The sequence below is a fragment of the Phoenix dactylifera genome, chromosome 2 (assembly GCF_051530095.1).
Source record: "Phoenix dactylifera cultivar Ajwa chromosome 2, Ajwa_hap1_PhDact_Kaust_v1.1, whole genome shotgun sequence".
Lineage (NCBI taxonomy): Eukaryota > Viridiplantae > Streptophyta > Magnoliopsida > Arecales > Arecaceae > Phoenix > Phoenix dactylifera.
In genome coordinates, this window is record NC_143191.1 from 45323929 (window position 1) to 45468107 (window position 144179).

At 40.5% G+C, this 144179-nt stretch overlaps 7 protein-coding genes, 1 long non-coding RNA gene and 1 pseudogene across 13 annotated transcripts; 5 read left to right on the forward strand and 4 right to left on the reverse strand.

Annotated features, from left to right (window-relative positions):
- Positions 1-5657: 5657 nt before the first annotated feature.
- Positions 5658-13348, reverse strand: LOC103707415 (uncharacterized). Of its 3 annotated transcripts, none has more exons than XM_088716634.2 (2): positions 13167-13348; positions 5658-6091 (listed from the first exon to the last, which is right to left on the reverse strand). In XM_088716634.2, the coding sequence occupies exon 2, from the start codon at positions 6077-6079 to the stop codon at positions 5783-5785; it is 297 nt and encodes a 98-aa protein (XP_088572760.2). In that variant the 5' UTR covers positions 6080-6091; positions 13167-13348; the 3' UTR covers positions 5658-5782. The 3 variants fall into 3 exon arrangements, with proteins under 3 accessions (XP_088572760.2, XP_088572757.2, XP_089785204.1); XM_088716631.2 differs by having other exon boundaries at positions 5658-6118; positions 13167-13345; XM_089929078.1 differs by lacking the exon at positions 13167-13348 and adding an exon at positions 12623-13064 and having other exon boundaries at positions 5658-6118.
- Positions 13349-18710: 5362 nt separating this feature from the next.
- LOC103707414 (zinc finger (CCCH-type) family protein / D111/G-patch domain-containing protein) lies at positions 18711-23282 on the forward strand. The gene is made up of 4 exons (XM_008791892.5): positions 18711-18945; positions 19979-20296; positions 21722-21782; positions 22047-23282. Exons 1-4 carry the CDS (start codon positions 18811-18813, stop codon positions 23051-23053), a joined length of 1521 nt encoding a protein of 506 aa, XP_008790114.4. The 5' UTR covers positions 18711-18810; the 3' UTR covers positions 23054-23282.
- Positions 23283-32058: 8776 nt separating this feature from the next.
- Positions 32059-38327, forward strand: LOC103707413 (uncharacterized). Its single transcript, XM_008791890.6, has 6 exons — positions 32059-32463; positions 32550-32789; positions 34046-34157; positions 34288-34462; positions 37437-37677; positions 37777-38327. Exons 1-6 carry the CDS (start codon positions 32280-32282, stop codon positions 38070-38072), a joined length of 1248 nt encoding a protein of 415 aa, XP_008790112.4. The 5' UTR covers positions 32059-32279; the 3' UTR covers positions 38073-38327.
- Positions 34469-36002, forward strand: LOC149768357 (uncharacterized). Its single transcript, XR_016399486.1, has 2 exons — positions 34469-35003; positions 35130-36002. It is a non-coding gene; the product is annotated as an uncharacterized LOC149768357 (long non-coding RNA).
- A 149-nt stretch (positions 38328-38476) lies between the features above and the next one.
- LOC103707458 (histone-lysine N-methyltransferase ASHR3-like) lies at positions 38477-75355 on the forward strand. Of its 2 annotated transcripts, XM_017842891.5 has the most exons (12): positions 38477-40142; positions 41513-41659; positions 64746-64910; positions 66245-66271; positions 66749-66866; positions 67037-67136; positions 67941-68034; positions 70286-70364; positions 71309-71480; positions 71640-71720; positions 74826-74993; positions 75136-75355. In XM_017842891.5, the coding sequence occupies exons 1-11, from the start codon at positions 39570-39572 to the stop codon at positions 74989-74991; spliced, it is 1722 nt and encodes a 573-aa protein (XP_017698380.3). In that variant the 5' UTR covers positions 38477-39569; the 3' UTR covers positions 74992-74993; positions 75136-75355. The 2 variants fall into 2 exon arrangements, with proteins under 2 accessions (XP_017698380.3, XP_088572761.1); XM_088716635.2 differs by lacking the exon at positions 41513-41659 and having other exon boundaries at positions 74826-75355.
- Positions 75356-76869: 1514 nt separating this feature from the next.
- TIC55-II (translocon at the inner envelope membrane of chloroplasts 55-II) lies at positions 76870-79287 on the reverse strand. The gene is made up of 3 exons (XM_039122792.3): positions 78617-79287; positions 78304-78406; positions 76870-78183 (listed from the first exon to the last, which is right to left on the reverse strand). The coding sequence occupies exons 1-3, from the start codon at positions 79036-79038 to the stop codon at positions 77065-77067; spliced, it is 1644 nt and encodes a 547-aa protein (XP_038978720.3). The 5' UTR covers positions 79039-79287; the 3' UTR covers positions 76870-77064.
- A 3804-nt stretch (positions 79288-83091) lies between these two features.
- LOC103707409 (Peroxidase superfamily protein) lies at positions 83092-86252 on the forward strand. 2 transcript variants are annotated; one of them, XM_008791880.6, is made up of 4 exons: positions 83092-84192; positions 84391-84570; positions 85327-85492; positions 85605-86252. In XM_008791880.6, exons 1-4 carry the CDS (start codon positions 83956-83958, stop codon positions 86027-86029), a joined length of 1008 nt encoding a protein of 335 aa, XP_008790102.2. In that variant the 5' UTR covers positions 83092-83955; the 3' UTR covers positions 86030-86252. The 2 variants fall into 2 exon arrangements, with proteins under 2 accessions (XP_008790102.2, XP_038981762.2); XM_039125834.3 differs by having other exon boundaries at positions 83869-84192; positions 85626-86252.
- A 1325-nt stretch (positions 86253-87577) lies between these two features.
- On the reverse strand, positions 87578-89982 carry LOC120109065 (ubiquitin receptor RAD23b-like; annotated as a pseudogene). Its single transcript, XR_005511669.3, has 3 exons — positions 88753-89982; positions 88570-88660; positions 87578-88468 (listed from the first exon to the last, which is right to left on the reverse strand). The product of XR_005511669.3 is annotated as a ubiquitin receptor RAD23b-like (transcript).
- Positions 89983-138753: 48771 nt separating this feature from the next.
- LOC120105625 (S-adenosylmethionine decarboxylase proenzyme-like) lies at positions 138754-141982 on the reverse strand. The gene is made up of 4 exons (XM_039118240.3): positions 141761-141982; positions 140502-140653; positions 140392-140410; positions 138754-140183 (listed from the first exon to the last, which is right to left on the reverse strand). The coding sequence occupies exons 2-4, from the start codon at positions 140634-140636 to the stop codon at positions 139030-139032; spliced, it is 1308 nt and encodes a 435-aa protein (XP_038974168.2). The 5' UTR covers positions 140637-140653; positions 141761-141982; the 3' UTR covers positions 138754-139029.
- Between the last annotated feature and the right edge of the window lie 2197 nt (positions 141983-144179).

The following is a 144179-nucleotide window of genomic DNA, read 5'->3' on the forward strand; positions in this document are numbered from 1 at the left end:
CCTCAGGGTCAATTCCCAGCATGTCCGCAGGCGACCAGGCGAAAACGTCAGCATTGTCCCGCAGGAAGCTGACGAGGTGATCCCTCTCGCAGGCGCCAAGGCCGGAGCCAACCTGCACAGTTAGTTCGGGAAAATTTTCTTGCAGTGGACTTGAACAAGAAGCTCACCGGGCTCTACTTGCTTCTTCCAAAGGGTGTCCCTCGCATCGAGGGTTTCTATGGGTAGTGAGGGGCCTGTTGGCTGAATCGGTGCCTTGGTTGGTTGCCTTACTCTGTGGGCCGCCATGTAGCATTGCTTGGCAACCAACTGGTCTCCGCGGACCTCGCCTACTCCTTGGCCGGTGGGGAACCGCATGAGCAAATGGCGGGTTGAAACCACGGCTCGAAGGGCGTTTAGCCCTGGCCGCCCAAGGATGGCGTTGTAGACCGAGGGCAGACGGACCACAAGGAAGTCCGTCCTCACAGTGCTCTCCCGGGGAGCGAGGCCAACTGTGACAAGGAAGCTGGCCTCACCTTCAACTGGGACCGAGTCTCCGGTGAACCCAACCAGTGGGGCATTAATTTTCCGGAGATGTCCTTCTGGCAACCCCATTTTTTGGTAGGCATGATAATACAAAACGTTGGCTGAACTTCCATTGTCAACTAGGACACGTTTTACATCAAACCTATTTACAATCATAGAGATGACCACAGCGTCATCGTGAGGGGTCCCGACCCCTTCCAAGTCCTCGTCCGAGAACGAGATGACTTCATCAGTACGCGGGCGCTTTAGGGGTGCTCCCTGGGCGGCTGCTCCTGCCGAGGCCCTTCCAATCATATTGATGGTGCCGGCGATAGGCCTGTTGTCGTCCGAATTTTCGGGCGGTACGGCGTTCTCCGTCGGCCTCCTTTCCTCACGTCAGTTCCTCACGAACCGGTTGAGTACTCCCCGACGGATGAGCGCTTCTATCTCATCCCGGAGCTGGAAGCAATCCTCCGTGTCATGCCCACGGTCTCGATGAAAGCGACAGTACTTCCTGGGATTACGGGGAACCCCCATGTCTCGCATAGGAGGCGGGGGTCGGAAGAAGTCCCGACCCTCGATTTCCATCAGGATCTCGGCCCGGGGAGCATTGACAGGTGTGTAGTTCTCGTACCTCCCTGGGTACGTCCGAGGTCGTGGTGGAGACCTCGGTCGAGGAGGGGTCCTCCTCTGAGGTCGTCCCTGCTGCCGGGGCGGGCTCCTCAGTCGGGGGAGATTCTTCTCTCGACGGGGGGATCGGCTCCTTTGTCGGCCGCATTCCTCGCGGCGTTTCTTCTGCTTCTTTGAGGCGGGCTCAATTGCTCCCCGCCTGGAGGCGACTGCCTCCTCGACCTTGGCATACTTCCGGGCTCGGGCCAGCATTTCGGTGAAGTCGGCCGGAAAGCTCTTCTCGATGGAGAAGAGGAATCGGTAGGAGCGAACCCCAGTCTTCAGAGCCGACATGGCTATTGACTGGTCTAGCTCGCGAACTTCCCACGTGGCGGCAGTAAAGCGGTCCAGGTACTCCTTGAGGGATTCTCCCTCCTTCTATTTGATGTCCAAGAGGGAGTCTGACGTCCGTCGCTGGCGCCGGCTGGCAGCGAAATTGGTGGCAAACTGCCTGCCGAGTTGCTCAAAGGAGGATACCGTGTTCGGCTTTAGTCCAGAAAACCAAAGCCGAGCAGTCCCTCGAAGAGTCGCTGGGAAGGCCTTGCAGAGTACGGCCTCTGAGGACCCTTGTAGAGCCATAAGGGCTCGGTAGCTCTCCAAATGGTCGAGGGGGTCGGTCATTCCGCTGTAGGGCTCTACTTGAGGCATTTTGAACCTCGCGGGGACCGGCTCATCCTCGATCTGGCAGGAAAAGGGGGACTTGGTAGTGAACTCAAAGTCTCCCTCCTACCTCGCCTTCTTACTGTGGAGCGCTGCAATTTGGCGCTCCAAATGCTCAACTTTTCTGTCGAGCTTCTCCACCCGTGGGATTGTCGCCGTGGTCTGCGCCGGCTCACGGTGGTCTGGGGCTGACTCAGCCTCAGAAGGTTGGGGTCTTCTGTTGAAATCTTCCCCCGGTAGCTCTCTCTGGGGAGAAGTCTGCTCTTCATTGTTGGCTCTGGAGGAGCCATGCAAATTCTGGCCTGGAAGAACCGGGCCGTTGGGAGGAAATTCCGGCAGGACCTGGGCCTGCGGGGGGAGCGTTGGTAAGGCCTCCTCGCGCCGCAGGCCTTGAACGGCGGCGGCCAGGGCCTGGACTTGCTGCACCAGGGCATTAAACTGTTCCGGTTGGACCTGAGAAATCGGGTCAGCCGGAGTAGGCAAATTCTGGACGGAATGTCCAGGACTCTGTGGGGGACGCCGGGAGATGTTGGAGGCTCCCTTACTTCTCAACTTCATGATCGCTACTCGGGTCCTTCCTCTAGCGCCAACTGTTGCTGGAAATTGGACCCGGGGGCGATCTTCGGTCGAAGAGAGGGAGCAGCAGGTTCTCACAGGGGAGCGGCGATCCGTCGGCGGGCGGCGTCCTCCGTCCGGGTGCCTGCAGACAGACCGGTGGCCGGGTTTCCGGCGCCGGCCCTCCGACGCTCAAGTCAGAAGGGGGGCAAAATGTATGAGAAGAAAAAGAACAGTGTTTGTAGAGTGCGGAATCTCCCAACCCCCCTCTGAGAAGCAAAGGCTCCCTTTTATAGGGGAGTCGGTTTACCTGTGATGTGATGGGGCGAGGCCATAGTACGGCTCGGCATGTTGTTCGGATCGGCGCACGATCGGGTGAATTATTGTGCTGATGTCGGAGGTGAGGTCGTCGTACGACCCGAGCTGGCACGCGATCGGGCGAATTATTGCATTGGTGTCGGAGGTAAGGCCGAGATCAGAGACTTATCATAGTCGATTGGACTCTGCTGGGCTGACTTGCCGTGGAGAGCTGAGGGTCCGTAGATGACAGGAGCCATGCGCATTAATTGTGGAGTAAGCGGGAAATCCGCATTAATTGTGGAGTAAGCCGGAGATCCGCATTAATTGTGGAGTAAGCCGGAGATCCGCATTAATTGTGGAGTAAGCCGGAGATCCGCATTAATTGTGGAGTGAACTGGAGGTTTGCAGGGGTCATGCGCAATAAATGCTGGGACAGTGGCAGGATATGGCCCTTGGCCGGACCTCGGAGGGGTACGGTCGTAGTAGGTGGCTGACAAGGATAGACCTCGGGTGTCAAGATTTTTCCAGGTCGGAGGTTCTGAGGTCGGATGTTTTGAGGTCGGACGCCGACTTCGGCTGTCCAAGGTCGGCGGTTGTGCGACTTCTTAGGGGTACTTGTGTCACTGGGGGAAAAACCTTATTCCCCCAACAGCCAGGACTCCTCCAACATTTGCTAGAACAATGTCACTACATCGGTGGCATAACAACGGGCATCACAAGTGGTTATGATAGCCGAGTCATGGGGAGGGTCTGGTGGGGCATGTGGTCAAATATTTGGAGAGAGGAGGGGAGGGAGGTAGCTGCACGAGCACAACAATAGGGGGGTCGCTGAGCAAAGGTAACCAAGATTGACAGTGATACAAAGGGCGAAGGTAATGATGTGAATGTCGATTGCAGGGTCGTAGGATAGCATGTGGCAGAAGAGTGGAGTGGTGTAGTGATGGTGACGGCTAAGAGCGGCATGGACGCAATTAAGGAAGTTATAAAAGAAAGCTAGGGGTTCTGAAGAGAGGCGGCAAAAGAAGAGAGGAGGAGATAGGCATCACGAGCAGCAGTGGTGGTTGTGGTAGCGGCAGAGGCAGCGGCGATGGTGGAGAAGATGATAGAGGTGGTGAAAGAAATCTGAGAATCGGCCTAAAGCTTGAAGCTCGAGTAAGTACTAGTTTCAGGCCTAGAAAGTAAGCTTGAAGGCGGAACTAAGCAAGGCTCAGACCTTACTTATTTTAGTTATACCTTAGCCTAAACCCGGCATGAACCTAGCATGGCCCATCCGTGGAATAGGTCTGCCACAAATCATCTTTCAATCACCGCTACTTCTACCAATCCTATTATGGTAGTAGAAGATTGGTCCACTTCACAAGGTTTGATGGTTAGGACACTCTTTCACCAACCACCTTCTGCCACGTCAGCTAGTGATCTCAGAGGTGATCGTTGTGAAAATATCAATGTTGATTGCACCTCTCGCTTGTTTGAAATATTTGCGGATCAAAATTAGGTTGAGTGGGTGTTTATACCTCATCTAGATGACTTAGCTGGAGGATCATGAATAAGCATCACGTGGACAAGATTAGACGAGATAACGGCGGATGAAAATCACATGACCCTTGCTGGGCTGAATAGTGTTCAAGTGTAATAAAAATCCTACCTACAGAGGTACAGGTTGAAGAGGCAGAATTTGAACATAATGCCGATGAGCAAACCAATAATTCAATCATAATGCAAGGCGTATGAAGTTGGATGGTTGGTAAAAAGAGTAGACCGAGACGACTGAATCGGTTTCAAAGATATCGCCAACTACAGAAGACCATACTATAGGCCGAAGTAAAGAAAGAAATTCAATGCAAGCCATGGTGAATAAGCCAAGATCGATAACTTATTATTATCAATATGACAATTAATACAGAGCAACTATACTGACAACTCTTGAGTAGTGGATGGATAACTAACGTCAATTATCAAAATCGCCAAGAGTAGAAGCCAGACATGGATAGTAACAATCAAAATAGATAATTATCATATTTAGTATAAATAAGTAGAATTATATTTTGTAAAGGATCTAATCCAACTTATCAATGAATTTTAACTTAGCTTATCTTTATCCTACATTTAGTAGTGTTAACTTAGATTTCTACTATGGTAGTCTATGCTACACCCTTATCTCTATTTAAATCCATCTTTTTTAGATAGCCTTTCCATCTTCCAAATTGCTCAGAAAATAACATATTATTAGGTTCTTGCCCTACAATGGGGACACAAACCAACTGTTCGGATAGTTTTCTTCCATGAATTTTGAGTTACGTCTCGTGATTGCATAATGTTTTCTCCTTGCTGTTAGGGTTTATCTTGGTATTGTCTTTTAATGTTTCATGCTAGAATTTGTCACGTACCGTCATGTGAGAATTACATTGACTTTATACAGCACCCATGAAGACTTGGGAAAGCAGATTTTAACTTTCTTGCTTTCAAATTGAGCTCTACAAAAGTTCTGAATAACCACCACATGAATTACAGGAATAGCAAACCTCTATACAAGAAAATTCAGTACCGAAATCAGAGAGTCGAACCTAGATATATCTTTATACATCACATTTCTTGTATAAATAGCATTCCTTGCTAAATAACCATTTGCTTACCAAAATATTTATTATAGTGGATGGTAGTTTCCATCAAATAGTTCTTTATGTTTTCAGACTTTTCTGACAATAAACATACGGTTTGCTGAAATATAGGTTTTCTTTGAAACACCTCTTGTGGCAATATGCCAAATAGCCATGATTTAAATAGCAGTTACTAACAAACTACCCTTTATCAGGCAGATATCATCTATTTGACTTGCGTTTTTGGTATCATACCATCCACTAAAGCCACTGACTAAGCTAAATGTTGGGATTGTGCTTAAATTTGATCATCTTTAATGGACTTCCAGTCAAGAGTAAAAGAACTTTCACAGTTACCACTTGGAATCAAAATCATTGCTAAAAACACAGGCATTCAATTATACTTTTTTCACAACAATTCCAGAAAAGTTCCACACAGATCTACATGCAACAGTCAATAACGAGGCATACATAACTTGTGGATAGCTAAAACCTGCAAGCTAGAAAAATTTTAATTTTCCGTTGTGTACCGCAGAAGATTTTCCCTGACACGATACCTTATCAGCTCCCGACAATGTAGAACACGATCCTGTGCCCCCCAAGGTAACAGCAAAGTAGAGATAGATCGTACACAGTAAAACCAGCAGGACCAGCATTGTCAGGAGAAATCGGTGGCGCTCAAAGAGAATAGACCATTCTAAGTCATCGCGACCCTTTAGCTGTTTCTTGACAGAGAATGAAGGAGATGATGTATTTTGGGATCTCCTATGTGGAGATAAAGAACAATCAAGAACCATTATGTTCCTAGTCTGCTCTTTTAACAAGGGAAAAAAATCCTGCATCAGTATTAAGCAGCCATGTCACCAAGTACTACATTGAGCCAAACTTAAAAAGAGGTTGCATAATGCCTGACAGAAAAGAATGCTGCTTACTTTTATTGATGCAACAGCAACAGATGAGAATTTTGTCATGGAAAATATAAATTGTTGGCAAAATGACCAAAAATTGTGGATTGACATATATGAAAGACATTTTTTTTCTTTTTAGTCTTTGAGAAACCCCATTTGGCCAAGAACAAAAAAGAGAAAGAATGCTGTGATCAACATTCTCATGCTCAGTAGCAATGAAAAATTACTAGGACAAAATAAATTTAGTTGTGGTAGTCAACGAGCTGAGCTTTTTCTTTATAAGTCAACATGATGAGGAACAGAATTTGAACTCATTGGAGATAACAACTCATCTACTAGAATCCCTACCACATTTCATCTTAGCATTTCTATCCAAAAATTTGTTAATCTGTCTTCCACAATGCGTGGTGATCTCAACATATAATAGCATCATTCAAATATGTGACAATGGCAACATAGAACAAGTTTATTACATGATTTGAATCTACATAACTAGTCCAGCAATCTGATGCTCAAGAAAGTTGACAAGTTCGGGTAATGGAAAAAAGAATTGTCTGCATTTCATGATGGTTTCTGACTTAAAATAATATAATCAACAAGCTCCATCTCATCAGATTAAGGTGATTAAATGGCTCCTAAGGCTGCATCTTTGGTTAGTGTTAGCCAAAGTAAAGTGTATGGGACTACAATGGAGAAACATGAATCATTGTCCACTACCACCATCCAAGTTTCTTATATCTTCCCCATGTTCCAACCATTCAACACATTGATGCCAGACTAAATTGCTGGAAGAAACAGAACCATAGCAGAAAAATCTCCAAATAGTACTAGAAGGGCGTGTTTGAGCTGAATTAACTGAGGATAAGGGTGTTGAAAGATAGATGAAGAGGATAGAGAAACAAGGAAGAAAAGCATATGCTTGTATATTTCTCTATATCAGAACAGTGTCATAGCCCTCTCTTTTATAGATGAGGGTGGCTGTGTACAAGTAAGGTACAGCTAAGATACAGCTACTATACAGCTACAAGACAAGACAAGTCACACTCCTATATAGCTATAGGACAAGACAAATCATACAGCTAACATCCTCCCTCAAACTCAAGATGGTAACGAAGATGCTAACTTGAGTTTGTGAACCAAATCCCGATGACGCCCTGGTGGATGAGCCTTCGTAAAAATATCAGCGAGCTGATCTGCAGAAGCAACATGTATCAACTGAAGAGTGCCTTGCTTGATATGATGCCGAATGAAGTGGCAATCTATCTCAATATGCTTTGTTCGCTCATGAAACACATCATTATGAGCAATTTGCATCGCACTTATATTATCACAATTGAGAGAGGAACCACTAGTCAGAGGAATACCCATATCATGGAGGAGCCATCGAAGCCAGATGAATTCAGAAGTAGTATCTGCCAATGCACGATACTCAGCCTCTGTACTGGAGCGAGATACAACCGTTTGTTTCTTACTTTTCCAAGAAATGAGAGAAGAACCAAGCAAGAAACAATAGCCGGTGGTAGAACGACGATCTGTAGGGTCTCCAGCCCAATCAGCATCAGAATAGGCTTGAAGATCCAAGGTAGAGTGGGCTGAGAATAAAAGACCGTGGAACAATGTACCCTTAACATACCGGAGAATACGTAAGACTGCTGCATAGTGTGTAGAACGCGGTGCATGCATAAACTGACTGACCAATGTGACTGCATAAGAGATATCTGGGCGTGTAACAGTCAGATAGATAAGACTACCAACCAACTGTCGATACAAAGTCGCATCTGTTAATGGTTCGCCATCAGTGGGAAGAAGCTTAACATTCATTTCCAGAGGACTTTCCACAGTCTTGCTATCTGTCAACCCAGCACGAGAGATCAGCTCAGAAGCATACTTAGCCTGGGAAAGGTAGTAGCCATCTGAGCTGGATGTCACCTCGAGACCAAGAAAGTAGCTAAGGGATCCTAAATCCTTCATCTCAAACTGTCGTCCAAGAAATTTTTGAAGTGCATGAATCCCTGAGATGTCATCTCCGGTAATAACCATATCATCCACATATAACAAGAGAAGAACAGTACCGGCCGCAGATCGGCGAAGAAACAGTGCAGAATCATATGCACTAGGAGTGAAACCTTGCTGAGTAAGGACTGAACTAAACTTGGAGAACCAAGCGCGAGGAGACTGCTTGAGACCATAAAGTGCCTTTCGGAGGCGACAAACCTTTCCAGGAGGATGAGCAAGACCTGGAGGAGGCTGTAGATAAACTTCCTCAGCTAAATCACCATTGAGGAAGGCGTTTTTAACATCCATCTGATGCATCCTCCACCGCTTGACAGCTGCAACTGCAAGTAAAGAACGAAAAGTGGTAAGACGTGCTACCGGGGCAAAAGTCTCTTCATAGTCAATACCATACTCTTGAGTGAATCCTCGAGCCACCAAACGAGCCTTGTAGCGTTCTACTGAACCATCAGCATGCGTCTTGATCTTGTATACCCACTTGCATCCCACTGTAGTCTTTCCAGGAGGTAGGTCAGTCAGATCCCATGTATGAGTGGCATGGAGTGCTTGAAGTTCATCGGACATAGCCTTCTGCCAAAGAGGATTAGAGCTGGCCTCGCGATAGTTACGAGGCTCATAGAGGGTAGCAAGAGTAAAAAAGCAATGATAGTCATTTAGATGAGATGGAGTGGATCGTACCCGACCAGAGCGACGGAGGGTAGTACTAGGGAGGGGTTCGGACTCGGATGATCCAGTTGTGCTGATGGGATCAGTGGACGATCCAGCTTCGGTGGAGTCGGGCATGAAACGGTCTCTTGATGAGCTCTCATCACCTGCAACAGAAGAGGAATCTGGAAAGAAATCAATAGGAGGATTGTTGAAGACTGGAGAATATTGAGGAGAACCTGTGAAAAGAGGAGATATGCTGGTAAACATTTTGTGTTCCCAAAAGTGGACATGTCGAGATATACGAAGTCGTTTGGCTATGGGGTCATAACAACGATAACCTTTATGTTCGATGCCATAACCAAGGAAACAGCAAAGACGTGATCGTGGTCCAAGTTTAGTATGTTCATGTGAAGGAAGTAGAACGAAGCAAGCACAACCAAATACTTTTAGGAAAGAGTAATCAGGAATTTTTTTATAAAGAACTTCATATGGTGATTTGTTTGAGATGATAGGAGAGGGTACCCGATTGATGGTATAGGCTGCTGTAAGAGCAGCCTCTCCCCAAAAAGATTCAGGTAATGCCGCAGAAAGAAGAAAGGACCTGACAATATCTAAGATATGCCGATGTTTTCGTTCGGCACGACCATTTTGCTGAGAAGTATAAGGGCAAGAACGATGAGATAATGTTCCATCTTGTTTAAGTGCTTCCATAAATGAGGTAGAGGTATATTCCATGGCATTGTCGCTACGAAGAATTTTTATGGGCCGACCAAACTGAGTTTTAACCATCTGCTGAAAATCACGAAAAGTATCAAGCAATTCAGAACGATCACGTAAAAGATAGAGCCATGTATACCGTGAGTAGTCATCAATAAATATCACAAAATATTTTGATCCTCCCTTAGTGGTAACAGGAGCAGGTCCCCAAACATCAGAGTGTATCAAGTCAAAAGCTGCAGTAGAAAAAGAAATACTTTTATTAAAAGGTAAGGCATTTTGTTTTCCTAATTGACAAGAGACGCAATCAAAAGATTCAAAATTAACTTTTCCTAAATGACCATTTGAAGCCAAAAACTGAACACGAGACGGAGAAGCATGTCCTAACCGAGAATGCCAGAGACTAGAGGATACAGCAGCGATTGATGGGATAAGACTAGAGTTAGGAACATGTAGTGATATGAGCTCAAACAAACGGCCAACTTTACGCCCGGTCCCAACGAGCTGACCCGTCTTCTGATCCTGCACATCACAACCTCTATCAGTAAAAGTTACTTTAAGGCCATGTTCCACAAGTTGACCAACAGACAGTAAGTTGAAAGATAATTTCGGAACAAGATATGTATTAGGTAAAGACAGAATAGGAGTAGAGACAGAACCTACGTGGCTTACATCCATATGAGAGCCGTTAGCAGTGTAAATAACAGGAACAGAGTTTAGGTTTGTGCTCAAGGAAATTAGGGATGAATCAGAGGTCATGTGATTGCAGCAGGCGGAGTCAATAAACCAGGAGGAGGGTTTACCTGAGATGGTAGAGAGGGCAGTGCGAGATAGAACCTGATGAACTATTGCCTCAATATCAGCTGTAGTAAGGGATGAAGTGGGTATAGAAGAAGAGGATGCAGAACCAGACGAATCAGTAGAAGCAACGGCCGCAAAACGGTGTGATGAGATCGTCTGGGCTTTCTGAGCTGTCTTCGTCTCCTCAGCTTGTTTCTTCCTGCACTCTGAGATCTTATGGCCTATTTTGCCACAATAGAAACACTGTTTCTGAAATTTACTAGTTTTTCCTTTGTCTGACTTTGAAGAGATAGCTGCAGCAACTGGAACAGAAGCAGAGGAGAAAAGGGGGGTAGGTAAAATACCAGCTGATGTGGCCATAACCATATCAGTAGAGATGCCTCGACGAGTAGTCTGACGAGTTTCCTCTGAAATGAGTTCAGTGAGGGCGACCTCCACAGTCGGTCGAGGAGATCGATGAAGTAGGGAAGCCCTGGTAGTCTCAAATTCGTCGCGAATGCCCATCATAAGCTGAATAAATTGCCGACGATCTCTATATTCTTGAAATTTCTTAGCAGAGTCCTCATCTGTAAAATTAGGATCAGCCTGGGAAAGTTGATCCCAGAGACTGCTGATCTGTGAATGGAAATCAAGAATGGATTGACCAGATGCTTGACGCAACTGGTGAATCCTAGACTCCAGCTGGAACTGAAGAGCCAAGTCACTTGAACAATTGTAACGATTTGCCAGAAATTCCCATGCAAGCTTGGCATTTCGAAATTTTGGGAGAAGAGTTTGAATAGAAGGCGCAGATGTATTAATAAACCAAGATAATATCTTACAGTGTGTACTCTCCCACTCCTCTCGTCGTTCTTCAAAATCAGCATCAGACTCTGTAAGACCCTGTGTAGGAGCCTTCCTGTCTCCGGTGACAAATCTCCATAATCTGCGCCCAATAAGAAAAACAGACATCTGTTGGGACCAAATGCTATAATTGGTCCCATTCAGAATGACCTCAATAGGGCGTGTAACATCAGTTGACAAGGCCATGAATGAAATCTACTCTTTTTTTTTTTTTTCTTTTTTTCTTTTTTTTTTTTTTTTTTTTTTTTTGTCACGTCTCTGTAGCTTTAGCTAGCTGCCCAGATGACAGGTGACCAAACCCTTACGCCGCTTTCAACTTTCAACCTTGTCACACTTCTGCCCAGAATGAAACCCTTCTGACACCAGACTTCAAAGAGAGCACTTCAGAGAGAGCTCCTCTGCTTTTGTGCCACAGAGATGAAGGAAACCAAGGCGGAGAGGAGGTTGAAGAGAAACCCAAAGCGGAGAATAGGGTATTTTACCTGACAGCGGAGAAGGGAAAGAAAGCCGGAAGGGCGGAGGCGGCCGGAAGGGCGGAGGCCCAAAGAAGAAGCCGGTATCACGGTCGGTCAAGGCCGGCCTCCAGTTCCCGGTCGGCCGGATCGGTCGTTACCTCAAGAAAGGCCGCTACTCCCAGCGCGTCGGCACCGGCGCGCCCGTCTACCTCGCCGCCGTCCTCGAGTACCTCGCCACCGTCCTCGAGTACCTCGCCGCCGAGGTTCTGGAGTTGGCCGGGAACGCGGCGCGGGACAACAAAAGAACCCAAAGCCGGAGAAGAGGGGACAGGCGGAGAAGAAATCCACGGCAGGTTGGATGTGGGTCACAGCGGCGGAGAAACAGAGGACAATCCTCTTCTCCGGTCAGAGGACAATCCTCTTCTCCGGTCTCCTACACCACCGCCGGAGACCGAGACAAGCTTCTTGGAAGAGATCGAGAGAGAGCCGCTGCCGAAAGGACCTCTCGTTGCCGCCGGCCGCTAGCTCGAAGAGAAGTGAGATGGGAGAAGGAGACTCTCGGGACAATGGAAGAACCTCAGCTAACCTCCGGCCATTAGCTCGAAAAGAAGAATGATGGGAGAAGAAGACTGGAGAAGAGGGGAGAGGGAAAGAGGCTCTCGTAGAGCTAGAGAAGGTGAGGCTCTGATACCATGTTGAAAGATAGATGAAGAGGATAGAGAAACAAGGAAGAAAAGCATATGCTTGTATATTTCTCTATATCAGAACAGTGTCATAGCCCTCTCTTTTATAGATGAGGGTGGCTGTGTACAAGTAAGGTACAGCTAAGATACAGCTACTATACAGCTACAAGACAAGACAAGTCACACTCCTATATAGCTATAGGACAAGACAAATCATACAGCTAACAAAGGGTTCCTATGCGATGGGCAAAAAAATCTCAGACCATACGCACCTTTTCATGAACGCATATTTAATAAATGATTATGCCATGATAGATCTCCAACAGAACGTAGAAAATCTCGAGTGTACAAACTAAAACAACGTAGGAGACCATGATTAATGAAGACTATGTACCATATAAATCTATTATTTACTTCATGTGCATGCGTGCTCTTTTTAGTAGAAAACATTTTTTTTCCAAAAGAAAAAAAGAAGAATAAGTATGCAGCACCACTTTTTTTTTTCAATTTTGATGATTTATTTCGTCAAATTTCTTCCCTCCAGGAATCAAGAAGTCAGGCTCACAAAATAAACATGCAACGCCATTTAAAAAATCAGATCCCTGAAACGTCATAAACTTAAACAAGATCAACAGATCCAACAGAAAACGGGGGAAAATCTAAATAATTCAATCCAAATGATCTGTTTCAAATCAGGAACAAACCCTGAGAGCAGGTTCTGGTCTCAGATCCAGACCGAGATGAGGACAGATAGGAGAACGCAGAAATTATTAAGAATACTAGTACAAGCATAAGAATGGGGGAAGATCTACGTACCTACTTGAGGGTTCTTGGCCTTAAGTCCTTGAGGATCTCAAGCAGAAGGTAGGAAGCTCGAGGAGGGATCGAACTCTGCTTCTGGGAAGAGAAATCACGCGTTTTACCGCGGTCCCTCGCGCGCCGTCCGGATCCGAGTCCCGACAGCGAGGATTGCGCTGTCCAGCACAAGCAGGAGTCGCGGGGGACCGTGGACGTGACTCAACGCGGACCTAATTCAGATCTATAACCCGGTGGGCTGTACCAGGCCCAGAGATTTGGTAATTGGGCCATAGGTTAGGTTCAGTTAAGCCCACAGGGCCTGCACTCCACCAATAACAGACCACGCGGATGACCTTATTTTGATGCTATATATCAATCGGTGATGACCTAACTGCGATCGGTTCTGTATGGATGATATACTAATTGTCGTGCAAAGATTTTTGGTCAACTCAAATTTGAAAATCAACTAATGGCATATTTTTTGGATTTTTTCTTGCATAGATACCTTCTAAATATCGGATTTTGAATAAATGTCCTTTCAAAATTGATATTTGCATATATACCCTCGTAAAACCCTGTTATTGTACATATACCCCTAATATAATGGTTATTCTAACAGTGTTAAGAAAATCAAATTTATATTAATTAAAAATAAAATAAAATTTTAAAATTACACTATTATCCTTGTCTTCTTTCTTCTATCGAGATCGTGATCTATTTGCATATCTACCTATTAAGAGTATTTTAATTATTTTAATTTGAAACCGTTAATTTTTTAACGTCATTAAATAGTTTGGGTACATATGCAAAAATAAAAATAAAAAAAAGATAGAATAGCAAAACAAGTGTTTTAGGAGGGTATACATGTAAATATTAATTTTGGAAGGATATTCATGCAAAATCCAATATTTAGGAGGGTATTCATACAAAAAAACATTTTTTTTTTGCCATCAGAAATATAGCCATGGTAGGTTTATCAACATCAGGAGCCTAAGGATGGTAGGATTGAGCTATTAATTCGTAACTTCAGACTACAATATTAAAGATTCTCAAATGTTCACAAGTAACATATTTAGCATTTCATTGAAATCTAAGACCGTTGACCATATAATACCAAAACAATTCTTAATATATTCCATAAAAATATATTTAGTAGTTCTATAAATTATTAATCCTACAGAGATATATTAATTATTAGTATAGAATGAATATTTTTATTTATGCTTATAATATATTATCTTTAATACTAATAATTATTTCAATTGAAAAAATAAGGCAAATAGAATAAATATATTAAATAATTTTATTATATAAATATATATCCCAATAATATATGTCTATTATTGAGCACTAATATGACAGTAATATGATGGATAATATATTATAATATAATATATATCATAAATACAATATATATAATATAAAAATAATATAATATCGTATATATAATATTGTTATAATGTATTAACAGTATATTGATATACCAATTTTTTTTGTTGGATCGATGGGTGTTTTTGCCCTCAAATTTTAGCCCAAATCACTGCCTCGGGAGTGATCTTGAATTGCCGACCTTAAGGACAAGTATTCTATCACTAGATTTGGTAGTAATTTAAGATCGTTGCTGTATAGGATCACGATGGTGCAGCCAAATACAATGATCTCGTTACTTCTATCCACATCACCTTGAATTTGGGATAATCGCTCTATACCAAATGCCCCTGTATGTTGGTGGAGGCAAATGCGACTAACCTATCCCCTTGTTTCTTAAATCCGAGTCAACCCCCACCCTCCAATCTCCTATCACGACCAATCAGATTAAGTCGGGCCTAGTGGGCTTAGGCCTACCCAATCTAACTTGGTCAGGCCATGTGGATCAGGCGTAGTCTTCAAGAAACCAATCTATATTCACATGTTGGTGGATATAGACAAAACAATAGTAATTATGAGGCTCTCAGTTGTTAGAGTTGACCGCATGGATTATCACTGCATCATGCTCGATAATGAAATGGATTTTGCAGAAGGAATGGATGAATGCATTGGTCACGTATAGGCTGTAATTTCACCAACAGAAAATATGCGTATAGTGACAGAAATCCGTCACTATACCATGTTTTCAGTTACTAATACGAAATTTATGACCGAAGTTTCTGTCACTGAATTGGTCACAAAAACACGCGTCACTAAATTCTCAGTGATTGCGGTGATTTCCGTCACTAAACTCCATGACAAAACCGCCGTCACTAAGTCGTTACAAATTTAAGAATTAAATATTTAAGAAATTATGTATTTTTTGTCACTAACCAGTCACTGAGTTAGTGAGTTTACCGGTCACCAAGAAGGTTGAAAGTCACTGAGTTAGTGACGAAAGTAAGCAGTCTCTGAGTTTGGACTTAAGGGTTCAACCTAAACCCACTTGCCCAACTCACTCATTGGATAAAATATTGTTGAGATTATATAAACTCAGGTGCTTAGGTTCGATATCTTAAGGATTGGATTAGAATTGACTTTCAACCCAACTTGAACTCGATCCAACCTAACCCATTGACTCAAATCTACCTAATACATGGGTAAGTAATCTACTTTTATATTTCTTATAGACTGTTTAACTATATCTTTCACTATCTTAAATTATAGGTAAGTATGCAATTGCAATTTATAAATGCTCGAGATCTCGATTAAACATACATTAATCCAACACAAAAATGTCCTAAACTTTTCTCCTATTTTGAAATTTTCATTCATCCGAAGTTATTCAGTTAACATGGTACATCCCAACTCAACTAGACAACTTCAACCCATTTTGGCCGGCCGAAACATGAGTCTAGATTGAGATGGGGTTAGGCTAGGTTTGGTTAGAGAAATCTCGTCCTTGGATTGGGTTAAGTTGAGATGAGGTTGAGATGAGGTTGAAGAATTTAAAAGTTGGGTTGGTTCAGGGTTGCTTTCAACTAAACCAAAGCTACCCAAATGGTAGGTAGCCCTCATCATATCCCATCCCCACATATATGAGATGCGAAGGTGATGAGTTGAGACTCATGCAAAAGTTGCATGTACTCTCTTCTCATGTTTTTATCCCCATGGCATCGACCCTAGCCTAGTCTCAGGCTTCAACAAATTAGATGGAGGCTAGGTCATGCTGGACTTGACATGACCCAATTGGGCTACATGATGGTGCATGCAACTTTTGCATGAGTTGAGACTCATGCAAAAGTTTTCAACTCATGCAAAAGTTGCATGTACTCTCATCTCGTCTCATCCCCATGGCATCGGCCCTTGCCTGACCTCAAGCTTTAACAAATTGGATGGAGGCTAAGGCTCCATTTGGAAGAGCTTTTGGAGGGGCAAAAAGCACTTTCTACCCCTCCAAAAGTACTTTTGGATGAAAAAGGATGTTTGATAGAAGCTATTTTAGCTTTTACAGAAAGCCAAAAACAACTTTTCGGAAGAAACTCTATTTGGAGTTTTTCGAAAATGTTGTTTTCAGCTTTGTCGGAAAGTTATTTTTTTGATCAAAATACCCCTATTTAAAAGATTCATTTTTCTCCCAAAACCCTCCATTCTACCACCTCTTTCTCTCTCATCCTTCCCTCTCTCTCCCCCTCTCTATCTCCTTCTTCTTCTCAATGCCGCTGCCCCTGTTTCTTTTTTTTCTTTGTTTTGGGAGGCAGCCCATGGCTGCCCACGGTGGCAGCCACCACGTCGGCCACCACCCATGGCCAGCGACCCCTCCGCAGGTCGCGCCAGCCCGTGGAGCGGCCGGGCTCGATCGTGGGGTGGCGGGGCCTCCGCCAGATGCGAGACCGCGGCGTCCCAACTGTGGGACCAGGGAGCTGTGGGGCGAGCCGCTTCAGCTCCCTTCCACCGAGTCCGGCCGCGGCGTCCCAGCCGCCGCGAAGCCCCTATGGCAGTGGAGCTGTGGGGCGGCGATGTCGGCCTACAGTGGTGGCAGGCGAGCCGCCTCGGCTCCCTCTGCTGGGCCCCCTCCTGCGGCCTGGCCCCCTTCCAGCACCACCGGCTGTGCAGGAGGAGAAGAAAGAAGAAGGGGGGGAGAGGAAGGAAGGAGAAGAAGAGAAGAAAAAAGAAAAGGAAAAAAAGAAGAAAAGGAAGAAAAAAAAGAAAAAAAGAAAAAAAAGAACAAATAAATAAATGTATAAATAAATATGTAAATAAATGAATGAATAAAATAAATAAGATAATAAAAAATATATTTCAATGAATAAAATAATAAATAAATGCATGAATAAATATATATATATATATATACGAATGAACGTATAAATAGATAAATAAATAAAAAGAAAAATAATGAGTGAGTGGCAAATAATCTGATCTTTATGATAGAGAATTTGTCATCATTGTAAATAGTTAAGTAAATAGATAATCTGTTAAAGAGATAAATGGTCATTAGAAGAGTGAAAAATTAATTTACATAAAATTATAATATTTTATACATTTATTGTTATATTATACTATAAATATAATATTATATTACATTATATCATAATACATTAATACGTTATGTTAAATAATTTAATATTATATTATATTATCAAAAATAATTTATACTAATAATTATAATATTTTATACCTTTATTATTGTATTATACTATAAATATAATATTATAGTATATTATATCATAATACATTAATATGTTATATTAAATAATTTAATATTATGTTATATTATGAAAAATTAATTTACTCTATTAATTATATTACTATCATGCTATGCCATACAATGTCATATTATTATATTATAATAATATTATTTTACATTATAGTAATATTATACTATATCGTATATTGTGTATTAATATATGTTATATTTTATTATGCTCTGTTGTATAATACTATACAATGTCCTTTATGGTAATTTTATCATACAAAAGTACTTTCTCATTTTGTTTACCAAACACATGTTAAAACACCACAACACTTTAGAAATGTAGTTACCAAATAAAAAACAGCTTTTTATAAAAGCTCTATTTCAAACAGCTCTACTTCCAACAACTCATAACCAACAGCTCTTCCAAACAGGATTTAAGTTATGCTGGACTTGACATGACCCAATTGGGCTACATGATGGTGCATGCAACTTTTGCATGAGTAACTCTTGCAAAAGTTTTCACCTCAGGCAAAAGGTGCATGTACTCTCATCTCATGTCTCATCCCCGTGGCATCGACCCTAGCCTGACCTCAGGCTTCAACAAATTGGATGGAGGCTAAGTCTACATGATGGTGCATGCAACTTTTGTATGAGTTGAGACTCATGCAAAAGTTGCATGTACTCTCATCTCATGTTTCCTCCCCATGGCATCGACCCTTGCTGACCTCAGGCTTCAACAAATTGGATGGAGGCTAAGTCATGCTGGACTTGACATGACCCAATTGGGCTACATTATGGTGCAGTCAAATTCACCTGCCGTGCCGCAAGAAAATATCTTGCGAACATGTCCGGTCCGATACAACTCAACCATCAACAAGATGGTGAAGCCCAGGGCCCGGACTCCCCACACGAGCCCGACCATAGGCTGGATCGATCGCTACTTATAGGGGCACGGCGTGGTCGCCCCCCTGCGAAAAGCTGAGGAGCGCTATCGAGCTATCCTGCCTATCCCGTACCGCTCCAGGTCTCGAGCTCCCGCTTACTGTGGATCCATCCATGGCGGGAGAAGACGGCAGTGAGGAGGCTGCAATAGAGCGGCAGCTGGAGCAGCAGCTGGAGGAGCAGAAGGAGTCGCTGGCCGTGGTGAAAGAAGCCCTTGCCTCCGACCCCTCCAATCACGAGCTTCACACGGTACGCCCTCCCCGATTCGATTCTAGGGTTCCGCCAACTAGGGTTTCTCTCTCGGATTTCGTTACAGGCGAGAGAGAAATGAGACCACTTGATAGGAATTTAGATTCCAATCGGCCGGTATATGGATTTTTTCTGCTTCTCAGCACATAGCACCGAAAGTTAGATGATTTGAAAATATTGAAATTAATCGAGAATTCATGATGATTTTTTTCTTATATATTAATGAGAGGCGCATGGCATTGTTAAATACCGTCAAGATTGAAAATTTTATTTGCTTTTATGTAATTGCATTATAGGGCTCGCGAGCATAAGACAGGCATGGTAAGGATGTTCGGGTCTATTTCTGTTCAATTTGGAGCAATAGAGAGAAAATATAGAATATTTGGTGGAGATTAGGAGTAACGCCCAAAAAAGATAATGTTTTTATGCGACATATGGTCACCAAAACTCCTTTGATTATTTCGAATGGAGTAGCTGATTAAGCTTGTTATTTATGCACCAACGTTCAAGGCAATTAACTAACGGAATCTGTGTGACAATGGTCTCCAAAACTCTGAAGAAAAAGCCTGAACTGATCATATGTGTCTAATGCACGTGTGTTTGTCTGGTGGGGGGAGGGGGGGTGCGGGGAGGTGCATGCCATCGTGGGTTTCAGTTATATGCACATAGATTCTTCCGACGGTTGTTTCGTGTTTAATATTTTTGTTCAACGTTTTCTTAGTTATATAGTAATTTGCTGAAGCATGCAATGGTTAGCTTCTAATAGCAATGGATCAGTTGTCTCAAAAAATAACAATGGGCCAGTTATTCATCTTGGATGAACTTAAGCACTCAATACATGAACATGGATCTGCAGTATGTGATTTACATGGTTGGGACTTGCTTTTGTTTTTTAAATCAAAGTCAGTTTATCTGCCATGGCATTTCTAAATAACTCATTCCATATTTGCTTAAAGGATATTGGAGTGTCTTCCATCTACTTACTGTTAATTCCTTCCATGTTTATGAGGTCAATTTTTATGTATGTTTGAAGGTCCATGAAGAGCTTCTCCTGGCGATCAGGGATGCAGAGGAAGGTCTTCTTCACCTAAAACGTACACGGTTACTGAAGGAAGCTGATGCAATCTTTTCAAGCCAAGGACCAGAATCTATTGTTCAGGATGTCAAAGTGGAACCTTTGGATCCGAGACAGATTGAACCGGAGCCATTAGAATCAGAAACATACTCCATTGGATCAAAGTGTAGATTCCGTCATACAGATGGGCGCTGGTATAATGGTCACATAGTAGGATTTGAAGGTGCTAATTCTGCAAGGATCTCGTTCCTTACCCCTACAACTGAGAGCATGCAGGTGCGTAGAATTTCTGATCCTGTTGCTCTCTGTTAAATTACATGGGCAACTTTTCTTTGTCAAAATGTTCTTTGTGCATGAAGAAGACCAGCGTACTGCTGCCATTTTATTACTCATGTTAGTTCAATAAAATTGTTTAAACATTATTTTGTTCCCTGTTATCATTGGGAAGCATCTAAAACTTATAATATGCTTTCTTGAGTTTAATCTCTCTCTCTCTCTCTCTGCTTCTTCTTCTCCTTCTCCTTCTTCTTTGTCGTGTTCTTTTATTTATTTATTTATTTTTGGAGTAGGGTTGGAGTTTTTGTTTGTTTGGCATACCTTTTCAGGTCAGGTTTGCAAATTCTCTGTACAGCAAGACTTACAAGATAAGCGAATTAAGTGCAATTCTTTGTTTTGTTCACAAATAAACTACAGAACATTAGATTTAAGGTGTATTAACAAAATTTATGGAGAATAATATTGCAGGTAGAAAGAACATCTTCAGTAGCTTCATTCATTGTGAATTCAACTCTGCTCGGTATGTCAGTATTTTCAGGAGTCACTGGTATCTCATTTCAGGGGAAGAGAAAAACATACTTAAAATAGAGTATGGTATATGGTAAACTAGCACTTTACCATTTATTTCACTCTACACCAACTAACAGTTGGTGTCATTTTCGGTTGAAGATAAGCCATGGGTTATACTGTACCACATCTGAAGTCAAGTTGCCTCGCCCAGGAGTGGGTTATTCTTATTTTTTATCGTGAGTTCGATTGTTATTCCCCTGGCAAACCTTTACCAAGCAGTTTTCTATGTAGGATGCTAACTACCAAGGATGATCCTCACACCCCTAATAAAATGTCACTCTTTTTTAAACAATCACTCCTCAGTGCTTGTTGATGGGGTTTTTTGATATGAGCAAACAATTTATAGACCTTAACCTTGCTCATGTCTCCCATTTGAAGCAGGCTAGTGATTGTTATGGACAATGCTTGCAATTGCATTCTAAAGAACCTACCTTAGCAATCGCATTCTAAAACAATTACCTTACCAACTGGACATGGAGGACCTGCCAAGACTCGTTAAAGTACCCTTCTATGGGGTCTGGATCACCTTGATTTCAGTGAAAGAAGGATCAACAGATCACAGATGTCTTCCCTTATTCTTTTGCCTGTTTAAACAATTGTTTTGTACTGTAAATAACTGAAACTCGCTGCTGTCATCACTTTTAGTGCTCCTGTCTGCACTGCATCCTGCAACAGAGTTTCTGATAGTCTCACTGTGGTGTTGTTTAAGCAACAGAATTCTGATAGTTTTAAGTGTTGCTGGTTTTGGTTGCTGTGCGTCCATCTACTGCGATGTTTGTCTCCTGTGCATATCTCACTTAGAAACCTGGAAGACTTCTTAACAAAACTTACTAATACAAGTCCACCAAAGTGCAGATGTGCAAGTTCTTTCTACAGCAAAGATGTCGATTTGGTAGTAACTGCCGCTTATCACATGGTATGTTATTGCTCTTTAGGTTCATCTACCTGAGTTGCAACCTGTTCACGACCTTCACTTTTGTACCCTTTGTATTTTTATGTTATGTTTGTGCTCAATATGAAGCTTTCAAGTTTGCTTCCAATCTCTAACATGGGAAAATGGATGGCCACTTGTAGATTTAAGTTCATGTCTCTTATTGGCTGAGGTGGAAATGTGTGCAGCGATCCTGTTGTCTTAAATCAAAGCTGAATATGCACTTCTAATGCAAAATCACTTTCACAGGAATGGTTCTTCCTACTTCATCATTAAAGCAGTATGTTCCCACCATATGGCAACAATCTTTGGCAGGCTCCAGCATCTGGGCAATTTCTGGAGGTCATCCTGGCATCTGGAGGAAAGCAGAGCTCGAGTCATGGGATGATGAGCTTGCACTGGCTCAGGTTGTCTTCCAAGATGACGGGAGCTCGGCTAAACTCAGGACTGATGCGCTCTCTATATCTGAATATGCTGAAATGAGTGATGATGAAGATGAGGATTCGAGCTTGGGAACATCTGAATCCAGTGAAGAAGAGGAAGATGGAGGGAATGAAACAGGCCATCAAGGTCTGGGATTCTTGGATGCTGCAACAACAGCAAGGGGTATTCAGACAGATACAGCATTGTTTGCAAAGTGGGAACATCACACACGGGGCATCGCTTCCAAGATGATGGCCAGCATGGGTTATCGTGAAGGGATGGGATTAGGTGTCTCAGGTCAAGGCATGCTCGATCCAATTACAGTAAAAGTTCTCCCACCTCAGCAATCTCTCGATCATGCAGTTGCCTCTAATGAGACTGAAGAAAATAGAGCAGGCCAAGACAAGAAATGCAGCAGGGGTGGCAAAAGAAAGCGTGACAAGAAGTATGCAGAAGCACACCGGGCTGCTAAAGCTGAAGAGCAGGGATCAGATATTTTCAGCTTTATCAATACCCAGCTTGCCGGGCAAGATGTTGCAAATGGTTCCAGGAGCAGACTTAAAAAGGGGACAGCTGAGGCTCTGATAATCACCAAGAAAGAGGACAGACGATCCTTGGTCGCATATGATGATGAAGTAAAAGAGCTAAGAAACCAGGTTGAGAAGCTGGAAGAGATGGTGAACCGCAATCGCAAGGATAAGGCTGTATATGAAGCAGCTTCGAGGAAGTTGAATGAAACCCGCAAGGCTTTGGCAGATGCTGAGGCTGCTCATGCTTCGGCCTCAAGCGCGGTCGTCAACAAGGAGAAAGAGAAAAGGTGGCTTAAATTCTGATGTTTCGCAACCTGCCCTACGGTGAAGCGCGTGCCTGTCAAACCTTAGGGGTTTATTGAATCAAGCTGGCATTCTTGGTCTCTTGGAGAATGGTTGTTGACTCAAAGCAGTCTCTGCCTATAATCTTGCCTCAGTGGAGCTATTTTCAGGCATTTTTGGGTGGTCGTGTATGTGGAAACTGCTATAAAGTTATGGCCTGATCTTATCGATGATGTTTATTTGTCAGATATATATTCGTTTTCTCTCTGCTGTCATTTTTGATGCTTTAAAACTCATAGGCATTTATGTCCTTAGCTAGACGACTACCAGTCCACTGATAGGTAACGTTTCTACTCGTATAACCTTTTTTTTCGCTGACAACAGGCACTACTATGCGAACCAAGATCCGGTGGTATGCTTTCATCCAAGTCACAGGCTCATGGCAGCCAATTTCTTAGACTTTGTGTAGAAACATCAATTGATGCTCTACATTATACTTGGGAATATATATTTACATATGATTGCCCTAGATTAAACCGTAGATCTGTAACCATTTATATGGGTAGGATTTTGCTAACCAGCAGTGAGAAGACGTCAAACGGTCAAAAAATTTAAACTTTGGAATATAAATATAATTTTCCCGAATATAAATGCAGAGACCCTTTCATGTCCTTTGGGTTTCAAGGTGCGTACAGAAGAGAAGGCTCTCGCCATGTTCATTACGCATTGGGGAGCGCCGGGGCAATGGGGAAAATTACGGACGATCCATCCCTTCCGGATTATGTTTGCAACCCGACTTCGGCTCTGCGTATCTTCTCAACCTTTTAACCACCGTTATTGAGGGTATCCACGGTTCTTTTTCCAAATTACTCCAACGTCATGGTTTTTATTGCTTCATAACGATATGTTTTTTCTTGGTTTCTCGAGCTATGGTCTTGAGGTTTCTGACTCGAACATCTTGATTTCTTGATGCAATTGATTAAGATTTTAAGGGGCAGGTAGTGTTAAAAGGTTTTCATGTGAGAGCTTTTTAATCCAAACAGAAGGAGGCCTTTGTTATTCTTCTTTATAATGATACGCTAGTCTCTCTTTTCCCTAAAATTCACAATATCATTTCGATGCTCAAATTTTAGGATTCTTCTGTAACTATTGCTCTTTTTTTTTCAGGATAAAGTCATGAAAGACTTGCTGATCCCAGCCAGTTTACGGGTTTTCACCTGCAATGAATTCGCAGAATGCACAAATGGGTTCAGCGAGGGGAATATTGCCCGGAATGTCATTGTGGAGGTCTGGGATGAAGACTATAACACCAACATCAAAATGTGGAAGATGCAATCTATGATACCCTCCTCTTCTATATTTCCTGATTAACATGGAAGTTGCATTCACTTCATGGCCATTCTTGTTTCTCCTTTTGTGTTTTACTTCAGGTACCTGGCCCAACTCGAGTTGCTTGTGGATAGAACCATAAGCAAATCACTGAAAGGGATAAAACTCTATGATTGCCTCAGTAATGGTGTCAAGTTGGCCTCGGTCTATGATTGCGTTGCCTTTCCCTATTAAATTTGTCGTGTGTTTATATGCATGTCTGTACATGTTATTTTGGTTATCTGTTTCTTTGAAATTGAGCAGGAGATCTTAGTTGGGATGCAAGGATGGAAGTGGCTATTGCAGTGGCTGAGTTGCTTAAATCTTTATATGCTTTAGCTCCTCCTCTATCATTCTTACTCTGGAGCCATGTAGCATATTGCTTGACATGGTTTTAATACATGTAGTCATCACATAGAGAACTATGGATTTTTCTTTATTTTAACTTTTTTTTTTAAAAAAAAATGGACACTGATTTGATTGATTTTGGCTTAGTGCTGCTTTTTGTCTGTGTTTCACATTATTAGCAACTGATGTTTTGTCTAAACTGCTGCTTTAAATAGGATTAAAATCTTGTTGTATTTGGTTTTGGCATGGCTTCTCATGGATCTCTGGACCATCGTTTCAAACTTGCTGAGAAACGAGGACTCTCTTGTCCAGGTTATGCAGATCCAGAGTTCTTCAAAGCAGGTATTTGAACATGGTTATGAATTATGTTAAGTTTTTCTTTTTAATGATGCAGATAAATATATAGACAATTAGAGGTGCATATAAATTATCTTCTTAGTACTTTATGAGTACACCTTTCTCGTCCGGACTTGAGACTAATAAAGGTGTTGTTATATCTAATATTTCAAGTATACAAGAAAATTGTGGAAGGAATTATTGCATTAATAATTGTATGGGAAAAAGCAATATACGAAAAATAATAATGATTTAACTCTCCTATTCCTTGCAACAGTTGAGATAAAAAGGGAATAGAAGAATTTAAAGGAGATATCAATTTGCTTTTATGAGCTTGTAAAGGAGATTGTGGCTTATAGCATGCAAGTATAAAAGGCATAAAAATAGATAAATAAATAAAGAAATTACAATGAGTTATATAATTGTAGGAAAGCATCATTATGCTATTGCCTTTCCATGAACTATGTCTTGTTTTGGATATTCGCTATATAATGGAGGAGGGTGTTCAGTATCATATACTGACAATGCAGAAGGTTAGTATTTCTCATAAAAAGCAAATAGCTGAAGAAGCATAATTGGAAACATCTTATGTTATTAAAAGTGAATAAAATATTATATGTATGTTATATGATGATTATATAAAGTAATAGATCACAAAAGCTTAAGGTGATATGAAAATGGTAAACAATATCTATCATGCTTAACACCTCCCTCATATTCAACATGGACAATGAACATGGAGGGATAAAAATGACTCCAATAAGTCAAGAAATAACCAATAATTAAATAAATAATTAGCATGGAGAGGATTCAAACTTACGAACTCTAGCAAATTTGAGCTTCGATACCATATTGAGTAACCAATCGAGAAACTTAAGTTTGTAGGAAAGGGATTAATAAAGTATATTAGGCTTAACTAATCATAATGTTATGACTGCATTTTTGTATATATCCGAGTTGAAGCTATACTTCAATTCATCAATTTATCAAATGTCTAACAAACCAACTATTACTTTTCTAAACATGACCCATCTCTTTGTTTTTTGAAAAACCCAAATACTCTCATTTTTTTAATTGAAAAGGTATAGTTAATGATGCCTTCAATGGAATTGTAATCAAGAGAAAGATATAAATGATTCTCGATAAATCTAAATCTTTGTTTGCTCGAGACTAGATAATCATTTATCCACTTACGTTTTATCTTTACCTCCAGAAAGAAAATTCACAATCATTACACTTCCGCGGATAATTTTAATAAAAAATCATAACCATTCATATATCTTATCACATACACCGCAATATGGGATAATAGTATAAAGTAAAGTCAGCAGGTTTCTGAGCTTGTGACAAGATCGATAAACGCCATCGATTTTATGTGAGGATTGTAAGTAAGGGACTTACATGTAGTTTAATTTCAACGAAAATCAATAAATCTTTTCAACATTTTTACATAAGATGAAGTCAGCGGGATGTACTGACTTAGGGATTGTTTGGAGCCTAAATATATATTATAATTCAATTACATGTATTTGAGTTGTATGTGGCTGGGTCTTAGCTACACTATAAAGGCTTGGTGGGGCAGGGAAGGCAATGTGGGCAAGGAAGATGGGGGAGAGCATTGGTGGGGTGATGGAAGGTGATGTTGGCAAAGGAGAATTTGGAGGAGGGGGGCGGCTTGGAAGGTTGATCAGAGAATTGGGGAGTTGTAGAGGGAGAGGAGATTAGGGAATTGGGGGGTCGCATACGAACCAAACTCAATCCAAGGTGGCTAGGGTATTGAGAGAGCCCGATTTAGGAAGTGCAGGTCATCTTATGACCATCTCAGTTAGGTTAAGCCACAACACCTCCTGCAACTTGATTTATATATTGTGGTCAAAATGTAGACCTTCAAACAAACAGGTTGGTCTGTCCAGCAACTAGATGTACATTGAAGATCACCAAAATCCAAATAGCCCCTAGCATAAAGCAACTTAGGTACTCGTAAGTAATTTGGTGTTCCATGAGGGATCTTTAGCAATTTTTTTGTTGAAGCTAACTCTAGAAGGTGGACATGGCCGAAGGCTCGGGCGTGCGGATGGACGCAAGGATGGACTTGGGCCCTACTATGGGCCAGGTGAGTTTGGCTCAGCCTGCGGCCAGCAGATCGTGGCTGCCCATGGGCCCGCTGGCGAACCAGGCTCTTGCTGGGCCTACCTTGGGCCTCTAGAATGTGACCGAGCGAGCCTCAAACCCATCCAAGCGGCTCAGGAGCCCGCCGAAAGCCAGACGGGCTGCTAACTCGGGCTTCACCGGGCCGGTACCTTCGGGAGCCGCGGGTTCGGCTGCTGGGCGTGGTTCGTTCGATCGGGCGACGGGCTGGGTGCGGTCACGGAAGAGGAGAGAGAGCTCCCCTCCTTCCCTTGTGGCGGCGCGAGCTCCTCGAGCGGCCAGTGGGGGACACAATGATGGGAGGGAGCCCAAGGCTCGTCGGGTGCTTGCGGGTGGCACGGTTCGGAGGCAGCTAGTGCACACTGCATTTGCAGCTTCTGGCCTCGTGGAGCTCCATAAGGCGGCAGCGATAGCTGATGGGGCTGGTGAAGTGGGCGGACTGAAGGATGTTGGAGGTCAGGTGGCACGGGCAGTGGAGCATGGCGAAGAGTTTTCGGTGTCTCCCAACCATAGTGCGGCACATTCACCCGGCACTGTAGCGTGCCATTTGGCACAGAGAGACAGGGAAGTGCAAGGTGCCGAGGCGGGGCATATGAAATTGTTATTTCAGCTCATGTCGACTGTGAAAGGGCCGGAATTGGGGGCCTCTTAGGAGACCCATGGACCGGAGGATCAAGGTGAGCATGGCCCTGCGGGTGACGCCGTGCAATCTTCTTGATGGTGATTTATGAAGATTTTAAGCTGGAATTGCAGGGGGCGGCGAAACCCTCCTTCAAGGCCTCCTTCAGAAGATTGGTTCAAGTTAATAATCCGGACATCTGCTTTTTATATGAGACGCGGTTATCCGAGCGTAGTCTTCACCGGTTGCAGCGTTATTTTGGTGCCACTTGGGAGTCATTCGTAGTTGAGTCTAGGGGGTTGTCGGGGGTATCCTAGTTTTGTAGAAGCGGGGGGTGGCGGTGGTGGATGTGTTTCGCAATTGCCCCCAACAGGTAGTCATGGTGATCTCTGAACCAAATGCTGCCCCATGGGTGTTTTGTGGTGTGTATGCTTGTACTAACCATAGGTCAAGGAGAGTGTTGTGGGAAGAGGCCTCTACTATTGTATCCCAGGGGGCTCCTACCCTATTGGCTAGGGACTTTAATTGCATTGTGGGGCCGATTGAGAAGAGAGGGGCTGGTGTGTATACTGATAAGGTAGAAAGAAGGGAGTTCAGGGAGTTTCTGGCCAGGAACAGCTTGGTGGACCTTGGCTTTTCTGGGACGCAATTTATAAGGTGCAACAACAGGGATGGCTGCGCCAGGGTTTGGGAGAGGATCGACGAGGCTGTTGCCTCACCGTGCTGGATCTAATGCTTCCCGTCCTTCCAGGTGCGTCACTTGGTTCGGATTGCTTCTGACCACTGCCCGCTTCTGATCTCCACAGTCGACCAGTCACATCATTGCCCACCATTCCGGTTCGAGAGATTGTGGTTGGAGTATCCTCATTCCTGGGAGATTGTGCGTCAAGCTTGGGCTATGCCGGTGTGGGGCGACACCATGCACCAGGGTCTTCCGCCGGTTAGAGCTCATCAGGCGCATACTACGGAGGTGGAACTGGGAGATTGTGGGGGACATCTTCAAGAGATTGGAGGTGGTGGAGGCGTCCATAGCAGAGTTACAGAGGCGGGAGGACAGTTTGGGTGGTCTATTTGAGGAAGATATGTGCTGTCTTCGGCAGAGACTTGCAGAGCATAATTCACTTTTGAGGTAGCAGGAGGTGTTTTGGAGACAGAAGTCTAGGATCCAGTGGTTACAGGAGGGGGATAGAAGCACCCGATTCTTCCACAGGTCTACCATCATCAAGAGGCAGAGGAGCATGATTCGGTCCTTACGAGACAGGACAGGGGCCTGGGTAGAGGAGGAGAGCTCGATCAGACACCTTTTGCTTGATTTTTTTCCGATTGAGATGGGCCGAGGGGGAGGGGCCTGATAGTGAGTTTACCTACCCGAGCTCGGACATAGTGGTCGTGCCATCGGAGAACGCATTATTGATCGAGGAGGTGACAGAGGCGAAGATCAGGAGGGCAGTTTGGGCATTGGGGGAGGATAAGGCCCCTAGGCCGGATGGGTTCCCCCTATTTTTCTTCAAGAGATATTGGGGCATTGTTGGGAGAGCGGTGGTGGAGGCGGTGCAGCTATTCTATAGGACGACAGTTATAGTGGATGATTGGAAGGCGATGTTTATTATCCTGATCTCGAAGCGTCATGATGCAGCAGAGCCCAGCCATTACAAACCCATCAGTCTTTGCACCACCCTTTACAAGGTGGTGGCAAAGATACTGGTGGGCAGGATGCAACCCATTCTTCCCCGTCTGATATGTCCGAAGCAGGGGGCGTTTGTCGGTGCTCGGAGCATTACCGACAATGTCTTGATAGCTGAGGAGATGATGTGGGATCTACAGAGAGCTTCGCGGCTGCGGTGCTATATGGCCGTAAAGCTGGATATGGAGAGAGCTTATGACAGAGTCCAATAATGCTTCTTGCGGAGGGCATTGGTGAGCCTTTGCTTCCATGAGACTCAACTCTCCTCAATGGCACACCAACGCCTTTCTTTCGGTCGACTATCAGGCTGCGCCAGGGTTGTCCCCTATTCCCTTATTTATTTTCTGTGCTAATATCTTGTCTCGGGCTCTGCGAGAGACGACTGGGAAGCAGCTGTTAGAGGCCTATGTCCTGGCGCCCAGCCGATCTCCCATCTTCTCTTCACAAATGATTGCATTCTTTTGGCCAGGGCTCGGCCTAGGAATGCCATCGTTCTTCAGAGGGTTTTGGAGGACTATTGTTTGGCATCGGGGCAACGGGTGAATACTTAGAAGTCAACCATTGCTTTTAGCCCGAAGACTGGGGTGCGGGTGCGACATGAGATCAGGGGTCTTCTTGGTATGAGAGAGCAGGACGGGTTGTGGTGCTACTTGGGACTTCCCATCACTGGAAGGAGGTTGAGAGTCTCGGATTGTCAGGATGTGGTGCACTAGGTGCAGCAGAGGCTGGAGGGTTAGAGGGTATCCTCACTTTCTATGATGGGTAGGGTTACTTTGGTTAGGTCTGTACTTTACTCCATGTCAGTCTACCTTATGTCCAACACTGTTTTTCCTAAGACGATTCTACGGGAGATTGGACGGCTTGCTAGGAGCTTCATTTGGGGGTCACAAGGAGGTAGTCGGGGGGGTGCATCTGGTCGATTGGGAGTCGGTTTGCCATCCGACTAGGATAGGGGGGCTGGGTGTTCAGTCACTGCTGACTAGGAGGGAGGCACTGATTGCTCGGCATGCCGCCAGGGTTATTCTGGAGCCGCAGTCTCTTTGGAGTTAGATGATGGTTGCCTGGTATGGCCCTGTTGGGAGCAGTATGATTCTATCTGGGGGTTGGCAGACATCTCCTATATGGCGAGCGATTTGCAGGTATATGCCTATGATCCTAGCTAGATGCAGGTGGTTGATTGGTGATAGCTTGAGAGTGGATGTGGTGGAGGATGCGTGGGTGGACGAGCTCCCGTTGAGCCGCTGGCCGACCCTGATCAGTTGTGAGGCTAGGGACGGCCTCCGGGTGTGTGACTTTCTTCGTCCCGGAGGTGGCGGGTGGGACACCCGCCGGCTTGATCAAGTGTTTGGAGAGCCACTTGCGGAGCGGATCCGATTGCTTCCGATTTCGGGGCACCCCTGCCTTGACGTCAAAGTTTGGAGTTCCTCGAGCAGGTCTGGAGTTAGAGTAGCCGATGTCCTCTGCGTGGTTTAGGATGGTAGGCGGTTGGGGATGGACCTTGGTTGGATTTGGCGGTTGGGGCTGCACCCCAGGGTGGCGTTATTTCTTTGGAAAGTTGCCTGGGGTAGGCTGCCGACGAGACTTCTGCTATTCGAGAGAGGCATAAGTATCTACCCTCAGTGCCCAGAGTGCCAGACCGATGAGTCCTTAGACCATGCAGTCTTCCAGTGCCATCGGGCTAGGCAGTCCTGGGCGCAAGCGGGGTTCCCCCCAGAGCTCTGGCGGCACGTGGCAGCCTTTCTCTAGGTTCTTTGATGTTTAATCGGGGCCTCACAGTCTAGACTGAAGGCAGTGCGGGCGACTTACACTGCTTATCAGATCTGGCTTGTGAGGAATGCGTGGACCTTTGGAGACAGTTACCCCTCACCGGGGGTAGTCGTGGAGAGGGCACGATTGCTGACGATGGAGGCCTCTCGAGAGATCCGGTCGGATAGACTTTTGATAGCTCAGGACACCTGGGGCTCTACATCTGCTCGTAGAGCGCCCCGCTTGGTGTTTTTCCCCTGGGAGCCCCCACTCATGAATTTTCTTAAGGTCAACTTCGACGGATGCATCTTGCAGGGCGGCATGAGTGGTGGTGCGGGCTTCATCGTCCGAGGCCCGGACTCTAGGGTGATTACGGCTAGCGGTTGCTACCTGTTCGACACCTCAGTACCAGGAGTAGAGCTGAGAGAGGCATGGTCTGGCCTGCGGTATGTTTGCGTGCTCTGCAGGGGAGGGATATCCTCTTGGAGGGGGACTCTGCGATGGTGATTGGGTTGAGGATTTAGGCAAAGCATGTATTCAGAGAGGCCAATGGGGCGGCGGATTGGGCGGTGTCTTTTATTGCCAATTATTCAGGAGAGCTCCTGTAGAAGGGAGAGGCGGATTTGCCTAGCGATTTTCATGATGTTTTGTTTTTTTAATTTTTTTTGGCTATATTTGTACATATTATGTATGTATGATATTTTTGTTTTCAGTTAAATAATAATAATAATAGTAATAATAATAATAAAAACCTCTAGAACATGTAGATAATGCTGTCGTTTGAGTAATTTTCGTAGACATAATCGAGGACCCGGCTCTTTCCGGAGGAGGACGGCTTCTCGACGTCTTTTTATTCCCGGTTCTCTCTTTTAAAAAGAGCTAAAGCGTAAAGGGCGATTTCCCCAACCGGTCTCCTCCCACGTCGTCCAGGGTTTCTGAGATCAAGCGATTAGGGTTGCTCTCCATCTCGAAGGAGAAGAAGAAGAGATCTAGGCGAGATGTGGGCAGCGTCGTGTCTCGCCTCTTGCTGCGCGGCCTGCGCTTGCGAGGCGTGCCGGTCGGTGGTCGGCGGGATCAGCCGCCGCTCCTCCCGCATCGCCTACTGCGGCCTCTTCGCCTTCTCCCTCATCGTCTCCTGGATTCTTCGCGAGGTTGCCGCCCCCTTCATGGAGAAACTCCCCTGTAAGCCCTAGAACCCCAATTGATCCTTCTTCGTTTTCGTTGATCCAATTTAGGTGGGGGATTTCGAATTCTTGGACGTTTTGTAGGGATCAATCACTTCCACCAGACGCCTGATAGAGAGTGGTTCGAGACGGATGCCGTGCTTCGCGTCAGCCTTGGGAATTTCCTCTTCTTTACGATCCTGGCCCTTTTGATGGTGGGGATCAAGGATCAGAAGGATCCACGCGATCGGTTGCACCACGGTGGGTGGATGGCGAAGATCGTGTGCTGGTTTGTGCTCGTGATTCTTATGTTCTTCGTTCCCAATGGCCTTGTCAGCTCCTATGGTGAGATTTTCAGCTCAATTTTAATTTTAATGGAATTATGTTGATTGGAGACCAATAAAGGTGGTAACTTGGTCAAGACAAGATGATGATTATAATTGATGCATTTCTTTAGTGCAATTGATGGAAAGTATGTTGGGTTTTGTTATGCTTGGTTTCTGTCTTTGAATTTGAACATCGTAGCTTCTGAAGTTGCAGCAAAAATTTGTCCTCATGATATTTCTGTCACCAGAAATTGTCCAAAAGAAAAGGAAAAAAATGTAGGATTTGCATGTAATTTAATTTCTGGACCTCTTGATAGGGGTTTGTGAATTTTTCTTCAATTTTACAGAAATTGAATGTTTTGTTAGAATTTTGTTTTGATTATTTCTTCAACTAGACTAAGGAAGATTTCAATTAACGGTCAAACTGGACAGGTTTAAATGTGAATTTTGTACAATCTGGTGAGTTGAGCAGGATAGGATGGTTTTAAGGATGGTCAAGCAAAGCCGGAAAGTGTTTATTGTGGGAAGCTTAAGTCGCACTAATATAGGATGAAGTAATAGGTGATGGATCATTGTATGAGATGGTCAAGTGAAGGATAGAGATGGTGCAGGTGAGGACAGGGCTCAGAGTTTGGTGGAAGTGTGAGCTAAGTTTATTGTATCGGAACGGAAGGCGCAATAAGAATCCCTGGGTAGCTCTCATTATTGGAATATAAGAACCTTGGATATAAATGTCTTTCATAGGAGTATATTAAATTACTAATCATAGTTGTTGCGTTTATCACTCGGAAAGATAACCAAACACTAGACTGGAAATTTAGCTTTCACCCTTTGCCTTTTGGTCCTTGTGTGATCTTTTGACCTGGATTTTCTACATTTTTAACTCTCATGATTCCTGGTTAATGATATCAAGTTCCTGAAATTTTTGGAATCACTGTTTTTAATAAGTTTGAGAAATTTATAAAGATGGTGGGTTTGCTTTCATCGTGTCTTCAAAGGCATGTAGTTTTTCTTCTTTCTTCTCCCCCCACCTCCTCCTCTCTTTCTCTCTATATCTCTCTCTAACTATGATAGCTAACTTTCTGTTCTCGCAGCACCATTGGAGGTGCCAATTATTTTAAACTGACAAACATGTAAAAGGCCGATCTTTCTCATCTTTTCTTAGTCCTTAGTTGATGATACTATTATGTTATGATGTATTGATTTGAACTGTAAAATTTTATGCTTGATGGATTGGACGCTGAGGCAGTGACAGTAGTACTTTTGTAATTGTAGAGACAATATCAAAATTTGGGTCAGGATTGTTTCTTCTAGTCCAGGTTGTTCTCTTGTTGGACTTTGTCCATGGATGGAATGACAGCTGGGTCTCCAAGGATGAGCAGTTCTGGTTCGTACAACTATCTAAGTATTTCTTTCCATTGCTCTTCATTAACAATTGATTCTAGGCTTTTGATAGTTATCATTCTCGTGCATAGCTGAATAATTTCTTAACTTTTATTTGTATCCTTCAATGGCAGGTACATGGCATTGTTCCTTGTCTCGCTTCTTTGCTATGTGGTCACATTTTCATTTACAGGACTGCTGTTTCACTGGTTCACTCCATCAGGACGTGATTGTGGCCTCAACACTTTTTTTATTGTTTTGACATTGGTTCTCGTGTTTGTTTTTGCAGTTATTGCATTGCATCCAAAGGTACGATAATCTTACCATAACCATTAAGTTTACAGAGAGCCATTCAGCGAATTATGATGTAAATTTTACCATAATAGTAGTTTAATAATTTACGAATACTTTGGAAAATTGCTATGTTCAATCCTGTAGTATATCCTTGTCCTGCCTTGACAGTTTCATTCAGTTGGTATGAGAACTCCTATAATGTGATAATAAGATGACTTGCTATCCTTCAGCTAACTTCACTGATTAAAAACATCCAGAAGTCCTCTTTCCTGCTCAACATCTTTATGCTTTGTTCTTCAGTTTTTAAGAAGACTAGAGCTACTAAAACAGTAGTTAGTTCTCAGTCAATTTAATTGGCTATTATTTAACACCTTTGATGATATCTTACTTCCTCGAAGATAATAATTTCCTGAAATCTTTAATATTGAAAGCATTTTGTTGTTTAAAAGTTTATGCATCTGTCACATGATTTAGAGAATGTAAATTATCAGGCTAGCAAAAAATGCGTAGTTCTGCAGCTTAAATGAGACAGGCTGGAAAAAGAATAATATATTAGGTGGTTGATTGAGCATTGAAAGATGCAGTACAGAATGATTTAGAGAATGTAAATTATCAGGCTAGCAAAAAATGCGTAGTTCTGCAGCTTAAATGAGATACTAGATGGCCTGAGATAACATGTTAGGTGGTTGATTGAGCATGGAAAGATGCAGTACAGAATGAGTGCTTTTATAACATGGCCTGAGATACTAGATGTAGAAGATAGCAAACCGAAATGCCTGAGATATATTATTATTTGATCCAACGGCAATATATATATATACCTACACTTTCCAGCTGCAGATTTGGTTGCTGCACTTTCTTCTCTGCTTTGCTAGCCCAGGCATCTAAAGCATGTTCTCCCATTCTAGGTCTTAATTTCATTTTTAAGTTCCTTGATCTGTCCAGAAAATTGACAGTAGTAATATCGATTCGCTATTAGCACTCAAGGACTTATGCATCTCTAATCTCCAGCATGTGCATCATCTTTTGCTCTAGTTCGTCAGCATTCAAATTTCTTTTTCCTACATAATAACAATACTACAAAAATGCGATTATATCCCCACCAACAACTTGCACTGTGTATTGGTATAGCCTCACTTGAAGTAATTGTATCTCACTTAGCGAGGCAACGCGAGGTGACTTCTCCTCGATGATCTTTTTTCACTTTGGTATTCTCTCATCATTTTATTTCAGTTCATTGCTTCTATCTGATGTACTGAATTCTCCAGTAAGAAGGAATATAAAGGATGATTATACACTAGATTGAGGAAACGTCTAATTACTCGAAAGTAAATATCATCTTAGCTAGAGGAAAATAAAAAGTGCTTTTTTTTTTGATTGTCGGTGTGAAATTAGCTAAGAACATAAGATACCAATATGTAAAGCTGCAAAAAGAACAGACTCCCTCAAGAAAAGAAATGTTGAAAGAAGAGGACCGATAAGAAGCAAGAGTTAGCAAACAAGCAGCCCTCTTGCCTCAGTACTTTTATACTTTGAAGGGGAACTAGCACTTAAATTAGCAAGAAGTAAAGAAAAAATAACTTAAACTTGAGAGGCATGATTTTCTGCAATGAAAACTTCCATACAATTGACAGACTTCTTTTCCTCCATTCATTAGTACGAGGAAAGAAGTTTGTTCATCTGCATTAGGTAGGCTGAAGATATCTGTATTTTTCATTACCAAAAGTTGTTGATGGGACAGGGTTATTGAATTGTGGGATGTGCGTAACTGTTGTCTGCATTTCTACAATCATATGAAAAGGGTCATGTCTACATAATAAGTTAAGGAATTTAGGCCCATTATTCTTCTTTTTGGTTTATAATTTATATAAACCTCTATTGCATATCCTTTTCCAAAGGGCTAAGCTGGTTATGAAAGTCACCCGCTTTCATGCAACGTGTTGGAGAGTGAACTATTGTGCCTGTCATGACTGCTGATGTCTAAGGAATATTTGGAAGGTTGAAAGGCAGTGTCTGTGTCTTACATGGAATGGCTGTTGAAGGGCAAACCATTCTGAAATTTTTACTGTTAATATCTTATATACTTTTGAAAATAGCGAAACCGTACACTAGTGATTTAAGACTGTAATATCGTCTTTCATTTTTTGTACTCAAGCAACAACAACTTTTTTATTTGAAAATATAAAAACTTGTGGGCTTTAGCTAACACAACCCTCTTGAAGTAAGTAAGAAGCATTTGAATTATGACCTATGAAAGATTAACTAATAAATTTGATATTCAGCTTCATGGGGCTATTGATCTCCTTGACTGTTGCTGCTAGCAGAGTTGCTACTAATATGGTCTCATGGAGTGCTAAGGAAATGAATATAGTGGGCTCTTCAGCACTGCAGCGGTAATTGGTGTCATCATGTGGGTCCTGTTTCTAACAGGTTTCAACTGATGGTTGGTCTTGTTTTCCAATGACTCGATTTTGTGTACCAGCTATAATACTTATTTAAGAATCACACCATGCCCTGAAGTATAATGAAACTTCTCTATAGTTTAATCAGATAAGGGAGATGGGTCTTTCCTAACAAAATCATCTATCTTTTTTCCCCTATTTCTTTTTCTTTGTTGTGCTGGATTGCATGAAATTGGGCTAAACACGGTAATTTTGAGCTGTTATTTGCTTGATATCACAAAATCTATTCTTGTAATTGAGAATGGGAAAGTTGATTGAATAAGCAAAGCACTTATAGTTTGACATCTTATCAGCGGTCTCCAATTAACTGTTTTTCCAATGAGAGTCATTCTTGCTTCTTGAAGCTTCCTATGAAGGGAGTTGTACTGCTAAATGACTTTCCATTTTCCTTGTTATATTGATTCTGTTGTTGTAATGCTGATAGTTTTTCCACATGGTAGCGTAGGCCAAGCATGGGCAGTTAAATGTTTTATTCATATGGACAAGCTTTCCCATGTCTGAGACATTGTTTCTATTGATGCATGCAGGTAAACGGCAGCTTATTGCCAGCATCAGTGCTCTCTCTCTACTGCGCTTACCTCTGTTACAGTGGGCTATCTAGTGAACCCAGGGATTACGAGTGCAATGGTCTCCATAATCACTCAAAAGCTGTTTCAACTGGAAGTCTTACCCTGGGATTGCTGACAACTGTCCTCTCTGTTGTCTATTCTGCTGTTCGTGCTGGTTCTTCAACATCGGTGCTCTCGCCACCAAGCTCACCACGTGCTGGTCAGTGTTCAGTCTTTGATTCTTGAACTGTCACTGATCGACTCTAGTTCTTTAGATGGCTTTCAAATTTACAAGTTTCCTGTGTCTAACCTGGTGTAGGTTCTGAGAAGCCTTTGCTTCCCTTTGGTAAGGTAGAGCAGCAGGAAGACAGGAAGAAGGATGAGGCTAAGCCAGTCTCCTACTCATATTCTTTCTTCTACCTCATTTTCTCTCTAGCCAGTATGTACTCGGCGATGCTTCTGACTGGCTGGTCAACCTCAGTTGGTGAGAGTGGAAAGCTGGTTGATGTGGGCTGGCCCTCTGTGTGGGTCAGGATTGTTACCGAGTGGGCCACAGCAGCTCTCTACATCTGGTCTCTAATTGCTCCCATTCTCTTCCCCGACAGGGAGTTCTGACTTCCAAGTATGTAAGGATATAATAATTAATGGGGCCCAAGTTCAGTACTATTGAGTCCTAGCTGCGACTGTACATATGTGTCTATATACGTCTTTTCTGTGGTGCATTTGTGGAGGAATTTGTTATATGGATGGAGTGTGAAACTTTGTATGATCTGAGAATGATAAAGACTTTGCCATAATATGCGGAATTACAAACATGGTTCTTCATGGTTGAACCATGAGATGAAGCATCGTTTATTGGCAGATTGCAAACCACTTCTTGGTAAATCTTATGTCCATGCTTCAGAGCTTTAGATCATGGAATTACTTTGCATCAATATGTTTACTGTTTGCTCAGTCAGGAGGGAGCCGTCGCTGTTGAAAGTCTTTGGCAAGCAGTTGTACGAAAAGAGCAGCGTTGTTGCAGTATGATGGGTGCATGCATGTGGTCGATACCCTTGTTGGTCCCCCAATCAACGTATGGTTCCTTGGTAAATTGTCTTTGTTTTTGGCGAGCAGGGAAGCTGAAGGGATACTTCTGGCTCGTGCAACTGTAACTCAAAAAAGCCTACACGACAAGTTTGCTGGTATTTCACCAAAGTGTTTCTTTTCCTCCTATCGAATATTTTTATTCCATTAAATATGCTTCCATCTCCGGATCTACCTCTCTCGGTTCGTTGGTAATGTATTCTATCCTTTATGCCAATTTCAATTTCGGCTTGATATTCCAACCGGTGTTGCTTCGTTTCCAGCGATCCTCCTCGTTGTGTTGAGTTCGTATGCGAGTACGCAGTGAGGTGTACAAGCGACGGAAAGTTCAAATTGTTACGGACCGTTGTGAAAAATTCTCCAACAGCTATGTATAGTGGTCGTCTGAATAGCATCAGCTAGTTAGCATTAATCTTGAAGGATCTCCAAACGAAGAGAATAAAAAGACCATTTTTACTGTTACAAAACAATTAGGTGCCGACAGAATACCCAATGAAAATTTGAGTTTTTTCTCCCCTAATTTAAAGAGAATCGAGTCCTAGGCAATGTGATATTATTGATTGAGCCCCGATACAGAGTGAAAAGCCAGTGGATGCTTTTGTGTAGCTAACCAACAATGGCTAGTACCAAACTCGATGTTTCCAAACAATGGAAGCTAACCAACAATGGCTAGTACCAAACTCGATGTTTCCAGGCAATGGATGGTACCGAACTTGCTGTTTCCAGACAGGTGGAATAAGAAAAATGAGTTTAGTTTCGTCTCACCAGACATGTCGGCGTCTAGTTTATCCCACCCCACTCATCATCCATTCATCCCGCAAGATACGCAATTGTGTTTGATAAACTAATTCCACGTGAAAAAGAGGTAGGTTGCAGTGAAACCATCGGTCCGTCCATCGCTTAGCAAAAGTGCTCTGTTCCGTTACCTTGCGGTCTCTTCCCCAATGTCCGTGATCGCTTCGGAAGCGGCGATGATGGCCGTCTAGTAATTTCGCCCTCCCCGAGCCCACCCGGGACGCTTCTTAAATGCCCGCAGGCCCCCCATTTTCCCGCCCACGTCTCAATTCGGTTCCCCCTTCGGTTTCTCTTTCCCCCTCTCTGCTACCCCCCTGTGAAAAAAAGGGAAGAAATAAAAATAGAAGAAACCCCCCCACCCCGGATCAAGAACTAAACCTCACCCGCCCCTCTTTACTCTGCCTCCCTGTCCCTTCCATGACCTTATCTTCTCTCTCGGCAATGCCGGATCTCAGCAATCTACTCCTCCCTCCCCCTTCCCCGCCCTTCTCCTCCGCCCCCACCTCCTCTTCTGCCCTTCTTCCCGTCCTCCAGCCCTGCGATCCGTCCTGCTCTTCCTCTTCCTCCCGCCCCGAAACCCTAGATGGCGATGCCCTCGGCTGCAGGTGGAGCCGCCGCCTCAGATTCCCCATCTCCACGCGTGGGACGTGCTCGGTCCTCAAGCGGGAAAGGAAGGGGGGCAAGAAGGCCAGCGGCGGGATGTTGCTCGCGGCGCACGTCAGGGCTTGGGTGGAGAGGAAGGTGGCTTCCGGGGTGCCCGAGAGGGAGTGTTTCTTGCCTTTCCTCACCCATGCCCCGAAATTGGTGAGCTCTTGATGCCTCTTCCTCAAGGCTTCTAGGGTTTCTGTATGCTTTCTTGAACCGTCTTCTTTCTTTTCCTTGGTTTTCTTGTTTTCTAGTGTCGTGTAAAGGTTTTGATTGTCTCGGTACCGCTATTATGATCGGGAATTTTGCTACGCCGGGAAAGGCTATATTTTTTGCAAACGAAAAAGGAGAAAAACCGGGAAACACGAAAAGGGCAATCAATAGGAAAGTCCTCAGGAGTAAAGAAGGAAATTTTGCGAGACTTTGGAAATATTTGGGGTTTGTGTAAAATTATCAGCGTAATTTTTAAGTTGTCTTTCCTGAAATATTATGTCCATCGACTAATCAAATTATTATTGGAAACTTTTTAGAAGCTTTGTCAGTCAGTAGGCCTTTCTTTGATTTCTTGGCTTCTAGGGCTTCTTCATCCCTTCTTGAACCATCTTCTTTCTTTCTTGGTTTTTTAGTTCTCTGATGTTGGAGAATGTTTTTGATCGTTTCTGTACGATGATTGTTGTAAATTTGCCGGCATTCAGAAGGAAAAATGAGGAAAAATAGAAAAATATCAGAAAATAGTAATCAGTAGGAGAATTCGTGAGGAGGAATAAAGAAAATTATGTGAGACTCTGCAAATATTCGCGGATTTAAATAAATTGTGAAGGAAAAGAAAGTTGTTTCTATGTGAAGGAGAATATTAGTTTATGAGGTTTCCTTCTGGAAATATTGTATTCATCAACAGATCAAAGCACTATCGGAAACTTTTTTACAATTTAGTCAGAGAGTACTGCTTGCTTGCTGTTAACTCTTTGCTTTCCAATATCCAAAAATAACTTAATTTAAAAAATATTCTTGATGTAGGAGCAGTCAAGAAAGTTGCTTAAGTGAATGCATAAGCAATCTATCCAATCTTGGCTGCAGAATTGAAAGTGCCACTGGAATGCCTATTTCCAAGTTTAACATTTCGTGTCATCCAGTTTGCAGCAATTAATCTTTAAAATTTTGAACAGAGAAAATGAAAAGCAGAATTGATTTTTTATCTTTTTCCTTCAATCAATACTGTCATTCTTATAACTGTGTTATGCTCATTTTGTTTGATCAAATACAAAAACTGCAGTGTAAGAAAAGCAGGAAATTTGTTCATTATTCTTTATTCTGGGACAATAAGGGAAAATGATGACTGATAAAATTGAATGAAGTGCCTCTTAATGTAACTAGGTACTTTGGGTCATTTTCTTCAGACTCATATTCTTGCATTCATCTTATGTGGTATTAAACCAGATAGTTGATGTTTCTGATGCTAACACAATGGTTGATTTATTGCCTGTTAAAATTATTTCTGCTGCTTATATGTGGTTGCACTTCTTTAATAGGTTGATTGTCAGATGTGCAATAGATGTATCTACCCTGGTGAAGAAGTGCAATGCTCTGTTAAAGGTTGTCGACAAGCTTTCCATCGGATGTGTGCTAAACAAAAAATTGGACTCCCTAACCATAAACCTTTCAAGTGCCCTCAACATGTAAATTTTTCCCCAGAATTATAGCTATAGCTGTACCCTTTTATTTTACTTGCTTTTGTATGAGAAGAATTTAAGCATACAATATTTGTTCTTGTATGTTTCAGGTCTTATATTATGGCCTTATTTTCCCTTGATTGTGAATGCTTTAATACTTTATTCTTGCCTTGACTACTACTCTCTCTTTTCTCTCTCTCACACACATAGGAATTCATGCCTATACATATACAGACAACCCCAAGCATGTGCTCACACACATTAGGAGTTAGCATTGTTTATTTTCTTGCAAAGGACTTGTGCCTATATATCATGTATAGACATGTTTGGTGTTGTTCCAAGAAATTCCTTTACATCGTTAAAAGCAAAAGTAATTTCATACAAGTATGTGCACATACATATTTGTGTATGGAGATATCCAATAAAAATTACTTCTTAGACAAGTAGAAAATTGCAAGCAGCTTTTTAGGGAAACTAGGAAAACAAAAACTAGTTTTTGTCTTGTGCCTATTCAATGTGCTATTTCGTGTATTATAAGTGATAATATTGCTTGCGCAAAGCAAAATTTTCAGTAATGCAAGTAGATTAGCTAAATCCTAATTCAATCAGCCTCATTATGAGTTCTACTCAGCAAAAACTGAACTTGTGGGTTGGACCTCCGAATTCTTTGTTTACACTCTAAACCTGAATGAAATTGGATGAAAGGCTAATAAAAGTGGATTGAACTCCCTAACATGGAATAGAACGGACTTCATATTGCTTTGAATTGTAAGTTGGATATGTAAAACTAAAGATCCGAAGACAGCCTTCTATGGACTCTAACTTTTACTTGAAGTTTTATAATGGGTGAACTTGGTTTCTTATACTAGATTTATAGCTAAATTAGATTTGATCCTGTTCATATTAGACCTAACTGCTATCAGCTCACTAAAAAGTGCTTCTTAATTTATAAAGCCTTAACCAATACCAAAACCAGCCTTAGATGTCGAAGAACTTAATTGTTCCAACCGGAAGAGAATGAGCATGGAACAATGAACATATTGAATGAAGACAGTTTGAGTCAGATTTCATGGACGGGTTCAACGGGTATAGGACTAGATGAGGAGAATGATTTTTCAGTTCTCAATCGCTTGGGAAGCATTTCTTTTTTCACCATTTGGATGCCTAGTTAATGTATTTGATCGTGTGCTGATCTCATTCCAACTTCTTGGCCAAATGAGATATGTGTTCATATATGAGCATGGATATTCCAGGAAATTGGTTTACGGTTTGGAATAATAAAGTAGCTAAGGAATATCAAATTTATATTTTTTATGTCATTTGAATTGGTTTTTAGTTGTTAGCTGGCCTGTCATATTGCTATCAGTTGTTAGCCTGATTCTTAAGTTACTGTTAACTAATGCTTGAGGAGTTGTCATACCTGGTGATTGGTTTCTGCTGTATGTGGCTACCCACTTTTGCGTTCTAAGAAAGACAGCCCATTTTACTGGGATGCAGAACTTAAGGAAATCGGAGACTTCTCTCTTATTGCTACTCGGAATTCCACAAGTCCATGACTTCAGCTACCCTAGATAATTAAGTATGGCTTCTTTTTGGTTAAGAATTTTCAGCCAATGTTTTCATTCCCACAAGTTTACTATCTTCTCTAGGGTTCATTTGCCTAAATCTATTCTGAACTCTAGTTGTTGATCTATATTCCTCCACTATTTCTGTGTTAAAACTGGGTGATCCAGTTATATCTTGCAGTGGGATCCTAATAGTTGATGCTGCCTTAAAGCATTATTCTCTTATCATATTTGGATACATTATTTTCCCTGTGGGATGTGTCCACACTCACTTCTTCTGTAATGTGCCAGTCACATGATAATTTAAGTTAGATGGCATTTATGATGGGTGGGTCATTTAATACCTGGTGATTGGTTTCTGCTGTATGTGGCTATCCACTTTTGGGTTCTAAGAAAGGCAGCCCATTTTACTGGGATACAGAACTTAAGGAAACTGGAGACCTCTCTCTTATTGCTACTAGGAATTCCACAAGTCCATGACTTCAGCTACCCTAGATGATTAAATATGGCTTCGTTTGGTTAAGAATTTTCAGCCAATGTCTTCATTCCTACAAGTTTACTATCTTCTCTAGGTTTCATTTGCATAAATCTATACTGAACTCTAGTTGTTGATCTATATTCCTCTGCTATTTCTGTCTTAAAACTGGGTGATCCAGTTATATCTTGCAGTGGGGTCCTAATAGTTGATGCTGCCTTAAAGCATTATTCTCCTATCATTTTTGGATACATTTTTTTCCCTGTGGGATGTGTCCACACTCACTTCTTCTGTAATGTGCCAGTCACATGATAATTTAAGTTAGATGGCATTTATGATGGGTGGGCCATTTAATACCTGGTGATTGGTTTCTGCTGTATGTGGCTATCCACTTTTGGGTTCTAAGAAAGGCAGCCCATTTTACTGGGATGCAGAACTTAAGAAACTGGAGACTTCTCTCTTATTGCTACTAGGAATTCCACAAGTCCATGACTTCAGCTACCCTAGATGATTAAATATGGCTTCGTTTGGTTAAGAATTTTCAGCCAATGTCTTCATTCCTACAAGTTTACTATCTTCTCTAGGTTTCATTTGCATAAATCTATACTGAACTCTAGTTGTTGATCTATATTCCTCTGCTATTTCTGTCTTAAAACTGGGTGATCCAGTTATATCTTGCAGTGGGGTCCTAATAGTTGATGCTGCCTTAAAGCATTATTCTCCTATCATTTTTGGATACATTTTTTTCCCTGTGGGATGTGTCCACACTCACTTCTTCTGTAATGTGTCTGTCACATGATAATTTAAGTTAGATGGCATTTATGATGGGTGGGCAATTTAATACCTGGTGATTTGTTTCTGCTGTATGTGGCTACCCACTTTTGGGTTCTAAGAAAGGCAGCCCATTTTACTGGGTTGCAGAACTTAAGGAAACCGGAGACTTCTCTCTTATTGCTACTAGGAATTTCACAAGTCCATGACTTCAGCTGCCCTAGATGATTAAATATGGCTTCTTTTTGGTTAAGAATTTTCAGCCCATGTCTCCATTCCTACAAGTTTACTATATTCCTCTGCATAAATCTATACTGAACTCTAGTTGTGGATCTATATTCCTCTGCTATTTCTGTCCTAAAACTGGGTGATCCAGTTATATATCTTGCAGTGGGGTCCTAATAGTTGATGCTGCCTTAAAGCATTATTCTCCTATGATTTTTGTATACATTTTTTCCCTGTGGGATGTGTCCACACTCACTTCTTCTGTAATGTGCCAGTCACATGATAATTTAAGTTAGATGGCATTTATGATGGGTGGGCAATTTAATAAATAAAGGAGCACGTCAAATAAAATGATAAGATTCTGTAGATTGGGGCTCGGGATTTACTAGAAAGTCAAAGTTAAATACATAATGCTTATTGACCAACCACACTATCTTCTTTTCTTCTCATGGTCACATGACCATCTTCTATATGTGGATATCTTCTTGGCAAGCCGTCCTTTCCCTCATTTTCCTTTATTTCTCTTCAATCAGTCTCTCTGCCTTCTTTTCCTCTTCCCTTTGCATCAGTCTTGTATTCTACTCTTTTTCTCTTCCTTTTGGATCGGTCTTGTCTTCTACTATTTTCTACTCTTTCTTTTACTTTTCTATGACAAGGTCCTGTAGAAGGAGCCCTATGGACTGGAAAAGGGAGTATAGGCTGAGTTTATTAAGACAACAGTCCTACTACCCTCTTCTTTGCCTCCCTCCTTTCTTTTCTCTTGCTCTGGTGGTGTTGGGTATTGCTATCTCTGCCCTATATCACATTTTATCAGCTGATCTAGTTTTAGATTGTCTTTTATTATTTTCTTTTCTTCCTTTAATTGTTGCAGATTTTGTTTGTTACTCATTGTACCTAAGTTATGGAACTGTTTTGCTTTAACATTTGTTATTTTCATACATATTTTGTTCCATTTGAAAAAGCAATATGTGAAGGATGTCTCAACATATGTTTTGGTGGAGCTACAACTTGCGGTTAGATATACTATAAGTAAAGCTATTTCCCTACTTTGAAATTCCTTCCATTAAGGTAACTGCAGCTTACAGCTGTTTGTAGTTTATTCTTATATAATACCCCTATTTTTTTTTAGTAGACTTTTACCACACCTCATAGGATAACATTCCAACTTTGATAATTACATTTAGAATAAATTACAAAAGCCCTCTTGAGGCTTACGTTTATTACACTTTAGATGCAATAGTTTGTAAAATCTATACTTACACCTAGTTAAATTAATGGTGCTAGTGAAACCATTTCCTCATGTGAAAAGTCAAAATTGCCCTTAGGTGGGGAGAAGGATGTACATAGTTTCTTATATCCTTGGGTGGTTGTTATATCACTTAAGGTTTTTTTGAGTCCCATTTAAATTTAATGATTTGACTAACATTCTATTAAGTTATTGGTGGGGACATAGACCACCTTTTCCAGCATGTTTATAGGTGTCGCCGGCGTGCATAGCACTTTGGCCCTAGTATTATTTTCTTGTGTATTTATTTTATTTATTATGTATTTTCGTCCTTATGTTAGTTGCTGGTTTGTAATGACTGTGTTTAGTTATTGTAGTGATCCATGATGTTTATTGGATCATGGGTAGTTCCATGATCACTTGTTGGGATCATGGGTAGTTGCATAGGGGGCTATATATGGAACCCTATGTCTCTTGTTTAGTTAGAGTATTTTTGGAATAAAAACATTGCCTTAGCATCTGGTGGATTCCAGATCTTCTTTCCCCCCCTTTCTCTTCATATCTTCTTTCCTAAATCTCCTGTCCTGCATCAGTTTTGTTGCCCAAGGTGACAAGCCAGGAGGGGGGGGGGGTGAATTGGTTCTTCTAAATTTTTAATTCCTTAATTGAGTTAATTGATGAGTGAGTGATTGTAGTGAAGTTACAATAATACACAATGCAAACACACAAGAAGTATAGTAGTTCGGTGCTCTTCTAAGCACCTACGTCCACTCCTCAAGCGACCCCTTAGGAATTCACTATAATCCCGCGGATTACAGTTGGATTGTTTTTCGGGCTCCAAATCCAAAAATCTTTACACTTTGGTTTTTCGGGATCACCAAAAACCTATGTTGGTTTTACGGGCTCACCAGCAAACCTTCACCGTTGGTTTTACGGGTTCACCAACAAATCTACACCGTTGGTTTTACGGGCTTACCAACAAACCTTACAAATTGATTAAGAAGAAGAGAGTTGAAACTCCTAGATGAGCAAATATAACAATTATGAGCTACAAAGAAGAGTTTAGAATATAGTTATCGCTTTGATAAGGCTCTTCTCTTCTTTGTCAAAATTGTTTCACTCTTCAAGGGTTGGTGGAGCTCTTAATGTCTCTTTTAATCTGCTCAACCACTTCTTTTTGGCTCTTTGAATGTAGCACTTGATTGAAGAAGGCTAGGGCTTGCTTTTTCTTGAATGAACTTTGATTTGTTTTTAAAAAAATCTTTTTCTCTGATGAATAGTGTCACTTTAAATACTTTCCCACATCTTTTGGTCACTCCCCATTGGTCAGATTTGAAAAACTATCCGTTACTAGCCGTTGGGAGGTCAAAAAGTACTTCTGCAGAACTAGCCGTTATGCCTCTGCCCGTGCTGGGATCGACCCAAGTTTTCCTGGGGTCGACTCAACTTACTGTGCATCAGACTTGGGGTCGACTCAACTTCCTCTGGGGTCGACCCAACTTTCACTGGGGTCGACCCCTGCTATAGTGGGGTCGGCCCCTGCTACAGTGGGGTCGGCCTTCTCAGGAATCACAGAACCTTGTATTTCCGGTTGTTCTCACTGGGGTTGACTCAACCTATCTTGGGGTCGACCCATGCTATAGTGGGGTCGACTCAAACTCCATTGGGGTCGACCCTCTTAGGGATTCTAGAGATATGGTTTTTGAGCATATATCCTTGGTGTCGGCTCATGTTCAGTTGGGGTCGGCTCTATTGTGGTCGGCTCAAGTATTCCTGGGGTCGGCTCCAGCTGGGGTCGGCTCGAGGAAGCTTGGGGTCGGCCCTCTCAGTAAATTGCAGAGAGTTGTTTTCTTGAGGCTTGAAGCTGGGGTTGACTCAAGGTTCTTTGGGGTCGGCTCCACTCCTGGGGTCGACTCAAGCATACATAGTGTCGACTCCACTTATTGTTCATCTGTGCCATTTTTGCAGGGGTGTGCCAGATGGTTTTATGATGTGCTAGGGTCGACTTCACTTATGTTGGGGTCGACTTATTCCACACTTTGCTGCATCTTAAGGTTAGACTAATCCATATAATCAATGAAATATATTTCAAGCAATTTTGAGTGTATGCCACGGTAGTGCTACATACTCTTAACAATGAAATCACTGTTTTCCCATAAGAATATATTTCTCTTGAAACCTTGCTGAATTAGAATTAAGAATTCTCTATCCCTTTTCTATTACAAATTTTATCTTGTTGTTAATCATTGGAAGACATCTTGATCTCATTCTCTTAATGTATCAAGGGTGTCGTATTCATTAGTGATGTATCACGTTAAATTGTATTATTAATTTGATATTTTCTCAATGGTTGTGTCAATCATCGAAATAACACTATCATCCTCAATCTTCCCCTTTTTGATGATTACAAAACATTGAGTATGAACAGATTGATACTTATATTAAAATTAGGAGTTTTGTTTTAGAAAGAGCTCAAGTTGCTGAATTTCAGCTTTTCAAATTTGAAAGTGAAGACTCCCCCTCTTTCATCCAAATATTGTCAATTAGAACTTTTGATTTTCTCCCTCTTTATTTTGTATTTTATTAAGGATGAAACTTCAAAAATTTGAGATAAAGCAAGAGTTTCAGGTTATGTATCGAGGCATGAGAATTATGTGCCAAATTCAGAAATTTTGATTGAAAATTCATATTTTCTTGTTTTAAAAAATTTTCATTGTTACGTATTGCTCCTCCTTAAGTGAATATTATCTTTATAATTTCCAGACTTATTTCTCCCTTTATATTGCAACTTTTTTCTTTTCTTACTTCTCCCCCTTTTTGTTATCATCAAACGAGTGTATATCAATAGATAAGTAGAAGCAGTAAATGATAAAAATTCAAATTTCATTGATCAAAATGGAACATTGTGATACATTAATGCCAAAAGTACAATGTTCTTCAATTAAGGTGCAAAGTACATCAACCAAGTAAAATGCATATGAAAACTAGATAAATCCTAGGCACTAGTCATGATGGACTCCTGTAGTGCTAACATCGGGCCTAGGGGGAATCTAAGGGCTGTGATCTAGTCCTCATCCTCCTAGCATAAGTGGTAAGGGGAGGTCGAGCCTGATGGGACTGAGTCTGGCGTGGACCTCGGTGAGCTGGGTGATTCTGTGCCGAAACCTCTGACTCAGTTGCTCGGGGCACAGATGGACCATGAACCTCTCTCTCTCTCTATAATGCTCCCACCTGGTCTCTGAGATCTCTAATCTCAGCAATCATAATATCCATCTTGCTCATCATTCCATCAGAGAGAGTCCTCACCTGAGCTGACATAAGCTCAGTCATCCTACTCCAAAACTCCTCTGTACATCCCGTAGTATGGATGACGAAGGTCCAGTCTCCGAAGGTGCTGTAGGATGATCCGTAGGTATCTCATGCTCAGGGACAGAGTCTTTAATCTCTGGTGCATCACCCTCTGATGCATGTATCCCTGCACCTCCACGCACCCACTGACCGTCCACTTTCTCATAACCCATGCGAACTAAGGACTGTGCAGTGTAAGTGTCAGTAAATAGCAGATGCCTGGATATCTCTTCCTCCACAGATATGTCATGCTGTCGGAATATCAGGGTGAGTATCATACCGTAGGGCAAGGAAACTCTCGATTTGCAAATGGCCTCTCTCATCTGCCTGATCATCATAGTTGGAAGATTCAGGGGAATATCTTGAATGACATGCTCCATAATGACCATGTCTCGCTCAGATATGTGATCAAATCTTCCACTCTTTGGAAACAAAATCCGACCTATGAAATTGTGCAACAACCTCATCTCAGCTGATAGAGAGCTAGCTGTCACATTTTCGGAGTAGTCAAAGTCATCTCTCTCAAAGATTATCTGTAGAGTCCTCAACTTGCTCTCTGATCTTTCTGGTGTGTTTCCTTCGTAGGGGAGATGAAGCAACTCATTTAGGCTTTCTTCGGAGACACGAACCCGCACTCCTTGGACCTCAGACACAAGCCCTCCCGGTCCAACTTTTAGGAAGGCATAGAATTTACGAACTAAACCCGGATAGGTCACCAAATCTAGGGGGTAAAGATATTCCCATCCTTGCCTTCGGATCCAACCACCCAACCGAAATCCTTCTTGATCCAAATTCAGAATGGATCATTCTTCCCGTGGTTACCGGTCTTCTCGTAGATTTAGCAAGTTGAACTGAAGGAGAAGGAGGTGGAGGAGGCTCTGCACGTGTCTCACCTTGTGGAGGCACTGTAGAAGAATCCCTAGCATGCCTATCAACAATGGTTGGCCGTGAGACTCCCGGATCGCTTAGCAACGGCTCGCTTGGGTCCCATTTTCACCAAGTTCTTCCTTAGGTCTTGATCTAACGGCTTAGAGAAGCAATCTAGTACTGTTTGGAGATGATTGGAAGGGATTGGAAAGTGAGAAATAGGGTTTTAGGAAGAGGACAAGGAGAAACAGTGCCTTAGAATGGCTCACGGGTCCTTTTTTAAAAATGGGTCCCGCCGTTGGGTCGACCCCAGATTTTTCTTGGGTCGACTCAAGGAGGGGTCGACCCCATTCTGGCTCGGGTCGGCCCCAGTTCAGGCCAATTTTTTTTTTTAATTTCTCCTTTTTGATCCTTACCAAATCTTTGTGGGACATTGATATGTGAGTAAGGAATCTATAAATGAATAATTTTACTCATGTTTCATGGGATTTTCAAAATGGGAGGAGAGTATCATGTGACAACTTGTTCTTCTCATTTGTTTTCAATCAAAAGGATCACATATACCTAATTTCTTCCTAAGCATACAGAATCTATTTTCACTTAAAGGTTTTGTGAATATGTCAGCTAATTATTTCTCGGTACATACATGTTCAATACATACATTCCCATTTTGTACATGATCTCTAATGAAATGATACCTTATTTCAATATGTTTGGCTTTAGAGTGCTGAATCGGATTTTTGGTAAGGTTAATGGCACTAGTGTTATTACACTTTATAGGAATGTTATCTAGTTTAATTCCATAGTCCTCTAGTTGTTGCTTGAGCCATAGTACTTGAGCACAGCAACTCCCGGCAGCTATATATTCGGCCTCAGCCGTTGACAATGCTACTGAATTCTGCTTTTTGCTAAACCATGATACTAAGTTATTCCCTAAGAATTGACATGTTCCACTAGTGCTTTTCCTATCTAATTTGCATCCAGAAAAATTTGCATTAGAATATGCAAGCAAATCTAGACAGAAGTCTCTAGAGTACCATAATCATATGTTTGTGGTTCCTCTCAAATATCTAAGGATTCTTTTGACAGCACTTAGATGTGACTCCTTAGGATTTGATTAGTATCTAGCACATATTCCTACACTAAATACTATGTCTGGCCTATTAGCAGTGAGATAAAGCAAAGATCCAATTAAGCCTCTGTAGAGCTTCATATCCACACTTTTTCCTTTTTCATCTTTGTCTAGCTTACTAGTGGGGTTCATTGGGGTGCCTATTCCCTTGTGATTTTCATTTCTAAATTTCTTTAATATTTTCTTTGTATACTAGTTTGATGAATAAAGATGCCTTCCTTAGTTTGCTTGATTTGCAATCCGAGAAAGAAATTCAGTTCTCCCATCATACTCATCTCGAATTTTGCTTGCATTAATTAAGCAAATTTTTTGCAAAGACTGTCATTAGTGGCACCGAAAATTATATCATCTACATATATTTGTACTACTAGCAAATTTTTGTCTTTTCTCTTGAGAAAAAGTGTTTTATCTACATTTCCTCTACTGAAATCTTTATTTAACAGAAATTTGCTTAGTCGATCATACCATGCCCTAGGTGCTTGTTTTAATCCATATAGTGCCTTATGTAATCTAAATACATGATTAGGAAATTCATGATTCTCAAAACCAGAGGTTGTTCTACATACACTTCTTCTTCTATATAGCCATTTAAGAAGATATTTTTTTTACATCCATTTGATATAATTTGAAGTCCGTGAAGCATGCAAAGGCTAGAAGTAATTTAATAGTTTCTAATCTAGCCACGGGAGCAAATGTTTCTTCAAAATCTATTCCTTCTTCTTGATTGTATCCCTTAGCTACAAGTCTAGCTTTATTTCTTATAGCTATCCCATTTTCATCTAATTTATTTCTAAAAACCCATTTTGTTCCAATTACAGAATTATGCTTTGGTCTTTCAGTTAATGTCCATACATTGCTTCTTTTGAATTGATTTAATTCTTCTTGTATAGCATTAATCCAATTTATGTCATTTTCAGCTTCTTCATAAGTCTTAGGTTCTATTTGTGAAACAAAAGCAAGATAGTCATTTAAATTTCTAAGAGAGGATTGAGTTCTTACCCCTTGAGATGGATCACCAATAATTAGGCCTTTAGGGTGTCCATGTGTGTACCTCCATTCCTTTGGCAAGTCTTGAGATTGTGGTGGCACATGATCATCTTCCTTTTCTTGATTTGGCACGTCATTAAGATTCAATTTTTCAAACTCAATAATTCCTGTATCATTATCGAAAGTATTTTCTCTCCTGGGAGACTCACTATCAGACTCATCAAAAATGATATTAATTGACTCTTCAACTACAAGAATTCTTTTGTTGAACACTCTGTATGCCCTGCTAGATGTAGAGTATCCTAAGAAGATATCTTCATCTGACTTGGCATCAAATTTACTTAGATCCTCCTTGCCATTGTTTAAAATAAAATATCTACATCCAAATACTCTAAAATATTTAGCAGTTGGTTTCTTATTCTTCCAAAGTTTATAAAGAGTTTTCTTGGTTATAGGTCGTATTAGAACATGTTTTAGAATATGGCAAGCAATACTTATAGCTTCAGCCCAAAAGAATTTAGGAAGATTTGACTCACACAACATCGTGCGTGCCATTTCTGCCAAGGTCCTATTTTTCTTTTCAACAATCCCATTTTGTTGAGGCGTTCTAGGTGCTGAAAATTGATGGAAAATATCATTTTCATTACAAAATTCTTCAAAGTGTTGATTTTCAAATTCGGTTCCATGATCACTTCGAATTGCAATTAAGGTGAGCTTCTTTTCAGTTATGATATTTTTATAGTATTTCAAGAATGCTGAAAATGTTTCATTCTTATGTGCAAGAAATGAAACCCATGTATATCTTGAGAAATCATCTACTATAACTAGTCCATACTTTTTTCCTTCTAGACTTGCAGTTCTAGTAGGCCCAAATAGGTCCATGTGTATGAGTTCAAAAGGCCTAGTGGTTGATACTATATTCTTTGATTTGAAGGATTATTTTGTTTGCTTTCCTAATGAGCATGGTTCACAAATTTTGTCTTTTTCAAAGATCAATTTTGGCACATCTTTTATCAAATCCTTCTTGACTAGTTTTGATATTAAGTCCATACTAGCATGTCCTAGTCTACGGTGCCAAAGCCAACTTGTTTTACTTTTCCTTTCTTCATTAGTGATGAAGCATAATCCATTTTTCTTGCCTAAATCATGAAGATCTACCATATAAATGTTTTCATGCCTATGTTCCATAAGTACAATGCTATTATCTTTAGTATTTGTAATTATGCATACTGAGGCTTCAAATGTGATTTTAAAACCTTTATCACAAAATTGACTTATGCTAAGTAAGTTATGTTTCAGACCATTAACTAATAAAACATTTTCTATAAAAGTGGATGGAGTTATATAGATTTTACCCTTTCTAATGATAAGTCCTTTTCCATTGTCTCCATAGGTTACCACTCCACCCTCCTTAGATTCCAAAGTGACAAATTGTTCTATGTCACCTGTCATGTGTCTTGAACAGCCGCTATCTAGATACCATCGTTTATCCCTCTTATTAGCTGTAAGACACTCCTGCAATCAAAGTCAAGAATGTGCTTTAGGTACCCAAACCATGTTGGGTCCTTTAAGGTTAGTACTTGATGTTCTTTTTCGAATCCAAATTTTCTTGGATTTTAACTTACTCTTATCACTCAATTTGTTATAGCTAAACTTTCTAAAATTGCATTCATATGCTTTATGTCCTACTTTATTGCAGCAATGACAAGTTATATTTTCAGTTTTGGCTTTCACAAATATGTTCTTTAAGTATTTTTGCTTCCTATTTGTTTTATATCCCAACCCAGCTTTATCATATACAGCTTTTTGACTATCAAGAATCATATTTAATTTAGTTGAGCTAAGTGTAAACTTGTCCACTAAGAATTTGTATTTTTTTGCATCTTCTTTTAGCTTAACATTTTCAGCAATTAGACTTTTGGTTTCATTAGTGAACCTCCTACTTAATGTTTCATAGTCATTAGATAGTTTCAACTTTTCTTTGATAAGATATTGCTTTTCATCTTTTAGAATTTTATTTTTATTGATTAGCTTCTTGTGCTCTTCCATGAGTTCTAAAAATGCATCATGTAACTCTTCTACTGTAAAATCACATTCAAGTTCAGAATCTACCTCATCGTCATTGGCCATGTAGCAGATTTGGGCCGTCTCTTGTTGATCTTCCTCTTCCGAACTTGATTCCTCACTTTCACTCCAATCAGCCATGAGGTTCCTCTTCTTAAGCTTTCTTGCCATCCATTTCAATTCCGGACAATCTATCTTGAAATGCTCGAGCTTGTACACTCATAGCAAATTGGCATTTTCCTTTCTTTTTCTTTGTCCTTTTCGTTTTCCTTGCTCGAGCTACCTTTGAGGAAGGGCTTCCTTTTATGAAATTTTTTCTTTCCTCTCATAAATTTTCTGAATTTTCTTGCGAGCATAGCCATTCCTTCTTCATCATATTCCTTCTCATCATCAGATTCTTCTAATTCAATTTTCTGTTTTGGAGTTGTAGTCTTCAAGGCAATGGTCTTCCTTTTCTTGACCTCATCTTCTGAATTTTGCTTCATGATCAACGCATGAGTCATAAGTGATCCTAGAAGTTCTTCCAATTGCAGTGTATTGAGGTCCTTTGCTTCTGAAATTGCAGTTACCTTGGCCTCCCAAACTCTTGGTAGAGATCTGAGAATTTTTCGCACTAGTTCAGAGTTAGTATAAGACTTTCCTAAACTGTTTAGTCTATTAATGATTTTCGTGAATCAAGTGAACATTTTAGTTATGGACCCAGTGGATTCCATTTTAAACAATTCATACTTATGTACTAATATATTTATTTTTGACTTTTTGACTTGATTAGTTCCTTCATGTGTGACCTCTAGTTTATCCCAAATTTCTTTCGCGGAGATGTATGTAGATAATCTATTAAATTTACTTACATATAGTGAGCAGTAAAGTACATTAATTGCTTTAACATTTAATTGTACTAGTCTTCTATCTCTCTCATTCCAATCCATTTCTGATTTAGGAATGATTGTGCCCTCTACACTAATTGTGGGTGTGTGTGGTCCTCTAGTTATGATATTCCACAAGTCATAATCTAGAGCTTGAATGAATATCCTCCTCCTAGCTTTCCAATATGTGTAATTAGTGCCATTAAACAGAGGAGGTCTATTTGTGGATTGCCCCTCGTTCATATCACATCCTACTTGGGTTGTCATGATCTTTGACTCTTGATTGTGAGATGAACAAATACTATGAGAGCACCTTGCTCTGATACCACTTGTTGCCCAAGGTGACAAGCCAAGAGGGGGGTGAATTGGTTCTTCTAAATTTTTAATTCCTTAATTGAGTTAATTGATGAGTGAGTGATTGTAGTGAAGTTAGAACAATACACAATGCAAACACACAAGAAGTATAGTGGTTCGGTGCTCTTCTAAGCACCTACGTCCACTCCCCAAGCGACCCTTTGAGAATTCACTATAATCCCGCGGATTACAGTTGGATTGTTTTTCGGGCTCACAATCCAAAAACTTTTACATTTTGGTTTTCCGAGATCACCAAATATCTATGTTGGTTTTACGGGCTCACCAACAAACCTTCACCGTTGGTTTTACGGGTTCACCAACAAACCTACACCGTTGGTTTTACGGGCTCACCAACAAACCTTACAAATTGATTAGGAAGAAGAGAGTTGAAACTCCTAGATGAGCAAATATAACAATTATGAGCTACAAAGAAGAGTTTAGAATATAGTTATCGCTTTGATAAGGCTCTTCTCTTCTTTATCAAGATTGCTTCACTCTTCAAGGGTTGGTGGAGCTCTTAATGTCTCTTTTAATCTGCTCAACTACTTTCTTTTGGCTCTTTGAATGTAGCACTTAATTGAAGAAGGCTAGGGCTTGCTTTTTCTTGAATAAACTTTAATTTATTTTCAAATTTTTTTTTTCTGATGAATAGTATCACTTTAAATACTTTTCCACATCTTTTAGTCACTTCCCATTGGTCATATTTGAAAAACTATCCGTTACTAGCCGTTGGGAGATCAAAAAGTACTTCTGCATAACTAGCCATTATGCCTCTGCCCGTGCTGGGGTCGACCCAAGTTTTTCTGGGGTCGGCTCAACTTACTGTGCATCAGACTTGGGGTCGACTCAACTTCCTCTGGGGTCGACCCAACTTTCACTGGGGTCGACCCTTGCTACAGTGGGGTTGGCCTTCTCAGGAATCACAGAACCTTGTATTTTCGGCTGTTCTCATTGGGTCGACTCAATCTATCTTGGGGTCGACCCATGCTACAGTGGGGTCGACTCAAACTCCATTGGGGTTGACCCTCTCAGGAATTCCAGAGACATGGTTTTTGAGCATATATCTTTGGGGTCGGCTCATGTTCAGTTGGGGTCGGCTCCATTGGGGCAGACTCAAGTATTCCTGGGGTCGGCTCAAGGAAGCTTGGGGTCGGCCCTCTCAGTAAATTCCAGAGAGTTGTTTTCTTGAGGCTTGAAGCTGGGGTCGATTCAAGGTTCTTTGGGGTAGGCTCCACTTTTGGGGTCGACTCAAGCATACATAGGATCGACTCCACTTACTGTTCATCTGTGCCATTTTTGCAGGGGTGTGCTAGATGGTTTCATGATGTGCCAGGGTCGACTCCACTTATGTTGGGGTTGACTCATTCCACACTTTGCTACATCTTAAGGTTAGACTAATGCATATAATCAATGAAATATGTTTTAAGCAATTTTGAGTATATGCCACGGTAGTGCTACATACTCTTAACAATGAAATCACTGTTCTATTATAAATTTTATCTCGTTATTAATCATTGGAAGACATCTTGATCTCATTCTCTTAATGTATCGAGGGTGTTGTATTCATTAGTGATGTATCATGTTAAATTGTATTATTAATTTGATATTTTCTCAATGGTTGTGTCAATAATCGAAATAACACTATCATCCTCAAGTTTGGTATGAGAGCCACCGGTTTTGCCATTGTTGCCAAAATCTCTTCCTTTCTGGGTTGCAGGGGGACAGACCCCAAAAAAAAACCCTTCTGCTGTCTCCTTTGTTCCCGAAAACTCCCACAGAAGCTCCACCCTATATATGGCAGAGCAGCGTCAGATTTCAGGATTCAGGTGGGTGCACGAGATTTACGCCGTACCCCGAGCGCCACGGACGCCGGAGCGTGTTGAAGGGCCACGCGCAACTTGCATTGCCAAAAAGGGAAGGAGCATCGCCTCCTTTCTTTCATCCCTGTTCCCCTCCCTTTCGCTCAGTTCTCACCACAACCAACAAGGGGAGGCTCTCTCTGATTTCACCAAGCAATCAGGAGCTCGTGACCGGCTGACGTCCACCACCGCAGGCCATAGGATATGCTCTACAATAGTAGCCACAGAGTTCGGAACCACCTCCCGAAACTGTCGGGAGGTTGAAGAAACACCACTTAACGGGTAAGTCCCTTATCCGTCACCAGTTCATTAGCTCGAATCCGCCCCTAAAAAAAAAGAAAAGAGAAAAAAAGAAAAAAAACTGCATATGAGTTGCACGTGCCCCAACCCACGTGAGGCACACGTGCTTCATCGCACGTGAGTCGCACAAGCTAGTCCAAAAAAAAAGAAAAAGATTTTTTTTTTAAAAAAGTACCTCTTCGTCTTCCCTCACGACCGACCGCCCGCAGAGCCGCCGCTAGCAGATCACTACGTCGTCCTCGCCGCCAGGCCGTCCTCGTCCGCCGATGCCGCTCTCCTCTACGACCGCACACACCGCTGCCTCGGTCACACCGCCACCCCTTCATCTTCTCCGCTGCCTCCACCCTCCACCAACCCTCGAGTTCACCCTGTTTCTTCTCCCTCCTAGCTCACCGAGAGCTTTCTCCCTCCCATACGTCATCCCTCAAACCCTAATCCCCTTTCTTCTTCTCCCTCCCATCTCACCGAGACCCCTCTTTCCCCGCGCCACCACCTCCACCTCCGTCGCCGACTCCATCCTCTGCCCTCGCTGCTTCCATCACTCCCCAAAAACGAAGGTCTTCGCCCTCCGACTTCGCTTCTCCCCCCCCCCCCCCCCCGGTGTCTCCCTCAGCTCTTTTCCCCACTACTCAGAGGGATCTGAAGCCATTCCAGAAGCTTCGGGTCCCTTCTTTATTTCTTGTTTTCGGGCGAGCGGGCCGACCCCAACGTTTGGCCCGTTGTCATGCGAGCCCAATTGATCCCTTGGCCCATTGCCTCGCGGGCCCGGCTTTCAGGCCCTTACACTTGGATCCAGACCCTGCAGCGAGTTGGGCTTCAACAAAGATACTCGCAGTCGACCGTTTTCCAGCAACATCTTCCACAAGTCATCGGGCTTCGGTTTTGCGCTCCGCACTCTAACATCTACTCTCTTCCACTGAATCAGATCTGAATCGTATCTTTCCTTTAAATAATTTTTCAGCCTTTCCCTATAAGCTAGTTTATCTTTAGATTGCTATTGCTTTTACTTCATGTTGTTGGTTTCAGATAGGACCTTAATTGTATAAAAGCCTGTGCCCCTTGAAAACACATATTGAGCCTTACAAATCATTTTTTTCAAATCCTCAAAAGACAATTTATTTAAATCTGGTGAAACCCTAATCAATTTGAAGGACCCCACTTTCATTAGATTAACCTGCGAAGATTTTGCATGACCCAGGCCAAGGTTGGCAATACTTAAGGTCCTGATATTTAGTTATCACCTGTGCTAATCCGAAAGTAGCCGAGCCCCTGTCATAAGTCTTTTATTCAAGATTGTTGATTTTTAATCTGAATATTATTTTTATCTAGGATTTTCGTATTCTAAAGCATGACAACTCGCAGCGGTACATCCTACTCACATGAGATGTCTACCAATCCAAACCAACAGGTGTTAGATGCCATTGCGGCATTGGAAACCAGATTAGGGGCAAGCACCGTATGCTGTACCGATCGGTACAGGTCGGTACCGGGCGTACCGTACCCGTACCGATGGATACCGGTATCGGTACGCCAGTGTCGGTACGCCTGACGTACCGCGTACCGTACGTACCGACATTCGGTACGCTTATGCTAGTGCGGCACCGGTACGGGGTTCGGTACCGGTACGGCGAACCTTGGGGGCAAGGATTATTGACCTTGAGACTAGGCTGAACACTCGCTTGACTTTGGCTGAAAATTCAATCACCAACCTCCAAGTTACTCACAACGATGGAGAATTTGAACTTGGTGAGTTTGAATCGCCTCGCCCCAGAGGCCTTAGGCAACAATACCAGAGGGACTATCTAAGAGCGCGTGAGATACTAGATGAGCATGTAATGCGCAGTATTAAGATCCATGCACCAAGTTATGATGGTCGTCTCAACCCAAAAGTCTTCATTGACTGGCTCGCTGATATGGACCATTACTTTGAATGGTACAATCTATCTGAAGATTGCAGAGTTTGTTTTGCAAAAATGAAGCTCACTGGTCTCGCAAAGTTACATTGGAATACAATAGAAAACATGCTTGCTAGAGTTAGGCACCCCTTGTGGTACAATGGGATGAAATGAAGGAGAAGTTAAAAGAAAAATATCTCCCTATATCCTATAAAAGTCGCCTAGTAGATCAGTGGCAACGACTGATTCAGAGAAGCAAACCTGTGTCCGAGTACATCGCTCGCTTTGATGAGTTCTTCATGCGATGCGATGCACGCGAGAGTGTGGAATTGACCCTTTCTAGGTTTAGGTCGGGATTGCGAGATGACCTACAAAAAGAGCTTATTCTACGCGAGGTCAATTCTTTAGAACATGCCTATCAACTTGTCCAAGACATCGAGCGTTATACTAATAAGACAACCTTTAGGCGTTTTGATCTTAAGGAGGCCAACCACAAGTTTATCCACGGTAGTCAAACTAACACTTGGGGTAAGCCCAATATTAGAAATCAAGCGACAGAGTTCCCAAAAATTAATGATCAAAAGAATAAGGGAATTTTAAGTGAACCACCCAAAGTTTCTCGAGATCAGTGTTACAGATGTTTTGGTTTTGGGCATAGAGCTAGTCAATGTCCTACTAAGAAAACACTGGTCATCGAAGAAGAACGAAATGATGAAGAGGATGAGTTGGTCTATGAGCCTGAGATAGACCCTGAAGAGTCAGATGAAGGTGAGGAACCCGGTTCACTTGAGGGTTTCACTTCTTTAGGTATAGTTAGGTGTATCCTTACACAAGCTAAGCAAGAAGATGATGACTGGAGGCGCCGATCCATATTTCACACCTATATCAAATGTGGCGAACATAGCTGTAAAGTTATCATCGACAGTGGGAGTAGCATCAATGCTGTATCCACAAGAACTGTCAAGAAGCTACAGTTAAAGACAGTGCCTCATCCTAACCCTTATAATGTGTCTTGGGTGGATAAAACCGCTATACCAGTCACTGAGCGTTGCCTAGTACAAATCAACTTTTCTGAATATAATGGTAAGGTCTGGTGTGATGTTATTCCCATGGATGTTGGACACATCATCCTTGGCAGTCCGTGGCTTTATGATTTGGATGTGACCATTTATGGCAAATCCAATTCCTATTCTTTTGTTTACCAAGGAAAGAAAATTCGTCTGAACCCTTTGCCTCCTAGGCCCTCTATTGCTGAAAAGAAGGATGTGAAAGTTGAAAAGCGCCTTCAAATTATTGGTCCTAAGGAGTTTGAGAAAGCAGCAACCCAAGAATCCATAGTTATTATGTTAGTTTCCAAAGAAGTTGCTCCAAATTTCCAAATAGATTTTCCGAAGGAAGTTCATCATGTTCTGGAAGGATTTAAGGATATCTTTCCTAAGGACCTTTCTGATAAGCTCCCTCCTATGCGTGACATTCAACACGCCATAGACTTGGTCCCAAGGGCGACTCTTCCGAACTTGCCTCATTATAGACTCAATCCGATTGAACACGCTGAATTGAAACGGCAAGTTGATGAACTACTCCAAAAAGGGTTCATCCGAGAGAGTCTTAGCTCGTGCGCGGTGCCTGCACTTCTAACGCCCCAAAAAGACAGCACTTGGAGAATGTGTGTGGATAGCAGGCCAATTAATAAGATAACGGCTAAGTATCGATTTTCAATACCACGATTGGATGACATGCTCGACATGATGGCAGGTGCCACTATTTTCTCCAAAATTGATCTTAAGAGTGGTTACCACCAAATCCGAATCCGCCCTGGTGATGAATGAAAAACAGCTTTCAAAACCAAGGATGGATTATACGAGTGGCTAATCATGCCCTTTGGGTTGACAAATGCACCTAGCACATTTATGCGAATTATGACCCAAGTGCTAAGACCTTTCATGGAAAAATTTCTTGTAGTCTATTTTCATGATATCTTAATTTATAGCAAAAACAAGGAACAACACCTTGAGCACCTACGTTTGGTCTGCAACTCACTAAGGAAAGAAAGCCTATATGCGAACCTTAAGAAGTGTTCATTTATGACTGATCGTGTAATCTTCTTAGGATTTGTTGGGTCTTCTAAGGGTGTTTCAGCAGACCCACAAAAGGTCCAAGCTATTCTTGAATGGCCTAAACCCACTACATTATTTGAGGTGCGAAGCTTCCACGGCTTAGCCACCTTTTATAGGAGGTTCATCAAGAATTTTAGTACGATCACTGCACCGATTACGGATTGTATTCGGAAAGGTGAATTTCATTGGATCGCTGCAGCCTCAAAAGCATTCCAAGAGATCAAGATTAGAATGACAGAAGCCCTGATCATGCGCCTCCCAGATTTTACTAAAGTTTTTGAAGTCTCTTGTGATGCATCTGGCATAGGTATAGGTGGAGTCTTAAATCAAGAAAAATATCCTATCGCATACTTCAGTGAGAAGTTGAATGATGCCAAACGGAAATATTCCACCTATGACAAAGAATTTTACGCAGTTGTACAAGCGCTGCGTCACTAGCGTCACTATTTGTTACCTCAAGAGTTCGTATTATATTCCGATCATGAAGCTTTGAGGTACTTGAATTTGCAGAAACGATTGAGTTCATGACACGGAAAGTGGGCTGAGTTTCTTCAAGAATACACCTTCGTGTTATGTCATAAAGCAGGAATTGACAAGAAGGCAGCTGATGCCTTAAGCCGACGTGTAGCATTACTTTTTTCAGTAAGCATAAAGGTTACTGGATTTGATCGTATGATTGACGATTATGCAACTTGTCCAGACTTCGCTGAGATCTATGCTAGTGTGTTAGAAGGTCACACCAGGGACAATAGTGACTACCTTGTGGTTGATGCTTTCCTGTTCAGAGGAAACAAGCTGTATATTCCTCAAACATCCCTTAGAGCTTTTCTTGTTCGGGAACTCCATGCGGGAGGAATAGCTGGCTATTTTGGTAGAAATAAGACCATTGATATGGTCGAACAAAAATTTTATTGGCTTAGTTTAAAACGGGATGTTGCGAAAATTGTTAGTCAGTGTCGTACTTGTCACTTATCCAAACAGCGCAAACAAAACACTGGCTTATATACCCCCCTTCCTGTCCCAGATCGTCCTTGGCAGGACATTAGTATGGATTTCGTGCTAGGGTTGCCAAAGACTAGAAGTAAGCATGATTTTATTCTTGTGGTAGTGGATCGGTTCTCTAAGATGGCACATTTTCTGCCCACTTCCAAGATTTCTGACGCCTCCAAAGTTGCGAGGATAATCTTTGATGAGGTTGTTAGGCTCCACGGGCTTCCAAAATCGATAGTGACTGATAGAGATGTCAAATTTGTTAGTTATTTTTTGGAAGACCCTCTGGAATTTTATGGGCACAAAGCTTAAATATTCCATAGTCTATCACCCTCAGACAGATGGTCAAACTGAGGTGGTCAACCGCAGCCTAGGAAACTTTCTAAGATGTTTAGTGGGTGACCATCCGTGTAATTGGGATCTTCTCCTATCCACAGCTGACTTCGCCTACAATAGCTCTGTGAACAGAACCTCTAGCTTGAGCCCTTTCGAAATTGTCTTAGGCTATGTTTCGCGAAAATCTGTTGATCTTATCCCAGTAGCACCTAATAACAGAATCTCTGAGTCCACTGAGTTCTTCGCGCAACACATGCAAAACTTACATAAAGAGATTAATAAGAAAATTGAAATCAATAATGTGATATATAAAATGGCCGTTGGCTTGCATCGATGTTATCAAGAATTTCGAGTGGGTGATGATGTAATGATCAGAATCAGACCTGAACGGTTTCCACCAGGAGCCGTTAGAAAATTGCACGCCTGAAGTATGGGTCCATACAAAATTCTGAAACGGGTTGGATTTAATGCATATGTAGTGGATATCCAAGTGATTTTGGGATTAAGTAGAAGACTTAGTTGCCTACAGAGGTTCGACAACTATTCCTGAACACCCATTCAATGAGCCTGACACTGACCTCACATCCAATTTTGAAAACATATCTCCTGCTCCTGCCTTGCCTCCTATACCTTTTTCTCCGCAGATCACCGACACAGTGGAACAGATTTTGGACGATCAGATTATTAGTACACAGAGCGGTGGTTATCAGCGATATCTTGTCAGATGGCATGGTCGACCTCCGTCAGATGATACCTGGATTAGTAGAGATGAGCTCAGCGACTTGCTTCAGACCTGTTGGAGCATTACCAGAGATCCATTTCGCCAGAGGCGAACTCTTCTCAGCTGAGGGGAGTTGGTGGGGACACAGACCATTGTTTCCAGCATGTTTATGGGCGTCGCCGGCGTGCATAGCACTTTGGCCCTAGTATTATTTTCTTGTGTATTTCTTTTATTTATTATGTATTTTCGTTCTTATGTTAGTTGCTGGTTTGTAATGACTGTGTTTAGTTGTTGTAGTGACCCATGATGTTTATTGGATCATGGGTAGTTACATGATCACTTGTTGGGATCATGGGTAGTTGCATAGGGGGCCATATATGGAACCCCATGTCTCTTGTTTAGTTAGAGTATTTTTGGAATGAAAACATTGCCTTGGCATCTGGTGGATTCCAGATCTTCTCCCCCCCCCCCCCTCTCTTCATATCTTCTTCCCTAAATCTCCTGTCCCACATCAGTTATGGGTTAAAGTGTTGGATAAAAATAAACCTCAGGGGGGTAAATATGCTTTTTCAAACTATTGAGTCTAAGTGTAATTTAACCCTAATCTCGCAGGGGGGGGGGGGGGTTGTAATTTATTTACATTTATTATATTGTGAAATTATCAAATTTTACATGATATAGGTAGATGGATAGCAATGTATTTTTGAAATCATATGCATTCTTGTTATTACCAATACAAGTACCTCGACATTGATCTCTCCCTTAAGGGTGGTTATAAACAATATAAATGCCTACCAGCCTTCTATTTACCTTTTCTCTTATAAGTGTATGTGCAAATACTTATATTTTATTAATGATTTGATGATCTTTTTTCCTTCTTTTTTTGTTTTTGTTTTTCCTATTCTTCTCTTATGGAAGTATGGCTTTACAACATATCTTGGTTGCACTTAACTGCAGCATGAACTACGTATTCATTCTTCTTGATGGTCCTACAGGGTTGTTTCCTCTGCAAACAGAAATTTTATTGGCGTTGTGTACGATGCACAATAGCGGCCCATCCCAAGTGTGCACCATGGCCTGAAGATGTCAACTATCCAACAGATCGACCAGGGGCATTAATTTGTTGGAGGCATCCTTCTGATTGGAGACTTGACAAGGAGGTCGATCTCTTCTTTCCTTAATTAGACAAGATTTGCTGTTCACCGAATTTTTTCTTTTTCAAAAGTTACTAGTCATGCTCAGTTACATTCTTCAGTGGAATCATGAGATCTCTTTACTAGAGGTTTCATGTGCAAACCGTGTCAGAAATTTCTTCCTTTAGACCTTTCTATTTCCTAGAAGAACCTACATCTCTTGACTGTGCATTGCATTTGAAGCAATCTGCATGGATATATAAATTAAAAATAACCTAGTAAAGGAAGATAGAGTTATTGACCTCCTCAATGACTGGATAAGTTCATTTTGCTATAGTAGGAGATCCCACTCATTTTAATAAGTTTTCTATCCTCATGAACATAGTTGTATCAGGAAAAGAATGTGTCTTTTGAACTGCAAATTTTGGAATAGGTTTCTGGTTCATTATTGGTATACCGTGGTATATATATGCAGAAATGTGATACATCCCTTCATTTATATTGGAATATGTTGTTTTTAAGGGACCACATCCTTTCTGTTGGAAAAAAAGGTTCATTTTTTTAATAAAATGTGTTAGAAAAGTTCCCTTTTTTGCAAAAAAAAAAAAACACCACATGATTACATAATAAAAAGGAACATATTTTCACTGCTAATGTTCAAAAGAATGCAAAATCTGTGTTGATAATTGGTCAATGGGCAAATTTCGTAATGATTATTTATATCTCTTTTACTTGTTTTGTCATATTAAAGCTTTTGTACCTCTTTTAGGATTGCCAGATATTAAGTTAAAGGGACTGACAATTTTCTTCTTCTATGATAAATAGCAATTTATCTTTGCCAGTAGTATTGGATTCTTTACTTATCTCTCTTCTCTTGTACTTGCATCAGATGATGAAGTAGAGGTTTTCATGCTGATATTGATTGGTTGCATTTACTTGTTCAGCTCTCTTCCACCTAAATAATGAACTCAAAGAAGATTTAGTCTTTCTATCTATGTTTGTATCTAATAAGTCAAGTACCTTATTTAAACTTTCCACCTCATGCTCTACACAGAAAAATCCACAGGTTGGGTAGGGAGTTCCTTAATGCCTCTCAGTTCATTGCAGATGGATTGCCTTATATTATCTCTTCTATTATGAATTTTAACTGCTTCCTCATTGCCATAGATATCCAAATCAGATACTTGATTTACGAAATTCATGATATAAAAAATTTGGCAATCATGTATCCTTGGTGTTCTGTATGACCTGCATTCTGTTTTGTGCTTTTTTATGTTCCTGTTCCAGAATTATTCTTCTTTATTCTTATTTTTTATTGATTAGGTTGGCTGACAGGTCTGATTTATTTGATTGGATAACAGCATGCAGATCCCACAAGTGATGTTGAGGTCAGAACCATTATCACTATTTTTCATTTCTGGATTTCTTACCAAGGACGTCCCCCATTTCGTTCCTTGGCTCTAATTACTTGGTTATATCATATAAATTAAATAATTCTTTTTTGGATGAATTTGAATTTTCGGTAAAATCATGGTACATTATGATTTTGCATGTTGTCTGATCTTATGAAGATTCAGCTATTCTTTGGGGTAAATGATGTTTGGTTGTTTTGTGACAATTCATAAAATTTCTTATATTATACAGAATTTGAAATTTTAATTTGAACAGTGTTCCCCAGATTCCTGTTATTCTGTAAATCTAGAAATCTTTAATGAAAAACTAAAAGACTAATGAACTTGGACTCCAGAAAAAGTTTCAGAAGCTGCTGAAAGAGCTAGTTCAAATAAATAATTTTTTTAGGAGTTCTGTATTATTTTAAATTGTTTGTTCAGGTGGTGTTACAACTGTTCTATCTTTCTTTGCAGGAGATCTTTAGCCGCCTTCCACTTCCATATGTTGATGAAGAGTTTAATATTGGGTCCATTTTGAAAGATGTTTTGGAGAACAAAAACGAGCCATCTCCTTACATACATATCAAGCGCAGTATCCTTTATGAAGTCTTGAATACGACTTGGAACTTCTTAAAATTGCTATAGTGCAGAAATTTATTGTATGAGGGACAACTAAAACACTTGATTACCTAGATTTAGTATTTATTTATGACAGAAAAGATCTCATCTGATCTTATATTCTGTCTCCTTAAACAAAGAAAGATATTTATTTAGTCAAGAAGAAGCGTGATGTTGCAGAAACTGGTGTTGGGTGCACAAATTGCCGTGCTGAATCCACATGTAAGGATGATTGCGAATGCAGGTACTGGAACTTTTTTGATCGCAATCAATTTCTTGAGTTTTATTGATTTAATTACTGAACATTGATATCAGTCTATTGTTAACCATTGAATCTTTTTTTTGTGCATTTATATAACGTTTTTTGGTTGTTATTTTGATTAGTCAAAATTTGCAAGTCTTTTGTTTATAAACTGCTGCAATGTTGTTTCATTTGATGCATCATTTTTCATGTGATTCTATTTCTCGGTGGTTTAGTTTGCAAAACAATAAAATAAATATAAACAACTTATTTAATCAATGTGCTGTTTGATTAGCTCATGGCTGGACTCATTGTGTTATTCAAGCTGTCTTAAATGGGCTAGTTGAAGACAGCAATTCATGATATAAAACCTAATACGGATTTTGTAATCATTTTTTATGTAAAGTCTTGTGATGCTTATATTTTTAGTATCAAGTAACTGGTACCATGAAATCCTTGAGTTGATTAACAATAATATAAATTTACTTCGTGAAGACTGAATCTCTGTCGACTCTTGTTCTTATTCCTTCTCTTATTTAAATTTATTTCTGAATTACATAGTATATTAACATGTTTAGGTGGTAGTGATGTGACATAGTCGAGCCATTTCTTCAGTGAAAACTTTGTTTGCAGGTGTTGTCAAGCTTGGAGTTGGAGCTATTATTAATCTGACATATGTGTATTGCAAAATTATTGCGTGTGTAGGCACATGAGTAAATGCTTGGGGTATACGTATACCCCACAATCCTGGTATAAATTGCTATTTGTTAAGCATTAAATGATTTGTGTGGGTGCATTATTCAACAGGGGTCTTTCAATCAGCTGTTCCAAGGCCTGCCATTGCTCAGATATGTGCACAAACAGACCATTCCGCAAAGAGAGAAAGATAAAAATTGTCAAGGTAAATGTTTGCTCCAATTGTTAGTTGTGGTTTGTAATTAAGATTGTGTTTGCATGTGTCTGCATGTTTGTGTGCTTAATGTCAACATCAGCATAATGCACTTGCCTTGTGCATGTGTTATGTTTGATCCATAATTATGTTCAATTGTTATCATCAAGAGTGTTGGCTATCTCATCTTTATAGTCTTCTTCCTGATATAGTTGTTAGCTTGCTATCTTTAAACATAATTAGATTAGGACCAATATGTTTTCCTTGACTTGGGTGTTTGGTGTTTATAATGTCCTCATCAGAATGCACTTTCCAATAGTTTTCTATACTCTTTAATTTCTAATTTATTCCTCAAATCTTTCATGATACCCGTCACCGCTACTTGTAACTATTGTTTTATCTATTTATTGGAAACAAATCATATAGTTCAGCTTTCATTTCCACAATCTGGTTATGTTATTCATTTTTCTTATTGTTGGAGCTGATAAATCCTTTTGTTTATTATAATTGGACTTCCATAACTTGTCGAAATTGGGCCAAAACTCTGCTCATTAGGCTATGTTATTAGGTGATAATTTTAAGCATCTAGTTTTACAGACTGCATAATATTATTGTTCATATCAAAAATTTCAATTTAGTGAAGTTAGTTGCATAGTAGTAACTTGAAACCTTTCAATATTGACTATTAATTAAAGTTACAAGCATATCAGGCATCCATCCATGCACATATACGTATACACACGTCGTGACTCAGATTTTTCATTCACATCTTATAAGAAACGTTGGTATTTGGAGTATCAAATTGATTAGGGATAATCAAGACCATTTTATTTTTATTCTGTTTTATGTTGGTAACGTCAATATTCAAAGTTGTCATATAATGTGGCAAAGAGGTGAATCTCTCATCTAACACAGAAGGAGCTTCAAGACTCCCCTTTTTAAAAGAGGATATGGATCCTGTTGAAGAAAAGAGATGCTTTTATGACAAGAACAAAACTGTATGCTTTTTGGGCATCGATACCTGTGATCTCATAGTTTGAGCAATCAAGTACTCACAAAATGCTAACAGCTAAATCAACTAGAAAATACTACAAAGTTAGTTAAATACACCTATTTTTTAAAATAAACCTTCTAAGATTTGGATAAGCACACCTGAAATTTCTGTTGGATGGAAATATAATCCTCTCCTGTTCTAGTTGACCCAAATTTTCATGCAACAATTGCTCTTTTTGAGTTGCATTTTAAAAGTTTGATCATGTTATTTTTGCCTTCGTCTGATCTTTCTCTGTTTTTGCATTTTCTTGTTTCTAGTATTCAATATTCATTGATGATCCACTTTTCAAAGGGTTCAAGACTTAACATGCTTCATGAATAGGCATTTTTCTGGTATTGTAACTTCAAGTTGACAATTTTTCCCCATCTTTTTTAATTATTGGGGAGATACCATATTGCCTTTCACAGGAGTGTTTTTGTAGTTCATTTCAAAGTAAAATTATTGAGTAATATTTTATTTGAGGCAATCCATTTAGTCTATTATAATTTTTTCAGGTTTTATTGACTTATAAGTCAATATCTGTATTGTACATGTTAACCAAGATGACTAATACTTGATATACACGCATATATTATATTCATGACAGACAAACTTTATTCATCTATTTGGGTTGAGCTTTATAAATTTTGTCACTACTTGTTTTTGCGAAAGGCTGTACAAATGTACCTTAAATCCTTTTATTTATCAAATTATGCACTTAAATGATATAAATATATTTTAGATAAAGTAAGGGTAGTTTGTTTATATGTTTATTTGAAGTGCAATAGTTTGGATTAGATTGTGCATTATATTTGTACAATATGATATTATAGGTTTCTCAAGTAGAAATATATTATTGCAGGTTCTAGAATTCCTAAAAAGAATTGCTGACCAAGCTATGGCCTGAAAATTAAACAGCGGGATCAGGGATGTAAATAACATTTGTATGAGTTGCAGCTAGATTTAAGGATTAGTTACTTTATACAATAATGTCAAATGGAAATTTAGATTTTTCACATATATCATTATGGTCCATATCAATATGCACAACTCCATCCTTGTGAAGTTTGAAGTAGCTTCAGTAAAGTTAGTGTATTTTCAAATCTTAGGTGCAAAGAAATTATGGGGACATGGATTTTATTTTGGTGTTTCTTTTGAACTGTATATCTTGTTTTCATTGTTCCATGTCATTAACATTGTGCAGTATATCACATATCTATCTTCTTGTAGACAAAACTTTGTGGATGGGGAGTAGTGGCATTAGAGGCAATGGAAAAGGGAGACTTTGTCATCGAATATATTGGAGAAGGTAGATGGACATCATATATGTTTATTATGCTTGCTTGACATTTATATGGAACATATTATTGTTATGCTTATTATGCTTAGTTGACATTATATGGAACACAGTATGCTAATTTCTCATTGTAATGCTATATCTATTTTGCAGACAATTTAATGTGATGTTTAAATCATGCCATTTGCAATCCATATCTTGTTAGAGATTTTTGATGGTTACTCTGGACTGAATTACTGTTGTAATTATGCTTGTAGAGGATTGACCTTCTAAGCAACTGAAGTTTGCAATCCAGTTTCTACCATATCTAGTCTGCCTTGCTTATTGTAGTTCAATAAATAACACTGAGTGGGAAATAAAACAAGAAACAAGGAATTGCTTAGAATTCAGTAGAAGTGTGAAGGTAACAAAGCATTAGATCCATGCTGAAGTTAATTGTAGTCCAGAAGCTTGGTTTCCTTGCAGTGAAATGAAATTCCTTTTTTTTGAAGGCTAATGAAATTCAAGTTTTTTTTTGACTTACATATATAGGCTGTTGAAAATATCCATTCCTCTTCATATGTTTCCCCTTTTGGTGGAGGTAGAGAATTGAACATTCATTTGAATGGTTTAATAGATAGTCTAGATGCTTATGGCACCTCTTTATGTAATTTAGATAATTTCTGGATGTCTTTTCGAATGAATTATTATATTGTTTTCCTTTTTTTAGATAAGTTAGCTGAAATATTCTGCTGTTTGTTCTTTTGTTGTTCCATTGCAATACTGTTCGTTCATGCATGCATTGTTGTGTAACTTGTTAGATGAAGTCCAACTTCTTTAAAATTGTATCTATAAACTGTAAGTTTTGGATTAAGAATGATCCTCGGCAGACAGATAATAGATGCTTACATTCATCTTCTTTTCTTTTGAATATGCATCCTTTGATATACATTTTTATTTCCTTTCTTCTGTTTCAGTTATTGATGATGCTTTGTGTGAGCAAAGACTCTGGGACATGAAGCATCGAGGCGATCGAAATTTTTATATGTGTGAAATTCGTAAAGATTTCACAATTGACGCAACTTTTAAAGGAAATGCTTCTCGTTTTTTGAACCACAGCTGTATTCCTAATTGTAAACTAGAGAAGTGGTATGTCTTTGAAATTTCTGGTCAAGATTTTTTTTTTTTAATTTCCAAAGCTGGTCAGTTATTGGTTGATATTGATTGAGGCCTTTCATATATAGCAGGAAATTATTTTTTTCCCTGATCATGCAATGACTGATCATTTTTTTTGTAATTTTTTTGAAGGCAAGTTGATGGGGAGACACGTGTTGGTGTGTTTGCTTCTCGCTCCATAGAAGTTGGGGAGCCTTTGACATATGATTACAGGTACCTGATGATTGATTACTTCTTGTCATCAAGTGATTTCAATTTCTTGATTTCTTCTGCTTAAATTTCAGGTTATCTATAAGAATCAGTTATTTCTGGTGTTATTATATCTTCAGTCAGATATTCTTCTTTTGCCTTGTAAAACTACTTCTTGTATATGTCATTACAAGCATGGAAAGGCTTACAGGACTGATTTTATCTGATGATCCTTGGTTGGCCATGTTTGTCAATTAGTAATCGGGAAAGTTTCAATATGCATGTTACATGAACACAAACGATATCTCTTGTTTTTGCTATTTGGGTTGTACTTTGCCATCAACGAATTTACTAACAAATGACTTGTTATTACTGATATTAATTTATCTTTCTTCCTCTTTCGGACATGGCAATCTACACCTGAAAAGATTGTCTCCTATGACTGTTTTTGGCTTTCATTTAAAATAAGAGTTCCACTATAATTACCTTCTGCATTATGTCCACTTATGCTACTCCTATGCTCATTCTAAATGTCTCATATGGGGAAAAAGGATTTTATGTTTATTTGCGAAGTGTCTGGTTTTGTGAAACATGCAGTGCATACAGGATTTTATATAGTTGTATTTTGCATGTTTATGTATTATATTCTGCATGCAGCATGTATCGTATATGAGAAAATTTGATATATTGCTTTGCAACTTGCCGACAATGTTATATGGTAAAGACTTGGTGCATATCCACATTGTAACTTATTAGATGCAACTGTTTACATGCGCTGTTATAATGCTGTATACTGACCACCAGGGTGACCTCGCGGATATTTGTATTTTACTAGATGATAATGTATCTAGTACTTTATTGTCTTCGGCCCAATTTGCACATGATGTCAGAGTGGTCATAGTTGCAACTCCAAGCGCTGCAATTGTCGATTAGAAAATCCAATCAACAATCTGACTTGGTGGGCAGTCACAAGGGTTGTAGAAGTATTCTGGTTTTGTTGTTATGAACCGTTGGATTTCTAAAGTCAACTGCTTCTTGTGCATCAGATTCATCAGAATTTTCAATATGTACATGGTGCCATACTAGTCATAATTGCACCTTTGATTGAGCACTGCAACTGTCAATTAGAGAACCAAGGACCCAATCAACAATCTAACAGTATGTAGATGTTGACAGGCATGAGGGTTATAGAAGTATCTTGCTTTTGTTGTTATGAACTGTTAGATTGGTAAGATCAACGGCTTCTTGTCCATCAGACATTCATCAGAACTATTGCATTATGTCCACTTATGCTACTCCTATGCTCATTCTAAATGTATCATATGGGGAAAAAGGATCTTATGTTTATTTGCGAAGTGGCTGGTTTTGTGAAACATGCAGTGTATACAGGATTTTATATAGTTGTATTTTGCATGTTTATATATTATATTCTGCATGCAGCATGTATCATATATGAGAAAATTTGATATATTGCTTTGCAACTTGCTGATAATGTTAAATGGTAAAGACTTGGTGCATATCCACATTGTAACTTATTAGATGTAACTGTTTACATGTGCTGTTATACTGCTGATTCTGACCACCAGGGTGACCTTGCGGATATTTGTATTTTACTAGATGATAGTGTAGCTAGTACTTTTATTGTCTTCGGCCCAATTTGCACGTGATGTCAGAGTGGTCATGATTGCACCTCTGAGCGCTGCAATTGTCGATTAGAAAATCCAATCAACAATCTGACTTGGTGGACAGTCACAAGGGTTGTAGAAGTATCCTGGTTTTGTTGTTATGAACTGTTGGATTTCTAAAGTCAACTGCTTCTTGTGCATCAGATTCATCAGAATTTTCAATATGTTCATGGTGCCATACTAGTCATAATTGCACCTTTGATTGAGCACTGCAACTGTCAATTAGAGAACCAAGGACCCCATCAACAATCTAACAGTATGTAGATATTGACAGTCACGACGGTTATACAAGTATCTTGCTTTTGTTGTTATGAACTGTTAGATTGCTAAGATCAACGGCTTCTTGTTCATCAAACATTCATCAGAATTTCAGTTTAATTAAGGTTTTTATTGTATATCTAGAGGAAATATATAGCATACTGAACTTCCGGTGAATAAATCAATGCTATAATAGTTCTAGCAGGTGCTATCTTTGTTTTATCATTTTTCATAAGTCATCATGGGTCGTGAAATATTTGTTGTTGCTTCAATTTGATACTGTGACTTATAGCTCAAGGTATAAGCTTATTGGTTTATGAAGAAAAAAGGATATCATTTACTGGAATGAGTCTGGTATTTTAGTTTGGTTATGAAAATTAGAAGGTTTAAAAGTAAGCTAAACAAAGTGTCTTTTTCTTTCCTTTTTTTATTTTTTTTTACAATACTCTAATCTTTGACGTTTTGGCCTGTGCAAGGAATAGCCTTGATTTTATCTGCCTTAGTCTTATGTACCTCCACATGTTCCGATGAATGGTGTGCTGTATAAAGTCCTTTGAGTCATTGCATCTTCTTGATCATGCCTCCATCAATTTGTTTCATGGATTTGCTGGTTGCTTTATGCATGCAAATCCCTTTGAGACACTTTTGCCTGTGATTGTGCTAACTTGCATCTTCTTGATCATGGCTTCATCAATTTGTTTCCTGGATTTGCTGGTTGATTTGTGCATGCAAATCCCTTTGTTGATGCACTTTTGCCTGTGACTGTGTTGTAACTTGCATCAAAAAGAACTTCCATAAGATGCCTCCCTGATAACCAGTGAATTGATACAGGTTTCTTTCAAACAATATATCAGGAAATATGCCTATCTATGCCTGAAGATGTAGATGTGTTGTCCTTTTGGAGTAATTTTGGTGTTCAATGATATTTAACACCTGCACATAACGCATATGGCCTACAAAAGCTATTGGGAATTTATATAACCTGATGCAGTATTTTGTATAGATCTGTATTAGAAGGAATATAAATTTATTCAACGTCTTATTTGTTTGAGGGTCTCATTAAGTTTAACTATTAGTATTGTTTGGGTCGCTTGAAAATAGAATTTCTTCAACTTTCCATTGAATTTCTTATTCAATTATGTAATCTGGAAAGGATAATACAGAGTTCATATGCTTTTTTATCTAGATTTGTGCATTTCGGGCCTATGGTCAAGTGTTACTGTGGGGCTTCCAACTGCCAAGGTTATCTGGGGAGTAAGAGAAAGACAAACCAGGTGGCCTCTATCTGGGGATGTAAAAGGAAGAGATCTGTTATGCTAACCCGTTCATCAAGTAAACAAACATTTGTTTGAAGGTGCAATTTTGTCATTTATTGATTTATCATTTTATTGGAAAGTGCAGGCAACAGAAGAAAACACTGGTTTCCATGTCATCTTGTATTGCTAGGCATCATAACATTCATTAACATTAGCTCCATTTAATATTCCTCTTGGCAGTCTTCCCTGATCCTGGTGGTGCTGTATTATTTTGAGAAGTGTAATGGTATTGGTGATTTGGTATATAGTTGTAGTCAAGCGGATTTATACAATTCAAAGGGAGCTGTCAAAGAGAATGCAATTAGGAGCATATTCCTGTGCTGATGGTGTTCAGAAGTCTTCGTAAAATGTAGAACCTCCATTTTTACAGAAATTGAATCTCATTGTGATTGCATTTTTAGTTCTTCTCTTCAATAGCAACTTGAGATTAAAAGGAATCATGCTACGATATGTGCATGAAACCTTTTAGCTTGTAAATTGAAGTTTTGATTGTCTGGAGCAAAAAATTAGTTCCTACTAGGGCCTGCCTGTAGTACACTGGACTTACAAGTACCACAAAATCCACCATACATTACAGGCAGCTGCTAGCAGAATCTTACTTCAGGCTTGCCAGCAGACCTAAACCTTGCCCTTGCTTGTGACTTTCTACTCTGCCCTTGATTGTTTCTTGCAATATTAGTTTCCTTGGAACAATTAATTGGCACCTGTGAGACAATGGTGCTCAGATGTTGCGATCTGTGCTTCAACATGGAAATTCCTGGTTAGCAGAATTTTGACTTCAGAATAGTGCTTCTAAGCCATGGTTTTAACTTCTAAAGAATGTCTTTTTACGGTTTTGTAGTGTATTCATTATGCATGTTATTGGTGTTGTACCAGTCGTAACAGTTGTTATTTAATCATTGAGGGCTCGTTTGGTTCGCGGAAAAAGAAGGAAAGAAAGTATGGTAAGCAGAAAAGTAATGAGATGCCTTTTGTTTGGTTGGAGTTTTCAAAGGAGAGAGATGGAAAAGTTGTATTCCCATAGGAATATGATTTCTACATTTCATGAAAAAGTTTCTCATGAGAAACATGAGAAAGTTATTTTCTCATGAGCCGAAAATCACTTCATTTTTATTTTTTTTCTAAAAAGACCCTTCAGTATTAAAGAGTCATTAAAGACTTAATTTTTATTAAGGATATAATAGGAATTACATATAACTTTTACAGAAAAGTGGATGGTTAACCAAACATAAGCACTATGGAAATCTGTCACTTTTCTATGGTTAACCAAATATGCCAAATGTACTTTTTCAGGTATCCTCTTTTTAGAAATCTGTTTTTCAGAAATTATATTCGTAGGAGGAAAAATGCTTGCCGCGAACCAAACGAGCCCTGAAGTCTTGATCTATAATGTGAAGTAGGAAGCAGAGATCATGAAGTGGATGATACATAGTGGGGAATTATCTGGCTGTTTATTATCCATAAAAGTGCTTACTCGCCCTGTTCTGGTTTGTGACCTGCAACTGCAGGATCGTTCAATCTGGTGATGGTTTCTTAATATTTTCCACAAAAATATAGCAGTATCAACAAAATGAATGTTCCAAATCACATAGAATAACACGTATCATTTAATATGGTGCAGAGAGATGAAGTTGAGATCCTTATTATCTTACATTCATCTGTGTGATCTAATGATATTATCATGAGGGCAACTGCATTAGAGCAGGCATGAGATTCAGCCACGAACAATGCTGCTGAATTTAAGCAATCCATATATGCTACCAGCAATCTGGATCATCATATTAGAAAAAAAAAATATCATTGTTGGTACCATAATAAAATAACTGCAGGGTCGTTCAATCTGGTAACGATTTTTCTTTTTTCTTTTTGGTAAAAGTCTGGTAACATTTATAAAATGATCATTTGTCCAAAATATAAGCAACGTTCTGAAAGTCTTATTTTGTCCCAATGTCTCATCATTTGTTTTCTCTGCAGCCTAAGCATTCTCCCCCAAAATGTAAGCAGCTGCTAAGAATTGGAGAAACTAATTTCAATATTAGAGCAAGTTGCACAGTCACCTGTATTTATCTTAGCAAACACATGTATAAAAGATCGTATAATTCTGCTCCCTCACAATCTTCGATGTGTCCTGATGAAGTTGGTTGTGATGAGAGAAACTGCAGAAGAGCAGGCATATGAACCAGCGAAGAACAATGCCGCTGATGCCAGTGCAATAACCTTCCATTTCCGAGCCGCTGCCAGAATTGCCGTTGCCAGAGCTGCGAGGGTGAGAAACAGTAGTGCGTCCTTCCATGCTTGAAATGCTCTGACAGCACTTCTACAGCCCCTGCAGTGGACGACGTGGCGGAAGTATCGGTTTGCCGGATTCGGTGCATGTTGAGTTCCCAGTCCCCCCTTGGCAGGGAATGAAGCTGAGATCCCAGCAACCAGCCCTGCCGGAGCTAGTTCCACCACTGCAGGCTCTTTGGGCAGCGAGATGGACCTGTGGCCGAAGTAGTAAGGCATCCCGAGTCCGACCCTATCCATCCACTTCCTATACTCGGCAACCCAAGTATCCGAGGACTTTAAATTAAGGTAGAGCTCCTTCGTCGGCACCTTCTCCTTCATCAGAACCTCATTTTGCGAAGAAAGGAAGCCCATGTCCTGCTCGAAAACCTTGCAGGCATTCTGGTGGAGGTACCATTGAGGGACCAATTTGGCAAGGACCGGTCTCGTGCTCGCTCCAAACCTCACGATGAGCATCGACTTCCCCTGGCCTGCTGGCCTACATAGGAACAGAGCTGAGAAGCACTGCTTTTCACCTTTCTTGTCGACGAGCTCCAGGCTGTTTGAAAGGACACAGGGTGCTTGGAATCGAAGGAAGTTCATCAGCGCCGGGTTCTTGGATCGGCCCCACTGCCCTGCAAATCCCCTGCTTGTTCTCTCGGTGACATTGAAGACCAGTGGCTGAGCATCTTCTCTCTTGGCAGTCCAGTCGGTTCGGTCGTGGGAGATGGGCACATGCGCAGGGTCCATGAGGTTCTCGAGGAGGATGGAGTGATCGTAGGGGAGCTCATGGATCGTGGATAGGTCTTGGAAGCCCGGCCTGTCATAGTGCTCGAACCAGGGGAGCTTGTCAACGTTCGCCGGGTTCTTCGCTGACATCCAGACCCATACCACTCCTTGAGATTCTCTAACTTCATAGGTTTTAGCACACGCAGCCTGCGGTATCTTGCCACCATCCGGCAACTGCAACGAAATCGACATCACATCACATGAACTAATTCTATTTGTTGCTTCAAGATCTCATCCTTTCGGATAGCAGGAGAGGTATAATAAAAAACCGGGAGAAACTTTCGGCGATCGAACCTGTGGGATCTTCACGCATTTCCCATCGCCCTCGAATTGCCATCCGTGGTAGAGGCACTCCAATCTCCCATCAACCAGCTGCCCTTCGGAGAGCCTTGCTAATCTGAAAAGGTTTTCAGACTTAGTTCGCCATTTAATTATTTCAGCAATTAGTTCTCCATTTAAAACGAAAGCAGGGTTACAGAAGAGAATGATACGTCTCTTCCGAGCTCGGAAGTGTTACTTCATGCTATCATCACGTAAAGATTTGATATGAAAATAAGAAGTTCATCACGATCCCTGAAATGATGACGAATCTGGTGCAATTTCATACCGGTGGGGGCATCGGTCTTCGTAGCAGCGGAGAACGCCGCCGCCATCTCGATACAGAACGACCTGTTTGTGGAAGACGGTGAGGCCGAGGGGTGCGTCGTCGGGCACCTCGGCCGCCAGGTAGAGTGGGTACCACTCCTCCCTCCAGTCATACTCCTCGGCGGCTTCCTCCTCCTGCTGCTCCTCCGTTCCCGGTGGAAGCAATACCTCCTTGTCCACATCGTCCACTACTGCAGCCCAGCACTCCCCCAGTCGTCTCCTTTTCCTCGGAATTTTTTTTGTTCGGTGAATGTTGGAGCTGCCAAAGTTGGTCGTGGAGATTGGATATATGGAACTGGGCTTGCGAGGGAGAAGAGAGGAAGAGGAGTCCAGTGCTTTGTGGAATGAGAGAAGGCAGAGAGACGAGAGATGAAAGAGTGCCATGCTGGGAGACGCTCTTCTCGTAATTAAGGAGGGCGCAATGGAGATCTTTCAAGTTCCTGAAGGAGCTTTTCTACTTTTCTGCCCCTCCTCCGTTTGGCTGCCATGTTCAGCCTGCCACCATCTCCTGACCACACAAATGGATTGGAATGTCGTACTTTGAAATGGGGTGACGGGAGAGATGCAGCCAAACAAGCGTAACATGTGGGTGGATGATAGCCTCTCAATCGCTTGGCCTTTCTTGTTTCCTTCTTACACTTGGTGGAAGACAAAAGAATAGTCGAAAAGTTACCGGAAAAATGTGGAATTGGACGGTAAGGCTTGATATGCAGAACACAATATGGAAGCAATAATCTTCTTTATTATTATTATTATTATTATTATTATTTTATTTTTAAGTTAAAAACGGCATTCATATAAATCTCACGTCAAGTCAAAAGAAAAAGATGATACAGAGGGTGGGTATATCTCCAACCCTGATCCAAATCACTCCACCTGAATGCCGGGCCACAAAAGAGGCGACCCAGTCTGCCACACTGTTCACCTTTCGATAAACATGTGCTACCTGAAAAGAACCTGTCTCTCTGGCCAGACCGTGGATCTCACGAAGCAACGGGTGCCCGTCTCCATCCGGATCTCCTCTCTAGATCCAATCAACTACCATGGCAGAGTCCCCCTCTAGTAATATCCTGTCAGTTCTAAGGACCCTCCTCAGATAGGACATGCCCTCCCAGATAGCCTGCAGCTCCACCTCAACGACAGCTTGGCCGGTAGTACGGCGCCCTCCAGCTGCAATCAATGTACCCAGATGATCTCTAATCACAAAGCCCATTTTTCTGTGTGTTCCGTTTGTCAACCAACTACCATCAAAGTTCACTTTGAGATAACCAAGGAGTGGGGGCACCTAAGAGAAAATGGCAAATGTGGGCGCTGTGATAGCAGTATGGGTATCCTAGATGTCCCGGTTCTTCTAGAGGTAAACAACGTGGTAGTCATGATAATCTTCGTCGGATGGCAGAAGGCCCTAGCCACCCCTGTGCTCGACGATGATCCTCTGCCCTCAAACATTCGGGCATTCCTGTCCAACCAAATGTAGTAAGCTAGATATGCCCTCATGATCCCTGCCTCGCCTGTGCTGGGTCTCCTCACGGACTCTTGCAAATAGTGTAACAGGTCCTCTACTGACTCCAAGGCCTGGTGGAGGGGAACAGAAGATGTCTCCCAAACCTGCACTACCCTAGGGCACTCCAGGATAACATGGCTGATGGTCTCCTCAATATTTGGGCATACCTCATAGTATGGAGAGATCCGAACACCTCATCCAGCTAACATCCTCCTAGTAGATAAGCACCCCCATGCTAGCTTTTAGATGAAGAGGGCAACGCGGGGGGGAGTACCCGCATCCTCCATATCCAACCATCATCGATTTGTCGGACTAGCTCCTTGGTAAATAGAGCCTGAATGTCCCTGGCCCGCACCCTCGATCACCCTGACGGCATCCACACCAAGTTGTCAGCCTCCCCCCGTGACGGAAGGGGGAGGGCCAGGATCCTCTTCGCTAGCGGATCCCCAAAAGCCTCCCAGATGAACTCCGTCCTCCATCCACTCTCCTCAAGTCCAATCAGATCACTGATCCTAAGCCCAGCTAGCCTAGTTGTGTCCATGAAGGTCGGTAGTCTGCACAACAGCTAATCAGTCACCCAACTATTCTCCAGTATGTCAATAGCCTATCCATTGCCAATCACCCATCTGATCGCCGGAAGCACCAACAGGGCTCTGGCACACATCTCCCTCCAGACCGGTGACCAGTGATGTCGGGCCTCAGAGGCTCCTACCAGCGATAGGACCCCATACTTGGCCCTCAACAAAGAGGCCCACATTTTATCAGGCTCCAGAACAAACCTGGCTGCATGCCGTGCCACAAAGGCTTCTCGTCTCACCACCAACGATGGTACTCCTAGTTTGCCGGTCCTGATCGACTGACATAGCACCTCTGATAGGGACATCAAAGCCATTCGTTCACGTTCGCACTAGGGATTGACATTGTTATGGCTCGAAAATGATTTCCAGATTGGATCCATTTGAGTCTGTTTTATTTTTATTTTCTGCATTTTTGCTTTGGTCTTAGTCAAATCAATTTGGTCAGTTGTTTTATTATTAGACTAGCCAATTGGGTTTATATAATTGGGTCAATTTAGTAGACCAATTTTGGTAAGAAATTAATTGATGTAAGGGTCCAAATTTGGTCAGTGTTAAGTGATTGACTTGACTTGGTCAAGATGTAAGTGTTATCAAGATCAAGCACTACCATTACACCAAAACCCGCAGGTGTTAGTGAAGGTGCAACTTTATTTTCTTAAACTAGCTCAGTGGCCCATAGCGCCACGAGTCGACTCCGACCAAGCCTCGCCCGACTCCGGACTCCGACAGGGCCTCGCCAGTGGGTTCAGGGATCCTCTAGTGGTATAACCCACCATACTCCTCCAGTGCATCCACGTTGGCAGGCGGCAGGACTGACGATTTCGAACTCGAGACCTATGGCTCTGATACCAGTTACCAGGATCAAGCGCTACTATTACACCAAAATCCGCAGGTATTAGTGAAGGCGCAACTTTATTTCCTTAAACTAACATAGGGGCCCATAGCGCCACGAGTCGACTCCGACCAAGCCTCGCCCGACTCCAGACTCCGACAGGGCCTCGCTAGTGGGTTCAGGGACCTCCTAGTGGTATAACCCACCCTACTCCTCCAGCGCATCCACGTTGGCAGGCGGTAGGACTGACTCGGCCTTTCAGGCCTCCGCCAACATTGACTCGGCCCCTCAGGCCTCCGCCAACAGTAAGGTCTATATAAATGCCACCCCTCTCATGTATGAGGCAATTAAATGATTAAATAAACCCTAGCCTCCTTTCTTTTTCTTCTTCCTCCTCCTCTCTCTTCGTCTCTTCTTCTTCCTCCTCTCTTTCTCTTCTTCTTCCTTGTTCTTTCTTTTCCTGCATTGGTCCGCCATTATCTTGGTATCAGAGCCTCGGCTTTGCCTCTGCTGTCAAAACTATGATCCAGTTTCTTTTCTCTCCTCTCTCTCTCGATTTTACTAGGCTCCTCTCTCCCTCGGTTTTACCAGGCACATAACAAGTATCGGGATTTACGTGGTTCACCCAAAACTACGTCCAAAATGCTGAGAAAGAAACCACCAAAAAAAACAAGTAATGTGATAATCACCTGTAGTATTTGATCCCTCGAACTAAATTTCCGCTTCCTTGAAAGAGTTCCGGAATAGCTACTTGAGACTTCAAAATAGCTACCTGGGCCGGTTTGGGTGGCCCAACCTTTTTATTGCTATTTTTGGTGGACATCATTTTATTTTTTTTTGGTTCCCTCAGGAGTTAACATAGTGTAAGATCTAATCCAATAAAATGTTTAGAATTGGAGAAAATTTCAGGACAAAACTCCAATTTTACCCTTAACAATTCAAGCACGAACCTGATTTGTACCTTCTTGGGAAATCTGTGAAGGTTGCCTTGTCGAGTATCACATATGATATCTTAGTCCTACATTGAATAATCAGTATGGTAGATGAATATATATAGATGTTTGGATCTAAAATTTAATGGCTTTAACTTTTAAATCGAATGGGATTCCGAAATATATGTCAAGTCCTTTTTTCTAGTTGGACTCGAACTCTCCTTTTCTTCCTAACGAGTGGTATCAGATCTGATGACTGATGATCCCAAGCAAATCTTGACGTTATAAAAGTGTCAGAATTGATGGCTCTTTTGAATAACAATAATGCATAGGTCCACTCTCAAATCCAGCACCTTTTTCTATCAAATCTACTTGACATATATGGCTCTTAGAGAGTAGATTAGTAGGAGGCCCAATAGTCCCATGTCGAAAAAACTTGTTTCAGAGCCTAAACATATGAGACGGGTATCTCTGAATCCTGCAGACGCATTTTGGGTGGAAAACAAAATCGGAAAGGAATCTGAGCGGTGTGTGTGGTGCGCGTGTGGGCTCCAGAACTGGACAATATCTGGCAGGAGAGCCTCGTGTTCTCCCCTCATATAATCTCCACATAGGCGCTAGGTGCCACACGTGCCATGCGGAGACGGGGTCGTGACATTTAGTATCAGAGCCGAGGACGGCTCTTGTTCGATAGTGGAAAGGGTGTGAGGCCCAATAGTCCCACATCGGAAAGATTCGTTTCAGAGCCTAGACATATAAGACGAGTGTCTCCAAATCCTGCATACGCATTTTGGGTGGAAAGCAAACCCGAAAAGGGGTCTGAGCGGCGCGTGTGCGTGCGTGCGGACCTCCAAACCGGATAATATCTAGCAGGGAAGCCAAGAGTGGTTCAAGAGTGGTTCATTGGACCGGAGGCGGAGAAGGACTGGAAATTAACTCGGGTAGGAGGGGAGAGAATGCGGGGAATCTCATATGATTGGACTCAAAATTTAATAGTTTAAGCTCTTAAACTATTAATTTAGCTTCCATCATATGTATCAAGCTGCACGCTAACTCTCCCTTTCTCCTTAGCAAGCCTCGTTTTGCTGAGTGCTCGATGGACAGTCGACAAGGGGATTTATAGTTGCGAATTATGACTGCACTGAACAGTGACAGGGCCTTCTTTTTTTTTTTCCCCTTCAAAGCTCTTGGACGGACAGAGGCCAGCATTTACCATAAAAATTAAAAAGTTAGTATGGTATCTATAGTACGTAAATTTTTTTGAGACATGTATTAATGCCTTGCTGCCTGCCGACCGATGCACCGTTCGCCAAAACTAAATGCAGTCATTTCAAGCCTCCCTCGCCCACCATCCTTTCATCTCCCCAATAAATTCCCAAAACCACCACTTCGCTGGCAAATTTTAATCCTTCTTCACTTCTCTCTCACTCAAACAACGCAGACTCCAAGTCCTCCATGGATCCAAAACTCATCAAATCATTCCATTACTCCCTTCTCTCTACCCTTCTTGCATTTCTTCTCTTCGCATCTCTCTTTCCTTCCTCTACCTCACAACTGTCCACAGATTTCTACTCACTTTCTTGCCCAAGTGTAGAGCTGCTTGTAAAGAGCACGGTGCGCTCGGCCGTCGGTTCTGATCCCACCCTCTCCGGCAAACTCCTTCGCCTACTTTTCCACGATTGTATCGTTGAGGTACGTTCCAATGCCCCAACCAGAAACCATTCCTAGGATAGATACTCCTGTGATTTGATAGCATGGTAGATGGACCTCATGGTTAAAAATTTAGGCTGGCGGTTCGTTACTAGGAGATCCAACTGCTCCTAAAACAACCTTGTAAACGCTAAACTTTTCCTTCCTGAGATAGCCTTGTAATTGCTTAAGTGATCTCAGGGCTGTGATGGGTCCGTGTTGGTGCAAGGAAATGGGACTGAGAGGTCCGATCCAGCAAACAAATCCCTCGGTGGGTTCGAAGTGGTGGAGTCGGCAAAGAGGCTGCTCGAAGTGGTGTGCCCTGGGACTGTCTCCTGTGCTGATATCTTGGTTATGGTTGCAAGAGATGCTGTGGAGATGGTAAGTTTAAATTTTTGCACTGATAAATGAACTTAGCTTCAGCTATCTTAATCTTTTCCGCATGTTATTCTCAACTACCTACTTATATGTGCCAAGACTCTGATATGGATGCTGTGTTTTGATCTTAAGATCTTCCCAAGGAGACAGCATCTTAGGAGAAGCTTCTCCGCCCTCCTCTGTTTTTAACCCCTTCCTCCCACTACGATGCCGATTTCTAGTTTTGTGATGCACAATTGTAGCGTGTAAACCCAGCATGCCGTTATTCTTTCAGATTGCTATTCTTATAACTTTGGTTTTAAATTGGTGAATGTTTTCTTGCCAGTTTTTCATGCATGGCAATTCTTGAATCTTGAGGATATGCACCTGAACATAAGAATGTATGTACTCTATCTTAAGCAGATCTGATGATGGTTTCAGATTTATACGGGAGGAGTTCCCCTCCCATTTCCATCAAAATCGAAAAAAAAGCAAAGAAAAAAAAACAGTTTAGGGTTACTCATCCAAATTTTTGGCTCTATAAGAAGAAAATTAAATCGTTCTTGAATTATGCCATCTTCTCTTCAAAATGTTATGCTGCTGAAAAAAAAGAAAAAGGCGCGTGGAACACTACTACTTGCGGACACTCCAAAACCATCGAGTTGCTAGCGTGCCTCATGACTTTGTTTTCTTTTTCGCGAATCAAAAGAATTTTGATTCACGAGAAACGAAGTAAATATATGCATCAAAGGATTCAAGTCTTGACCAATTTATTCACAGGCTGGAGGACCATCAGTTCTGGTCCCACTAGGAAGACGAGATGGACGGGTTTCGTCGTCTTCGAACGTGAGACCGAACATGGTGGACACCAGCTTCTCCCTTGGCGAGATGGCTCAGCTCTTCTCCTCCAAAGGACTCTCCATGGACGACCTGGTGATCCTTTCAGGTAACCCATATGTATACATATGTACGATCTGTAATTATCGTAGGCCAAGGAAAATAGAAAAGGTTAGCTCCCTCATTCCCTGAGCTCACGGAGACTCCCATCCTTGTGTTAGGAGCTCACACCATTGGCTCAGCTCACTGCAGTGCATTCAGCGAGCGGTTCCAGCAGGGACCGAAGGGAGATCTCGTGCCCGTCGACAGCTCCCTGGAGAAAGATTACGCGATGGAGCTCGTCAGGCAATGCCCGGCCGGTGCAAGCACGACTGTTACTGTTAATAATGACCCGGTCACTGATGCTTTGTTTGATAACCAGTACTACCGCAATCTGTTGGCCGGAAAGGGGCTCTTCCGATCGGACTCGGTCCTCGCCGGTGATTCCAGAACGAAGGCAAAGGTGGAGGCATTCTCTGAGAGCCAGGACGGATTTTTCGCAAGCTGGGCGGAGTCATTTGTTAGACTTGCAAACATCAGCGTGAAGACGGGCAGTGAAGGAGAGATTCGTGTTTCTTGCATGAGCGTAAATGATCCAGGGGAGTGAAGATTGAACTGACATTTTCGGATAATCATGGTTGATCACCTCTTCCAATCTCATTAGACCGAAGGTTTGGATTTGCGGAATTGTTCGAAGAGTTCTTCATCCTGACTGTATTGGTTCCTCCTACAGCTGCTCTGTTTGAGGCAACCGCTTGTTTGTGAGAATAATAAGCAGAAGCTTTTGTCACATAACTCTTTATTTGTTAATTATAGAATTATCTAAGCAATAACCTCGGCTATAGTTTCGTTGGAAGCTTATTTTCAACTGTTAATATAATTGCTGCTGCTAACCCGGCTGATCAAATCATTGCATACCAGATCTGAACATGGAAAAGCATCTAGGGTGAAATTAATCCTCCGTTAGATGAAGAAAGATCAAACAGATTCACATATAGCAGCTAATAAGTTTCAACATATCTGGAAGTCATGTTGGTCTTCGGACATGTATTCTAAGTAAACCAAAAAAAAAGAAAATAAAAGGAATATCGACATAAGAAATGGGTAAGGTATGTCTGTTTAGAATTTAAATGTGTATAGAATATTAACAAAAAGTTGGCCCATGGAAATTAAATATGATAAATTTTTAACCCGAAACAATGCAGAAATAAATACTTGCGCACTTCAGCTGACCTGTGCTGAGTAAACATTAAATTTTTTTTACTCATAGGTCAAGCCATTACTCATATGAACGATCAAACACAATTTTATTTCCAAACTGGTTATACGCAAAACTATTGAATTTTCAAAACAAGCTCACAAATGGTGGATGCAGAATCCTTATCCTTCAATACCTTCAACAGGTTCATTTATTAACTGAAGAAACTCTGCTTGATGCTCTTGGATTAACCTTAGAAGTTGATGATTCTACTTGCTGAGTTATTGAAGAATAGGCTACAACAGAACAATGATTATAAGTACCGAATCTGAAACATGAAAATGCAGCTAATTACACCAACAGAGAGAGAAAAATACAAACCTGCAATATTTGTGGATTTGCTTGAACAATTGCACGCAATGCTTGGAACTAGCATATCAGGAAAAAGAATGATTGTACGTATCTCAGTATTCAACAGTCAGTGCAATAACAAACCAACTAGTATATATGAATGACAACATATTGTATTTTCCTTTCCAGACAAAGTAAAAAAGAAAAAAAACATTTTAAAATGATGCTTAAACTCAGGTAGCAGCTGTGACAAAGTTACTAGGATATCTGGCTACCATGTCCAAGGGTATCCATGCATATACTTGAATGTATGTTAAAAGGGTACCTGCATGCTTATTGAGTACATCAGGTACATGATATTGAATTCCACTAATATATATAATTTGCATTATCATCTTATTCTTTCCCTGATTTTTCCAACTTCTCCCCCTACCTCTCATCCAAAAAGAAATTGAGACCTCAAGTTATATAATTCCAACACATGTACATGAAAAGGGACCAGCTGGACACAGGCACATGCACACACATTGATAACATTTCAAGGTATAAAGCAGCATATCCATGCTGGCAACTTACATAGTCCATATTCAAAAAAGGGACCTGGAGACATCCCTCCATAGTAGCCAGAGATTTCTCAAACATTATATTGTGAATCCAAGTCTGGCATTCTGTTGATTCATTGTTTTTTATCATTAAGAGTTATATTTCAAACTTGAAAGGCAGATCCTTCCATGATACCCAGAGAATTGTCAAATATTATATGGTGAATCCGAGACTAGCATTCAGATGATTCATTGTTTTTTATCATTAAGAGTTATATTTCAAACTTGAAAAAGCTCTGAAACATCATGTAACCAAGACTAATTCAGCCACAGCCGGCTGAAGGAAGATCCCAAATGTCACATGTATCCAAATATAATAAGGTTCTGAATGCTTAGAATCACTGCTACTAGTGGGCAGTGCAAGATGATTGACAGACTGCTTCGGAATGACAAAGTTGAGGTCATGTTGGAAAGAGGAAAAAAGAAGCCACCATTAATGCACAATGAGTATCAGGGAAAATAATAATAATAATTTGTCTCTTCATCTGCCCTTCCATTGAAAAGTTGAAGGCCCCTAAGTCAATATTTTTTTTAATGATTCCTTGCAAAGCACAGAAATAAACTATAAACATTTTACACATTCTGTTTATTTAAGACGATTACTCCCAGAAAGAGACAAAATCATACATATACAGTATATGTATGTATAGAAAATGATTACAATATTATCTTGCATTATTAGCCATTTAAATTGTGTACATGAATGGATTAGCAAATACAAATAGAATAGATCATATTTTTTGTTAAAAATATAACTAAGATATGAAAAATAGGGGGATTGCATGGCATACCTGTTGATTATGTCTAAGGAAATCCAAAGATCCATCCCCAGCATCTACACCGATATTTGGAGTCCTCTGTTGTATATGAATTTATTCGGCTAGAACTTCATGTGCTTCAGAAGGGCAAGGAAAACATTATAGCAAAAAAAATTGACCTGCGGAAACATATTGAAAGGGGAAGAATTTGGTACTCAAGAGAGTGGCGAGGCCCCACCTGTAGTTGATTCCATTGTGTCTTGACCAGATGCTTGAGCTGAAGAAATGTTACCAATTGGAACAGCAACGTCTGCCATAGCAGGAATACCCTGACACAAGAGATGCGAAATATCATCTCTATCACCGTAAAATTGTTGCCTGATCACATCCCAAACTACTAAAAGAAGTTTCTATTACATACAGAATACAAATATTCCACAGCACGCTCTGGGTTGTGTAAGAAGCACGGAGTGCACGCAGAACAGCATCTTTTCCCCAGTACCCGCCATCCATATCCATCAATTGCTGAACCACTGGCTCAATCACTCCCTGCAACTAAATTAGATGTAGTTTGAACATAAGCATCAGCAGGTACCTGGCAATGAAGAAGCATAAGCTCTAGTATTTACACAAATCCAACTCCAACCAGCACTTCTGATAATATATGCATCTACCTTTATCACAAAAGCTTACTCAAAGAGGAAAGAAAAACTTTACCGTAAATCTATAATTTCACTAAACATTATTGCATATCCTCGTGGTGTAATATTATAGGGAAAGTCATGAGAGGACTTTTCTTCAGTAAAAAATGACAATAAGTGCTAATAGAAATAAGATAATAATAGTGAAGAGTTAGTTTTCACCATAAGTTGCTCTTGTAAATCAATCCAACATTTAAATCTAACATGGGACGATTATGTGATTTTACATGTTCTTGAAAACCAAGGTGTCGTGATTCACTTTCAAAAATAAAAATTTCCAAAAGTATGTAAACACTAACTCTTTTTAAAAAGTGATCAAGAAATTTTCTCCATCCCACCATAAGCTCTCCATCTATTTAGATAGCCAAGTATATATTAAATAAACTCCATGTTCAATTGCTAAAATATTTAAACCCAGAGAAATGCAGGAAAGCTTGTTTCTCACTTCTTTTTAAATAAAGAACTTGCAACTGCTATTTTAACCTAACTGCTTCTGAGCTGACAAGGAATTTCTGCTTGGGAGTTTGAGCCCTCTTAAGTTTGAGAGAAGCAAAAATGCATGTTTTTGGCTCTATGCGAACGTGCAACACATACAACACTAAGTGCAATCATTAAAGGTCCTTCGGTAGAATATTAAATCTAACAAATGAAATGAGAAATGCCAACACCATGGAAAGTCACGGACTAGCAATTACTGGGATAAAGAGCTCAAGTTCAACATCTTCAATAAACAAGCAAAGTGAAGTCCACGAATCATGCAAATGCAGCAGGTCAGCACATAAATTGATACAACAACATTTCCTATTCATTAAGATCACAAGCATATTCTCCAGAAGAAAATTTAGTAGTTAGACATGAGTACAGGAAAGAAAGAATCAAATACAAGAGCAAACATGAAGGCCAAAGGATTACATTTCTTTTAATATTGTGAGTCATCTTTTATGTAATAATGTCTTTATTTGCAAGAGGAAAAAACATAAAAGACCACAATAATCAAATGATTACTATCAACAAAGAGAATGCATACTCTGTTGTTGCTCTTTCAGTGCCAGTTGCAACATTGGTTAAGGCCCTGTAAAAGAAACAGAGAGACATGAAAGACATTAATAAGTCTCATCCCAAAATACTGGCGCCAGCTTTGTTAAGCCTTGCTCAACGTAAGTGATATTGAAAAATATTAAAGATAGGACAAGCACAGCAGCACAGCTAGATAGCAACTCATGCAGATTGTGCAGGAGGGTCGCTAGGAGCAGGACAAGGGGCTGGGGCTAGCTGAGGGCTGTTTGAAGCAGATTTTTTATATCACTAACAACTAGTGAAATATTGCAGCATTGTAATTTACAATGAATGGAGCACAATGATGATGTCTGGAATAATACCTGAGTAGTGGATGAGGATCCAACTGTATCAAAAGTTTTGCTCTGAAGAGATGCCAAAGCAACAAATGAATAAATTTGAGAAAAAAATCCAAAATAAAGGCTTGCAACAAAAATGATAGAACATAGCAATGTCATATTAGAGGAAAACAAAGAAAGGTTTGTCATGAAGTGAAAAATTTCAGTTTAGTAAGAAGGGTAAGGTATGATGAAGTGCATCATACAAAAACTAAGAATACTTTATAATTCTTATATTGGTAGGAATTGTGCATAAAACTTGTGAAGATTTGTTTGTCCTCAATAATACCTATTTTGCATAGAGCGAAGAAGCCAACTAATGGATTCCCATAATGTCTCCTAGCATCAAGTGTGAGGACTCGTGCAGGCGTGTATTTAGTCCCATATCGGTTATTCGTTAGAGAAATCTTGGGTACTTATACAAGACTAAGCAACCTAAATAATACCTTCTGGTTAGCCTTTTTGGGTAAGGTCTTGGTTGTGATATGAAGCACGCCAGATAATGCCCAACGATCTTGCTGATGTTATTTTAAAAGAATCCATTCTTTTAAGGGCTAATTTTCTCCTTTTAATTTTCTAGGCAAGTAGAGTTATGAAGATTTCTACCATAATATCCATAAGAACCCTAAGCATCTATGCCTCAAACACTTGCAGTGCATGAAGAACTCATAAATCATATCCTTGAGAGGTGTAAACAAAGTATCATAAATGTGAGGAGTCACAGTCAAACTAAGAAGTCATTTCGAGGTGCTATCACATATTCTGTAACAATATATAGAGAAGGCATGCATAATATAGTTCTACATCATGAGCAACAAGTTTTAGATACACAGAGAGGCTGAAAATGAGACAAGAATGATGAGGTAGGGTAATGGTAAAACTAGGATATGGTGGGGTAAGTTTGTAGTGAAACTAGGAAGATAGCATAGGACTACAAGTGCAACAAAAGAAATCTAAGAGTTGAACTGATTGAGGGACAGCATATCAAACCAACCAAGATGGTATATGCATGCATAGTCACAACTGGAGAAAAGTCCACATAAGGAGGGGCTCAAATTTGTAGATTGAGAAAGCTACAGAGCACTTTTATTTTGAAATTGTTAGACCTTTGGAGAACCAAAATGGGAAAATTTCACTAAGGTAATGTTTCGATACGGTAGTGGGGAAATGCATCTAGCTGGGGTTACATGTGGTTGTACTTGCTGCATTTGCAACTACAATTCCAGTGTTTAGCTCGATAAATTTGCAGTTGTCCGAAGATAAGATCTCATGTTTGTTTGTTTGTAAATGAAAATTGTAACTATATATGTTTGTACTTTGTACTACTAAAGCAATATTAATTATGTCCCTACCAACCACTATCCCTGTTGGGACTTAAACCTGTCATAAAGATGCCTCTAAAGCCTTTTTCTAATTGCAATAAAATGTCTTACAACCAATTTGGCCACAAGACAAATTATTGTAAGAAGTGTTCAAATGAAATTTGACTTGCAGGTTTTGGTCAACTCAGCATTCTGAACACTGGAAAAAGGCCACCTCCAGAAACTGAGGTTCACTTACACCCAGTTGCAAGTATCCAAACACTACTTAATTTCTGGAAAAGGGGAACTGACAGTACAATACAGGTAGCAACTGACCCTTTTTTGTAGTTATTACTCCAATATTTCTAGTCAGTCCTCGGAATGAATTTTTCCAATGGGGCACTAACCCAACCTGGCATATATATGACCATTACCTTTTCAATGAAAATACATAATTCAGACACTGTTTCAGATATAAGATAAGCTAATCTGTCTTTTGCTGACGTACATGAGTCAATGCTACAGGCATTACAAGTGATATATTTAAAGATCACTCTGATATCTATGAGCTTTATTAGGAAAGAAATAATGACAATTACATTTTGGAAACAAGCCAACCTCTTAAAGGTCATCACACTCCCTCCCAAGCACCAATATTGGCAGGAGTCAATTCAAACACCAAGAGCAACAAAACCAAAGGTAAGCTGGAAAAAAACTAAGATGATTGTCTGCCCTGGTTTTTCAAATTTCTTTCTTTTTGCAATTCTTTTTCCCATTAAACTCCCCCATTGCAAGCAAAACTTGTGTTTTTTACTTGTTAGGGCCAAAATATGATTCTGAGTTAGGTCAAGCATTAACTTTCCTCCTTGGTTGTATTAATATTTGCCTATAAATCAAATAATAGGTAGTGAGGTTCTGTTATTCTTTTAAAAGAAAAAGGCTACATGATTCAGGATCTACTAAGTTTGAGTTTGTCAAAATTTTAGTGTTCTAGTGTACAAATAATGCAGTAGGGTTCCTCCTCTTTTTCTAATACCATGCAAAAGAAACGACATTTGGGGTCTAGTTTTTCAAAATGAAAATGTGAAATTTTAAATATTTTCTTATCAGGTCAGTTTAATAGGTTTTTGAATATGAGTATGGAGCAATAAACTCATCAAGCCATACACCTGTACCACCTCGCTTACAATGGTGCCAATAAATTATACCCATCATCCTCATGATGATGGGTATAATTTAGAAGCATAGACATTTCTAACCCCTGAAAAGGATGGCTTTGACCCAGTAGTTGGTAATACGTTCATAACTGAGTACAGAAAATGATTTCTGTATAGATATCCGATAACAAAAATAACAATTTGACACATTTACCAGTTTATTCCTTCAAACCAACTATGGAAGAGAAGGTATCATGAACTGATAAAATAAGTGTGGTACATAAATGTTACATCAAACAATTACTTTCATTAATTTTAGTAAATGATGAAAATAACCTGAGGAAATCATACAGGTGCTGAAGTGTTTCAGTGATTAGTGAGTGAGGGAAGATAAAAGAGATACAAACTCATGATAGGTGAGCATATGAATTACCATAAGAATTATGTGGGTCTAATACTTAACAAACAACACCATTAGAATTTGAACCGCCAGCCTCCCATGTGAAGGCCCATTTGCACGTTAGCATGATTTTATAGATTTTAAATTAGCACGTTCCGAAACTGAAACTAAAAGATGCTCCTGATGATTGACTAAAATTACTATAAGAGAATAACATTCTGAAGTACAATTCAACATTTACTGAAAGCAAAATCCCAAGTCAATGTTTGCTTTAGTAACAATTCCAGCACTAGTATGTACTTTTAATATAATTTATAATGTTAAGGATTTAAAATACCAAGGAAAACAACTTAACTATAAGTAATTGCAGAGAGGTCATGGATTTTCAATGGAAAAATACGTGAATCAAAATTCAAATACTTTAGAAAGCATCACAACAAGAAATCCATCTTCACTAACTATGCTCTCTTTCAATGTACACTCATCTTTCAAGACCTTTTCATTGTGTATCAACAATTGCTGCCCCCATGGATAGTTATCTTTTCACTGTACCTCTTCAATATTCTTTTTCACGGCCATTATCTATAATGTTAAAAACAGTTACCTAAAAACTTTCAGAAAGTAACAGAATAGCAAATTAAATTTAACTTATCAACAAGGACTACATTGTTCAGCCATTTGTTGCAGGAATTAGAGAAAATGACCCAATATTAGTAATAGTCAGGCAAATAAATAGGTCTAACAGGTTTATCAGTTGGAAAACTACTGACCTACAAAGATCGACTCAGTACGTTTGGCCGGATTCTAGATTGGTTATCCTTTACGACCTATGCTACATGAATTCTTCAAGCTGCCTAAAGAAGCTTGTTTAGCTACAAGCTGTGTTACCTAGTCCTTAGGTCCAGCTCCAAAAATCCGTATTGGATACATATCTGAGTCAAATACGTATCAAACATTTGGATACTTATGAAGTTCTTCGATTGCCATTTTAAAAGATTGGCGGAGGGTTGAACTCTTCCAACAATGAGTTTGACCCTCCATGTTAACATTAGGAGTGAGTATTTGTCCTTTTAGAGATTGGTCAATGATATAGTTAGTTGGGAAGTTTAATTGAGAAACATGTACAATTGAAAGATCTTAACAAACAATATCTTTTTGATATTTTTATTTTAATGTTTAAACAAACAATATTCCAAGGTATAATTAAATAATTTGGTTAAATTTATATTTTATCGTGCGTATCTCTGTATCTCCTTTTTTTCTCTCTCGTTGAGTCAGACACTTGGATACACATCCAGATCTGATTCTTATATCCATGTCCATGCAACATTGGCTACGTCATGAGAGGAATAGTACATCCTAAGGACTCTCAGTTCTATATGCTGAAAACTCTGTCCAAAAAATGACAAAAACACTATTATGCATTTTTCATACTTCATTCAAATGTAATGACAATGTCTGGACAGATTTCATAGATTTAGAGCAAGTTCGATCAAGGATTTCACTTTTACAAGGCTAAGAACTTTGACTGTAATCTTCCTCTGTGAAGATAGACATACTGTTCCATACTGCTTTCTAGCAGTGAAAAAACAAGAAAGTTTCTATGCAAGATCTTATGTATTCCCAACAACCTCTAAGGTACATTTAAATCCTTTCATATGAAACAACAACTTCGTTATTTAAAAATTAAAAGAAAGCAAAGTCAATCCCCACAATTTAACTTACAGATCTGTTTTGGGAATGATGACCCATTTTTGACAAACAACTTATAAAAAATGTGATTCAAGCAGGTGATTATTGCATACTTAAAGCAGTTTTCTTTTTGGAGGGTGCAGGAGGGGGATTGTTGGTAAAATATGACTAACCAGAAACAACAAATATCAGATTCCACTATAAAAAGAAAAGGGTGGCAAATCTGCCCCACAGATTGTAGTTGTTTTAAGTGAATATCAAAAGGCCAACCACCCACCAACCCAATACAGTTGTTTCCCCTAAAATGATACAGTATAAACTTGGAAAGAGCAGAAAAAAAGTGCATTAGTGTAGTCTATATGTTGAGTATAATGTTGCCATAGGTGGCTGCTAGGAACTTCGATCAGCCAACCACCAAGGCACCTAGAGCTTTCTAGGCCTTTAGGCAAGATGAACACCACAGTGCCTAGGGACCAATTTTGTCTTGAGCAGATGCCTTGTTTGTTGATTGAGTAAAGCATTTAATTTTTTAACTAATTCTCTCTTTAAGTAAAAAGGTATTTATGTCAAGAGTGAAAGAAGTTGAGTCCATTTATAACATGTTCTCTTAAATACTGTTTAATGCTTGAACTATAAGGTATTTTTCTCTTTTAAAATTAAAAATCATACGGCTTTTAATTAAAAAAGAGAGACTACATTACATTCAATGACTTTTACAATGAGGGGATGTATCATTTCCAACTAAGTGTCTAGCCATTTATCCTTCCACTACAAAGACAAAGGAGCATGGAGCACGATGTTGTTCGTACCCAAGTCAAAAACATCTATGACATGTATGGGTGAATGATCAACATGAAGATTTCAAGCTGAAAAATAACAGCTGTAGTTTCATTAATGATGGTTCCGGGATTGTTTTGCATCCTATAAGAGATCGAATTTGATAAAAAGAAAAATAAATGAATGTGCTGCAACAATTTCTGCATCAGCATTTGAAGTCAATAACAATGACAAAGCAGTACATTACTTTCTTACTAGGGACAAAAGGAAGCTTTTCAATAATTACCTAGTTATGGTCCCAGCAATCTGGGTCCTGGGGACAGCCTAACATTTAGCAATTTTTTGAACAAAGTTGTTGCCCTAGGACTTATGTCTGCGCCATTGCATTTGTCAGCCCAACTTTTTTACCATGTGCACCAAGCAATGGCCCCTTAGGGATTAAAGGAAGCTAAAACCAAAATATAGCTAAGTCTTCACTTGCTTACTAATAGACAAGTGAAGAAAAGGAATTTGCATTCTTGAGTTGATTACCATTGCTTGCTTGTATAAAGGAATAATTATGTTTCACTATTGGATAGGAACTGTCACACCCCAGATCCAGCACATGATTTCTCGCGCCGCAGATTCGGCACATGACATGGCCATGCTACCGAGGAGTACAACCCAAGATAACACGAAGCCCTCATTACATTTAACTTTTAGATCCATCTCAAAAATAATAGAATCAATAAGAATCCAATTTCATTATTTATTGAATAAAACCAATATTGGTTCAGAGCGTCTAAAATCCAACATCAATGCCAAGCCCATCATTAGCTATGCACTACTAAAACTCTTTTACAAAATCACCAAGCTTGCTAGTACTAACTCCAAGTCTAGACCATCTTCCATCCCTACTGATCATATTTGCCTGGGAAGAAAAATAAAACAAAGGTCTATGAGCGACAGCTCAGTAAGTAAACCTTTCACTACCTTACCAGATCAAGCATAAGTTTTTTCATGACAATGCATTATTTAAAAAAAAATAACAGATATTACAAAATAAAGCATTTTATAGTACATTATATTAAAACAAGTCATAAAGCCAATCATGCATACATAAATCAATCATAAAATATAGTTTCTGGTGTACAGAATAAAATCATAAATCATTTATTATTGATCAAATTACTGCTCTTGGACTACATGCTAAGGTCACTATTATACCCGTGACAGGGCCGTAATCGACAAACACTAACTACTATTACCTGTTGGTAGGATTGTATGCCAACTACTATTACCCATTAGCAGGGTCGTATGCCAACTACTATAATCCGCTGATAAGGTCGTATGCCAACTACTATTATCCGCTGGCAGGATCGTATGCCAACTACTATTACCCGTTGGCAGAGTCGTAAAAAAACTGAATGTCGTTTTACCCCACTTTAGGGGGCATACATAACTATCTGAGAGCCTTTTTGCTATAGTCATTAAGATAATGTTCTTAAATCATATTTCTTAAATTATATTTTCTTAACTCATACGCGAATAAAACATTAAATGTCTTTATAGAGTTCATAACTCATAAGCATTTAACAATAAAATAATCATGAAATTATTCCTTTTATATCAAAAATACAATTACATAAATATGGAATCATAATTCACAAACAATGCTTAACGGTAAAACAATCATGAATCCATTAATTCATATTAAATCATGAGTTTCATAATATCGTATGCTTGATCTTTAATTTTAAGAAAACATGATATCATCAACATTTAACATTATTTTTATATTTTCATAATACTAGAAAAATAAATAAAAATTTGAAAACTAGTAAGGAGTATAAGATTCACTTACCTCTATTCGCCCAAAGATCACTAGATTCAGTTGAGCAACGGCACTGCACCTATAATCATTTTAAAATAAATTACTTGTTATTCACTATCAAAAATCTAATTAAAACCTCTAAGTAGCCCGAAATAGACTTGAGCAGACTTTAGATCCCAACTAGGTAAGTCGGCCTTGGATCTACAAATCCAGTAGAGAGAGAATGATTGCACCCAAGGTGGGACCTCTCTCTCAATTTTTTTATTTATTTACTATTTTTATATATATTTACTTATAAATTTATTTATTTATTTATTTTTCCCAAAATTTCTTTTATGTAATTATTATTACTATTATTATTTTCTTTTTCTCTTTTTTTCCTTCTCTTTTTCTCTTTTGTTCTCTTTCTTTTTTTTCTTCTCTTTTTTTCTTTTCTTCTCTTTCTTTTTTTTCTTTTCTTTTTCTTTTCTTGTCTTCCTTTCTTTTCTTCTCTTCTTCTTTTTCCGTTCTTCCTTCATCGCCCTCCCCCTTCACCGAAGGGGGAGAGGCGACAACTGCCCCATCGAAGAGAGGGAAGGGGAAGGGGCTGAGGCTAGCGGCACCCGCATCCGAGGCGATCGCAGCCGATGACCACGACTACGTGCTGGTATGTTTTTTCTTTTTTCTTCTTCTTCTTCTTCCTCTTCCTCTTCTTCTTTTCTCTCATCTCGACGGCCCTTTCGATCGGAAGGAGGGAGGTAGGGGAGGAAATGGGGATGCCTTACCTCACTCCGGTGGTGTCCGACAGCCTGATTTCTGGTGGGCACAAGTTCGGACAGCCGTGAGCTCAATCGAGAGAAAAGAGGAAGGAAGATGGAGGAGGATGAAGGAAGGAGGAAGGAGGGAGGAAGAGGTGGTGGGAGCTCGGTGGAGTTGGGGGTTTTTATAACCCCCCTCCGGAATGGATAGGGACGCTGAACTGCCATAGCGGCCGTACCGGCTATACCGGTTGACCGTTGGACGGTTGCAACCGCCTCCAACGGCTGCAGCCTCCCAGGCCAGCCTCGGTCGTTCGGAAGCTCGGACAGGGATTGTGCCCTGTTCTTCTCCTTTTCTTCTTCTCTCTAAAGCCGGCTGGGCCTGCCGACTTTGGTCCAGGTTAGGCCCAGCTAGCCTGGTTCTTATAGGAACAACATCCACATCCTCCTCAGCATCTAGATGTAGACCTATTGTTCATCAATTGTGAATGACCAGATCAACATCCAAATACATGTTATCTATATTAATCTATATAGGCAATTGCTTTAGATTTGATCAGGGCTAAAAACATATCAAAGATGGATTAGATGTTGGTATATTTATATTTATTCGGCAGCTATGAATATGGAGACAAATATTAAAAAAATACTAAAATTTATATCTGCATTTGTTTTAAATGCATGTGGATATGAATTAGATATTAATCGTATCTCGATATCCACATTTGTTCTAAACAAATATCATAAAAATTAGACATTAGTTATTATTTATGTTACATTTTACATGGACAAGGAGAAGAATCAGATATCAGTTCGGATTTAAATAAGATTTTTGAGAAGAGTCTAATAACAACAACTGGTTACTTCAGAAAATTAATAAGTTACACATGTGACAAACAAAACCAGAAGGTAACCAGTTTCTGGTTACTTTTACCAAGACTTATGCCAACCAACTTATTATATGACAAGTAATTAAAGAGACAATTTTGCTATTCATGAAAATTCTAGCCGCTACCTGTTATTTTAAAAGAGACAATGCTTGCGTGGTGTTGAAGAAACAGACAAACAGTACTTGCCATGTAATCAAGATTCATGAGATTTTTAAAAAAGATAGGTCGTTAATGAGACAATCAAACAATGTTTATTATGACTCAAGTGTCCCCACCTTGATGAAATTTGTGGATGGTAGTTGTTTAATGTACCCTAAAATTCTTCAAGTAACTAATAAGCAGATCATATGGTACAACTATAGACAAGCTCATGGCTCTCCATAGTATCTGAAATAATAGATCAAATATAAATTGTCCCACAAAGTGAAGCAACAAATAGTATTAAGTATTAACTACTTATTAATTAACAACTCAAACAAATATTCAATATTTAGTCTTAAATACCAAGAATAGAAAATGACAATTAAATGGATAGAAGCTAGAAGAAATCGAGATATATTGAGAGAGAGAGAGAGAGGAGAGGAAGGGCATAGAGGAATGCATATTAGGGTGGAGATCAATGGTAGCGACGGTCCATGATATGCCCAACCCAGGACTAAAATTAATGATGGCAGTGGCCGGTACTTAGGATCCATACTCGATGCTCAGGAATTGAAAGGTCAGCTCTTCGGATTGACTATCAACACTCAAGACACAGTAGACGGCAGTTAGCCCTTCATAGGCAGAAGTCAGTAGCAGCAATTATTGGTGCTCAAGGCTCGACGGCCATTGCCCAGGGATTGGCAATCAGCATTGGGGATATGGCTGTCAGCTCACAGAGCTTGGATGGTGCATGCAAAGAGAAAATTAAGGCATGCTTTGTGGTTAAGAAAGAAGAAGAAAAAATGAGGGAAAAAAAGAGACAATCAGGATTTAAGGGTGCAATGATAAGCTTGATGGGGTTTTTATCTATAATTTAAATTCAAATCTCAATCTAGGGGAAAAAATAAAACATCAAAATCTGAATCCAGACCACTATGTGGCAGAATTTATAACTAACCATCTGAATTTGTTTCTGAATCCAGCCAGATGCAAATTTGCATATTTGAATCTAACTCAACCCAGATATAAAGTTAGAGCCCGTCGAACTTTATCTGATCCTATTTCAAACCTAGGTTTTATTTAAGTATCAGGGCTTCTATAGATTTTCCTATAAAATTGGGCTGAAAATCTGCAGGTTTCGTAGATTGAGCTGCCCATTTAAGCATGGTTTTATCAACCAAATACCTACCAGTGCAAATCCTGTAGGAAGAAAAAGGACCTCCATGGGTCTTTTTTTTCTTCCTACAGACCAAATGTTGGGATTTGGGCAGGTCTTACGTCAAACTCCCCGTCGGTTTGCAGACTACTCCAAAATTTTCCATTCAACGCATCTTCTTGAATCCTCTTCAATCATCTGTTAATTCTCCCACATTTAACCCTAATGCTGATGTCCCCACAGTTTATGAATCCTCTTCAAAATTCACCCTTAAAAATCCTCCAGCAGATAGAAGAAGCCTTATATGAAACCTCGATATAGATATCCAAGTTTTTAAGCGGCATCCTTCAACAAAAAAGAAAAAAAAGAAAAAAAAAATTAGGATCCATAAACTACTACTTCACCAAAGGCGCCTCATTTGCCCTCAACAGATGTTTACTTTAAGAATCCCACGCTCTCCCAACAACTCAACGCGAACCAAGAATTATTATATGAAACCGAAAATAACTTTTTTCTTAAAAAAACAGGAATGTGGCTTTCAATAAGACGTTACGAGAACCCTAGAATTATGCGAAAGAGGGAACTAATATAATCTCAAGGACTCGAAGCAAACCCCAAGAAAGACTGAAAAAAAAACCAAGAATAAAGAACTTCCAAAGAATGTGGTCTTCAAGTAATCATTGCAAAAACCCTGACATCAATGATCCAACCAAAGAAAAGAAGAATATTTCACGCAAGAAAGGTCAAGTATTCAGGTATGGTCATAAAAAACAAAGAAAACAGAGAAAAAGAGATGGAGTTCACCGTATCGCTGGGCTGAACCCGGATATCGAAGTGGCTCCCCTTCAATGTTTTCACCGTGAGCCTTATCCGTGGAGGCGACGAGAGGAGGAACGTGCCCCCCCATTGAAATCCTAGAAGGAGATAACAGAGGAAAGTGGAGGATCCCTGGAAGGAGAGCAGAGAGAGCCGAGCGAGGGAGCGGGCCGTTCGCGGAGAAATTATTAGATGGACGGGTTCATATTCCCAGGCACGCGGACGGAGCAGAGAGACCCGGTGCAGCACGTCAGCAATTGACCACGTCAATGAGAATTTGCCACGCCACACAACATAAGTTTAAAAAGAAGAGAGTCGAGCGTTCCGCCGGTTCAGATGAGTAAACCACTTCCTTCGTCCTCTCCCAGTTTCCACCGCCCCACCTGACCGAGATTAAGACCGCCACTAGCTGCCGCCTCACCTTCTCCGCGCTCCGCCCCACCGCCACCCTCAGCCACACCCTCGGCATCCAAAAAGGCGACGTCGTCCTCATCGTTTCCCAGGCTCCATACTCTACCCTGCCTGTAAGAGATTTCTGGCGAAGCTAATAGGGTCTTGAGGAGCTCCACAGCTATATCCAAAGAAGTCTCGCATATTTAAATCTTTGAATGTAGAGTTTGTTTTTTATGTAACGTTGGAAATATACCTTAGAGTTCTGATTGAGTTCCTGCTCTTTCTCTGATTTAGTTCTTTTACAATTCTATAAATACTGATGCTATACAAATTGTTTGGTAAGTAACTCAAACATTTCAAACTCTCAGGCTTTCTTTCGTGGATACTGTGTAATCTTTCATGGTATCAGAACCGCATAAAGCATACGTCTAATTTTTTATAAGCTTCTGCAAACACAATATTCAAAAATTAACCAGAATGCCTTCACCTGATTCAAACGTCTCCACAAAACTACCAAACATGAACATTCAACTTGTATCACAACCTGTTACACATAAACTACTTGGCCTAAATTATCTGCCATAGAGCATCCAGTTTTTTGTTTTACTGAAGAGCTATGACCTTGTGGGGATCGTAGATGGAGATGATCCCGTGCCACGCGCCCCCCACCCCCACCGCCGCCCCCGCGCGCGCGCGAAGACTTTCTCAGGAGGAACTGCAAATCCAGTTTATACAGCTTGGTCAAGAAAGGACTCCTGTGTTTTGACTTGGCCGTTGGCTTCTATATCAGAGAAGCTTGTGTTTACTGTTTACAGCTTGAAGACATTTAAGCAAGTTTGGGATGCTTTCAGGCTCGTTTTTTATCCACTTCGCATTCAAGGATTGCTCTCCTCAAACGTCAATTGCAAACAATTACACAAGGAAATTGTTCTTGTACTGATTTCTTAGAAGGAGCAAAAGAGATTTTTGATCAATTAGCGGTTGTAGGAAAGCCAGTTGATGATCAAGATTTCATTAGTTTTCTGATTGGAGGTCCCAAACCAAATTTTACACCCTTTATCACGTCATTCAACTTTGCATCACGTGATAAGGATTTCACATTGGATGATTTCTCAGCCGAACTTCTTAGCTTTGAGTCACTCTTTGAGGCTCAAATTCCACAAGCTGCAAACAATCACTTTGCCCTTGCTGCCACCAAACCAAAGGGCCCTCTTCCCATGAAGAACAGAAAGCCCCAAGGAAATTTTCAACGACCTCAGCAACCTGCCCCTCCTCATGGTCCAAACAATTCTAACGCCACAAACACTGTTCCTCGGCAAATTCAGACCACTAATGACCATCCAATCTGTCAAATATGTGGCAAACGTGGACATACAACATTGAACTATTATCACAGGTTTGATTTTTCATTTCAAGGTCGCTTACCTCCTGCTGATCTTGCAGCTATGATAGCCGAAGTAAACAACACCTATGATTGGCAAGTTCGGTATACAGATAGTGGGGCTAATGCCCATATCACCTCCAACTCAACAAATTTGGCAAATCGGCAGCCCTATGAAGGCGAGGAAATTGTCACAGTAGGCAATGGCTCAGGTTTGCAGATTAAAAACACTGCTTCTTCTTCAATTCAAATCGGTAACAACTCTTTTAACCTGAAAGATATACAACATTGCCCAGATGCCTCATCAAACCTTTTATCTATCAATAAATTCTGCATTGATAACGATTGCTATTTTATTCTAACTGGAGTTGATTTTTCTATAAAGGAGAACAAGATCGGGCGGGTGTTACTCCAAGGACTGGTTGAGAATGGCCTCCATCCAATTGTTGGACACGAGCTCTTCAAATAAATCACGTTGCCTTATGGTTGTGTTAGGAGTCAAAGCTTCGATGGATCAGTGGCACAATCGTTTAGGACACCCATCAAAAGCTATTTTAGATTACCTACGTAGTTATCTTCTTGTTAAGCCATCTCAAAATAAGATAGCCTTTTGCCCCTCGTGTTAACTAGGAAAAGCAAAAGGGGTTCCCTTTAGAGAATCCACACGACAAAGCGCCTCTCCGCTTGAACTTGTCCATTCCGATGTATGGACATCCCCAATAACTTCAGTTGGTGGTTGTGGGTTTTATGTTCTTTTTGTTGACGATTTCAGTAGATTTACATGGATGTATCCTATAAGATGCAAGTTTGATGTATTTGTTTTTTTCATAAAATTTAAAGCTTTTGTGGAAAATCTCTTCTCTTGCAAAATTAAATATATACAAACAGACAATAGGGGTGAGTATGAGTCAAATCAATTCAAAGAATTTTTAGCTAAACATGGCATGTTTCAAAGATTAACTTGCCCTTATACTTTACAAAAAAATAGACATATTCAAGAAATGGCTTGACCATGTTATCAAAATCACACCTTCCAAAAAGTTATAGGGCTGATGCTTTCATTACCTCAGTATTCCTTATTAACTGTTTGCGGGTGCTAAACAATTTGTCCTCAGCTGTGTCGCTCCCTTCTCGGCCCTCCTCGCCAGTTGCTCCGCCCAGCCCTCAATTCTCCTAACCGTCTTTCCAACCCGTCTACGATGTAGAGACAGACTGCTATTTGGGCACATCTCAAAAGGTCCGATAATGTATGTATATTGGACCCTTTGAGACAGTTATAGGTCCTGGAAGGCAATTCTGATTGGTCAATAAAAATCAAGTCCCCGCTGGACTTAGAGGGCTAGCAAAAGCCTACCAAGGTGGCCCGTCGCCACTCCCCACCAAAGGGCCAGCCGCCGGTGGTGGTGGGGGCCTCGGCCTCCGGTGGGCAAGATGAGGGCTTCCGAGTTGACACGGTCGGCGTCGCGCTCGTGAGTCGTGGTGACTCGATTCTCGCGGTGGGTATGAGTGGGCCGCCTGGAGTGTGGGTCGGCCAGTCGGAACAGCGGGCTAGCTGAGCGCTGTGTCTGTGGGCTAGCTCGCGGATCAGTCCAAGAAGTGGTCCAGAAACTCTAGGCTGCTACTGGATGTGGGCTGCTCTCTGGGCCGGGGTCGGGCAGACCACAGTGCGGACTGTGGCTCGGCTGTGCCATCGACTCGCGGGGCACATGTGCCCCGCATAGTTCGCGCGGTGAATCGCGCGACGGGTTCCCAGGCCCATCGCGCGGTGGTCAGCGCGTGGCCCAAATTGGTTGGGCCACGCGCACAGTCTCCCGGGAAGGCCCTTGTGGGCAGGGGCCTTCCACTGTTCACGGCCCAATTGGGCCCTACGAGGCCTGCCACTGGGCTTGATCTGCTGGCCGGGTCTGTGGGGTCCAGCGCTTGTGGTTTTCAGTTTCGGGCCCAAGCCCCGGGGGCGGATCCGCCTTCCGAGATCCATACTAGTCTAGGCCCTCTAGAGGTGGTTGCGGGGCAGGGGGATGTTGCCTCGGGCGGGTCCGATCTAGGCGATGCGACTAGGACAAGTGGGGACCTAGTCTACATAGACTGCCTTATGAGTGACTCTCTGGTGGGGCGGGATACGCCTGCACCTGTGGAGCCGGGGGTAGGTGACTTGAGTAGATATAAGGGGGCTACTGGCAAATCCGCAGATCACTCGACGGTTGTACAATGGGTGAAGGTGGCAGTGTTGCGAGTCGTATCCAGGGCCAGTGTGGATGAGGGTCAGCGAGACGATTCTTATTACGAGGTGGCGATGGACGCTGCGGCCCTGAGGGTTGATGTGCCTGTGGCCGACCTCTCAGACTTTTTCCCATGATGATTCTTGCATGGAACTGTAGGGGGGCGGCAAAGCCGGCTTTCATGTCATCCTTTAGGAGGTTGGTTCAGGTCCATAGTCCAGAGATCTGCCTACTCTCTGAAACATGACTATCTGGTAGAGGGCTCTGTTTTGTATTACTGCAGTTTGAGGTTGATTGGGAGTCATATGTAGTAGAATCTCAGGGGTTGTCCGGGGGCATTGTGGCTTTGTGGAAGCGGGGTGTGGCTACAGTTGACGTATTCCACAACTGCTCCCAATAGATCCTTATGATTATCTCGGAACCCAATGTAGCATCGTGGTTCTTGAGCGGAGTGTATGCTAGTACTGACCATCGGACCAGGAGGGTTTTGTGGGATGAGCTCACCCACTTAATCGCTAGGGTCTTCCGACTGCGGTGGTGGGTGATTTCAATTGGATGGGACTAAGAAACGGGGAGGAAGGACTTTCACTGACACTGTGGATAGGAGGGAGTTCCATGATTTCCTCTCGTGCAACGGCCTGGTAGATCTGGATTTCTCCGGTCCGCAGTTCACTTGGTGTAATAATCAATCTGGTAGAGCTAGAGTGTGGGAGCGGCTTGACATGGCTGTTGCTTCCACTGACTGGCTCATCAGATTTTTCTCCTACAGGGTTAGTTATCTATCCCGGATTGCTTCGGATCACTGTCCATTGCTGATCTCGACGGCATCGGGTTCCAGTCACCAGTGCCCCTTCCACTTCGAGAAGGTTTGGTTGTCTTTCCCTCAATTCTAGGACATTATCTGAGGAGCTTGGAGCTTGCCGGTTTGTGGTGACGCCATGTAGAGGGTTTTACGCAAATTGGAGTTGACTAAGCAACAGCTACGTTGTTGGAACCATGAGGTAGTGGGCGATATCTTTAGGAAGTTGGAGGATGTGGAGGCCATGATTGCTGACCTCCAAAGAAAAGAAGATTAGGTGGGTGCGGTCCCCGAGGCCGACATGGTGGGCCTTTAGGGACTTCTCGCCACTCACCATTCGATCTTGCATCAATATGAGATCTTCTGGAGATAAAAATCCAAAATTCAGTGGGTCAGAGAGGGTGATGGAACACTAGTTTCTTTCACCGATCTACGGTCATCAGAAGGCAGAGAAATATGATTCGATCCTTACAGGATGAGCGGGGCCACTGGGTGGAGGGTGATTCGGCGATCAGCCATATCCTACTTGATTTTTTTCGTTCTCGATGGACGGAGGATAGTGGGTATGACGCCGCCGGCTAGCTCCCAAGGGCTGATTCTCAAATTGGTGCTGCTGAGAATGCACTGTTAGTTCGACCGGTGACGGAGGGGGAGGTGCGCGAGGCGATCTGGGCACTGGGTGAGGATAGGGCTCCTGGTCCGGATAGCTTGCCACCTTTCTTTTTTCGGAGATACTGGGGCATTGTCCGGATTGCGGTGGTGGAAGCGATCTTGTGCTTTTTCAGTCGGGCAGGGATGCCTGACAACTGAAAGGCCACATTTGTCACACTGATACCAAAGCGTCAGGACGCGGCGAAGCCGAGCCACTTTAGGCCGATCAGTTTGTGCACGACTTTATACAAAGTTGTGGCAAGAATACTGATGGATCGTATGAAGCCCTTCCTTTCCAGCATTATCTGTCAGGAGCAAAGTGCTTTTGTGGGAGGTAGGAGTATCTCCGATAATGTCATGGTGGCCCAGGAGATGATGTGGGATCTTCGGCAGGCTTCGAAACGGCGAAGCCTGATGGCGGTCAAGCTGGACATGGAACGAGCTTATGATAGAATCAGGTGGAGTTTTCTTAGGCTAGCCTCGGAGAGTCTGGGTTTCCATGAGACTTGAATTGGTTGGGTTCTGAGGTGTGTCCGAGGACCGAGGTTTTCTATTTTGGTCAATGGCTCTCCGTCCCCATTCTTCAAATCTACTATGGGGCTTCGACAGGGATGCTTGTTATCCCCATACTTGTTCATCATTTGTTTTGATGTCTTGTCTCGGTCACTGCGGGCTGCGTGCACCGCCAGAGAGCTGGAGGCTTACGTCCCAGCTCCAGGGGCCCAACCGATATCACATTTACTCTTTGCCGATGACTGTCTCCTCCAGACTAGGGCTCGGGTAGCGGATGCTCAGGCTATCAGGAGGGTTTTGGTCGTCTACTGCACTGCATCCGGTCAGAGAGTGAATGCCCAGAAATCCACCATCTTCTTCAGCCCGAGCACGTCGCTCGGGGTTCGACGAGAGATCCGAAGGATTCTAGAAATGCCCAAGCAGGACGAGACTTGGACCTACCTGGGTGTTCCAATCTCAGGTAGGAAATTGCGAGTATCCGAGTGTACCGGGTTGGTGCAACGGGTCCAGAGCAGGCTAGAGGGTTGGCGGACAGCGTCTCTATCGATGATGGGTAGAGTAACGCTGATCAGATCCGTACTGGGCTCCATGCCCATCTATCTCATAGCAAACACGGTTGTGCCGAGGTCAGTACTACTGAAGATCGAGCGACTTCTTCGGGGCTTCTTATGGGGCTCGCATAAAGGGGGCCGAGGGGTAAACCTAGTGGCATGGGAGAGTATCTGCCTCCCTCTCAGTGAGGGCGGTTTAGGGGTGTTGTCTCTCCTGGAGAGACGGGAGCTGCTCCTCGCCTGGCATGCTACCCGCTTCATCCTGGAGCCACAGGGGTTTTGGAACCAGATCATGACTGCCTGTTATGGGGGGCAGGCCCGGAGGGCTGGGCTCGAGAAGGGTGGAGATGTTCCTTTCTGTAGCATGAGATAGCGAAGTACTTGCCTACGGTGTCGTGTCACACCCGATGGTTGATAGGCGATGGGCGTAGCATTGATGTGGCCGGGGACCCATGGGGTCGATGCCCTCCCTCTGCATCTTTGGCCGACTACGGTTAGTGTCGAGGCTGGGGAGGGCCTACATGTTTGGAATCTTATGACCCTCGAGGGGGCCGGTTGGGATGAGATTCGACTGGCCCAGTTCTTCGGGGAGCATCTGGTGGAGCGGGTCTGATCCCTCTCTTTACCAGGGAGTAGTGGACCAGATGTGCCGGTGTGGAGTTCCTCTACCAGAACCAGTGTCAGGGTGGGCGATCTTTCTCACATTCTTAGACAGGAGTATGAGCCTGGGTCGGACTGTGCCTGAATTTGGCGATTAGGACTCCACCCGAGGGTCGCGCTGTTTCTTTGGAAGGTGGTCTGGGACCGTCTTCCCACGAAAGCTGTACTTGAAGGACGAGGATTGAGGATCCCATTGGAGTGTGGGGTTTGCGGTGTGGACGAGACGGTGGACCATGCCTTATTTCAGTGCATATGGGCTAGGGTTACCTGGCATCTGGCAGGGGTCCCGTAGGTGGTGTGGAGCTGTACGGACTAGTTCTTATATGCCATGCGTTAGGGCTCGGAGTTGCCGGTGCTTCGTCAGGAGGCGGTTCGAGCGAATTGTACTGCCTACCAGATCCGGTTGGCTAGAAATGCTCGTATATTTGGCGAACGACGTATGTCGCCGAGACTTGTGGTGGAGAGTGCCCGCGTACAGGCGGCAGAGCTGTGTCACACCACCCCAATTAGAGGGACTTTGATAGCTCAAGACATCTGGAGTTCTCACTCTGCTTCAGCAGCATCCCGTACGGTGTTTTTTACCTGGGAGCCCCCACCCCCGAGTTTTCTCAAGGTCAACTTTAATGGGTCAGTCCGGACGGTGGCACAAGGGGAGGTGCAGGTTTTGTTATTTGAGACTCGTCTGCAAGGATTGTGGCTGCTGGGGGCAGTTAGTTATTTGACACTTCGGTTCCGAGTGCAGAGCTAAGAGCTGCTTGGGCGGGCCTTCACCATGCCCGGTGCGTGTTACAGGCCAGGTCCATCATCCTGGAGGGTGATTCAACCACCGTTATCAGTTGGATCCAGAGGGATCCGAGGGGTAACAATTGTGACCATCCATTGCTTCGGGATATTTAGGCGATGGTGAGGGTTGGAGGGGCCTTTCAGGCCAAGCATATATACCGTGAAGCCAATGGTGCGGCGGATTGGATGGCTGTATATGTAACTTGTCACTCCGGAGGTACCCTGTGGACTGGAGATGGGGAGGTGCTTTTGGCACTCTGAGGTATCCTATTTTTTGACTTTATTGTTGTATCCGTACCCGTCAGGTATGATCCATCCGCCATAGCAATAATAATAATAATAATAATAATAATAATAATAATTTGTCCTCATATTACATATTATATAGGAAGCTTCCAAACTAAAATGAACTTAGGGTCTTTGGCTGCTCATGCTACCCATATTTGCGACCTTATGAACCCCATAAACTATCCTTTTGTAGCAAGCAACATGTGTTCATAGGATATGCCAAGTCGCAACAAAGGTTATCGTTGCTTAGACTTGACCTTAGAAAAAGTTTACATATCCAGGCACGGGATATTTGATGAGAATTCTTTTCTCGCAATGGATAGCAGCACAATGTCTTCAGACTTTACGAGTGATGCATTGCCAGGTATTACTTCGATACCAAATTCAACTTTTTTAGTGATAGAATTGCCAAATCCTTATTGTGCAGAGTCCAATCAACGTCTGCTTTCTTACAATATAACAGAAAATCCACAAAATCAGCCTTGGTCACCGATTACTTTCCATGAGGAAACTGATTCTCGAATATTAGAGAAAAATATCTCTCCTTTAATATCTTTGGAACACTCAATACCAAATTCAAATCCTTTGAATTGTGCTCCATCAAATTCTGCCCTACGCAAAACAGAATCTTCATATCAAACCTCTCTACTTCCACCTGTTTCGACTAAAACAAATTCAATTTCTACACCACCTGTTTCGAGAGAAATAATTACACATTCCAAGCCCAAACAGTTCTCCGACTACAAGCTTTTTTACTCAACCAAACATCCTAATTGTGTCTTAACTAGCGTTCTACCTGAAATTGAGCCAACATGCTACTCACAGGTAGTTTTCACTGCCCTTCCTCATTACTTTATGTCTCTATAAGCTGCCGGCCTGGGTCATTAAGAGATTGGATAAGATCCGTAGAGCTTTCCTATGGCAAGGTTTAGACTTTGTCTCTGGGATTGCATGCAAAGTTGACTGGAAGAAGATATGCGTTGAAAAGGAAGAGGGGGGCTCACAAGATCAACACAAGGGACAAACCTTCAGCGAAAACTGAAAAAAAAAAAAAAACAACGGAGGATGCGTTGTCTGCAACGAACCCATGGAATCGACCGACCACATTCTCATAAAAAAGTCCATTTGCAAAAGAAATCTGGAGATGCATTTGTCCTGGTAAATTCTTAGATCTCTTCTCCAAAGAATTGCTGATCCAAATTCCTCAGCGAAGGCGATAAGCCTTCCATTCCCTTGCTGCTGGAAAATCTCACCATTACTGGCAGAAGATTAACAGCAGAAATTGGTCTTCATGCAAGAGGAACTGGCTATCTGTTTTACGTTCAATTTCAGCAGGTCAGTGTCTTAGTTACCCACAGACTGCTAGCAGAGGACGTCGGCAAAAAGCTTGCTGTTAACCATAGATCTCTGCAACCTGAACTCACCCTCAAAGGGGCATCTCCATTGAAGCTAGCATTTGATTGCCGTCCTTGGCCCAGCTGCAGCCTGTTCTGCTTTCTCCCCTCTTCTTCAAGTTGCTCTCCTCTACAGTAATCTGCTCTTGACCTTGTTCTTTTGCTGGCCTTTCATGTGCTCTTTCTTCAATGTTTTTAACGAGTCCTTTCGATATGCTTGTTTTAGGTGCTATGCCGGGCATTAGGCGGTCGAGATGGGAAGGCTTACAAGGGTTGGGACACTGGAATTAAGAAGGTGATCATGGTGGAGGACTTGCCTCAACAGAGATTAGAGGAGATTCCTCCATGTCCTTCTATCATCCAATGCCACCAAGATGAGGTATGGAAGTCTTAGTGCGAGGTGTGCACAACTTTTTGTGTTCCACTATTGATCACTTCATGATCTTAACCTTGATGATTAATGGAGTGATAACTAAATCTTTATGAAAATTTTGCTTCTCAAATAGGTGTTGGAGGTGCCACTTGGTGCTGAGGTGATTGCTTTCTCCGAGAAGGCTGGCGTTGGATTTTGTGTCTTGGGGACCATAGACTGGCATCCCAGGGGCCAGGACTGAGTACACAAAAGATTGTTTGCAGTGACTCCATTGATGTAAGCTCTCTCATGTCGTTTTCTCTTCGAACAATTCAAAATCCTCTCTTCATGACCTGATGGAATGGTTATCTATGAAAAAGATGGCTTTTGCCAACGAGGCCAATGCGGCAGTGCAGGCTGCTGAACCTGATAGGAAGTTTCGTCAGAAGTGTGCAAAGGCTTCCTCAAGGGAAGATAGAGAGATAAACTCTCTTGTTTTCTTTTTTAGCAACATGAATCTCTCTCTTGTCATTACTTGGAAGGCTTCCACAATCCAAATCAAATGTATGATTTCAAGATACTTTATTTAGCTTCTTTAAATGATATAGATCTCTAAGTTTCATCATCTTTTCCTCAAGAAGATTGGAATATCTTAAGGAGTAGTGTTGGAATTGTTAAAAGTATTTTACCTAAAACTATTATATCTTTATTTTATAAAAGTATTATAAAGAAATAATCTATTAGAATAAAATTAGAAGATTGAAAAAAATTTTGCCTGAATCGAGGCGCATGACATACATTGTCCTAAAAATATGACTCGCTCCCTACTTGCAGGTGTGCAGTAATCTTATCCCCAAGGTATAACAACCTGGCTCAACCCGATTCTTCTCTAACCAGCACAATTGTTGGAGAGGCTTGATCTGAGCGACTTCTTCGGATGCTTAGAAAAGAATAAAAAAAATAGAGAAAGCTCGAAAAAAAAGAAAAGTATTGTATTATCTGTCTCTCTCGGAAAGTAGGAAATCAGATGTGAGTGGAATGGATTGAGTGATCTAATACGCTGGACATAGAGCCTTTTTATAGACTCTGTCCAGTGATCGATACAGTGCATTGTTTCCAAGATACACGATGTTTCCAAAATATCGCATCTCTATGGGAACCAACATTCTTTTTCATAGAGTCGTAACTCTTCTGAAAGAAGCATCTAAAGAAAAATATAAGTATTTTAAAGTATTTAAACCATCTAAAATTTAGGAGATAAGGCTGGTTTATTTATTTTTTTAAATTTAATCTTTTTATAGATTTAAAACTCCAACATTCTCCTACAAAAGATTTAAATTTAGAAAAAAAAATAAAAAAGAATATATGGGCAACTCATTATTAATTGGTGAGGTATCCTGTGGACTTGAACCTCACTTAGTATTGATAGTATCTATCTGAAGGAACTATAGTGGATTTAGATCTTGAACTAGGTCCTTTGACTCACATTTCTACTTATCACATACAGTATGGATTAATTGGATTTTGTGTGGTCAGTGCTATTTAAAGGTCTTGCGTTTAGTACCTTGATTTTTCACGAAAATTTTATTAGGGTTAGCCCAAACAGGGTCGCGGCCTATATGATAATTCTCGTATAAGTAAGTCCTCCAAGAATATTTTTGTCCTAATACCTTTCAGAATTTCTATCTTGGACTCGTTAACAGTATAACTCAATTTTTTCAATATAATATTTTTATTACTGATATGAGCACTCATATAGGGATGCGAGGAGATATACTCTAAAAAATGTGCTCTAACATGATTACTCAATTAGCTTCATATTTACCACATTGAACCTCCTTCATGGAATCTCCAATCACATAGGTTGGGTATCAACTGTCAGTGACTAAATAGTAGGTATAAGCCTCATCCCCCTTGATGATTCTAGGACTCTACTCCCGAACAAACTCTTAGTTAATTGATCTGTCAAGTTTTTCTCAAATTTGATAAATTTTAAAGAAATGATATTACTCTTTTTGAGTTGTTTCATAAATTTATGATGAATCCGAATATACTAGTTTATTTTTTTGTTAGTTTTTTTTTGATTCGTCAGTTCTATTATGGCTTTATTATCACAAGAAATTGATATGGCCAGAACTGACTTAGGTAGTAAAGGTAACTTTGTGATAAAATTTTTAATCTACTCTGCCTCATCATAGGTGATATCCAAAGCAAACAACTCGAACTTCATGGTGTTCCGAGATATAATAGTTTGCTTGGATGATCCTAAATAATGGCAGCACCACCAAGAAGAAAGAGATATCCCGATGGTTGAGTTAAGATCAAGAGAATCAGTAATCCAATTTTCATCACTGTAATCATCAACCACCTCAAAGTATCTAGTGTAAAAGAGAGATAGATCAAGAGTTTTCTTAAGATATCGGAAGACCATTTCAACGGCTGACCAATGAGATTGATTTAGATTTTAAGTACATCTACTTAGTCTCCCTACAGCAAAGGGCAATGTCAGTTCTTGTCTTATTTGCCATGTATAGGAGAGAACCTATGATTTGGGAGTACCTGAGTTGATCAACTGGTTCACTTAAATTTTTTTTGAGATAAATACTTAGATCATAAGGAGTAGATATAGATTTTTGATCAGAGTAACCCAATTTTTGAATTATTTTTTTGATGGAATGAGTAAGGGATAGAGCTATCCCTTTAGAGGATCTGATCAGCTTCATCCTTAGAATGATATCAGCTTTGCCTAAATCTTTCTTATCAACATGATTTAAAAGGAATTGTTTGATTTTAGATGTGATTTAAGAGAAGTTCCAAAGATCAGAATATCATTGTTGTATAAACAAAAAATCACACAATCATCATCGATGATTTTGGAAGACACACACTTATCATGATCATTGATGGAGAAACCAAAGGAAAGAATGGTTTTATAAAATTATTCATGACATTGTTTGGGTGTTTGTTTTAGACCATATAGAGACTTAACAAGTTTGTAAACTTTGTTTTCTTGTCCCTTTACAACAGATCCTTCAGACTATTCTATATAGATGTCTTCATCTAGATCTCCATTTAGAAATACAGTCTTCACATCCATTTGATAAATAATCAACTTATGGATGGAAGCAATAGCAAAAAAGGTTCTACGGCTAGATATTCTAGCTACGGAAGAATATGTATCAAAATAATCTAAACCATTTTTTTGGTTATACCCCTTAGCCACTAATTTGTCCTTATATTTTTCTATTGATCTATCAGGTCTAAGTTTCCTGCAGAATATCCACTTAGAACCTAATGGTTTACTACCTGAAGAAAGATTGAATTTGATTCGGTCAAATTTATCTTGGGTTCAAAATCAGGTTTATGCTTATGTTGGTGCTCTTCTTCGATCCTGATAGAGTTTATAATCTTTGATAGGGTTAAGTCACTTTGCTATGACTTAACTCATGAGAAAGACTTGACCAAGATGGAAGGAGAGAATCGACCAAGGCTTGGACTCCATAATTTTTAGAAAATTTGTAACCTGTCAGTGCAGCCTTTCTAAGAAGATCTTGAAATTCATGAATTTGAACACTGATAGATTTGGAATCCACCATAGAATATTTACAGAACTTGGATACGACGAACCGATCAAGACCGACATCATCCAATCCTGATTCTGCACTCCTTAGCTGATTTAGTGAGAAGGTACACATTATATAGAGAATCGGCAAAAGCACCAAAGATTCTATGGCGGTAATGGAAATCAATTTCTTCATGGGTTTTGGAGTGAGGGCCAGAGGATCTAGAATCTTAAGGACTAGGAGAGGGTTGAGAGGTAGATCTAAAAGATAGTCTAGGATCAGGATATTCTATGGTAGAGATCAACTTAATGTGGTGAGCCAATTTTTTACTTGGCTTTGCTACCTTCTAAAAGAGAAACCACTAAAATAATTAGATTTGATTGAACTATGATCATCAAAAGAAGTTATTTATGAAGTTTTGTTTGCTTAGTTTGTTCTACAAATACGAGCTTCAAAGGGTTTAGCCCTATCCGTTTGAATAGTTAATTAATGGTTTTCAATAATAATTTTGGATTTTGAAATAATTGCAATAAAGAGGTGTAATAATAACAAAATTAAATTATTACACTAACAAATATAACAAGTAAAGTAACTTTGTAATTTCTGCATGTTTTTCAAAGCAGCAGCAATAGGTATTTTGAAGACAACTAATAATATGCACAATTTTTAAAGATGAAAGAGTTTTCTGCACAGATTTTAAAGATGCAGAACATTCTACACAAAATTAAGATTACAGAAAATAGTTCGCACAGAATTTAAAACCGTAGAAAATCTGCACGGAGATTAAAGCTGCAGTAATTTTCAACACAGATTTTTAATCTGTAGAAAATTTCTACACTGCTTTCAAAGATGTAGAAAATTCTGCAAAGATTTTAAACATGCCGAACAATTTTTGTACAGTTTTTAAAGTTGTAGAAATATGTTTGTACAACTTTCAGAGCAATTTGGCTTTCTTAAAAGACTAGTTTTTTTAAAGAAAACAACATTCTGAATGAAGTTAAGACTTTCAAATTTCTATGCAATTAGACTAAAACTAATTCTATGCTATCAAATTAAATTTTGATGGACAAATATATATAGCAATATCTAGTACAATCAAGATCACATTCTTAGGCTATTGAAAGTATTTTGTTTAAAACTGCCATATCTTTATTTTATAAAAGTATATAAAGAAATAATATACTAGAATAAAACTAGAAGATTGAAAAGAGCTTGTCTAGATCGAAGTGATATACATTATCCTAAGAACGCGATTCGCCCCATATATGCAGGTCTGCGGTAATCTCGTCCGCAAAGTACAACAACCCGCTCAGTCCGATCCTCCTCTAATAAGCCCAATTACTAGAGAGGCTTGACCCAACTGACTCATGCCAAAAAAACAATAAAAAAGAAAGAATGGAGAAAGAATGTAGGAAAAAAAAGTATTGTATTCTCCGTCTCTCACGGAAAGTAGGGAATCAGATGTGAGTGAAATGGATTAAGTGATCCGGTACATTGGACACAAATTCTATTTATAGACTATGTCCGATGATCCATATAGTGCGGCGTTTTCGAGGTATGCGATGTTTTGGAAACACCACATCCCTATGAAAACTAAAGTTTTTTCTGAAGAGTCGCAACTCTTCTAAAAAAAGCATGTCGAGAAAAAAGATAAGCATTTTAAAGTATCCAAATCCTCTAAAATTTAAATCTTTTTATAAATTTAAAACTCCAATGTGAATAGATGAACAAGCATTTGAAATTCTAGGATGGCTAAATTGCAAAAGGAAGCCAATGTTATGCATTACGATTCAAGCGAACAACTTTCACTAATTCCTCAAATGTTGAATTGTGTATATGACATGACTACCAAAGCAATGCAACAGTATACGTCCAACCATGCAAAATAAGTAACGTATCGTGTCATTAATTACTTTTTATAGCCATAATTCATTTAAATTGCATGTCTTGGTGGAGCTGGCATCTCCATTGGAAATGCTTATCACTTCTCAGCAAGATATGGTGCTTACTGGTCCAGCAATAAACAGTCTAACAACTTAACAAGCCCTTCTGGTGTAGCTAAGGCTTATGCCGGTAGGCCAATAGAGGATGGCCGCATCCTCGACAACAAAATCTACATTACCATTCAAATTAAGATACCATAACTTATTAAGGTATTAATTGAAATGGAAGGGTGAAAATTTTCCCATCCAATCCTTTATAACATAAATCATAAATTACAAATTCTATCTTCTGCAATTACACACTTTGCATTAGGATATAAATTCTAGTTATTCTTCTTAATGAAGCTTGAATGTCTTTTTTTTTGTAAAAAGTTTGAATCTCTATTGGAAAATTAATTTTGGACTCCTAATCACATTTCAGTGGGATATGGTGATTTCACCATTGATAAGGGTCTAATAGGCCCTATTTATTTGGGCCGTAAGGATGCTAGCTAGAAGAAGAGAGAGACATCCTTCAGTCTGCTCTCATCATTGCGCATGTGCATATAATTTATTTTTTCTAAACAGATAAAATACTCATTACTACAAAAGAAGGGTTTTTTTTGTACAAGAATTATCTCAAATCTATATACAACCAAGAAGAAGTAACAATAAGCGACCCATCTAATACATTAAACATTACTGAATTTAACAGTCTATCCATGCCTCTGATAGAGAATATTAAAAGTATCAGCAGTCAGTATACGCGCAATACTGCAAAAGAAAGGTTGACAATATCAAATTCTTCATGACTGATCCTCCATAACATAAATTTTCCCTTTCTTTAACAAGGGTTTTATTGTTAAAAATTGGAATGCAACCGTTGTTTATCTTCATTGTCATGTAACCCCCCGCGCGAACCCCACCTGCGAAAAGAAAAAAAAAATAATAATAACATGTTTCTGAAGGATTTTTTTCTCTCTTTTTATCTACTCTGCTCCGAGAGTCGATGATCTTCGCAAGGGTTCTGGCTGTATCTTCCATGTGAAAGAAAGATTGATATTCTTTCGCGATGTCAATTGTTAGATCGCGCTTTATATAGATCTCAAAGTTACAAGGACTTGTAAGGGCGTGTATTTAGTCTCACATTGGTTATTCGTTGGATAGATCTTGGGTACTTATACAGAATCAAGGAATTCAAATAATATCTTCCGGCTAACCATTTTGAATGAGGTCTTGAATTGTTACAAATAATATCGGAGTAAACCCAACTTATAACCTATATTGACTAAGGGACACTACAGCATAGATTCATTAGGACTGACCATAAGGTATTTATACAGTATCAAGAAATCTAAATAATATCTTCCGACTAACCATTTTGGATAAGGTCATAGGTTGTTACCAAAATACATCAATCTTTTTTTTTTTTATCTACCTACATAGATCTCAAAGCAGATATCGCATGTCCTAATAGTTGATATCGCGAAAGAAAATGAATCATTCTTCTAAATTGGATCAATTCTGCACTACTTGTCTAAATTGGATCGCATCCGAGGTTTGGTGGTTGAAGTGCATACCGTTAATTTTGCAAGTCTGCCTTCTCTTGCAAACTCATGCCCAGCATTACTGAATTTATCACCGACAACCTCGACATTGCCATTGCTACCAATAAAATCTCTAAAGCAAAACTTGCTATGAGGGGAATAACCAGGGGGTCCACCAATGCACCAGATCCTGTGAAGCTACAAAGGCGAAGCATGCTGACTCCAACCAAGAAGAGGACCACAACATGAGACACAGCTGTGATAGATCCATCTGAAAGATTTCGGTGGTCCCTTCCTCCTCCGGCCGCCCCTAATCCCAGCATCAATCAGATGCACATCAATCTGATAGAGAGAACACCAAATTGGTGCACAGAGTTGTCCCCCACAGCACTGATGAAAACAAGCAATTGCCACCGAGGAATGGACCCATCATAGAACAGAATTTGGGGGAAAAGAAGATGAAAGGAAGGTCATGACTCATGAGACCAGGTATGAAACTTTAAGTCGGGTCCAACCCTAAATGCGATGGCGACGGAACGTTGGTTCATTAGGACCATATCTAGTAGCAGGGGACCATCCACCAAGGAGCCTAGCTTTTGGCTGGCTGGCCTACGCTTTGTACATGTTCTTAATCTTGTAATCAAACCCGAAAAAGCTCTCTCAAGTGGGTCAAAGAGTGGCTCAAGGTAACCAAATTTTGGTCCTATAGGGAAGATTTTCCATTGAAGCAACATTTATCTGTTACTAGTGCTAACATGTGAATGGTAGGGACAATGCATCACTTCCTTTTTCTTTTTTTTTTTGCTTCCTTTTGTCTACTGATATAAATTTGAGTTGGTAGCTGCCTATACAAAAGAAACTACACTATTTTCTCCAAAATTATGTCGAGAGCAGTAGTAATAGAATTGTTGCGATGGGCAGTGAGAATAATGAAACAAGAAGAAAGAAAAGAAAATAATAGAAGAAGAAAAAGAGCAAACATTGTTTATGTAATTCGGTCTATTGACGTATGTCTACAGATAGAGATGATGCAAAAACTTTACTATAAACTCTGGATATTGCAGAGTTCCAAGACCCAAATGCATCTAATACTTAGGACATTCTTCCAATGGAGTTACAAAAGATATGTATAATAGAGTAAATTGATTTAGACTCAAATTGGTATTTCTATAATAATCAAATTAGATCTATAGATAATTGGTGTCCTAGGTCGATTTGAACTTGAACTGCTGCTCTAAGTTGATTTGGACTCGATCTTATAGAACTTGTAAACTCAAAAGACATAATCAACAAGAATGGTCTAACACTTGTGGAAGAAGCTGCTCAAGCCTGATTGCGACACGAAACTCGTAAATTAGATGGTGGAAAGTGTATAGTGGCTTTGGCTTTGTCAAAAGCAAGTGTGACACAGATGTGAGCCATTAGGGTAATCCTTGCATCTTGTTCAATGTTAGTTAACCTGAAAGAGAAGATAATGCTAACTTCTTCTTTTTTTTTTGTATATATTGTGTAATTTCTTCGGAGTCTCATATATAATAGCTGTGGTACTTAGTATTTTCTCAAAAACCTTTAAAATGGTAGTAACTTTTCATGGAAGTCATCATGACACACACTATCCGTCGGCCAAGCATTCTCATTTTTAACTATAGCGGATTTCTCTTTGTTCAGTTCCCTCGGAAACCACAGCACAATGTGGATGGTGCATCTCACTCTCCTTACGATATGCAGGATTGAGCCCTTCTAACAAATGAATATAGTTCTCCAAATAGATGTTGATGCAGCCATCGTAATTATGATCACTAAATTAAACATAATTTTCAATAACCAATGACAAGTATCGCTAAAATGTCAATTGTGAACAAGGATATATACGAGATGATGACTTGTTACTCAGCAAGTTGAGAAAAGTTTCGATATCTTAGTAAAAGGTCATTGCAGACAAAGGTTGCAGCTTGATCGTCTCATTTTACACATGAAATGACCTTACAAAGTAATGTGTCAAAAATACAGCATACAAAAGGTTGAGCCATGAGAATACAAGCATTTGAAAGCTAATTAGATCTCAACATATCAGCTAGCAGATCATTGTGGAAAGAAACCAGCAAAACCTGTTTAGAGGATGGCATCCTTAATTAATTAGTGACAATGAGCTAAACAAAGATTCCAAACATAAAATTCTCCGAACTATTATTAAGAATTATTACTGAGTATATCAGCAGTAACCATGAAGGCTTTAATCTGTTCTCTTTTCATTATTGAATGAGTGCAATCAATGAAGAACTAGTATTCAACTCATTCGCATTTACCTTTTAAGCTTTTAACCTGTTCTTTTTTCCATCATTGATGGGTATCTCCAACGACTTTTGCCGTAGTATATGCACCATTATAGAACTATATCCAAAACAAAAACAGGTTGGAGTTGGGATTTGCCCAAGTAAACAAAAGCATTGGTGGTGTGAATGTGGGAGTTGCGATTATATGCGAAGGACATGAGCAGATTTCCTTTTTCTGGTTTCTTACGTGGTCGCAACTGGAACTCATTGGCTCCCATGTTGAGTGCACGTGTGTGGGGTCAAGCAGCGACTTGCTTTCCTTTTTATTTTGTTCTTTATTGCTGCTTCCTTGTGGAGAATACCACCACCATAAAGATCGAGGCCTGTGAGTTCATATTTGGTGTTATCAGGCATGAAGAAGCCTGTGGGATCATACCCTTCAAGCACTCATATCAGGATTTGGATGGCAGTCAAATGGCTGAGATGAATGCCATGGCAATGTGGAACCCCACAATGTAACAAAATCATGGCTGTGCAGTACCATATATGCTATCAAATAAAGATTTGGAGGAGTTTTAATAAGCCTTGCTGTTGGCTCTACCCTATGACTGTTTTCTTTTGATGCTCTCTCTCTCTCTCTCTCAACCTTTCCCTTTTCTCTCCTATAATTTCTTCACCTCGTAGTAAAATTCTTTAGACAGTTGCTGCCTGATACTTCCTTAAAAAAAAAAACATGTATGCTGTGAAATATCAAGTGAGAACTTTGATAAATACAGATCTTGTATATAGTGATGTTTTTTAACCTTGTTATTTCAGAACTGTTCATCCGAATCTTCACAATTTAGTATATTTCTCTATACATATATATACTATATTGAATGAGAGAGGAATATATTATTTTAGATTCAATCTGTTTTGGCTAGAATCCTCTTATTTCCTCTATTCATTAATATCTATAAGAAATATGATTAGAAAGTTAGATATATAATCTAGGTATACGATTTTATTTGTTCTAGGGATCTACCTCTCATCTACATTGCTTCCTAGACATTTCAAACCAGATGGATTCTATTAAAAAAATTCTATCCATCTTTATCCACATCTCAATTTATGGGACATTTTTTAAAAATTAAAAAACCAAAAATATTGATATTGTTTCTATTTTATCTCTTCCATCTCCCAATCTTTTTTATTAATTTATTGTTTTTAATATGCATTGTATTTATCTCATTTCTAGAATACACATATGTATGTATATGCTTATAGGTATGTATTTATTAAATTAGATAAAAGAATGTGCTATATTGCAAGAATTATCTACAATTCCTTGAGGTTATCTTTTACAGGGCAAAGCAAATCTCCACTTTTTCCATATAAAAGCACACTATTAAATCCTAAGGATAACAATGGGTCGGAAGTAATGTATATGACAAAAATATGGTGCACAGTTTAGGTAAAATAAGACTGTGCTATTTTGTAACAATTATCTACAACCCCTTGAGATTATCTTTTACAGGGCAAAGTAGATCTCCACTTTTCCATATAAAAGCACGCCATTAATTCCTAAGGATAAAAATGGGTAGGAAGTAACGTATATGGCAAAAATATGGTGCACATTTTAGGTGAAATAAGAATGTACTATATTGCAAGAATTATCTACATCCCCTTGAGGTTATCTTTTACAAGGCAAAGTAGACCTCCACTTTCTTCATATAAAAGCACACTATTAAATCCTAATTAAGGATAAAAATGGGTAGGAAGTAATGTATATCGCAAAAATATAGCGCATAATTTAGGTGAAATAAGAATGTATTGCAAGAATTATCTGCAATCCTTTGAGGTTATCTTTTATAGAGCAAAGTAGATCTTCACTCTCTCCATATAAAAGCACGCTAGTAAATCCTAAGGATAAAAATGGGTAGGAAGTAATGTATATGGCAAAAATATGGTGTACATTTTAGATGAAATAAGAGTGTACTATATTGCAAGAATTATTTACAACCCTTTGAGGTTATTTTTTATAGAGCAAAATAGATCTCTTCTTTCTCCATATAAAAGCACGCTATTAAATCCTAAGGATAAAAATGGGTAGGAAGTAATGTATATGGAAAAACTATGGTGCACATTTTAGGTGAAATAAGAATATGCTATATTGCAAGAATTATCTACAACCCCTTGAAGTTATCTTTTACAAAGCAAAATAGATCTCCATTTTCTCCATATAAAAGCATGCTATTAAATCCTAAGGATAAAATGGGTAGGAAGAAATGTATATGGCAAAACTATGGTGGACATTTTAGGTGAAATGAGAATATACTATATTGTAAGAATTATCTACAACCTGTTGAGGTTATCTTTTACATAACAAAGTATGTCTCCACTTTCTCCATATAAAAGCACGCTATTAAAGCCTAAGGATAAAAATGGGTAGGAAGTAATGTATATGGCAAAAATATGGTACACATTTTAGATGAAATAAGAATGTACTATATTGCAAGAATTATTTACAACCCCTTGAGGTTATTTTTTACAGAGCAAAATAGATCTCCTCTTTCTCCATATAAAAACACGCTATTAAATCCTAAGGATAAAAATGGGTAGGAAGTAACGTATATGGAAAAACAATGGTGCACATTTTAGGTAAAATAAGAATGTGCTATATTGTAAGAATTATCTACAACCCCTTGAGGTTATCTTTTACAGGGCAAAGTAGATCTTTACTTTCTCCATATAAAAGCACGCCATTAAATCCTAAAGATAAAAATGGGTAGGAAGTAACGTATATGGCAAAAATATGGTGCACATTTTAGGTGAAATAAGAATGTGCTATATTGCAAGAATTATCTATATCCCCTTGAGGTTATCTTTTACAAGGCAAAATAGATCTCCACTTTCTCCATATAAAAGCATGCTATTAAATCCTAATTAAGGATAAAAATGGGCAGGAAGTAATGCATATCGCAAAAATATAGTGCATATTTTAGGTGAAATAAGAATGTATTGCAAGAATTATCTGCAATCCTTTGAGGTTATCTTTTACAAAGCAAAGTAGATCTCCACTCTCTCCATATAAAAGCACGCTAGTAAAACCTAAGGATAAAAATAGGTAGGAAGTAATGTATATGGCAAAGATATGGTACACATTTTAGATGAAATAATTAGAAGGTACTATATTGCAAGAATTATGTACAACCCCTTGAGGTTATTTTTTAAGAGCAAAATAGATCTCCTCTTTCTCCATATAAAAGCACGCTATTAAATCCTAAGGATAAAAATGGATAGGAAGTAATGTATATGGAAAAACTATGGTACACATTTTGGGTGAAATAAGAATGTGCTATATTGCAAGAATTATCTACAACCCCTTGAAGTTATCTTTTAAAAAGCAAAATAGATCTCCATTTTCTCCATATAAAAGCATGCTATTAAATCCTAAGGATAAAATGGGTAGGAAGAAATATATATGGCAAAACTATGGTAGACATTTTAGGTGAAATGAGAGTATACTATATTGTAAGAATTATCTACAACCTCTTGAGGTTATCTTTTACATAACAAAGTAGGTCTCCACTTTCTCCATATAAAAGCACGCTATTAAATCCTAAGGATAAAAATGGGTAGGAAGTAATGTATATGGCAAAAATATGGTGCACATTTTAGATGAAATAAGGATGTGCTATATTGCAAAAATTATCTACAACCCCTTGAAGTTATCTTTTACTGAGCAACATAAATCTCCACTTTCTCTATATAAAAGTACGTTATTAAATCCTAAGGATAAAAATGGGTAGGAAGTAATGTATATGGCAAAAATATGGTGCACATTTTAGGTAAAATAAGAATGTGCTATATTGTAAGAATTATCTACAACCTCTTGAGGTTATCTTTTACATAACAAAGTAGATCTCCACTTTCTCCATATAAAAGCATGCTATTAAATCCTAAGGATAAAAATGGATAGGAAGTAATGTATATGGCAAAAATATGGTGCACATTTTAGGTGAAATAAGAAGACTTAGGTAATTACTATGTAGTGGGTTTTCTTCCATTTCTCCTTAAAAGAAATATTAAATTGAGAGAAATTTTAAAACATGACTTGTAAACATGTTGATCCGACTGCAAAGAAAGTGAACTGAATTCAACAAATAGATGCTCAAGAGATAATTCAGCCATGTGGTATTAACTCTGAAAAAATTATATTCTACACCGCATATAATGTATGATCGTGAACCATGCTAATCAGCCCATCATGAATGATTTATAGGAACGAAGAAAATCTAATTATTGTGTACGTAGTATAGGATATAATTTTGTCCGGTCGACATGGGTGACTTGGAGTCCTGTCCCTGGGTCAGCTCTTTGCGGTGCACGTGAATATCCCCGCCCAAGGTGGTCCCACTTCATCCTCCAATTCAAGCCTGCCACGTCAGAATGGGAGGATGCTTTTTTTTTTTTTTCAAGGCCGCATTTATCCGAACGGTGGACAGGGGAGTCTGGCGATGGCTGAGCCCCGCTGCCGAGGAGCAGAAATGGAAGCGCAGCGCATGACCTCCCAAGAGGTACCAAGAACATCGACTCACCCGATACATTACGTGGAGAACGGTGCACCGCCCGTGCAAGTGGCAACCACGAACCAGGTCCAGGTAAATCTACTCGGAGGTGACGGGAATCTCGGTCAAACGGTCAACACCAAGGCTGAGACGGCTCCAGCCTCCAGTTGATAAACCGTCGCAGCTCCCAGTCGCAGTGGCATACACGCGATTAGTATCAACCTCTAGGCTCATTTATTAGTGGCCGTTCAACGCCACCTATTTAAGTTTTTCCCAGATAAAATGTTATTTAAAAAAATAAAAAAGATGTCGTCTCTTCTTGACACTTTTACCCCTCCACGGTCCTCTCACTCCAGTCCACAGTAAGAGCCGTCACACCGTTCCCAGAGAAAGAGACCTCCCACTCTCGTTTTTCGAGGGCTCGTCTCCTTCAAAAAAACCCAAGGGCACTCAAACTCCCTCCCTCTCTCTCTCTCTCTCTCTCTCCCTGCTTCCCATGTGGAGTAGCGAGAGGAAGCAGCAGTACAAAGGAGGGTTCTGGGTTTGGGCGGGAGTGCGATTGATCGAGGGGGTTGAGAGAGCTGCTTCGATCGGTCCAAAGAGGTCTGAGATATATTCTTGGCGGGAGTAGAGTCGGTTCTGCAGGGAGGCAAACAGCAGAGAAGAAGAAGAAGAAAAAAAAAAAAAAAAGATTGCAAGGAAGAAAGGTAAGCAGGCTATCTATCTATCTATCTATCTATCAGTAATCCTCCTTTAAGCCGCTCCCTCTCCTTTCTCTCCGCAGCTTTCCTGGATTTCTGTGCTCTACTCATCACCTCCCCTCCTCTTCTCATGAAACATAACCATATCCCTCCCAAAAGATCTCCTCTTTCCAACTTAAAAAATAAATAAAATAAATAACAAGGATTTAGATTAGATCCTTCCTTGCTGATCCCTTCATTCTGATTTTCTTTTAAACTACTCTTTCCTTTTGGCTGCTATTTATATTTGTTTCCGAGAATATATAAGATAAAAAATCTCGGTCGTTTCCTCAAACATTCCATGTCCGGTCCATGTTAGTGGTCTCGAAGCTCGATTCCGAGCTTCAGCCTCAGAACCCTTGTTCACACTCTCCCATATCCATCTCTTCCAACTCCCACCAACCCTCTTCTACTATGGTCTTTGCTTCCCGGTTTTGCTCTACGAAGCTGCTGCTCGCCATCCCAAATGACCGGGTTGCCCTTACCGCCGCTGCGGTCTCGAAGGGTAATTTGGTAATCATGGTAAGGAGGTGACGTGTCGGTGGTCCCGTCTGGGGGGGAGATCTCTTCGTAGCGTTGTTGGTTTCTGGTCGCCAGAGGCCAGGCACATGGGAGCGGCAGCGGCTGCAGCAGCGCTGCTGGATACATCGAGAACTCTTGCCCCCAGGTCGTTTTCAATTATAATTTACTTATTTTTTTTCCTCTTTTCTCTTCTTTCAAATGTTAAAATATTATAAAGTATAGGATAAAATAAGATCAAAATGTCACGAAAATTAATGGGGCCATTAAATACTCGCCTCCCCCGCTCTTATTAATGGAGCGATGCAGGAGAATGGGAAGGGAGGGGGAGAAAGTCCCGAGTCCCTTTTTTTTAACTCCTTCTTGGCCTTGCTGCTGCCTTTTTTTTTTTAATTTAGTTTATATGTACATTTTTTTAATCTCTCAGCGGCTCTCAGTGGTGGCGTGCCGCTCTTAGGTCGTGGAGGAGCGGCCGGAGCTTCCGCTATGGGTACGTGAAACCCGGGGAGTACGTTTCTTGGTCGCCGCGTCCCCGAATTACCCTCGGTTCGGACCGGCTCTTCTTGGCCGCGCCATCGTCTCGTGGGAGGTAGCAGGAGGGGCATTCCCGTCATTTTGAGGTGGCTGGGTACGAATATTTCAGGCTGGGGAGCTATTGCGTGTGGGATGGAGGGAAGAGTAGGGGAAGAGGCGGGAGGGGAGGAGGGGAAGAAGTACACTTAAAACCGGGGTTGGTAAATATTGAGGAGTTATAAAAGAGGGGGAAAAGAAGAGGAGAGAGATTTACTGCATGCCCTTGCTTTTGTTTCTTTCTTTTTCTCTCCAGGAGAATGAGAAGAGTGAAGAGAAAGGAAGAGGGGAGAAGGGGTCTCCTCCTTAAAAAGGGAGGCCGGCCTCTACGGCCAAGCTAGAGAAAGAGAGGAAGATTAAAGCTTTGGTCTCAAACGCGAGGCATTTGGTTCCCTCGGCACGAGAGAAGGCGCGAAGGCGTCGATGGCGATGGCAGTGGCGGTGGCGGTGGCAAAGGAGGAGATGATGGTGGGCTACTGGCGGTGGTGGTGGTGGTGGTGGTGGAAGGCTGCATACACAAGGTGATGAGGTGGTGTCGTGGTTTTGAGGTGTATGTTCGCTTGTGGAACTGGGATATTGGCGTAATAGGCTCAATCACTTTTTTTTTTTTTGGGTTTTCTTGTCTACATTTTATATATATATATATTTGGTGGCTTTTGTTCTTTTTTTAAAAAAAAATTCTACCTTGTCTTCTCTTTTCGTTCCCTAGCGTTGGTTTGTTCATGTGAATGAGATGCGGGCTTGTTGTCGCATAAATGGAATGGAATGGTTGATGATGATGGTGGGTGGGAATGGGAAGGTAAGATGGGGTACAGCTTTTGTTGCTTTTGGCTTGGCTTCAACATCTCCTTTTCCCTTGCTTCCGTTTTGCATCGTAGATTGGATGCTTTCTTTGGCATGTCATCTTCTTCCCTTCCCTTCATTTCTTTGCTTCTCTTGTCTGTTGTAGTTTGGCTACTACATTCGGCCACCATGCAACAAATTCCGATGGAGGCCCAGCATAGCATCCATGTTGGAACAAAAACTAGGATGTATAAGGGACAAAGAGGTCTGCCTACAGATCATGTCATGTGGATGGTGAACTATCATCCCCTATCACCCCAATACCACCATGCATGCCATCCTCTTGTCCTCAGTGACGGGAAGAGCTGAATGTAATAGAGGTGCGCATGGGTTTTGTTGACTTGCAACCAATGGCGACAAGTGGAGATGTGTACATAATTTGTTTAAAACCATCTATTCTGTCTCTGATATATTAGTGTGTAATAGGATAGATTGGGTTGTCTTTTTGTTATATCCGCTGGCTAAGAAGGTGGAAGGCTGTTGTGGAGATAAAGCTCACACTTTGATCAGAGGATGGGAAATTTCTTGGTTGCTGGGAGAGCAGAGCACTGTGACTTTCAATTATTCCAGGTGATCAGGTGAGTGAGGCGCAGGTGGTTTGATCAATGGGATATCCATCTCAAGTGTGTACACTTTGAAGTTGCTACATTCTTTAAAAAAATTGGAAATTAAGAAATAAAACCTCGCCACGCCGATCACAAAGGCCTTGCTGTTGCGGAAATAAAGTTTTCGCTTTGTGGCGAGCGTAATCTGTGCCATTTTGCTTTTGGAGCCTTGTTAACTTCGCCAGCACATTATGGCTCAATTAAACTGATCCAGCCTCAATACTAGAGGTGGCTCTCTGGTCCGATAAGATACGGATCGGGTCGGATATAAGATTATGCAGTCAATCCAAACTCGAACTGTTTATTAAATAAGTTAAAAATTGAGATGAGTACAATGGGTTGAAATAAATTAAATAGGTTAAATGGTTAAAGCGTTGCTATCACTATGCAATAGATCTATAATTAGGCCATTTTCAGTCAAATTGTGTCATGCTTAACTAAACTGTCGACAGTTATCAGTTGTATGCATGCTACTACGAGCCTTCATTGTGCCTCGAGCCCACCACATGCAGACTTCCTGTCACGTTGTCCGTGGAAACAGAGACATGCAATGTGTGCTCCAATATCTTCTGCAGAGACCCCAAAAGCCCCTGGAACTTGGCAAAACCACCAAGGCATCAAACAAATTACCTTTCGCTGAATAAGGTTGCTGCCTGACCAGCTCAGTAGTGGTTGGCTGCAGAGTCTCTGTTCATGATCTTCATGTTTCATAATAAATCTCAGACCACCAATTAATCTAGAGAACTATTCCGATCTCTGATGTTCCTCTGATTTCCATCTAGGCCACACATTTAACATGTGAAGACTAGGAAGGGGGGGGTCATCTTCATATATTGGCCGTAACAAATTAATGAATAAATTTTTGAAGAAACATGCTCTGGTTTAGTATATACCCCTGCTTATGTGGAAAACAGGAATACTGGATCACCTAAACAGAGCATATTTATATAGGGAAGATATTGTATTGTTCGATGTTGAGGCTTTTAATTGTTTCTACTGGGAAAGAGAGATGTTGCAGAACCCATGCATTATGCATGAGTTAACAGAAGGAGGGATGATATAACATTGATAATTTAAAATCAAGAACTTTTAATTTGGGTATTTCTTTTCGTTAATACTGATTTAGAAGTTTGTGGGTATATGTGACAAACTACAATTTTCGCCATGGTCCCAAGAATAACTTTGCTGTGGTTCTTCTGGCGATCCCCGCAACCAGGATATATTAAGGTCAACTTCGATGGATCTGCACAAGCTGACCATCCCAGAGAGGGTTTTGTTGTTCGGGATGATCAGGGAAGGGCTTTCTTGCAGGCCATGGAGCTGCAATAGAGAATATTGGGTTTTGGGAGTCTATCTCATTGTAGTAACCTAAAGAAGGTCTGGTATTTTCATTGGTTATGCATGTATTTGAAGCATACACATAGGTTTTTAATTGTTTTGTTTGTCACTTTAGCCTAACTCAATTTAATCATGGAACTATCAACCCAGACCGAAAATATTGTGATGCCTCAGCCATAGCATCTAGCAGCACTGCTAAGGTCCAATAGTGATATCGACACATGAGCTAATCTTCCATTAATACGAGTTCCACCATCAAGGTCTCCAGTTATTTAGCTGAGAATTTATCATGCAGCAGACAAGATGACTGTAAGAGCATCCAAAATGGTCTCCAGTTCCTCAGCTGCCTGTTCAGATGTCAGTTCTGCATTACCAAACCTCCAATATTATATGATCCTTCTGAAATGCACAAATTTTCTAATTTTTCATTGATTTTCCTGAGGCTCGAACTTTGAGATAAATGATATGAGGAAAGAAAAGATTATAATGGGAAGCAAAATATGCGCCCACAAAAACCTAGTTCTTAAAATGAAACCCAATTCAACCAATAGGCAGCAGATACATTCAAGCTGCACCTTCTATGGACAAAATCCATTCTAAGAATGAAACCTGGTAAATCCTGTTGAGAACATGTAGCTCCTGAGCCTTCTCTTAGTCTCACTATATTGTTCCAGTCACACACACACGCATCCCAAAAAGAAAGAAAGGAAAACACTACTGAGATCCATTGCTAAGTCCATATTTTATTTGGCACTTGTTTTTAATCCCATTCTTATCAGGATTCTATTCCAAGTTAACTTAGGTTGAGCTTTAGGCTTGTTTTTCGGTTGAAGTGGGGCATTGAAATTTTTATCTTTTAGTAGAAGATGGTGATTTTTTTATCTGGTAGTGGAAGAGAGTTACTTGAAGAGTAGGAAAAAATTCTTTTTGTTAAGAAAAGATGTCTTGGAGAAGCTTAAGGCTTTTTTGTGAAAGAAGCCGAACTCATTGTTTTGGCTTTTTTGTCCTTTGAATGAATTTGTTTTTCCATTCCGATTTTTTCTCCATAATTTTTGCCTAATTGAATTGGTGTTTGTTTAGGAACCTGGACCAACACGTCCGATCTACTTCAGATAGCATGCCACTCTACAAATGCTACAATATAATAATTGGCTAGATCGACTCTATCATCCATGAGATGCTCTATATGGAGATTACAAATTACAACATCAACCCCCCTCTTGATATCTGCATAAATTATTGCTAATTGGTAAAAGCTAAGCATAAATTACAGTATAACGCATCCCAAAATTTAAATCAGTTGGAGCTCGATGTGAAGCCAAATTTTGGTAAAAGTTAATTGCAAAGCTAAGATTTTCCAATTGGAGTCCAATATCTTCCATCCGATGTGTTAGGGTGGAAGTAACAACGTTCCAACAACATTTGTTGTTGAAATTTACATCCTGCCTGCTTCAAACCCTTGGGACCTTTACTTGCACTAAAGACAGTGAATCTTCCCTAAACCAGAAACATCACATTCCATATTCATCAAGGATGAATTGGTAGATTATTATACTTTCACAACCTAAACTGATCTTAAACATATTCTCTAACAAAAATCTGATCCATCGGCACCACCTACAATGTCACCCTAATGTTCTGCTGTGGGTGATGATGCTTCCAGTTATAAAGGTGGTTGCAGCAGTCACTTTTTCAAGTCCAACAAACAATGTTTTATTCATTAGGTTATGTTATTCCATGCAAGTATCACACCTCTGAACTTAGATTACAATGGTTGGTGATGCTTTAGAATTGTTGAAATGGATTACTGGATATCAGCCATGCAGTCATGCAGCTTCTAACTTGGTTTATTTTAGTTAGCAAATGCCTTGCATAAGGGGGGCTGATTTTGCCTGCAGAGGAATTCTTAGCAGATCATGTATTCATCATCTCGAATTCCTACTTCATACTTTGTCAGCCACTCAACTCATCTCTAGCCCATTGTTGTTCACCACCCATTCCACCTCACTAATGACCCTATTCTCATGAAACCTTCTGCCATTCTTCATGATCCCTCTAGGAACCTCTATTAGAACTCCATATTTGCCAGGCTCGTACGAGGTGATGCTGAAAAGAGGCCCTTGGCATGTTCTGAGGCTTGTGTTGGAAGCCTTTCTGTCAAGTTTATGTACATCATCTTGTGTATGGATGAACCTTTCAACAAAACACTTACTCTTTCTTCTTTTGCCCCCATGCTTTGGATTTTTTATTCAACAAATTGTTGGCAGTTTTGAGCTAGCTTGATCATAGTGTTACACTATTCGAGAACATGGTTCCACCTTGTTTTTTGCATAGAAAGAGGAATACAATAACAACAACAACAACAACAAAAAGAACCAAATTTGCAAATAGATACTAAAAGGCTGATGTTATCATGAATCCGATCTCACTAGAGATAAACAATGAAAAAGAAATCCAAAAGAAAGAGTTAGATTGCCAAAGCTTGTTGGTAATGGTTATGATTTATGAGCCAATGATGGGTGTTCTTTTTGTTTTCTCTTAAAATTCTCACAAGAACCTCTAGAGAAAATATGGACCATCATTGCTGGAGACTCTTGTAAGTCGTCGTATTATTAAGACCCGATTGTTCATGGCTTTTGCTATTAATTAGGTACTGATTGCATGTTCATGTTGAAATTAAGAAAGTTGCTTTTTGGGAATAGTCTATGTTGTGGTTCAAATTTGGCCCGAGAGTGACCACGCCAGTGGAGTCGAGGGAACCGCCGGTGGTTGAAAAGGAAAGACGAGAGCCACCTCCTGCGCGACGGTCACGGACCTGTACAAAGCCTCACCGGTTTTTCCAATGAGGCTCCTCCGATGATCAAGTTAGACTAGGGTAAATTTGATCTAGTCGAAAAGTTCCTCAGAAGTTACCTAACCGAGCTATTTATAGTCTCGGTAGAGTGGCCCAGATGGCAGAGGCACTGTCAGCCCTCATCATGAGGAGGCGTGGCTCTGAGCCAGATGGCGCGCAGCTTAGGCTGGCTGGTGGCGTGCAGTACTGCCCGTTCTTGAGAACGGTAGGGTGTTGATAGTTACGGCAGGGTATGGCCAGAGTAGTCAAGGTGCCGTCTGACTGCTGAAGGCCGGTTATGGAGACGTGATACGGTAGTGTTACGAAGTACGGCCACGTAGGTGGAAGTAGGCCCGCACATGGGTGCGGTTGTTGGCGAAGCCAAGCTCGTTAAGTAGTCGTGTCATGTGTTTGAAGAGATCGGCTTGGCGGGTGCTGGGAGTAGCTTGGCTTTCCGGGTTCCAAGGCGTGCTTGGTGGAGCACCCCGAGCTCGAGGATCGGGGTGTACTGCTGGGGTAGGCGCCCCAAGCTTGGTCGGGGCGAGTCGGCGAATGTCTGGAGGTACCCCAAGCTTGGTCGGGGGGGTCGGTGAATATCTGAAGTTGGTGGAGCTATTGATGAAGTCCCAAAGTCGAGCTAACTCTAGGCCGAAATGAAGATTCAGCTGATGGTCGTTGACGTTTACTGGGCCGAAACTGGGCTGTCTTTTAGTTGTGGGCTGGACGATCCATTTTTCCCCCTATCAGTCTAGATACATAATTAATCTAGATTCATGCAAGTATCATTAAAATATTTATGCACTTAGCCATCTTTACATCTTCCTATAATGCCTATTTATTTTTCTATGCAGTCTTAATTACATATAATTAATATGAATGCATATACTAGAAGTCTCCATAAAGTTTTTAAAATACCTCTCCATAAGTTATATTTGGGGAACACGACCACAAATTGATTGTTCTCCATCTTTATATTGAGTTCTTCAATTAATTGTTCACCTTATTCATCTTTGGAGATCTCTGTATGTAGCTTGCTTTTTTCTTCACATTATGGTTGGCATTTTTGGGCTAGTGTGACTTCAATTGCACCATTTTACAAATTTCAGGATCTCAATATCCTTCCCCAGTACAGCTGTTGATTGTCTGTTTAACCAGCTAACAGAAGTTTAATGGTTCAATTCAAATATGGAAGAAACAGTGCCTCCTAGAAACAAAATAGTCATAACAGCCTCAGAAAACCAGCATATCTCTGCTAGATTAATGCCATGAAGAAATTAAATTTAAGACAAAATGTGAAAAAAAAAATGCCGCATGACTGCTGGTTTAAGAACTAAAAGCTCTCTGTTAGATATATAGAAAATACAGTAAATCATGGGAATTTCCTGAAGAAGACTTGTTTGAGATATACTTCAATGTATACATAGAGAAATATTCAGTATTAGAGTGAACAAGAAACATCTGAAAACATGATGGAAATCCACAAATTCATAAAGTAAAGAGCAGGAAGCATATTTTAGTTCAATGAAAATAAAATGGTGTCACTCAATGCTCAAAAGAAATGTGCTATGCCACAGAACACGTTACACTGAAAAACGTTCAGTGAAAACATGTAACTCGAATGCCAAAACTTTTAACAGAAATACCGGGCTCCCTGCACCTCAAGCAGACATACAAAATCTCATGGCCATATAAGTAAGGTTCTTTGAGTCCAATACCAGAGGATAAGTTTCATGTGCAAGTATATAATGACAAATCCTTGCATTTAATAGTTTCAAATTCTAAATCCCAACAGAGTATCATTATCCTTAAGCATATATGCCTATAAAACCACATAAAGGACTTGATGCAGCTATGGTGAAACCAGGTACAATCGAGGATCCGGACAAGTAGAAGTTTTAGTTAGGATACCAGCTCAGTATGGGAATGCCAGAACAAATGTTGGTTCCGGTAGTGTATCTTTCTAAAGAGATCTTAATGATCAAGGCTGAAGAACATCAGACAAATGGAAAATAAGCCACATCATTGCCCAGTAGAAACGAATAAGTTTGCACAGGTGCAATGGAATCATCATTATGATTTCATCCTATGAACATATGACAAGATAGCATCATAAAGAAATTCAACTGTTGAGGCAAATTTCTGACTTGTAACAATGAATGAATAAGATTAGCAACAAGGAAGAAACTATTCATGGACTCTATAGAGAAGAACACTGCATAGCATAGTTATTTATATTAAGCCATGCATGGAGATTAGCAAGTCTTTTATTCATTTAGGATGGACTAGTGTGTTATCAGCAACAGCAGGCCTTAAACAAGTACGGACATGAAGCCTTCATCGAAAGAAATGCAATAATCGTTAATAAATAGGAGAATGCCCCTAGGTACATGGAAAATCAACTGAAGTCAATAATACAAGGTATGGTGATTATATTAGCCAAAACTATGATGAGAATTTCTAGATGCAGTTTTCCAACTTTTTTGGATAGATGATAAAAACTTTACCTGAGTGCAAACAAACTAGTCATCGACACTTGCACACAAAATCAAAAACAATGCCATGCATAGTGCACAAGCACAAAATCAATTATGTGGGTGTACAAGTCTTGATGAGTCGACATGGTCCAAGAGTTCTTTATCCAACTTCTAGGAGTTTGGATGGGTGCTCACTAACACCAACATATACAAGCTCATAAAAACGAAGATCATTGTGCGCAAATATAATTAGCCACCAACTAGCACTAGTAGATGCGAAGTCGGTTAATGGTGGTGCTTGAACAGATGTTTTCACTTGGGAAGGGAGATGCAGGTTCGATGTAAATAGCTGAACCTTTTGAAGCATAATTTAGAACAAAAAATTGATTGAACTGATTCAAAGAGAGTAGAATCCTCTGAACATCAAGACTTGCTGTATACCTACTAGAATGGCAGTGATCACGGCAGACAACGTTGAAGCCATACATGTCAAGCTTTGAAAGTTTAGCACGTAAATAATCAACTAATTAGCTAGAATATATTATCAGATTTAGAGCTATATCCTTGCATAATCTGTATACTAAACTGTTTATACTACCATAAGTTGGGTCTGAACTTAAAAAGAAGGGAAGATGTTTATAATCAACTAAGACTATAGGCATATAGTATGCAAACACGGTAGATCATACATCATAAATCAGATATTGGCAGCCGCTCCTCGGTATAAGGGACTTGTGCAACACACTGTATTCAAGCCTGCTCAATACTCTGTCTCTTATGTGAAAATGCAACTAAATATGTGATTTTTGTGCATTCGATGACTGTTTGCCTGCGAATGCAGCACATAATGTATATGAGGCTTTGATGACACGTTTTCATTAACAAATCATTCTCGAACCTATGCTTGCAATAATCACCTAGCTTACATACTTCAGAAACTAATGCTGTTCCAACTATTGCTCTCATCCACTTTCAATCTCACAGTCTGGAATATTTGCTACCCCTTCCATGAATGCGTATGTTGGCAGTACATAAAAATACATATATGTATGTATGTATATGAAGTCCATGAGAAGACGAATGGCAAGCACGAATAAGTTCCATCATAGATGCAAAGACCAAAATTCTACATTGGATCGGAGGCAGTTGGGCTGAAGATAAACATTATGTAGGCATTGAAAGGTTCGTGAATGCCCTGAGAGACATGAATGGATGAAAAAACAATGACATTTTGGAAGGGTTAAATATAGAAAAGAAAGCATAGTAGGCACACCTGTCCAAACTGGCTTCTAAGTATGCATCTTCAACAAGTTTTAGCAAAAAGTGAGGAGCCCATGTTCTTGTGGATGTTCATCCATGGATTGTCACTCCAGAAGTTTGGTGCAATCAAGTGGGAGAGGCAGAAAAGAAAGAGGCATTGAGGGATTTCTCTTCTATCATGCTACTGATAATCTAGTGGGGCAAGGGGGTTTGACAAAAGCAAGGACTTAGAGAGCATTGGTCAAAAATTAGCCTTAGATTGGTTGATTAGTTGCAAGTTGACTCTAGTTCAACAAAATACCACTACTCATAATAATATCCATGTCCTGTCATCTCCTTTTTCTCTTCTTTTTCCTTTGGCATGTTCTTTGTTCTCCATGCTATTTCTAGGCAGTACAATTGTTCATAGCATTTGTCTTCTGCTTTTTTTTTCTCTTATTGCTTTCAATTTCTAAAACTTCGAAGAAAAAATTCATATTTTTCTTGTTCTCGAAGCCAATCTTTCCTCTCCAAATTTCTTTCTTCTTTCTCAACCTTCATTCAATGATTGCAATGTAGCAGTCTGGTGCACCAAACCCAAAAGATCATTTCTTATGAACAAGTCCTAAAAGTAAACATTCACCATGTATTGCTACCTTTACAAGTTGTCCTAAATCTCCGCCAGCTTAGGCTCATATACAGCCATAAATTTTGATTTAAATCCATGATCCAATTCCTCATTAAAGCTTGACTACCAACTAGCAAGTGCAGAGTTTGTTTGCAACATATTGTTTTCCTAACTTAAGCATACTGCTATAAATTGATTCTGGTTTGATTTAAGCAACACATGTTAGATTAAACTGAAAATACATTCCCAAAGTCAACTTCACTCTTTTTTAAAAAAAATAAAAGAACCAGTCTTCTGTTTAATTAGATATCTATGCCTCCCCCTTCCCCTCCCAAAACATAGATATCTACAGTACTCACTTCATGAGAACTTTGCCTATGAACATTATATAGATGTAAGTGAGGATAAATCTTGCAAGATAACATACTGTCAAAGCATGTTGTACTCTATTCCATCTTATCAGAAACAAAAATCTTAGATATAACTTTGCTCCAGATAACATGTACATGGAGTTCCAAAATAGCATCTCAAGACATCTGATGTTTAAAACACTTGCCTGCTCTATACCATCTTACATCAGGAATAAAAACCTGAAAATACAATTCATTCTATTTATACCAGGTCCCACAATTGTAATCTGTTTCAGTGTCTCTCAATTCTCGTAGATGACAAATATCAGTAAATAAAGAATACCAAAATAGGCAGCATGTAAAACAAAAGTAAGCAATCACCAAAATTTAATCAAAACAATGTTTATCGCGTTAAACTATCATAAACTTTCTTCTGAAAATATCATGCCTATATTAGATCGAAATTTTTCAAATCATTAAAAGCCCACAGAAAAAGAAAAGGGAAACAATTAAGGCATTTCATTGGTATAGGAAAAGAGAAAACATCTTAAAACATTCCATCATATGATGCCTCAAAAGCTGGGGAAAACACAATGAAGAATGTATAGAAGATTGCTTAAAATTCCTATATCATCATATTGTCTACATCATGGCTTCCCGGTCACTTCCTGAACCCTCTACCATTAGCTTCATAGAATGCACAAAATCAAAGCATCTGCACAATGCCCAGACTACAAGCATAATGCCACAAGGCGCGTCCCTGGGACGTGGATCCAAAACCAAATGGGAATATGGGCTTCGGGTAACTAAATATGAACTGGTACCATAGGCACTTTGACGGCGAAAGAGGCGAAAGAAGCAATCCATAGAAAGATTTGGCGCCGCTGGTTAATAAGATTTGTGAATCGGTGGTTCCTGTTTGGAGAAGAATCAATGAAATAGCTAATAGCATAAAAACTGATCCAAGTGAAATATATAAGAAAAACTGATATGCAGCCTTGATCTTTCTTTGTCTCGAACCCCATACCCCTATAATAATAGTAGTGGATCCAAATAGCTGAAGAAGTTGCAAGCAGCCTCTCACGGGGACTACAGCGTAGGTTTCAACAACCTGCCGTTCACGCTAAACAGTAAATAATGCAAGCTAATATTGTGAATTGTACAAAACCAGAATCAGCAACAAAAGGTACATGGCACAAACGCTCAGAATATGCCATAGCTAAAAAGGGTCACGGCTTGGAAACAAGATAATATACATTGTGCTCATTAAGAACATTTCCAATGAAGTGCAGGCCCCAGCAAACAATAAACAAACCAATGAGGTCAAAATCATATCGCACGAGGGGGAAAAAAACAATCATTGCATCACCTGAGGCTCCCATGTAACCATCACCCCCAGAAACATTAAAAAATGTACAATGTCTCTATAAGGATAAGAGTGACAGCTATAATAAGCGGCATCCCAGAAGTAACCAACCTCAAAAGTTTTTATTCAAGCTCCATAAATTTATTAAGGTCCAGATACGAGACCAAACATCAGACTGCTCATCGTGGCAGACATAGCTAGCCACCTAGAGCTCTTATGAAGTCACATACCACTTTAAGAGACTCGAATACCACATAACAATAACATAAGCAAACACAAAATAGACTGGCTGGCTGCTTCACTAAATAAGCCAAAGGAACACAAGAACACACGACGACTGGATTTTAGAAAGCTCGCTTTCACTACCATAACCATCCTCTCAGAACATCTCCTTATCTTTCCCATCTTTCTCCTCCTCCACCTCCTCGTCTTCCCAGCAGCATCTCATCTTCTTATCATTGCCAGCTTTCTCCACATCATTTCCTTCCCAGCAATGCAGGATGGATCTTGGCGACACAGCAGAAGCAGAAAAGCTCTGGTACATCAGCAGAGCACCACCTGGCAGGTCCTGTTCCACCAGATCATTACAGGCATAGCCATCTAATTCCACCTTCCTCCCCCACATGCCTGCTAGCCCGCGCCCACCAAAGATAGTAACCGCAACAGAGAACTCAGAAGGGCCAAAGCACTTGAGAACTCTCTCGATCAAGTCCCCGTACACCAATGAGCCAGGGTTGAACCCCATGGCTTCATAACTAGCATAGCTGAACCCTTCCTCCGGGGTCACATGGATTGTGGAGAGAGAAGGGCCATGGATCCCATTCATTGAGTACCCACAGGGATCGAATTCAAAGTCGCATATCTCCATTTCAGGGATGATATCAGAAATTCCAGAGAGCTTTGTCATCTCCTTAGCAGAATAAGAATGTCCGTCCCCTGAATTTTTGAAGAAGATCGATGCCCGCTCAGTGTTCAGTCCGGTCATGCACATTTCAAGAGTAACCATGGGCAGTTCAGGCTTCTGGGTTGCATAATATATATGCCACTTACGGTTGGGCACTGCTGGATCGCCTATCACATAAGCCTTACCACCCAAACCGAGGTCACCAAAGAACTGATTAAGGACTGCAACCTCCTCCGAGAAGCTGCGGTGGGGAGATGGCTGGGCACCAGGAAAGATGAAAGTCCCGCGGGAGTACTTTGCAGACAGAAGAGAGAGCGAAAGCTCCTCAGCCAGCTCGAGGATTCTAGGAATGGACAGTAGGAGCTTCGTTGTCCCGCAGGTCTTTAGGATTATCTTATATGGATAGACAAAAAGGCTTGATTCAGAAAGGACATAAGAATCAAAGTCCTTGTTTGAGAGCTGAGACACGATAGTGCACCGTGCCAGATCCAGAATAGAGTCAACTTGTGCCCGTGAGAGGGCACGCAAGCCTCGGCCTTGGGGATCCACAAAGATGGGCGCCTCGGAGAAAGTGATCTCAAGGCGCTTCTCATAGCCCTCAAACCCAATTGGCGAGACAGGTGGAGGGTTTGGGGAATCAACCGAAAAGATTGCCATTGAATCAAGCATGAGAATGCTTGTGGCTGATGAAGGAGAAGAAAGAAAGACAAGGAGGGAGACTGAGAGTGAGGTTTGCTTATTAGAAAGCAGCTAGCCAGAGAAGTTGGTTTAAAGGAGAAATTAAAACAGAAATTTGGAAAATCCTACTCTAGGAAAGAAGGCATCCACAGGGATATCATGATGGCTTTCTCACGCACTGCAACAGACCAAAATAACAACACATCAGTAGCTAATACACCAATGAAAGGAAACAGATAGGCAGAAATTGAACATTTGTTAATACTTACGTTGGAGTATGCAGCAGACTGGAACTTCTTGATTCCACCGTGAGGTCGAACGTCTTCAATGCTGTAGCCGAGGGGAACTTCGTACTGTAATGAACTACTACTACTAGACTTCTTCTTACCACCTTTGGACTCCATTAAAACATTCACACCTCCTGTAGCACCAGAAAAACAGATCAGTCTCGCCTGAAAAACTTATGCACAGAAAAACTTAACCAGAAAAGCAGTTGCAAAATATCAATTTTAGGAACACATATCTGCTAACGTAAACACAAGACTGGATAAATATAATTACATAAGCATAAGTGATGGACTCATGCAAGAAACAATATTTATAAGGCCCAGATCATGTTTTAACGAAAAAGAAAAGGAAAGGGAAAGCATCCTATCAAACATTCAAAAAGCTAGAGAAAACAACACATCAAGACCCATAGATACATATGTATATATGTATGTGTGTGTGTAAATACAAACAAGAATGAAAACTCGTAAACATGTACACGATAAATAGCGGTTATCATATCGCGTACCGATAATAATTCTTGGTAGAAAAAAAAATACAAAAATCAAAGGAATAAAGATGAGGTTTTGATCTACAAGCGAATAAAATAGAAAAAAGAAAAAAAAACACGGGCGATTCACAGAACTTAAAGAGCAGAGGAAACGCAAAGACAGCACCAACGAGATAGGATCATTCATAAACAAAGATTATTCCCCATACAACCAGATCTACATCAAACAAAAACTTCAGAAGAATCGAACTGTAAATAAAGGCAAGCATCAATAGGGAAAAAACAACAAAGCCATAGTTTTGTTTTTGTTTAATGACACAACAAGCATAAAGGAGGTAACAGATTTAGCAAAAAAGAAAAAAGTCACCGGAATCTACCAACAGGAACACCAAGATTTACCTTCCTAAAGATTAAAAAGAAAAATCACCGCATCCATCAACAACGGCCATCGATTCAACATTCTAATCCATCACAAGACGCATAAACAAGACACAAACACACATTAAAGAACAGATCTGTAACCAAATCAAAAACCAGGAAGAAAACAAGTTCTTGTCCTTATTCAGACATCAAACAAAAAGAACAACAGGAGAATCAAAAAGAAAAACAGCGAAAACCAAACGAGATCTAAATCATATGGTATTATCCCCAGAAAGACCCATATGAAATCGATCAATCCACGATACCTCTAATGTAATCACAAAATCGAAAAAAGAAATTAACGAACAGAGAATAGAAGAGGAAACATACTTTTCAATGACAAAACACTCTGTCTCGATGACGGCGGCGAAGAACCCGAAGACCCCAACGATCTCTGAAGTCTTATGGGAAAGAAGAGGACGGAACAAGATTAAGAGAGAGAGCGGCAGAGGAAATCGGCAACCCTAGCGAGAGATGGATGCGAGAGAACTCGGAGGCGAACGGAGAGGCTTTAAATAGGAGTGGTCCCTGGACGAATTCGCAGCCGCGGGCGAGCGATTTTGGCTAGCTGTGACCCCCTATTTATAGCACTCCTTCGGCGTTACGTAAGCCCTTTAGCCTGCAAGCCCTAAAACGGAAACGGATTCCCACTACCCCTAGCCGCCCAGGGAAACGACTCCAGAAAGGATTCTGATTCCTTTAATTAATTAATTAATCAATTTAAAAGCGAAACATCCGCCGCACACCACCGTCCTCACTCCTCCGGTCCTTCGGGGAAATTTTCCCGGAAACGCGTTTCCTTGCGAATAGGCGATTCGCGCGGCAGGTAAACGGATTCATTCCTCGTGAAACTTCGAGCGGGGTGTGGTGCGGTTCCGCTGAGATTCCCATGCGAGCGGGCTGCGCTGATTCTCCAACGATATTGTGACGCGTGTCCTGTTTAGCCGCGAAAGAGGGGAGTTTAGGACATTGCCCAAGAAAGGCCGCCACGTATGTTAAGTTCCGCTCATTTTTTTCGTGATTTCCGAATTCCGAGTCGGATTCGTTTCACCCGATCCGATACCATGTTTACGATGATCCGCGGTTCACGTTAAAATGGCTAGCGAAGTCGGAATGGATGGAGGAGAACGGCCGCAAAAGTAAACCTTAGAAGAACGGACTAGAGGTGTTCCGCGGGTGAAAGGGACCATTAGCATCCAAAAAGTTCACGTGACGCTGACTCCTGCGAAGCGCAAACGAGGACAGATGGCCTCATTCTACGCCACGCAAAAAAGAAATAAAGAAAAAGAAAAAAAATTGGAGAACGGAAGGAGAATATAGAAAGCTAATAAGTTTACGATGAAAGGATAACCTCACAGCTCTCCCTATTTTAGGAAAAAAACGCGCCACAAATAGCTACGACTGCAATCAGAACGAGTTCTATTCTTGATAAACGGAAACAGGTCCACCAGCGCACGAATAAACCACGAATAGCTATTCAGATCAATTCTTTTGAGGCCGTTAGAGATAGTGAATACTATGGCTATAAGAAAAGTTACTTCATTCGTTATTCTTATGTTTTTGTTTGGCTATTATCTTTTGAAATAGTTTTAAATTGGGAAGCGTTTCTTAATATATATATATAAATGGTAGTTTTATGCCAACTTATTCTAAATTTTTTTAAAAAAATAGCCAGGTTGTTTGGCGCATACGGAGTCCGTTTCAAGCATTAATGATGTTATCTTATTTTAGAAGGGCTTGGACACTTATATCTAGAAAAATAATTTTTTTCTACATATATGGACAAAAATATCGGCGAAGATAATTTTTTTTATAGTCTAAGAGTTTGCTTTTCAATTCACTGACTCAACCTATCTTTAAGGCCTGGGGATTCAAGGGTTTATCCTTAGAATAAGTAGCAATTGCAGCGAGATGGGATAAGTTCAGCCCATTCATTTGTTCATGCTTATTGTTACATTTATGCTAAGTATAATTTATACCTAGGATCCTTATATATGGTATAAGTTTAAATGGGCCGATATAGCTCGGTTTTAATGCCCTTTTAGACCTTTAGCCTCCTACAATATTAATATAAACATTACATTAGAAATATTATATTTTATAATATAATATTTTAATATATATTATCTGGTATAATCTTTACATTATATTATCATATTACATAGCATACTATAAAATAAAAGGGATTGAAAGGGTGAGGTTGTCTAATTTTATAGAAAATCACTTTATTTATCGGCTCATCTCCAAATAATATTTTCACTATCAGCATCCAAACATTATATTCTTTTTACCACCGAGGTGGTAGCACAGTTGGAATAGAACTTTGTTTCCAACGGAGTGACCCAGGTTTAAAACGCGTGGGCGTCGATTAAATACAGAAACCGGATGTCCCCCACCTGGTTTATCCGTTGGGAGCGCTACTGGTCCTCTGATATTGAGGTGATGCTAGAATGACGTATTCACATGCGGGTTCGTCCACGCTGGTGGGATGGATATAAGAAACTTTCTACTTGCATCGAATATTCTCTGATGGAAAGAAGGCTCAGTAGGACTGCTACGTCGGTGGGGTAATTCCCATCCCCCTTGCTAAAGCTAAAAAAAACATTATATTCTTTTTGTACCAATATAAATAATTAATATTCTTTAATATATATATATATATATATATATATATATATATATATATATATATATATATATGCTAGGAAATAGAATGGGAAAACAAAACGAAGAGATAAAGATTAGGAGG

Excerpts from the sequence above, each read along its gene's own strand:
- LOC103707458 (XM_017842891.5), top strand. The coding sequence starts at position 39,570 with ATGCCCGCAGGCCCCCCATTTTCCCGCCCACGTCTCAATTCGGTTCCC. Across the intron at positions 40,143-41,512 it reads TCACCCATGCCCCGAAATTG|GTTGATTGTCAGATGTGCAA; the intron begins GTGAGCTCTTGA and ends CTTCTTTAATAG. Across the intron at positions 70,365-71,308 it reads CATCGAATATATTGGAGAAG|TTATTGATGATGCTTTGTGT; the intron begins GTAGATGGACAT and ends CTTCTGTTTCAG.
- LOC103707409 (XM_008791880.6), top strand. The coding sequence starts at position 83,956 with ATGGATCCAAAACTCATCAAATCATTCCATTACTCCCTTCTCTCTACC. Across the intron at positions 84,193-84,390 it reads TCCACGATTGTATCGTTGAG|GGCTGTGATGGGTCCGTGTT; the intron begins GTACGTTCCAAT and ends AAGTGATCTCAG. Across the intron at positions 85,493-85,604 it reads CGACCTGGTGATCCTTTCAG|GAGCTCACACCATTGGCTCA; the intron begins GTAACCCATATG and ends TCCTTGTGTTAG.
- LOC103707413 (XM_008791890.6), top strand. The coding sequence starts at position 32,280 with ATGTGGGCAGCGTCGTGTCTCGCCTCTTGCTGCGCGGCCTGCGCTTGC. Across the intron at positions 34,463-37,436 it reads TTATTGCATTGCATCCAAAG|GTAAACGGCAGCTTATTGCC; the intron begins GTACGATAATCT and ends TGATGCATGCAG. Across the intron at positions 37,678-37,776 it reads ACCAAGCTCACCACGTGCTG|GTTCTGAGAAGCCTTTGCTT; the intron begins GTCAGTGTTCAG and ends AACCTGGTGTAG.
- LOC103707415 (XM_088716634.2), bottom strand. The coding sequence starts at position 6,079 with ATGGTTCTTGATTGTTCTTTATCTCCACATAGGAGATCCCAAAATACA.
- LOC120105625 (XM_039118240.3), bottom strand. The coding sequence starts at position 140,636 with ATGGAGTCCAAAGGTGGTAAGAAGAAGTCTAGTAGTAGTAGTTCATTA.
- LOC103707414 (XM_008791892.5), top strand. The coding sequence starts at position 18,811 with ATGGCGGGAGAAGACGGCAGTGAGGAGGCTGCAATAGAGCGGCAGCTG. Across the intron at positions 20,297-21,721 it reads CTACAACTGAGAGCATGCAG|ATGTGCAAGTTCTTTCTACA; the intron begins GTGCGTAGAATT and ends ACCAAAGTGCAG. Across the intron at positions 21,783-22,046 it reads TAACTGCCGCTTATCACATG|GAATGGTTCTTCCTACTTCA; the intron begins GTATGTTATTGC and ends TCACTTTCACAG.
- TIC55-II (XM_039122792.3), bottom strand. The coding sequence starts at position 79,038 with ATGGCACTCTTTCATCTCTCGTCTCTCTGCCTTCTCTCATTCCACAAA. Across the intron at positions 78,407-78,616 it reads GAAGACCGATGCCCCCACCG|ATTAGCAAGGCTCTCCGAAG; the intron begins GTATGAAATTGC and ends AAACCTTTTCAG. Across the intron at positions 78,184-78,303 it reads AATGCGTGAAGATCCCACAG|TTGCCGGATGGTGGCAAGAT; the intron begins GTTCGATCGCCG and ends ATTTCGTTGCAG.